General features: G+C 36.9%; 1 protein-coding gene and 1 long non-coding RNA gene across 5 annotated transcripts; one reads left to right on the plus strand and one right to left on the minus strand.

The window, feature by feature from the left end:
- Positions 1 to 30435: 30435 nt before the first annotated feature.
- On the plus strand, positions 30436 to 118180 carry rbm47 (RNA binding motif protein 47). Of its 4 annotated transcripts, none has more exons than XM_051928068.1 (6): positions 30436 to 30525; positions 30627 to 31886; positions 97453 to 98604; positions 99505 to 99708; positions 101370 to 101581; positions 115242 to 118180. In XM_051928068.1, the coding sequence occupies exons 3-6, from the start codon at positions 97485 to 97487 to the stop codon at positions 115470 to 115472; spliced, it is 1767 nt and encodes a 588-aa protein (XP_051784028.1). In that variant the 5' UTR covers positions 30436 to 30525; positions 30627 to 31886; positions 97453 to 97484; the 3' UTR covers positions 115473 to 118180. The 4 variants fall into 4 exon arrangements, with proteins under 4 accessions (XP_051784028.1, XP_028657789.2, XP_051784029.1 ...); XM_028801956.2 differs by having other exon boundaries at positions 30437 to 30525; positions 99502 to 99708; XM_051928069.1 differs by lacking the exon at positions 99505 to 99708 and having other exon boundaries at positions 30438 to 30525.
- A 17149-nt stretch (positions 118181 to 135329) lies between these two features.
- On the minus strand, positions 135330 to 139654 carry LOC127527904 (uncharacterized). The gene is made up of 3 exons (XR_007935079.1): positions 139528 to 139654; positions 136353 to 136460; positions 135330 to 135976 (listed from the first exon to the last, which is right to left on the minus strand). It is a non-coding gene; the product is annotated as an uncharacterized LOC127527904 (long non-coding RNA).
- Between the last annotated feature and the right edge of the window lie 4525 nt (positions 139655 to 144179).

The raw sequence follows: 144179 nt of genomic DNA on the forward strand, positions 1-144179 counted from the left end.
AGCAGATAAACATCTAGAGCATAGATGTAGAAAAGAAAATGTCAAAAAAAATTAACAGTATATCACATAAGAAGAAAAAGAACAAAGGTAGAAAGTTTCAAAAGATTAAGTTGTGAACTTCAGTCAACAATGAAGTGCAGAACAAGTGCCATGAAGCAACATAAACAGAAAAATATGTGAATTCTAACAAGTGTCAGATGTAGGCTATGGCTGTGAGCATAGGGTGTGGTGAAGGGTCAAAAACAGGTGGAAGACCTGGTGTGGGATTTGACCAAGGAAACCATATACCAGTTAGTCCCATTCTACATTTATAATTGTTTATCCCAGTTCTAAATTTATTAAGCCAGTTAACCATGATGTTTTCTAAGCTACCTGTTTTATTTTGTAGTCCCCATAAACCTGGGGCTCTGACAATAAGGTTGATGGAACTATGCCCTTTATCTCAGTTTAGGTAGGTGGGAATGACCTCCACTGTACAATAATTTAGCAGGACTCAGAAGACATCTTTTATAAACTTCCAAAGTCTTCTGAAGGGTTTCTCTTCTCACCTCTGTGGCTTCATAAATTATGTATCACCTCCCCGACGTGTCATTGACACTTATAGAATTTTATTGACTCTTTAAACCATATATATATATATATATATATATATATATATATATATATATATATATATATATATATATATATATATGTATATATATATATACACACTTATAAACCTCAGTTTAATTGGATTTTGACATATTAGACTTGAATTATCAATTTACACACAGATAGCACTGAACCTTTAGTCATAATTGCAAGGCCACACCTTACCGTCATTATTAAGACGCCTACCTATAAATTTACTTCATTGTTCCACAATTCATACTATATGTTCAAAGTCTGTGAACTTTGTTTTGTTGCACCCATTAATTGAGCAGTTTTACTATTTCAAATAAAAAGCAATATGTCATAAAGGCAAATGTCATAATCTTAAAAGAACAGTGATGACAGATGACCTTTCTGCTTACTCAACCCTGACACACTGTACCATGTACTACCACATTCATAACACATTCAGGTCCTTTCATTTGCTCTCTTCTTATGATTTTATTCATTATAATATTTTACATATCTTTTCCAGTAATGAGATTGACTTCGTTTCTTAAACCAAAATACGTCAGACATTAAACACTGATGTAAAATGCATATGCATGAGAATAAGTTTGTCTTCTTGGATATACAGTACAGGATTGTGTGTCATATTATATTAAATGCTATAAGAAGAATTTAGACATATTTTACATTTTAAATATGCATATAACTCATTTAATCCAATTCAGAGTTGTGATAGGTTGTAGCCTATCCCAGCAGCACTAGGCAAAGGCAGGAACCACACATAGATATATACGTATTTGTTTGTGTGTATACAGAATATATAGAATAAAAATACATCGTCACACATTATATAAAAATATTTATATATTTAAAACTTGTTGTGGTTTTGGGCAATCATAGTAAGTGGAGATGTTAGTATCATATACCTCCAGGCAACTGGGTTCAAATGCTGGAAAAGATCTGTCAGTAGATTTTGCACATTCATATAGCTAGAACTATCTCCAAAGCTCTTCACCCAGATCAGACCTGTCTACTTCCATCATAAAAGTCATGTCCATCCATTTAATCATTATAAAAACTGCTGAATCCACTTCAATGTTGTGAAGTCTATGAAGCCAATTCCAACATCATTGGGAACAAAACAGGAATGGACAATTGAAGGGGCACCAGTCTACGACCTTGATTTTATATGTTTTATTTGAACTTGGACAGATTTCTTTGAATGTCCAAAAAGGGGCACTAAAGGGCGTTATTTAAAGTTAAGAATTTTTTGTTAAATAATTTATTATTTACCGCAACTGCCAATTTGTGACCTAGGTTGTTACATGCAGCTGAGAGGTGCTAGGGGCTTGTCCCCGGAAGTCACACTAATTAAGTCAATGACACAATAAGATAAAACCCGCTCTCACAGTAACATTTGGTTTACTGGCTGTTGGATAAATACTCAACTCTTCATTTTCTTTTATTTCTGTCTATTATTCTGGTTTCTGATTACACGCATGACTTTCCCATAGCCTATCACTGTTTCACAGTTGTGTAGTAACCTTGTACTTACATTGCCTGGTCCATCCAGGAAGAACAATTAGAGAAGAACTAAAAAAAATGTTTAATAGTTTGTTCATGGACCCTCACAACTTCTTTGGTGTAGGAATTGCTTATTTTGAGCTTTATCTAGATTTGTAATATTGTCTTGTTAATTGTTTGCATAATAATGTCTCACATTTTACTATTTAAAATCCTTAACTTTATCATCCAGTTTGAGAGTGGTTTTCATTGACATTAAAAGGATTACACTTAACAAACTGTATACACTTTTTAGAGTACCTGGTTGCTTCCAAATCTGTTACTGATTTTTCATACTGTAGCAATTTGGACTATTAATACTTGTAAAAGTGACTAATTCAAAACAGGAAATGTTTTAAAGACATCAGTGCCTAATATTAATATAAATTCAGCAGAACAAAATAATGAGTAACTCTTCATGTTCAAATGCTATGATGAAAAAAACAAAAAACCGAAGGTTATTTGCTAAACTGAAAAGTCCTTGAGACTTTGCTTAATAGGAAATAGGACAACCAAGGACTTATGTGGAGTCAAAGATACACATCGTAAAATTGGTAACAAGAGTACAGACAGCAAGTGAATTATTTTAGTGTTCAAGGTATGAAAAGAACACAGGTAAAAATTGTCATAAACTGGCAAAACAGAAAGAACAACTTTTTCATTCTACAATTCCAGCCACAGAGCTGTTGACATTAAGGGTGATAAATCCGTTTTGAAAGCACCAACCTGTCATGAAAATGTTCTTTTACAAACAAAATTGTCCTGAGGATTGTCCTGACTTGGCAATATTTTTAAATCACAAAATTGGCATTCATTTTCCAAAAGGTGTCAATTTGACCATAGTCAGTTTTCTCACTAAAATCTGAAAATAAAGCAGGAAAAAGAGCAATCACCAACATTTCATATCAACCTAAAGGTTATAGTAATTGTAGTGGTTAAGAAAAATGCATATCTCAGATGACATTAAGTGGTAGACTATTTAGCTTGGGGTTTCACAAGTTGCCATGACTACTCGAAATGTAATACTTGGCTGAAGCAATTCTAGCGTGGACTTCAGAGCGTAAGTAAATTGGGATTTTCTTTCTGCTAGCACTGATATATGATGTGTTCACAATACTATTTGACTATTTTGATACCACAGTCTGCCAAGTTTATATAAATAATTACATTATTTACTACTCGTTTTCTTCATTTTTTCAGTAATATTATTTCATCACTATTTTCTGGGTTGCTTTTCATGATTGGCACCATTTAGTGTATCCATGTCGTTGCTGTTGAAATCAACCATTTCTCCCATTATTTTAGTCACAGCCCTCATGCCATCCTTGGAAGAGCCATATTGTTGTGATGCTAAGGATGTCTGCAGCCTTGGCATTAGCAGTTTCCCAGGACATCGATAGTTATGAACCAAGGATAGATACAGTGCATCCGGAAAGTATTCACAGCGCATCACTTTTTCCACATTTTGTTATGTTACAGCCTTATTCCAAAATGGATTAAATATGAAGCTTGTGGCATCATATTCAAAAAGACTTGAGGCTGTAATTGCTGTCAAAGGTGCATCGACAAAGTATTGAGCAAAGGCTGTGAATACTTATGTACATGTGATTTCTCAGTTTTTTTATTTTTAATAAATTTGCAAAAACCTCAAGTAAACTTTTTTCACGTTGTCATTATGGGGTGTTGTGTGTAGAATTCTGAGGAAAAAAATGAATTTAATCCATTTTGGAATAAGGCTGTAACATAACAAAATGTGGAAAAAGTGACGTGCTGTGAATACTTTCCGGATGCACTGTAAGTGCAATGAAGACACAAACAACAATAGTAATGCAAAAGGTGCATTGTAAGTTTTCAAATACTGTGAATAGTGCAGTGAAATGTCTTCATTAAAATAAATAATCCAATAAAAACCAGTGCTTTTAGTGCAAGTTAAAATCAATCCAAAAATGGATCCACAGAAACATTAAAAACAAGGGGCGGCACAGTGGCGCAGTGGCGCAGTGGGTAGCGCTGCTGCTTCGCAGTTGGGAGATCTGGGGACCTGGGTTCGCTTCCCGGGTCCTCCCTGCATGGAGTTTGCATGTTCTCCCCGTGTCTGCGTGGGTTTCCTCCAGGCGCTCCGGTTTCCTCCCACAGTCCAAAGACATGCAGGTTAGGTGGACTGGCGATTCTAAATTGGCCCTAGTGTGTGCGTGGGTGTGTTTGTGTGTGTCCTGCGGTGGGTTGGCACCCTGCCCAGGATTGTTTCCTGCCTTGTGCCCTGTGTTGGCTGGGGTTGGCTCCAGCAGACCCCCGTGACCCTGTGTTCGGATTCAGCGGGTTGGAAAATGGATGGATGGATGGATTAAAAACAAGAATAAAACAATAGAGATAAAATTAGGTTCTATTTTTCTCTGTTCTCCTGTGACCATCAGTGTATCACTTCTTCTACCTCCCATGCTCAAGGATCAGGTCTTCACAGTATGGCTGAGGCACCAGCAAGAGCGGTCATCCATTAAACAGCTTGCGTCCGAGCCATCTCAGCTGGTCATCCCTGGGACATCTAAAGGCCGTTTCCATCATCCTACCACCATCTCTTGACATTGGCTGCTCCTGCAGGAGTGACCCGCCCCTGAAGTGCCATTCTTCTCGCGCACTGCAGGGCCTTGCGACCGCCTTGCCTCCTGTTCACTGCACTGGCTCACTCTCCTCATCTGCCTCTTGATTCTTTCCAAACTCTCTACCTTGATTTTTTTTCCTATTTTGCATTTTCATTCTTCCCTTTTTCTCTATCCTATCTCGATCATTTCTTTTTCTCTTTCTCTGTCCTACTTAGTCTCTTTACATGCCTTTGAGGGTACATGTATTTTCACTAATAACCCAGAGAGTGACAAAGGGTAATGGCTGTGCATGTTAACTAGCGGTGGCACGGTGGCACAGTGGGTAGTGCTGCTGCCTCGCAGTTAGGAGGCCTGGGTTTGCTTCCCGGATCCTCCCTGCATGGAGTTTGCATGTTCTCCCTGTCAGTGGCGTAGCTAGGGGTGGGCAAGGGGGGACATCTGTCCCCGGGTGCAGAATCCAGGGTGCGCCAAATTGATGTTACGAAACTTCCCCATTGCATTTTGGCAAACAGGAGGGGGTGCGAAATCTTCAATTGTCCCCGGGCGCTGAAAACCCTAGCTATGCCTCTGCTCCCCGTGTCTGCATGGGTTTCCTCCCACAGTCCAAAGACATGCAGGTTAGGTGCATTGGAGATCCAAAATTGTCCATAGTGTGTGCTTGGTGTGTGGGTGTGTGTGCGCGCGCCCTGCAGTGGGCTGGTGCCCTGCCTGGGGTTTGTTTCCTGCCTTGTACCCTGTGTTGGCTGGAATTGGCTCCAGCAGACCCCCGTAACCATGTAGTTAGGATATAGCGGGTTGGATAATGGATGGATGTTAACTAGCTATTAGCCAATTTCTCCGTTAATCACTCCAGGGCCACATTGCTTCTTGCCAGCATGCACCCACACCCACTAAGTCTGTACCGTACTATTTTTATTCAAAACACTGCACTTCCATGGAACCCTAACTTACTTCACTACAATTGTCTGTAGAGTTACATATTGCAATTTTGGGATCTTTCCTCAGAAGGAAAAAACAAAAATATCACATACAAAGAAGCTACCAAATAGTAACAATAATTGCATACTAAATACAACAAGTTTAATGGCAACACATTTGGTAATATATAATCTGTAATTATTTATAACCTTCCAACATATTCCACTTTCCAGGCAACACCTGGTAATGTATAATCATGTTTTGACCTTGGCTACAACTGATTTTCCTTCTGAACGGCACTTCAGTCTTTGCCACTCATATTAAATACTGTAGAAGTGGTCCATCACTATTATATGAAACAATGCTGACTGTCATGGCACAGATATCATTTAGTTCTTCAGCATCCTGCACATACAGTAGTTGAATGGCAGCATAATACAGTAGATTTACAAAAATCATGCAAGAACACCCACCAAACTCCCACTTGTCCACAACATAACAATTTAATTTTTTGGTATAGTGGCTGACACATTTTAGGATATGTTGGAAAGCTACAATGCTGAGACCTCTTTCACCCAATTTACTATTGGCCTTGTTTAAAATCAATGTTAATATGCACATGTGAAAAAACTACAGAGCATTTTTGGTTCATAAGTATAATGTCTAAATACTATACAGCTTTGATTGATAAAGAAATAGGAAATGCTTTCTGTGTTAAGAAGCAACCAACAACACATGTTTAACAAAACATTTAAGTACAGTAAACATAGTAATACGTCTTGGACACAGCATCAGCAATGCAACCTTGAACCATTTGGTGCCTTCTGTCGTAAAATCCCAGCCAAGGTTACTTAAACCTTGGATAGTGTTCAGCTGCCAGGTAAATCAACTAGATAGATGCCTTACATTTATTTTGCTCTTTTAGTTACTTGTTTTTCTTATTTTTTATTTTGCATTGCTGGGGTCATGAACTTACATTCTTGAAGAAGATTAAAATGGCTGCTACATCATGATGAAGTGGAGCTGTGCCACTTGACGTGATGGACATGCTCATGTGGTCCCCCCCCCCCCCCAATATTTAAAATATATAATAGTAAAATCTGCAACTCTTGTTACTGTATATTTTGGAATTGCCAGACTTTTTTCTATCCTAAATTTTTCCTCAATGTGAGTGCATTCTGGTTTCTTTATTGTTTCTGTTATTTTATTATTATGGCAATGCTCATGTGTGTTACTTTAAAAATGGTAATGATCTTTTTTTGCCATATTATTTGGCTCACACCTTTATGCAAGGTGACTTTCAATATTTGAGATACCACTGGTTAAATTTCTTTTTGTTCTTTCAATGGGTGCACAGGCAGGTTAAGTGACATATTCATTGTCACAGTGCATCAGTAGCAAGATTTTAATCCACAGCCTCAGGGTTTGAAGTTCATAGCCTTAAACCACTACACCACACTGCCATTTTTTCCCACTATGAATTATTATTTCTGTGTACGTAAGAACAGGTGAGCAAAGCAAATCCTTGCTCTGTTTTTCTGGCTGTTTCTAGAGAATTTTAGGGCTTTTATGCAAAGTGCTTTTTCCAGCATAATGATTATTAGTAAAGTTACATATTTTATTCATTTTTAAATGCCCGATGGTAGTGATGCTAGAGAACACTAGCTCCAATGGATCACTCATCTTGATACACAATCGCCATAAGGCAGTTTGTTCAGCCCATGTGGTCTTGACTGCCATCCTATTCCACACACCTATACACGATCATACTATGTCCTTTACTCTGATTTGTAATCCTGTTGCTTCACATTGTTCTCTTCCAACTGACACCTTTGTCATGAACACCTGATAAGATGCTTTTGTTGCCAACACAATGTCTTAACTGAGCCAGGTCACATGTATAGTGGAACTTAAACTGTCTCCCCTAATTCATTGTTCAGCTGCCATCTTTGCACCTCAACTAGGAGGTCCATTTATAACCTAGACTGCTATTGTGGCTGCTGCCCAGCTTGAACCAATAAAACAGAAATGTGTATTGGGTACCAAATTGTATTTGTTGTTTTCATCACCATACACCACCTAATGGGATTGGGGATTAATGCGCAGTCATAATACAATAGCTAAATAATTTATGAATTGCAATGTTAGTAAGTCGATCAAGATTTTAAAAAATAAAAGAAATGGACTCGGGTAACTCTATAAGATTTATCGTTTTCAGAAAAGATTTCAATTAAACAACAAAGTAGAGATGAGTTTTAGAAAGCAGATCCCATGTACTGTTAAGCATTCGTTTTCAAACTGATTTAAAACCACACCAGGTGTCCTGAAAGGTGTATATGTAGATGTAATTTATTTACTGAACAAAATGAGCTTACATCAAATTTGCATGAGTAAGCAATGAAGTCTGACAGCTGGCCTTTTAAATTTACCAAATCAGCTGGCTAACCTTTGGGTCTCTCTGAAGTATCAAGTTAGAACATTTATTGTTCTTCTTTCCTGACCACACCTGTAAAACAATTCCCAAATGAACTAGGCTAGATTTTAGCTTTCTTGAATCATGTCTTTATATTTTATCCCTGTGTCCTTCTGCTTAAACTGATCTTGGGTTTATGTGCCCATTATAACAATGTTATAATATGTCACTTTCATAATAAACTCCTTTCACTTCAAGTTATGTTTTAGGTTTTCATATTGGACTTTTTAACTCCTTTTTGGAACACTGAAGAATACTGTGCATAGTAAAATTTAAATTAACTATTATACAGTAAAAAAAAAAAATTCAACTTTATTTTTATGGAACAATTCTATAATGAATATCATCCCCAATAGAGTACTATAGTACAAGTGTTTTCACACAAACACTGCAAAAAAAAATTGCATCCAGTATCAGAGACTGAATTTGAAAAACACCCAAGTACACAACAGAACACAGTATGAATTATGAGCCCAGAATTTGGCTATGCGTATTAAATTTTGATAAAGGTGCTGTCACAATCACGAGACATACTCAGATAAAGGTTTGGGGCAGCCACCCGTATAATCTGGTATCCTGGCTGCAAAAGTTGTTTTTATGCAAATAAACAGCACTGATGTGCATACAATTGAGTCCAAGACAAGACTGAGGAATTAGGACAAAGGGCAGGGTTTTAAAGGGGAAGACAGGAAGTGAGGTCATAAAGATCAGGGACGTGTTCGTTCTCCATTGGTTCGGGCCTGGACGTGACATCAGAGGGGCCGGAGCCAGTAAGGTCTCCTTCCATTGGCTTGGTCCCGAAAATGATGTCACGAGAGCCAGGTGGAATCTCCCGGGAATGGTCTGCAGGCAAGAGAGAAAAAGAGTCAGTGCACTCTGCCACCTCCCGGCATATCTCAGAACTGCCGTCACTCAAGCCCTTTAGCTGCCTCCCATTCGCACGTGTGTGACAGTGCTTATAGGATTAATAAAGTATCTATCTATCTATCTATCTATCTATCTATCTATCTATCTATCTATCTATCTATCTATCTATCTATCTATCTAATAAATATCCTCTGTACATAATGGAGTGGGAGTCAGACTTGTGCCAACTAATATACTCATTTAGAAAATCAATTTGAAACAGAGGACGGCACGGTGGCGCAGTGGGTAGCGCTGCTGCCTCGCAGTTGGGACACCTGGGGACCTGGGTTCCCTTCCCGGGTCCTCCCTGCGTGGAGTTTGCATGTTCTCCCCGTGTCTGCGTGTGTTTCCTCCGGGCGCTCCGGTTTCCTCCCACATTCCAAAGACATGCAGTTAGGTGGATTGGCGATTCTGAATTGGCCCTAGTGTGTGCTTGGTGTGTGGGTGTGTTTGTGTGTGTCCTGCGGTGGGTTGGCACCCTGCCCGGGATTGGTTCCTGCCTTGTGCCCTGTGTTGGCTGGGATTGGCTCCAGCAGACCCCCGTGACCCTGTGTTCGGATTCAGCGGGTTGGAAAATGGATGGATGGATGGAATTTGAAACAGAATTCAGTGCTCTGCACTACAGCTTTCATTCTAGAATATTCAACACATGCCCTGTGGGAAACAAAGCTGGCCAGGATGGAGTGCTGACCTCACATAGTTATACAGAAGATGCCTGTTATACTAGTGTACATTTTTGAAAAGGGTAGAAAAATAGACTTACTATGAAAGATCATACTATATGTCAGGTAACAGCATATCTTCAGTCAATTTAAAAATGCTGGTAATAAATCGTAGTGGCAGCCTTGAGATTAAACAAAACATTGTGACATATCATGATACCAGCTGTTCTGATGGTTTAATTTTTGTGGATACTGTCAAAATTGCACCATTGCTTATTGCGTTTTCAAGCATGTATCCAACTATTGTCTAACCAAAAAAAAGAAGCATCAATCTTCATTAAAAATGACATCAGTCCATTCACTGACACCAGGGAAATGGATACCTGGAACTAACTTGGTCCATGATCACTACTATCCATCATAAGCACAACATCTCTATTGACGATGATGAAAATAATTCACATACAGTTTATGACTGTCTGATATGTGATTCACTGTTCAGCTTATTCCACAAGGGTATGATAGAATGTCTATGGTTATTTTTATTAACACAGTCCCACTCAGTATCACATTGATACAGCCAACATACATTATAATTTATGAAGCTGACCAAGTGACCTCAAAAAAGAAAAATAGCCAGTCTGTATGAAACTATAGTTTGTACAACTAACAAACATATTCATATTGTCTGCACATGCACGGTGTGTTGTAGTGGTAGTGTAAAGAAAACCCACACTGATAGGGAGACAATCCAAACATTTAGAAAATAACAAAATACTGTACAAATCACTCGGTACATTAAAATCCCTTGGCTAGCCAAGAGCTAAGTTGTTATGTCTAAGTCACCTACTTTTTAAAAGCCATCAGAGTCAGCTATGAGATACTGTAGAGTGCTCCAGATTTTGACAAACCATTTTCGTAAAGAAAAGATCCCAGGTTTTTGCCTGGGTAAGATTTGTAAAACTATGTCCACATCTGCCCTACACAGTTCCAGTTTAATCTGTTTTTTGCTTTTTCAAGCAACTGTACTACAACATTTAAGCATTTGTGCTTTTTTTCATTTGAAACCTAATATGAAAGAGCAGAAGGATTCCATTTTGCTGTTGTTGTTGTTGTTCTTATTCATTAGAGAGGATAATCTTCTTCTAATGATTGAAACATAATTTAAAAGGACATGTTTAATGGAAACTGAATGGCCAAAATACTTTGTTATAAATTTTGGTCCAAAGGACCAAGGCTCAGCGTCTGACCTAACAAACACTGACTGTTGACTTTCACTTCTGTTTGCAGAACAAATTGAACACTGTTAGTTTAGTCCTCGTCTTCTGCCTCTCAGCTGGACCCTCCTTATCCTGCTGAGTGCCTAGGCCTGCAGGGGCTGGCCAAGCAAAATCTCATCTGCTGTGATTGTATTTAACAAACACGTCTTTGAAATGCAAACACCGGCTGATTGACTTCAGTAATGAGTGGAGACAAATGGATTTAGACAGATTAACATTCTAACAGCAAGTGGCTTTAAAACCACTTGGCAAGCTAAAAGTGCTCATTAGTACCGTAAACGAAAAGAAAAAAAAATAATTTTAAAAGCATACATTTTACAAAGAGACAATGCTTCAGATAAAAAAAAAGGGCAGATGGAAACATGCAAACATTTTTTAATTTAGCAGATTACTATTGGGGAGGCATAGTGGAGTGGATTGCTCTACTTCTGGACAGTCCTGGGTTCAAATCAAGGACTGGAAAATGTCTCTGTGGAGTTTTTATTTTTGTTCCGGTGGGTTTTCCTTTGAGCACTCTAATTTCCACCCATTTTTAATTTCATATAATAGATATTATATTATATAACATATTTTCCTAAACACTGAGTCATAAATCCTTCTTGAAGCCTAGGGTTCTCATAATGTTTTGTATTAATTAATTTATAGCACATTTGTTTAGGTTTTTATTGATTTTACAAATTACATTACAAACAATATAATTGCTGGTCAATCAGACATTTAATGCTATTTCTTATTTAAATTAAATCCACTCTACTACCTATCCATAATCAGAATTCAATTTATTGGCCAGATACACTCTTGGTAGTATTGATGCAAATACAAGGACAACACAGAATACAAAAAGATACATATCAGAAGATAAAATGTGAAAAAATGATGCAGCATAAAAGGCAACAGATAATATAAAGAGTTAAACTATGACAAAAAGTGTTCATGTAGTCCAATATATAGATGTACATAGAAACTGAGTAAAAGCTCACACCTGATTAGTAACTGCACATATGGAAAAACTGCTTAGGTGACATGTTGTTTTAGCTTTCACTGCACAAAGGCGTTTACCAGAGGAAAGTCTTTGGAATACATAGTGCCCTGGGTGAGTCAGATCAGCAATCATCTTTGTGGTATGTTTCCTTATCCTGGTCTCACACAGGATTTGAATGGGTGTTGAGTTAAAGTATATAGTCTTTTCACAGGCTCTGATGACGTGCTGCAAATTAGCCTTACCCTGAGATGAGGCAGCATTAAACCAAACAGTTACATGTTAGGTCAGAATGGATTCATTGATGGTTGAACCACTATTGCTTGAGAGAGAGGTCGAGAGCATCCACTCATAGTGCTTTACCACACCCACCACAGGACAAACCACCTGGACTTGGACCCGAGTGCAGTTAGTGACACCTCAGCATCACATTGGAACAGTATGAGGTTTTTTTTACAGTGGCTGGAGTGCCAATCCTGCCATCAACCTCCAAGTTTTCCCTGTAGGGTGGAGGGCGTGCTTGCTCATACCCAGGATGAAGCAATTGCAAGTTAAGGGCCTTACAAGCTCAAAGGCCCAAAGGAATAGAGTCACTTCTGGCGTTTACAGGATTCGAACCAGCAACCTTTCGATTGCCAGCACAGATCCCTAGCCTCAGTGTCGATTTGTGCATGTGTGCCGATTTGACAAGCCTAATGAAGAAAAGCCTGAAGGTGGAGAGTTCTCGGTGGACAATATTACATGAGGGAGATTAAATTTCTGCAACTAACACACAAAAAAGAACATTCTCTGTTGGGCTTTCTTGATAATACATGTGCTGTTATTGTATGACTTAAGGGTTTGTGACAGCAGAGAGCACAGAATCTTAAATTACTCTGTTGTCCCAAAATCTGAGCCATTTATTGCAAGTAAAATGTGAGCTGGTGGCTCTTTCCTGAAGTCTATCATCATTTAGTGAGTTTTTTGAATGTTAAGGTCCAAATTATTAAGACTGCACCACACTCCTAAATGTTCCACCTCTTGTATGTATATGGACTCATGATTATTGAGCCAGAAATCAGAAGATTTTTGGCATCGTTAACAGTAGTGCATTTTCAACATTCTTAAGTAAGGACACCATTAATAAATTATGTGCCAAAGTCTGGAGAGACTTGTATTCTTTGTAATTATAATTAAATAGATATTTCCTTTCCAACTGTGTATAGGTAGGTGAGCTAGGAATCTTACAGTTGAGGTAAGGGACTAGAAATGTAGAGTATGTTACCACAATAAATTGTTCATTAGGAAGTGAAATCCAATTGGGTGTTACCTGAAACAGAGGTGTTAAATGATTAATGATTATTCTGAATTTGATACTATTTGATAAATATGTGAAAATGTAATGTAACAATCACAGTTACAGTGTTGACCCAGGTACATTTTGAATAATCAAGAAATATATGTGCAATTGTTTTAACAAACTGCCTTTTATGTTACAGAGTTCCAGAGATTCAGAGCCAACTTTGGCTGCATCAGCCATAAGGGAGGAAGGTACTAAATCACTCTATAGGTATTAACCAGACATAGCCAAATTATCTTATCAACTTAAGTCTTTGGTATCTGGGAGGAACACAGAAAAACCCAGAGTGAATGAAGGAAAAGATATGTGTGAAGTGAAAGGCATAAGAATGAAGAGAAATCAGTGGACCCATATTTAAAGTGGATACAGGGCCAGATCTAATGACAAGGATGAAAACATGACTCATACAGTACATGAACAAAAGGGACAGGTTAAACTGTGTTTGATTTAAGAAGTAAAAAAAAATAATAAAATGGGAGAACATGTTAAATCCTCAAAGAAATTTGATTTGGACAGTATTTTGGCTCAGGTCTATACAGGCAAGAGTGGCGTTTGGGGGTGGCATGTGGGGCGACCGCCCCAGGCCCCACACCTAAGGGGGCCCCGCTTTTGAGGTTCGCGTGTCCCGTTCAAGTGGATTTGTCAAGTTATATTCTCCAGTGGTATCATCATGAATTAGGAATTGCACTTTTTTAATAGATTATATCATTATATTTTGATAAAGTCCACATGCTATCTTGCAGAAATTTAGCTGAATACTGGAAAGAGAAAATCCGGTGTATATTAACATTATTTTTATTAAATTCACATACAGTCCACACATAGTGGTAACAGCGTTTGATGTAACTAGCCCTACATGGGGTTGGTCAGGCCTAAGCCCTACATGCCCCTAAGGCCACCTCTGTATACAGGCATGAAACAGCGGTCCCACCTAGTGAATAACACCACCACTGATTCCATGTTTTAGACACTTAATATGTTTCTGCAATGATGTGCACTTCATGTTTCTTTTCAAACAAAGAGAAAACTAATAAAAGGTTAATCAACAAAATAGCTCTGCAACTGTGTATACTATTAGAAAAGTTTAATTACCAAAAAGAGTCCTACAACTATGTACACTATTTCTGTGTCTGTAATTGTCAGTTTCACTTTAATGAAAAATAGTTGGCTAGTACATAAAAGCAGTTTTCTTGTGATGCTGTTATGCAAGGCCGCAATTCACAGCATTTTGTAATTCGATACAAAAGCATTCATGTGACTCTGTTTAAATCTAAACAGTTGATAATACTGAACACTTCCAGCCTCCTGAGGACAGAATGTGGGAAGTGTGTGTGTGTATGTTTTATAAATTATCAATGTATTAGTAATGGCTTTAAAAAGCAATCTAAACAATCTAAATATGTCAAGCAACAGTTTTCATTTCTTTGTAAAAAATAGTCACTGAGTAAATTAAACCTTGATACACACACACTGCACATGATTTCAACCACTACTGAAACAGTAGACAAAATGTATTAATTTACTGAATCTGATAAATGCAGGTTGCCCATGGCAGAATCCTATTCCTGGCAGTTTTGGGTCAAAGGCCTGGGCAGTGAACAAACCCCTTCGAGGTCACCCTAATTCAAACAACATTTATTCACATAGCACATAACTTTAAAAATCAATAAACAAATGGGTATCGCTAGCTAAGCAGAGGCAAGTTACCCACTCTCCACTCCTGATGTCACGCTTACCCTCCCCTTGGCCCGCAGCCACTGTCTCGGATTAGCATGAATATTTCGCTCCTGCAAGTGAACTATGATTCTTAGCCCGATGAGAGAAGTCACAAAATCAACCAGAATGTTCAAGCAAATTCTAGAAAAAAAACCCGATCCAAATCTGTTAAGTAGTTCTCTCGTTCGCTAGCTAAGTAGATGAAAGGTACATCCCGAAGCTGGCATGTGAGTGAGAAGGGCCCCGCCCCCATCCCCGCTGCGCTCTCTCAGATTTTCGCAAATTAATCGGTACTGCAAGTGAACTATGATACTTAGCGCGATGAGAGATGTCACAAAATCAACCGGAAGGTTTATGCAAATTATAGAAAAAAAAGCTGATCTAAATCTGTTAAGTAGTTCTCAAGTGAAAAGCAGACAAACAGACAGATAGATGTTGGATTTTTACCACATAACCTATTTATGCAAAAAACGGATTAAGTGGATTTAAAAATGGAAGGATGTCCTCTTTTTACAAATTAAAGTGGCTTTGTATTAGTACAGAGGTTACTGCTGTTGCCTCACAACTCCAGGAGACTGGGTTCAAATCTGAACCTTGTAATTGTCTATGTGGAAGTGTCATATTCGTCAGGTACCTTGTTTTTTTCCCAAAACCCAAAAAAATTGCAATTAAGTTTGACAAGTGACTCAAAAATGGGTCAGAAATTACTGACTATAGGTATGTGAGTGAGAGTGTCCTTTAATGGACAGTAGCTTTTGTTCAGGATTGTTTCCTGCATTTTGCCTAATACAGGTAATATTTGGTTGTGGCCCCTTCAAATCAAATTAAGTGAATTTGGACTATGGACTGATGTATGGATGGTTCACGGTTATTCATACAGGAGGTGTGACTGTAGTTAGTAGGACAAACAAATTAATTTTAATCCCAGATTCAGTCCCAAAAAGTAACCCTAAGCTATTTAGCTTTTTTCTCTGATTTTAAGTTCAAAGTGGAACATTTTCAATGTGTCTAAATTCTGCACTGTGAAAATTCAACTTCTTTTCTTCACCCCACAGAATGAAGAAAGAATTGCCAATAGAATTGTCATGTTTGATTTGTGGTCAGACTCTTGTGCCAAGTCTGTTCCTTTTAATTCTATGTTCTCTTCAGAGGCTGTGCCTGTATGTGAGCATTTTAATCTTGTGTTAAGAAATAGACTATTAAAAATGGTTTCTAGTGGATTAGCAGTAGCTAAAAAACATTTTTCATTAGGCAACTTCTCTGGTGGGCGGCACGGTGGCACAGTGGTAGCGCTGCTGCCTCGCAGTTAGGAGACCCGGGTTCGCTTCCCGGGTCCTCCCTGTGTGGAGTTTGCATGTTCTCCCCGTGTCTGCGTGGGTTTCCTCCGGGCGCTCCGGTTTCCTCCCACAGTCCAAAGACATGCAGGTTAGGTGGATTGGTGATTCTAAATTGGCCCTAGTGTGTGCTTGGTGTGTGGGTGTGTTTGTGTGTGTCCTGAGGTGGGTTGGCACCCTGCCCAGGATTGGTTCCCTGCCTTGTGCCCTGTGATTGGCTGGGATTGGCTCCAGCAGACCCCCATGACCTTGTGTTCGGATTCAGCGGGTTGGAAAATGGATGGATGGATGGAACTTCTCTGGATATGGTTATAGATGCCAGCCTTTAAGAGTTTTCATCTAATATGGACACAATGATCCTGTTTTGGCATTTTAAAAGTTTTATTTTTTTTTAAATCTCTTGTTTTTTAGTTCTTTTGGAAAATGTGGAAGTCACACCTTAGGGAGGAAGGTATGGTCATGTCCCCCTACCAGATTCTCTATGCATTCTAGTCACCAGGGTCCATTTTGCTTGTCTGCTGATGAATTTAAACAGACTCTTGCCCTTCACTGTTGACTAAGGTTCTTTGTTTCATTTTGTTTATTGTCTTATTATTCTTGTTTTTAATCTCTTGTTGTACTGTTACATTATATTATATACAGTATAATCTACCAGGTTCATTTGACCTGTTGTTTGATTCGTGTAATTTTTACTACATTATCATTTGCTTCTTGTGTTTTTTCACTCATTGTCTATTGTTTTTTCCACTTTGATCATGACTCCTCCTTCTCCAACTGTTACTCGCAAGAGTATGAATTCAACCTTTAATAACAGCACTATCCACTCTCACTCTCACAAACATGGCTGTGTCCACTGTCCTCAAAAATGACTATTCTTAACAAGAGAATAATCACAAGTACCAGCAAAGATCCATTTTGGGGAGGGTTGAGCAAAAACTGTCATAGCAATCTAGGATTCAGAACTAAGCATCTTTCAATAAAATATTCATTGTAATCTAGATCACTTAGAACTGGCATTTAAGCAAAAACAGGCATTACTGGGAATATTCACACATGCCATTATATCCAAATCAAGTTATTTTAGACTCACTAGCCAAAACAACAGAATGTCGTTGGATATCTAGGAAATTGCTGAGGACATGCAAACTGCAAATAGAAAACATCTCAGATGGGAATCAAACAAGTGTAAAAAAAAAAAAAAAAAAAAAAAACTCACCATTTCAAAAATATTGCTTGGATTGTAAAATATAGAGCACACTATTCAAGCTACAAGCACTGTTAAGTTATAATCAAATAACAATTCATTATTACTATTAGGAGTTATTTACACAAATTTGAACCTTTCTAGCAATATACACAGATAAACTACTGACATTTTAATTATTTCTACTATAAACTTAAGAAATACTTATACGTATGAGTAAATCCTTAAAATATCTACTCTACTCTCAATATTACATTTCTATCTTTCTTTCTTTGTATTGTATAAAATGCGTTATTAAATTGATTTGTATTCTATACGATTATGCAAGTTAAAATGGAGAAAATCGTTATACTGACGAGTTATCATTCCCATACAGTTCCTACCAAATAAACTGTTATAATTTTTGTTGTCATTCTATGGAGGGAAGATGGAAATATCCCAAAAACTAGTAATTTATTATTTCACTGGCAGAGGAATGATCCTGTTTCTTTCCATGAAATTCTCTTTTAAATAGTTTTAACTCTCAGTTTTTTTATCATCAAAACCAAAAGGCTAAAATGAAAGTTGAAGTCAGGGTAGATCATATTATACAATTAATTTTCCATAATAACATTATCATATCATATCTTTCCAATCTTTGAGACTACTAAAGTGAACCAGAAAGTGGACACCCAAGGATAGGTTACAGTGTTGTAGAGCCCATTCATAATCATTTGAAGGTCTTAAAGAATAAAACTGACATTTTAGGAAAGCCACTTTAGTTTATAAATTACTAGTCCTTAATCACTTCACAGACATAGCAGAGCTTTCAGAATAAAATAAAATATCTAAATCCAGTATGTATAATGATGTAAACTTCCAAATGATTAGGAAAGATATCACTAAGAACTTAAATAATGCAACTGCATTAGAAAGCCTATATGACATAAAATAATATTCATAATGTCCCAAGACTGCATTAAAAAGTTCCATCTATTTGTCTCTTCCACATATGTAAATGAGGTTATATTGTAGGTTCTTGTTAAACCCAGTTTAGTAAATATATTGGATTGATTTACAGGATTAAATCAAGATTGAGGAATTTGGAAGAAGATCAATGTAGGTACAAAAGTAGGGTACAGGAGAAACTATCTTTAGCTTACTAAAAATATCAAAGGATTTTTAATAACATTATGATAAATGGAGCAAAGAGTTACAGCTGAAAGAATTCTTTACTAAATTATCATTCTAACAATATAGCCTACTAATCAATAACCAGTTTATGTGGCTTGAAATATGCAAACCGTGAAAAGCTAATTTCAAAAGATGTCTGCCACAAGCTCTGAACCGCACAGTGAAAAAAAAGTATGGGAAAGCCCTTATCTCGTATGTACGTGAAAATATCTTGTATGTACAGGATACTTTCACATATGTACGAGATGTTTTCACGTACATGCAAGATAATTTTGCGTACATACAAGATGTTTTCACGTACATGCAAGATACTTTCGTGTATGTATAAGATACTTTCACATACATACGAGATAAAGTCAGATTAAAAAATACAAAAGTGCGCTTCCGGGGCTGCCTAATTACGCCTTTACCAAGGCTATGATGCTTCAGTTTGACGTCACTTCCATGTCTTGTAGCGCAGTGCTATAAAAAGCAGACAGGTGGGCTTTTATTTATTAAAGGAGTGTGGGATGGTTGGAGGTGAGTTTGACTGCAGTGGGTCAAATCCACTGGCAAACCTGGCACACTGGGTAATCCATTGCACTGTGCAAAAGGAACTGCGATATTTAAAGGCACAGCAGATACAGTCATGGCCTAAATTATCGGCACCCCTGGAATTTTCCCAGAAAATGCACCATTTCTCCCAGAAAATTATTGCAATTACAAATGTTTTTGTATATACATGTTTATTTTCTTTATGTGCATTGGAACAACACAAAAAAACAGAGAAAATAAGCCAAATCTGACATCATGTCACACAGAACTCCAAAAATGGGCTGGAAAAAATTATTGACATCCTTTCAAAATTGTGGGTAAATCGTTTTATTTCTAGCATATGATGCTCGTTTGAACTCACCTGTGGCAAGAAACAGGTGCTGGCAATATAGCAATCACACCTGAAGCCAGTTAAAATGGAGAAAAGTTGACTCAACATTTCTGTTGTGTGTCTGAGTGTGCCACACTAAGCATGGAGAACAGAAAGAAGAGCAGAGAATTGTCTGAGGACTTGAGAACAAAAATTGTGGAAAAATGTCAACAATCTCAAGGCTACAAGTCCATCTCCAGAGATCTTCATGTTCCTTTGTCCACTGTGCGCAACATAATCAAGAAGTTCACAACATATGGCACTGTAGCTAATCTCCCTGGACGTGGACGGAAGAGAAAAATTGATAAAAGACTGCAACGAAGGATAGTCTGAATGGTGGATAAACAACCCCAATCAACTTCAAAACATATTCAAGCTGTTCTGCAGACTCAGGGTGCAATAGTGTCAGCTCGAACTATCCGTCGACATCTGAATGAAATGAAACGCTATGGCAGGAGAGCCAGGAGGACCCCACTGCTGACACAGAAACATAAAAAAGCCAGACTTGAGTTTGCCAAAATGTACTTGAGGAAGCCAAAATCCTTCTGGGCGAACATCTTGTGGACAGATGAGACCAAGGTAGAACTTTTTGGTAAAGCTCATCATTCTACTGTTTACAGAAAATGGAATGAGGCCTACGAAGAAAAGAACACAGTACGTACAGTCAAACATGGTGGAGGTTCTAAGATGTTTTGGGGATGTTTTGCTGCCTCTGGCACTGGATGCCTTGACTGTGTGCAAGGCATCATGAAATCTGAAGACTACCAAAAGATATTGGGGCGTAATGTAGGGCCCAGTGTCAGAAAGCTAGGTCTGTGTCAGAGGTCATGGGTGTTCCAGCAGGACAATGACCCCAAACATACGTCTAAAAGCACTCAGAAATGGTTGAAGACAAAGCGCTGGAGAGTTCTGAAGTGGCCAGCAATGAGTCCGGATCTAAATCCGATTGAACATTCATGGAGAGATCTCAAAATTGCTGTTGGGAGAAGACACCCTTCAAATCTGAGAAACCTTGAGCAGTTTGCAAAAGAAGAGTGGTTGGAAATTCCAGTTGAGAGGTGTAACAAGCTTGTTGATGGTTATAGGAAGCGCTTGATTTCAGTTATTTTTTCCAAAGGGCGTGCAACCAAATATTAAGTAGAGGGTGCCAATAATTTTGTCCAGCCCGGTTTTTGAGTTTTGTGTGAAATGATGTCAGATTTGGCTTTTTTTCCTCTGTTTTTTTGAGTTGTTCCAATGCACATAAAGGAAATAAACGTGTATACCAAAACATTTGTAATTGCAACAATTTCCTTGAAATGGTGCATTTTCAAGGAAAATTCCAGGGGTGCCAAAAATTTCGGCCATGACTGTAGCTAAATCCAGTTGCTGCCATTTATATTATCACATTTTTGGCAAGATGGCTCCCTAAGTTAATTTGCAAGTGACCCAGTGTGCCAGGTTTGCCAGTGGATTTGAGTAGGATATTTAAGTTTGCCTTTTCAACAAGGGTACATTTCTTGTCTGAAAACGGTGGGAATTAAAGTGGCCTGATTTGGATTTAACTCTTTAGATGCACGTTAAATCCCACAGTTCATTGGTGTAGATAAGTGATCGAGTGTGCCAGGTTTCCCAGAGAATAAAATTAGTGAACCTGCAATTGGACTGGGCAAACCTGACATTAATCAGTATGTGACATATGAATCGGGAAGCACGGTGGCACAGTGGGTAGCACTGCTGCCTTGCATTTAGGGGACCTGGGTTCACTTCCCGGGTCCTCCCTGCGTGGAGTTTGCATGTTATCCCCATGTCTGCATGGGTTTCCTCCGGATACTCTGGTTTCCTCCTACTGTCCGAAGAAATGCAGGTTAGGTGCATTGGCGATTGTAAATTGTCCCTAGTGTGTGCTTGGTGTATGTGTGTGTGCCCTGCGGTGGGCTGGCACCCTGCCCGGGGTTTGTTTCCTGCCTTGCACCCTGTGTTGGCTGGGATTGGCTTCAGCAGACCCCCGTGACCCTGTAGTTCAGATATAGCAGGTTGGATAATTTGATGGACACCATATTCCCTTAGGGGCTCTGTATGAGCATGCAGATAGATACCCCATAAACATAAAGCACATACCTAAATCCTTTGAGTCTGATTACCCTCCCACAACCCTAATCTTAACCATAGTGTAGTGTATAGGACATTTCGTGACTGACGTTGTGGGCATTACCTGATATATGTCATAGGTATTGCAGGCTGCAGTTAAACCCATTCTACTTTAATAAATAAAAGCCCACCTGTCTGCTTTTTATATCACCGTGCTATAAGAGATGAAAGTGACGTCAAACTGAAGCGTTGTAGCCTTGGTAAAGGCGTAATTAGGAAGGAAAGTGATGGCAAGTGATGGCATCATGACCATGACAATGACGTAATCAATATGCCATAACTGTTAAAGTCACCATATCTCAACCAATTTAGCACTCATATGATATATTCAGGAATGGGGCCTCAGACTATTTTCCAACACCATCATCAATAAGTCAAAAGTCATTGAAGCAGATCCGGAAGTTATTCTAACCATCTACATATTGTGACTGAGACAGCAGACTGTGAGACTCCAACAAGAAGTATTGGGTGCCAAATAGGCGACCCCGTTCATTGAACAAAAAAAAAAAAGACAAACGTGTACAGTGGCAAAACATAAAATCCAGCCATTTAATGGTCTAAACAGCAAGAGTCTCTGTCAGGAGTACAGTCATGGCCAAAAGTTTTGAGAATGACACAAGTATTGTTTTTCACAAGTTTGCTGCTTCAATGTTTTTAGATCTTTTTGTCAGATGTTTCTGTGGTATACTGAAGTATAATTACAAACATTTTGTAAGTTTCGAAGGCTTTTATTGACAATCACATTAAGTTTATGCAAAGAGTCAATATTTGCAGTGTCGGCCCTTGTTTTTCAAGACCTCTGCAATTCGCCCTGGCATGCTGTCAATCAACTTCTGAGCAAAACCCTGACTGATTGCAAACCATTCTTGCATAATCAATGCTTGGAGTTTGTCAGAGTCCGTGGGTTTTTGTTTGTCCACCCACCTCTTGAGGATTGTTCTCAGTGGGATTAAAGTCTGGGGAGTTTCCTGGCCATGGACCCCAAATTTCCATGTTTTGTTCCCCAAACCACTTAGCTATCACTTTTTCCTTATGGCACGGTGCTCCATCATGCTGGAAAATGCATTGTTCTTCACCAAACTGTTCTTGGATGGTTAGGAGAAGTTGCTCTCGGAGGATGTTTTGGTACCAGTCTTTATTCATGGCTGTGTTCTTAGACAAAATTGTGAGAGAATCCACTCCCTTGGCTGAGTAGCAATCCCACACATTAATTGTTTAGGTACAATTTTATCTTCTTTATATATGCTTCCTCTGGGTTATGCCATCCAGTAGTATGACATTAACTATCATAAGACATTATTATTATTATTATTATTATTATATGACACAATTAATAAGTGGTTTCCTTTCCTCTGCCTAAAGAAATCTCACTACGGCGCAAACCTGCGGCAGAGCATCCATGTTCATTTTACCTTGGTTTCAACTAGACTAACGGCAGAATGTTGTGCTGTGCATGTTCAAACTACCCATAAGCCATCATAAATATGTTGTATTACATGAGCTTCTATCTATTGAGGTTACCACATAATTTTCCAAGTGCCTTTACTTTTTGATTACTCTTGTATAATTTGAAACAACCTTTAGTTGGATAATATTTCTGTACTACAATTTTCAAATATTGACACAGATTCTCAAAGAGATCAAAGCTTTGACTAGACCATTGCAGGACATTGACCTTTTTGACTTTGAGCTACTCCAAGCTTATCTCATCCTTTTGTTTGGGATCATTATCCTGCTGAAAGATGAAACTTCAGTTTTTCATCTGTCCAAAACAGGTTTACTTGGAGTATCTGCTTGTATTTTGCATCCATGTATTCTTCCTTCTGTTTCAAGCAGATATGCAGTTCTTGCTACTGGAAAGTACCAAAATCCTACCACCACCATACTTTGCTACTAGAATTAAGTTTTTTTTAGATATGGGTTGTGTTACATTAGCACCATAGAAATCTCTTTGAACTTTGGCCAAAAAAATTATATATTAGTTTCATGTGACTACAAAACATTTTTTCCCACATTGCCACTGAGTCACTCTAATACTTTGAAAAACTCCAAAACGTCACAATGACAAAAGGCAAATTTGGAAACACCAATTAACCTAACACGCATGTCTTTGACGATGTGGGAGTAAAAACAGAGTACCACAGGAAGATCAACACAGACATCGGGAGAAAGTGCAGACTTCACACAGACAAGAGTTAATAACTTGGCATGGGATTTAAACCCAGGACACTGAATCCAGTGATATGTGATAGAAGTGCTAACCACTTTCATTTGGGGGAAAAACAGAAGAGAGTTCTATTAGTTTGACTAGACAAGAAAGGATTCCTTTAGATATTACATTTTTGCCTTTACTCAGTCATAAATGGTATGGCAACAGTAAAGAATAAAGATTTTACCTGTACTTCTAACAACATATCTCAATACATTCAGCTTTGACATTAACTTTAACACTAAGGAATGCACCAATGTATGCTCGAAAAAAAATGAAGAGTGGTTAAACAGGACTGGTCTACAAGAGGCATTTAATAAACTATTTCCTTAATTGTAGGCGTAATTCTCCAGCTAAACTATGTCAGTCTTACCAGTGAATATGTATGTACTGTATATAATGGAGCAATTATACATCTTCTACTACAATACTATTCATGCAGCAACCTTCCTTAAAGTGTTTCAGAAAATGTAGAAATGAACAGTTTCTGCATATACTAGCATATATATATAGATTATCAAAGACCTGTAATAAAATGCAGGGTTGCAGTATCTAATTACACTGCTCAAAAAATGAAGAGAACACTTAATCATCACAATCTAACACCAAGTCAATTAAGCTTCAGGGATATCAATCTATCCAATTAGGAAGCATTAGTGATTGTGAATCAACTTCACCTGCTTTGGTGTAAATGAAAGTGACAACAGGTGCACTAGAAAGGCAATAGAAAGACAACCCCTAAATGGGGAATAGTTTTGTAGGTGGTGTCCACAGACAATTGTTCTCTCCTTATCCTTACTAACTGATTCTTCTCTAGTTTTGTGTTTTGGCAATGTCCTTGTCACTACTGGTAGTATGAGTCGGTACCTGCAGTTGATTCAGTTTGCACAGGTAGTTCAGCTCCTACAGGATGGCACATCCATACATAAGGTGAAGATCTGCTGCGTCTCCCAGCACAGTCACAAGAGCGTAGAGGAGATACTATGAGATGGGCCGTTACACAAGGAGAGCTGGAGAGGCACATAAAAGAGCAAAGAGGAACAGGAGGAGCACTGCCAGATCTGTACAAAATGACCTCCAGTTGGCTACTAGTGTGCACTTTTCTCACAAAACTGTCAGAAACAGATTCCATGAGATTGGCATGAGGGCCCAATGTCCTCTAGTGCGAGCTACGCTCACAGCCCATCACTGTACAGCTTGATTGGCACTCACCAGGGAATTCCACAATTGGTAACTCTGCCATTGGTGCCCCATTCTATTCACAGATGAGAGTAGGTTCATACTGACCACATGTGACAGATGTAAAAGAATCTGGAGATGCCGTAGTGAACGTTATGCAGCCTGCAACATCATCCAGTATGATCAATTTGGTGGTGGGTCAGTGATGGTCTCGGATGACATATCCTTAGAGGGTCGCACAGACCTCCATGTTCTAGGAAACTGTACCCTCACTTCTGTTAGGTACCAGGATGAAGTCCATAGACCTATTGTCAGACCTTATGCTGGTACAGTGAGCCCTGGGTTCCTCCTGTTGCAGGACAGTGTCCAGCCTATTGTCACCAGAGTGTGTAGTCAGTTCCAGGATGAGAAAGGCATTGATGCCATTGAGTGTCCCATACATTCCCCACATCTGGATTCATTTAAGAACCTCTGGAAGGTTATGTATCGGTGCATCGATGCCACCAAGTAGTGCCACAGACTGTCCAGGAGCTCACTGATGCCCTGATCCAGGTCTGGGAGGAGATCCCTCAGGACGCCATCCACCGTCTCATCAGGAGTATGCCCAGAGGTTGTCAGGAGTGCATACAGGCAAGTAGAGGCCATGCACACTGCTGAGCTACATTATAAGTTGCCGTGATGAAATTCACACACGTCAGATCAGCCTGTGATTTCAACTTTTGGCTCTTATTTTTGGTGTAATGTTGAATACAGCACTCAATGGGTTGGCGATTTTGTTTTCCATTGACTGTTGTTACATCATTTTGTTCTCAATGAATTACACAGTCTGTGGTGGGTTGGCACCCTGCCCGGGATTGGTTCCTGCCTTGTGCCCTGTGTTGGCTGGGATTGGCTCCAGCAGATCCCCATGACCCTGTGTTTGGATTCAGCGGGTTGGAAAATGGATGGATGGATGAATTACACAGTATTACTCAGTAAAGATTTTCCACTTCAATATTTAATTCATCTGATGTGGGATTTAAGTGTTCCCTTAGAGATATGTAATTATGTTAAATGCATAGTGAAACTTAATTTAAAGAAGGAAAACACAGATTTACGTACCAAAAATACTTACTTTTCCCTTGTAAATATAATAAAATATAAGAGTCTGAAAACATGTATAAAGTACAAGAGCTTTTATTTTATTGTTATTTTATTTATAACTGTTAAGATTTTAATTACAGCTTTTGCCTATAGGGTATTTAATTGTTTTTCTGTTGTTGTTTATAACTGACATTATTTTGAAGGTTTAACAAAAGACAATCAGCTTGCACCTTGATTAAATTTTAGGGTCACGGAAATTGTGCCAGCATTATTTGCAAGATAAGACCCAACACTGAACCGAAGCCATATCAGCACATGCTTTAAACACATCCATACCTACTAAAATTATGTCAGGTTAGTGTTGCCAATCAAGCTAATCTGTATGTCTTTGGGATATGTGAGGAAACTCACACCAACATGAGGAGAATGTGAAGACTTCATACATGCTGTGATCAGGCAGGAATTCTAATCAACAGATACAGACAGAACTGTAAAGCAGCCACTCTAGCCATTGTGCATCCAAAGAACCCTTACCTGAAAAACTAACGTTTTATTCTTCACTAAAGTTTTACCCTGATACCACATTTTTGTTGTTCTTGTTTTTTGTTTTTTTTAGCATGACTATTTTTGCAAACATACTGAAACTCTGAATGGTTTGATTTAGGGTAATTTTCAACAGGTGTTTTTCCAAGGTGTGGTTTTTCCATCTCATCCTCATCACCCCTGCATAATTATAGCTGATGCTATATTTGTTATTTTCCTGTTTGTACAAGTAGTTTGATATGGGCTATACCAGCTGTTTTTCACAAATCTAAAACAGAAAAAGGTAAAACATTTTTTAAAGTTAACATAAATAATGAATTAGCAGAGCTGAGACTAGTCTTGAGAACTTCCTTGTTTCAAACCCCTTTTCTTTTTTTCAGCCATTGAGCCACACCACGTCCTAATCAGCACTTCCCACGTGCTTTAAAAGAAGTGGAATTACTGGTATTGCTCTCTCCTTAGGCAAAACTGACAAATCATTCTGAGTTATGTATAGGTCAAGCATTGCTGCAAACTCTAATGGAAATTCTGGTTTTTCAAGAAAATCAGGACAGGTAACCTGCTCTCTAACATAAAGACAGCCGGCTGCAACTATTTGCATAACAGGTCTCAACAGTTGCTAAATAAGGAGGGTGCGATATATTCTGTGATTAAAAACTAATTTTTTTCCATTTGTTGCAATCAGTATAGTTTGGTAAACAAAGAGGCATAGTGGTTAATGAATGAGTCTTAAAACCAAAAAGCAGCTTGATTCTATCATCTGATGCTCTCTGTGTGACCCTGATCAAGTTATTTATCCTGTTTGTTCTCATACTGTAAAACAAATTAACGTAAAATGTTGTACAATGTATTTGCATTTGTAAAGTGTCTTGGGGTGAGCCCATTGTAAAAAGGTGCTATTTAAAACAAATGTGCTTTGTTTGAATGTTGTTTAAGAATTAAATCATTCTCAGCTTCAAATCTCTACCAGTACAGGATGCATCATACCATCAAATCTTTGAATAAGTCACCTTTTTTTATGAAAGTATTCTTCTTTACTTACTGTTCTTCACACACGAGATTAAGACTATTTTTATTACTGTAGGAGAAACTTCCATCTTTCAATACTCTTTATAAAATCACTTCAAATTAAAAGTAAGCAGCTGCTATTGTTCTATATAGTTTACCGAGTGTGTAACCAAATTCTTTGTTGGGAAACACACCTGCCAACTCAAACAGAAACTGCTAAATATTTTAGGAACTTAACACTTTCTACAGTAGTTCCAAAATGCTTTAAACTATTACAACCTGAAGACTGCAATGAAAAAAATGCTTTAGTAGAGTACATAGCCTCACTTAGAAAGAAAGAAAAAAAAGTTTAACTGGGATCACACAACTCTTTATTGAAAAATATTTAGTGCCCCCCCCCCCCCCACACACACACCCAGCAGTAATACCCAGAAGTATTAGGACACACTTAAAAGACTAGAATGACAACCACACCCAAGTAATTTAAATCACAAAATGCATCCTCATCCCCACAAATTAATATGATTGCAAAATAATACATACATATGAAGTAAATTTCTTAAAACAGACATTCCATAATATTTCCAACGGAAACTTATTGATTTCTTTACTTACTAAGATATAAATGTTAATTAAATCATTTCGCAGAGGATTATGAAAACTACAATGCTGGAACATATTATACATCCATTACCTGAAAACCAAAAATTACAGAAAAAGAACAACTCTTCACTGCCAAAGATAAATGACGGGGATATCCCAAATCATGAATATGTTAAGTGATCAGAACCTAGTAACTCAGGTGTGCCAGTACAAAAAAAACTTAATGGATAGGGCATTTAACCAGCTTGTCTTTGGTGATTTGGAAGAAAAAACAGTGAAGCCAAATGAAAACCCTTGCAGATACACGGAGAACATGTAGACTCAACACATATAACAACCAGATGTCAGATTAGAACCCTGGAAAAAATTTAAAGAAATGGTCCCTGACTGAGAACTTCAAGACTAGTCACGCATCAAGTACAACATGTCTGACGGATTATGGCGGAATGATCTTTATATGAGATAAAAAAATAATTTAAGTTATGGAAAATTGAATATTATGTTCTTATGCAATTTACATAGGAATTCATTTTCTGTCTTTATTATATTTGTATGGCTTACTTTTTCCATATGCCTTACCATAAAACAGTCATTCAGTCATTATCCAACCCACTATATCCTAACACAGGGTCATGGGGGTCTGCTGGAGCCAATCCCAGCCAGCACAGGGCGCAAGGCAGGAACAAATCCCAGGCAGGGCACCAGCCCACTACAGGGCACACATACCCACACACCAAACGACAATTTAGGATCGCCAATGCACCTAACCTGCATGTCTTTGGGCTGTGGGAGGAAACCCACACAGACACTGGGAGAACATGCAAACTCCATGCAGGCAGGACCCGGGAAGCGAACCCAGGCCTCCTTACTGCAAGGCAGCAGCACTACCACTGCGCCACCATGCCGCCCAACCATAAAACATTTTTAATTAAATTGAAAATAACAGCACAGGAGTGCATAGTTTAGCACTGCTGCTTCATCATAGTTCCAGTGACATGTGCTGGATTTTGAACCCAACCCAGTTACTATCCAGCATTGGCACTGGCTCTCTGCGACTCTACAAAGAAAAAAAACACTTAGAAAATAGATGGCAGAATCGTTTATATTCAAAAGTGATTGGAGCTGTGAGCAGGGGTGTACATCATAGTAGTCTGTGCTCTATACATTAGCAGTCTCTGTGGGCCCCTTCTTCTCAATTATTCCCTTTCTCACATCCTTTCCATTCCAGGCTGCGAGGCCCCCAATCCCCCCACATCCATTGAACCCTGGGTGATCATTACCCCTTTTCCCCCCACTATGATGCCAGTGCTGTAAAGTAGCAGTATTAGAGTCCAGAGTTCATATTATAACCTAGTCACTGCCTGTGGATTGGCACATTCTCAGTGGCCATGTTTTTCTTTTTACTCCTCCCGTTGAGCTAGATTTCGACTTGATCCCAAAGTTATAGAGTTTAAGCAGCTTGGCAACTTTAAACTAGCCTAGTGAGAGTAAGAGTGAATTTGCTCTGTAACACACTGGTGCCCATTACAGGGTGTCTTGCGTCCAATGTATCTGGTAAATCAGGTCTGAAATACCAAATGGTGACCCCTCTATCCTCACAAGTATTGGAAACCTTACTGTGGTAACACCATACAAGCCGCTTCACTCATTTGTCCATCTTGTCCTATAACGTATATGAAAAAGTACTTTATCAAATATAGTTTTTAAATTAAACTGAGACTGCAAAACATTCAATACGGTGAATCACTGGAGAAATAACACTGCTGAATTCTCTTATGTTCCCCAAAGATCAGATTAATGGTCTGTTATTAATTCTCTCCCTTAGCAGTTTAGTTCATTTAACTCAGCCAATCACTCTTTATTTAATTTAATTTTGCACTGCCACTTCGCACTTGTCAAGTCACAGAGTTTAAAAAGTGCATGTGTCTCATGACTCCAGAAATAGGCATTAGTAATTTGTCTCTGCTTTTTGGTAGACCCAGCTTCCTCTTCCTGGAGGTTTGGAGGTTGTAACACAATCTGCAGACTAATTCCCTTGCTTGTCATAGTCGTGTGATTAAAAAAAATCCTCCCACATTTAGGCCCAGTTTTTGTGCACTCCATATTTAACAATCAGGTATGAAAGCAGGTGTATTCCTGTCAGAATCAACGTGTGTACCCAGCGAGTTTAGAAATGAGAGTGGATTAGTAACGTGTGCTCTTTTTTTTGGTTTTCAGGGGTTGCCCGCTGGACGTCGAGCACGCCGGAATAATGGTGACCCAGGGTGAGAGGCACTATCTCGGTGACGTCACGGGCGGAGTCACAGGAAAGGTCGCCTGTTGCTAGTGGCGACGCGCGCCGGCGTACCCGTGAGGCGTTCGCTGTCCCCTCAGGTGAGAGAGAAGCCGCGGCGCTGCTTTTCTTTTCTATGCCCATTCTCTTTGAAAGTGGCCGCCGGCACATTAGGAAGATAAGTTTCCCACTGTCTTTTTTGACGTCTTTTTGTTTTTGAAAGAAGGAATGAAGAGTTTTAGTTAAACAGGTGTATCAGCAGAAGACAGGCGGCTTAAACCGCCTCGAAAAGGCAAGTGTGCTGTTTCGCCACACCTCTTGTCACCTGAATCTCCACTGTTTGGGGCTCCCTTTTAGGACACCTCCAATGCCACACGCCCCTCCTTTAAATCCTCTTTCCAACATAATTCGTGTCTCTTTTTTGGTTTCAACAACAAGGTATCAGCCCTCCTAAACAAGAGGAATGCTGCGCTGGCTCGGCGCCAGGCAAGCTTAGCGAACAGGATAAAATTTCAATTTAGAATTATGGGAAGTTGCTGGTGTTGGGAGTAAAATTCTGGTTTGGTGAGTTTCAGAGAAGGGAGTTTGCACAGAGACAACCTTGCTACTGTGAGGCAAACACAAGGAAACAGAAGGACAGAGAGGAGACTAAACAAGATTTCGCCAACAGTTTGGGTTACATTAACCTGACAGTGATTTTTTCCCCCTACTTGTGCGGTTTTGTAAAGTTCTTAATGGATGCAAAGTTTCCAATGGAAGGTAGCACCTTTGGTTGTTTTTCATTAAGCTAGCTTGTTTTTTTCCTTCCTGACAAGGAGCCTAAGAACATTTTTTTTTCCAGAGCCCTGGAATGTGCAGCTTATGTCAGTGAGAGTCAGGTATTTTAGCTGAACTTGTGCTAATCACCAACCTTCCACAAGCTTTTTTTTCTTTCTTTGCAACAGTGGATGTGAGAACTGAGCCTAGCACTCTCTGCATAAGAACCTAAATTTCTTTTGTGTTGTAAAAGAGGGCATTTGCGGTGTTTGGAGCCATTTGGATATTCAAGCTTTGACAAAGAACAAGAAAAAACAAACAAACAAAACAAAAATAATCCCCCCAAAGGAAAGGCAAAGAAAAGATGTGTATGTATGAACTGACAAATCTGTGCCTGCAACAGTAAAGGGTGTCAAAGGTTCTACATCTAACTTCAGACCAAAGCACAGGTAAGGCATTTCAAATGTAATCAGATTTTGAACTGCTCCATGAATTTTTGAGCAGCATTTTTTTTTAAAGAATTGACATTATAATATATGATTTGCCTAAGTATGATACATAATGGAAAGCTTCTTTTCTCTAGATATTTCTGAAAAATCTGAATAAAAACATCATTTTTACACCATGATTTATTTTACTGTACATGTTTATTATTTGATATATGATTTGCACTTTTGTCCATTGTTTTTTAGTAACTTTCTTAAATTAATATCTAAAAACTAAATGACATCTTCGTTATCTGTGTATATAGGTTTTATCCTATGGTTTCCTACCCATTCAAGTGTAGGGAACAACAGCTCAGATACTACTTTAGTTAGTTGTATTGTCGGCAGGTTTTTTATTTCCACTAACCTATTGTATACATTATAAACTTTCAATAAGTGAATATACTGCATATATCCAATATACAGTATAAAAATGTCTACATGTGTGTTTTATAGTACTCAGGTTTCATCCAACTTCGTAAAAATAGGCATGTTAAGTTAAATGGAAACTTTAGATTTTCTCCATATGCACAAGTGTGGATATGTGCATGTGACTGTGCCCATCAATGAAATGGAGTTGCATTCAGGGTTACTTCCTGTCTTGTGCTCATATATGTATCAATATACACACACACACATATATACATCCATACATATATATATATATATATATATATATATATATATATATATATATATATATATATATATATATATATATATATATATAGTATATATCAGTATATATATTGTACATTAACATTAAGTTACTGTCAGCTACTATATCTAAAAGTCAAGGTATGCTTTAAAATACCTGCAACAAATTACATTTTTTTAATCTTACAAGTAATTACAATATATTAATTCTACTCAGTTGAAAACTTGAAATAATAAGATAATTTTGAGAAAACAAAAATAAAAAATGGTAATCATTGCAGCCTTCAAAGACCAGGAAGGAGAAGCCTTTTTTTATGTGAAAATGAAAGACCAAAGGCATACTTTGGTAGTGGTTATCAATGAAATGAATAGAGGGTAGATCACTGTGTTGACAATGAACAAAATGCAAAGATCTACTGAAAGATATTCTGAGACAACTATGTTGTTTTTCCTCCATTTGTGTTGTTCTTTTATGAAGAATGAAGCACCTTCATATAAAATTCTTGTTTGTTTAAGGCTTTAGGGGTATTTAGAATTTTAAAATGTAAATATTTTAGCTAAGATGAAGGAAAATATTCAGCCTATTGTATAACTCAATGATGTCATGCTAATAGTGCTTCCTATGTTAAAACTAACCCCTGTAGAAACGGGTAATACTTCTAAAATAATCTTTTAGTTTTCTTTTGGTAAGGCTTGGGGTGTATATATATCTTTAGATAAAATGATTGTGGCAGGGAATGTGGGGCATTAATCTGTTTTTGTAAAAATGTAATGTAAAGAACAGACAGGGTGCAATAACAGCAATAAGATACAGATTACAGCAGAGCAAATGAAGGGGCAGCTTCAGTGTAAAGCAGTGACAGGCATGGAGTCAGGAATGTTAGCACATTTGTAATCATTTGATTATGGTAGACTCAGAACGAGAGAGGAGAGGAGCACATGCCTTGGGAAAGTTTAGATGGAATCACTGTCATATATTGTTTCACCTATCTATAAATATGAAAAAAGTTGTTTATTTAATATTAAGATGTGTATTGCCACTATTTTGAGTGTACAATAAAATATAACTGATAATCAAACCATTATAATCAAAGAATATTTTAATGTATCCAGAAAAAGAATATTCTTCACTTAAACTGTTACAGGTTGGTCATTATAAAGTTTACAGGTTCTACATTTTACAGTCACATTCATTTATGGTATAGTTGTGTTTTTTTCACTGAAATTAATAAACTCTAACTAGCCTTTCCAGACCCATCATTATAACATAATGATATGAAATATACTGGACTCAGGAAACTACATAATAGGAAATTACCAGGCAACAATTTTCTTTACCACGAAAAAGGTGGTGTTATGTTCCATTTTGATATGTGACCCATTAGTTTCAGCTTCACATCCTGTTTAATCTAACACATGAATTACTGATTCTGTCCATCTTTAAAGTTTGCAGTATTTATCATTATTGTCTGGGGTCTTTTTTATTTTTTGTAATTTGTGGCTTTTTAAATAAGGAATGTACATTTATCCTGTCCAGGGATGGCTTCCTAATTGCACTTTGTGTTAACAGAAATCCCTGAACTGGATAAGCAGGGTAGAAGTAGATATCTAGATGTATTTCTTAAAAATTAGAAAAGAGGCAAAGATTGTATTTCCAAATATATCTATTTCAGTCACAATGTTGGGAGATAAGAATATCTGTGTTCTTGCCTAATCAGGAAATGAAACTTCTTACTGACTAGGGAGTTCATCTTAAAGAAGCAGAGTGCTATACTGTCTATAGTCAGTTGTTCTATCCATTTCCAGGAAATACATGCCCCAATACTAGATCTGCTAAAAAATAATTCTTTTGATACATTTTTGAACTATGTGTTATATAGAGTTTATGTGGTACTCTGTGTGTTATAAAATTGCTTTGATGGGTTCTTGTAACTAAAGAAAGATCAACTCATTTTTTGTTCTGTTTGATTTAAAGCTCTTTACTTGATTAATTTTGTAACCTTGTTCTGTAACACTTGTTCCTAAACTGTCACCAAAACTGATGTTTACTTGATTGTGCTTACCTCTTTTGTAAGTTGTTTTGGATAAACATGTCAGCCAAGTGAATAAATGTACATGTAAAATGCAGCATCCTTTAGGTGTTTATATTATCCCAGAAGCACTGACTGCAAGGCAGAAACAAAGCATTAGTGAGACACCAGAATTATGGCCAACTTAGGGTTGACAATCAGCCACATATTAATGTTTTTGGGATGTAGGATAAAACAAAGTGAACAAAGTGAAAAGACCCATGAAAACACAATGAAAATGTGAAAAAACTCTACACAGACAGTGATTCGTCCTAGGTAGTGTCAGTTTAGTCCCATAAAAGGAGACATAGATATTCAATTACAGTATTTAATTAAAATTGCTTTCTTTGTTGGTTTGACTTGTGTTTTTTTAAAAGATAAAGATAAATTGCTTGCTTGGATGAATGGTGTCTGTTTTAATTGCAGTAGGTTGCGTTATGCCATAAGAATCAGCAAAATTTTGAGCAAAATGAGGAAAAAACACATTATTTCCTTATGCCACTGACCAATTCAGGTATTCAGAATCATGGAAAAGTTCAAAAACTCTTTGTATTAAAGATTTGCAGTAGCTTTAATAAAGTTATTGCCTGTTCTGTTGTGATTCAAACTATTCTAGCATCTAAACTTTTCACATTAAGGGCCTTTTTTCTGCAATTTTTATCAGTATATAAATAGTGAACTCCCTCTGCCATAGGGACCATTCTGAAGACACATTATTTTTGTTGTTATTCTTTTGTACAATATACTCTAAATGTGAATACATGTTTTTTTTTTTTTGAAAAAAAGAAACAAATCAGTAATGTTCTAAATCTCCAGAGCTGAGTAGCAAACTATTATATAATAAACTAGCTGCACTGAATGTCAGAGTGAAGTTACCAACTTGATAATGAAGGTGAGTGCCTTTAGTTTCTTGGGCTACATGAAAGTTCGTTTAACTAAGTTGGTTAATTAACAATTTTTTATTCTTGTGGCTAGGATCAACAAGGAATGGTCATAAATGAAGCCAGGGTGATCTGGAGTGGGTACTCTACAAACCTTTTTAAAGAACATAGTTATACTGAATTACCAAAACTAAAACTGATGTGTTTTTGCTTAACTCATGCTTTCTCTTTCTAGAATTCCATTTCAAAGACCGGCTCTAGTTTCAAAGAACAAATTGGCCACTGTCTGAGCTAAACATTTCAAGTTCTAACTAAACTAATAAAAACCCTGGTTTTAATTCAAGACTGACAAGGTGAAATAATTTATAAAGGTTTTACTTGTAAATCCATGTAGATGGATTCTGTTTCATACATTTAGAAGACTAATACTTTTTTTCTGTTACAACTTGATTGCAAGGCATCAAAACTGCACTCTATTATACTATAAACAATAAAAATCTATGGTCAAAATAGCATTGTATAAGGAAATTAATATGTTCCTAGACAGTGGTAAAATAGAGAGATGTGGGCCGGATTCGTACCATCTTTTGTCTATGCTATTTCTTTGTGGGACATTCAGACATTCTCTAATGACGTTCAGCTGGTAGAAGTTTTCATTCCTTTTGTAATTTCTAAAAGTAAAGGTTAGCCAAACTAGATTGTGAGGAGAGAATTGTATAAAATTAACTAATGTTGCGTTATTGCACAAACCCTTTTTGCTACCTTGACACTAAAGAAACATGGTTAATAACCAGAAAAGAGTGTAGGTTCAGATTACTGTGCTGTTCCTTGACTTGTCATAAGAAGGTCAAGTAAAATATGATATGGGCTAAATGAGATAAAGTCTGAGGAAGGCTGAAACAGAATTTCGAAATGTGATCATTGACTATGAAAAAGCCCTCTTGTACAAAGCATGACTTAATTGCAGGACTTTGGTAAAAGCTGAATTATGTAAACAAGAGCTTGAAATGGAAATTACTGATCTTATTTAAATTTCTTATTTATATAAAAATGAATATAAACATTTACAGGAAATCTAGTTATATCTTGGAATTTGAAGATTTATAATACTTTTAAAACTGAAATATCAATTAAAATGTAAAAACTCATATAAGAAAATAGAACAGTAAAATTATAATTTTATGAAATCTAAAGCTGTCTCAATAAAATCTAAGCTGTCTCAATAATTCATTAGGAGTCATTTAAGTGAAGGCAGGGTGTTCCATTTAATAAAGGTTTCAGATTTGTTAATACTTATCACAGTCCTCTGCATAAGAGACTGTGATTCCTTCTATAGTATATTTTAATGCCGCATACAGTGCCTTGAAAAAGTAGTTACCTCTTCCTAAGTTTCTTCTGTTACTGCAATTTTATAACACTGAATATGTTCAGGCCTCCAACCAAAATTATGTAACAGGCACCTGAGTGAAAAATTAACAAACATTTTTTTTTTAATCTTATCTCATTTATCAAATGAACAAAGTTGCCCAGCACCATCTGGCACTATGTCAAAAACTAATTACTCCCACCCCCAACATAAAGAAGTGACAGTCAACTTTTTGAATACAGCCAGCCCTGTTCTATAACATAGCTCACTTATTTTGATCCTTACAATCAGTCAAGTTTACAAAATAAAGATTCAATAACCAAATAACACATCCATGCATCCGTTGTCCAACCTGCAAGAAAAAAATAATTATGTATATTATTTGTTGGTTATTATCAAACTACGGTGAGAGCTGTACTGTGCAAAACACTAACAGTAGTAAATCTGCCTAGGATTGGAAGACTGCAAAGATTATTCCAAGGGCGTACTGCTAAATCATCTATAAGTCACAAAGGATCCTATATAGACATCAATAGCACTGCAGGCTTCTCTTGCCTCAATGAAGGTCAGTGTTCACTGCTCTACAATTAGAAAGACACTGGGAAAAAACAGACTTCATTAGAGATAACAAGGTTGACACCAATGCTAACCATAAAGAGCATAAATGCTCATCTCTCATTGACCAGAAATTATAAGGATGATGCTCAATCCTTTTAGTAGAATGTGCAGATGAGACAAAAGTCGAACTTTCTGAATTACATTGATTTCAGTATATCTGAGATAAATTAATATCACTTTCCACAGTAAGAACTTCACACAAGTAATCTGACGTGGTGGTGATAGAATATGGGGATGCTTTGCTGCATCAGGACCTAGGAAAATTTACTAGAACTGAAGGAACCATGAAATCTAAGTATCATAACACTCTAAAGGAGAATGTCTGATCACCTGTCTGTATAATGAAGCTGAACTATAGTTGGGTCTAACAAAAAGATAATGAACAAAAACACAAAAGCAAAGCTACATCAAAAAGGAAGAGAAGCACAATTAAAGTTTTAGATTGGCTTAGTCAAAGTCCACAAGTAAATCCAACAGAGATGCTGTAGCAGAACCTGAAAAGAACAGTTCATGCTCAAAATCCTACCATTTTTTCTGAATTAAGTCACTTCTAAAAAGAAAAATGGGCTTAAAGTTCTCCACAGCAATACGAAAGAATGATATTGAAATATAGGGAGCCTCAGTTGTAGTATTGGCAGCTATGTGTGGCGTGACTGACTATTAAGGGTAAAGGACAATCAAAAACTTTTTCACATGATATCAGTTGGTGGTAGATTAACCTTGTCCTTTTAATAAGTTGTATTACTATAAAAATGCGTTATTTGTTTACTCTGATGTCTAGTATTAGATTTTAGATGAAAACCTGAAAACATTCAGTATCAAAAATTTGCAATTAAAGAGGAAGGGAGGAAATACTTTTTAATGAACTGTATATTCTGTATCATTTTTATTTTTTTTGACATGAATGCTTTAGAAGTCAATTTCTATAATGTTAACTACATTTCTTGCCATCTGATTTAGTCAGTGTTGGCTGATACAAGCAAACATGTAAACACAGTTTTTAGAAGTGGTTCAAAAGAAGGTTACTATTTTCATAGTTTAGGTTTCAATGTTTAAAATATGTAATTTTTTCTCTATTTATTTTTATTGGCAACATGAACCATTAAGACACCATAAGCCACAAGGTCTGTACTTTTTTTTAACAAACCTTTCCTTGGTTAGACAGGATTCAACTCAGTCACGCTAGTTTAGTTAAATTACCTACATAGTTATTTACTGTATATGCTTGAGCTCTTCTGTGCACAAAAATACTGCTTCATTTGTTTGTTTTCTTAATTGTTTTCTAACATTGTTATAATTGTTAGTAGTTCTTTATGTTCCTCAAGTCTTTCTGTTTTATTTTAAGTGTAGTTTTCTCCGATGCATTCCTCAAGTACTGTGCTTTGTCTTTCCGTGTGTTTTTACATTTGACCGTTGAGGTGTTCCTTTATGTGTTTTGTGAGCTCAGAGGGCAATGTACCGCTGACCGTAACATTTTAGCCAGGATGTACTAATCCATAAGGAACTGTGAGATCTAGATTGATCATCCCCATCATATCATAAGTGCATCAGTTTAATTTTGCCCTCTCCCCTATGCTTTGATTGTGTCTCCCTAAACTGTGCTTTGACATGGTATATAGAATCTGTACCTATACAGTTGTACAAGAAAAAATTAAATTGAGTTCCAACAGCATACTGATGCAAAATACAACACAACACAATAAAATAACGTAAGCATTACTGGGCATATAACTAATGACACGGTAGTTATAATTGAACCAAATAGATCAGTCTGTGTACTCTGTAGAATTCAATAATCTAACTGCACATGGGAAAAAGGTAGTGTTGGCTTGAAGTCTGCAATATTGCCTTCCAGAAGGCAACAATGTGAAGAGACTGTGAAATGAGTGAGTGGGTTCTTTAATGATGGTTTTATCTACTGACACACTACTTGCTGAAAATACACTGAATGGTGAGCAGTAAAATGCTAATGATGGACTGGGCTGACCTCGCCACACGATGCAGGGCTCCCTGATTAGAAGCAGTGTAGTTCCTATACCAAATAGCAATGCATCATGTCAGGATGCTCTCAAAGGCATACCTTTAGAAAATGATAACTAAAAATTAAAATCCAGTTTTTTCAGCCTCCTCAGAAAGTAAATACACTGTTGTGCCTTTTGATTAGGTACAATATATAGTGGGTCCAAGACAAGTCTTTGGAAATGTAATCACTCAGGAACTTAAAACTGTGCAATGCTTCCACCATTGAACCATGAATGTGGATGACTTGAGTCCTACTAAGGTCATTAACCAGTACCTTGGTGTTCTCAATGTTGAGAGACAGGTTATTCAGCTGGCACCAGGATGGAAAGTACTCCACTTCACTCCCATAAGCTGATTCATCATTGTTTGTGATAAGGCTCACAATCAACAGGGTATAAATTAGCAGTGCAGCAGTATATGGTTTAGGAGATATTACTGTGGATTTTACTGCTTGGGGTCTATTGGTCAAAAGGTCTAAAATCCAGTTACAATATGAAATATCTAGGCCCACTGATGATAGCTTTTGTACCAATTCTTGAGAAATAATCTATATATATAAAATCCCTATGTGCGTCCCGGTGTCATTGTGTGGGTGTCTTCTGATGAAGTACGCATGTGCGGGGCACAGTGCGATGCGCGATATTACTGTCAGAGAAAGTTAGAGGCGTTTTACGGAAATACAAACCAGTATTACTGCGAGAGGAAATTAAAGGTACACAATACAGTGACGCATATTACCGCCACATACAAGCCAGTATTACTGTCAGAGGAGATTAAAGGCTATTACCTACATGCACGCCTGTATTACCACCAGAGAAAATTAAAGGTATATTACGGACGTACAAGACGGTATCCTTCAATAAGGGCGCGCACAAAAAGGCGAGCCTCAAAAGGGCGACCTCAATTGGGCGCAGCGAATAAAGGCGCGCGTAAATAAAGATCTGCACCTTTGTTGCTCTTCACATATTCCAGAGCCATTTGAACTAAATTATCTACGAACGCCTTTATTCGCCGCGCTCAATTGAGGTCGCCCTTTTGAAGCTCGCCTTTTTGTGTGCGCCCTTATTGAATAGAGCCGTACAAGACAGTATTACTGTCACAGGAAAATTAAAGACACACAATAGACGGTGGCAGCCCACGAAGAACGGTCAGCTCAGCAAGTAAACATCAACAAAAGAAAGGCTGAAAGAAAGAAAAATATGACCAACAAAAAGAATGAGGTCAAAGTCCCTTGCCATTTAATATAGACTGTTCCTACTAATGTTTATGCACTACTGTTCTAGCGCCCGTTATTGTAACGGGCTAAATGACTAGTTGTATATAAATGATAAGCTACAATTGACAAACAGCAGTCTAATATAACAATCTTTATGCTGCAAGTGAGTCAGGGCCAGATATACTGCAGCAGCAAAGACATCTTCAGTGGATCTGTGATGGTAGGAGGCATACTCGTGTCCTTGATGTGTAACTTGACTATTTTCTCAAAACCTTTCATAATGGCTGACATCCAAGTTCTTAGGAACTGGGATGATGATCAGTGAATTTAAAGCATTTTTGGAAAGTAGCCTTGGCATAAGAGGAGTTAAAAATGTCATTTAAGATTTTTTCTACCTCACTACAAAACTCTGTCAACAGATGACTAGAGATACCATTTGGATTTGCTCCCTTCTGTATGTTAACTCTAAGCAAGGCCCTCCTTACACTAGCCATGGAAACAGACAATACACAGTCACCATGGGACGGCTCTGCTTTCATTGCCAGGGCTGTTATGAGTACCTCAAACTGGGCGTACAACTCATTGAGCTTGTAGGACAGGGACATATTCCTGTCATTACTACTTAATGTTTCTACTCTTGTAATCAGTGATGGACTTTATACCCTGCCACGTCCATTTTGGGTCCTTATCTATTACATGCTCCTGTATTCTAAAGCGTAGGCTGATTTGGATTTTCCAATAACTTTGATTAGATTGGCCCTAGTTGTCTAAAGTGCAGCATTATCACCAGATTTAAGTACAGCAATATGGGTTTTCAGCAGCGAATAGACCTCAGAATTCAATCAAGCTTTCTGATTAGACTGAATAAAGACAGACCTTGTGACCACAACATGATCTACACACTTGCTCATGACAAATTATGTGTATTTCCTAACGTCTGTATAGTCACCATGTGATGCAACAGCTTTAAACATGTTCCAACCAGTGTAATCAAAGCAATGCTGCAGCAAGGAGATTGCTCCTTATGGCCACTTTTATTTGTTTGGTGACAGAATTATATCTTTTCAGAAGTGTTTTTTTGTGCGGTTATATCTATTATAAGGGTCATAGTTTAGTTTTTTAAGTTTTTTATTCATTTTCTATTCCTCCCTATTTTGCCTGTGTCTGCTCTGTTTAAAAAATGTTTACCTTATTTAAACCCTTTTAGATTAAGATTTTCCTTCTGTTTTACCAGTTACATGGAAACAATCTATATACAGTACTGTCCGTTTACCTCTATTTTCTGCAAGTGTTATATACTAGAGCCTCTTTAAGTTCATTACATGACATATAGATTGCCCAACACCCACAAGAGTTGGAAACAAACTCTGTTTTCAGCCTACTTTTAGTGACGTGTCTTTTGTGCATGCTATTCCCTAAAGCCATCAGCTTACAGTAGTTCCATCAGACAAGTCTTAAAACTTTGAACAATGTATCACAATATTACCATACTGGACAGTTCAAATTAAAAATGAAAATATTTAAACTTTTGAACAGAGCACAACACTTGCTCAATCCTTTAAAGTCCATTTTATCATATAATACTAAAAACCATCTGCCAGACACTTCAAAGAAGCTTTCATACCAACATGGTCCCTAATAAATCTGCTACATAATAGATGATCTATTTATTTTTAACAGGAACTTGTCAACCTTCTGTAGCTGAACCATTGTTGCTTGAGGTTTTACCGGCCAAGTATGAAGTTGAGATATTTTGATTTGCTTGTTCCATATAAAAAACTAGGGTAGCTGTGAAACCCATTTTTCTAAGAGCTCTTGTTGCTGCAGCAAATGCATTTCCTATTTTGTGCTAAGAATTACAACATCATTTGAATAAATCATACACTTTCAAAGTCGATTTATCATTATATTTATCAACAACAGGAACATTGTACAATTCAGTGAAGTCTTTAAATGAATACTATCCTAAATATTGAAATACCCCATCTTGTAGAGAAGAGACTGTCCTCACTTCTGTCAATGACAAAAACTGCAAGCATTCATTAGCCAGAACAAGAGTGTTAAAGTAGTGATAAGCATTCCCTTATTCTTGCTGCCAATTAATCTATGGTAGGTAATTGGGTCAGGATCAAGGCCACAAGATAACATCCTGTATAAGTAACGTGCTATTCTAAAAGTAGCTGGTTGATTGGCATGGTTTTTTTGGGGGTTCTACGATCAAAACATTAATGCATTAATGAAAGCCAAGGTTCATTTTTGCTGAATGGCCTTTGTTAAGACTGACTTCTGTATTAAGCTGCTTTTACAAGAAAGAAGGGTTGGCATGGCAAATGGCTGAATAACTGATAGAGTGCAAATCTATGAAGTATGTAAGAGATGAAAGACTGATGCCCCATCTGCACTACTGCATTTTCAGTTAAAAAGGCAGAGCTCCATTTTTCCTTTAAATTTTTTTGTTGCTCCTTTAGAACATTCCGGTTCAGAGATTTTTTTTTTTTTACTTGTACCTTCCACCTGTATAACAGACTAAGCTTAAGGCTTAGCTTAATTCATTAACAGATTCTTTTAGCTTTCTCTTTCTTTATTGTAACTCTTGCCCCCACTTCAGGCATGTATTTCTCTCTCTTCTCTCTCCTTACTGCTAAGCGTTACCCATTTGTCTACGTTTTCAGGCTTAAATTGTAAAAACCTTGTCCAAAAAAAAATGTTGTTCAACAATCTTTTTCTTTAATCCTTCACTAAAATTTTCCATATGATAAGGACTTCCCATCTGTCCGGCAATGAATTCACTGTTAAATGCAATTTAGACTTTTTATCTGCAGAGATAAAACCATCTTGGTAGTTTTCACCTTATGTCAAGTACTTGTAAGGTAGGCGGCTAGACTATATTACCTATGTGTTACAGTCAAGTAGTATGCCAAGGTTTGGAGGTTATTGGATTTGGTGTCTTTTGGGTGATAACTTATGTTTCCTGTTTACAGATCTAAATAGAGTATCACCGGGTTGAAAAAAGAGTCAATAATTCTTTTATGTAAAATAATGAATTGCTCTTTGCAAGTTTTGGACAGATGACCCTATTCAGAGTGTTCATATGCAGTACTTCAGGATCTTGTTCACAAGTAATGATGGAGGGATTGTGAGACTAATAAGTAAATCGGGACAGTAGGTAGAGTACTTATGTCCACATTGAATTACAGTGGTGAACAGGTACTGAATTTTACAATAATGTTTGGGTAAGATTGGCTATTTGTTGGCATAATTTCCACTGAACTAGTGAATGAGGAAGTAGGAGGTAAAACATTAAAGGCTTTTAAGTAAGCTGGACTATTAGAATGAAAGGTAGTATTGTTGAAATATATCACAGCAGAAAGTTTTCCCCTTCAGCTCTGTTGCAATATACAAGGTCTAACTAATTTTACACTTTAGTTAACTGCTGTTTGTTTCCTTGATTGCAACAGAACTCGTTGTTGCAATGTGATCCTGGAGCCTAAATGGAAGCACGACAAGGATGCACTTTCACAACAAATATTCTGACACAGGTTATTTGGAGCTGACTGTGATTGGCTCTGAGCCTTCATTACCTTTTGCAGAGGATGAATCTTCAAGCAAGTTTTAACTGAGAAACAGTAGATGTAGAGATATCAGTAGGGACAAGAGTTCCAAGCACAAAAGTGTTAAAGACAAAACTTACAGTCAAGATGCCTAGGCCCCTATTCATCATATATAACAGAGGAAAAAAAAACAGGAAAACAAAGATGTATCAGAGTTTTAAAAAATGTGTAACTTTTTAATGAATAGATCTACATAGATGACTGCTAATTCATAGGTGGAGCCCCTCTGAGACAAAACCTCAGACAGATTGTAGGATCAAATTCATTTTTTTTTTCAAAATCTTGAAATCAGGCAACCTCAAGAGACAGAGTTTGAAGCAATACATATTTTGAAGATGTGTCTAAATAATCTGAATTGCATTTCTGCTATGTATACCCTTAAAACAGTTTGGGAGTTGCAATGCTGTTATGAGAAAGAAAGGTGGGCATGCCAAATGGCTGAATAACTGATAACAGTACAAATCTGTGCAGTATGAAAGAGATGAAAGAGAGATGCTCATTCTAAATTACTATACTTTCAGTTAAAAAGGCAGACATTAGTCTCTATTTTCACCTTTTGTTCACACTGTCTCTGTGTATTTAACTACTGAAAATCGAGACTTCTGCTCTCCAGAGCTATATAATTCTAATAAATATAGTCTCAGCATTGTCATGTACTGTAGATGGGTGAAAATGGTGTCTTTTAAAAACTCTAATCGAACTGTGGTTCATTTGTGCTTATTATGTGGCCTGTCGCTGACTGTATCCTTGTTATTAAAATGTCTCATTCTCTGATTGGTCACTCTTCATGGAAAAAATAATTCCAACAACACAGGCGTAGAATAGTCGATTTCCATGGCGCATGTTGTGTTGCTAGCCTGTAAGCATCTAACTTTGTTTTGTACAGTTTGAATGCTGCATACATAAACAGAAGGCAAAGTCTACAATTTTGTAACAAATCCAGTGTGGCCAGTGGCACTAACATCTCCTTAAGGACTTTTCCAGCGATGCGCACATGCCCAGTGTAGGCGAATATCCACATCATTTGTGTTTTTGGTCGATTAAGTGTGGACAGACATACTTTCACAAATGATATGAAAATTCTAGTATGGATGGAGATAGCATTCATTTAAAAATGCTGTTTTTAAATGAAAACATATTAGTATGGATGTAGGCTGAGGAAAGCTTCAGGAAATCCTCAGTGTCAAAGATATAAAATCCAGCTTTCAAACAATGCCAAAGATGTACCATAAAATTAAAAGGGGCATAAGAGCCACTTTAAGCTGTTCCTAATTAAAATGTATAATATAGAGTATGTATGTATGTATGCATACAATTGTTTTTAATCTTTTCTGGCAATCTTTTAAGAAAGTGTCTGTATCTCCCTTTTCACAATTGCTTTGGCTGACTCAATATATTTGAAATGTCCATTTGCATATAGTAAGGTTTGTTTTTCTAATATATGTCTGCTATAATTACAAGGTATTTTGAGAATAGTATTCCAGTCTGACATTTTTTAAAATAAAAAAATTTAGAACCATATGGTTTGCTGCGCTTACTTTGGTTATATGTAAAGTTGAATGTAATATGGTGGTAATCGTTTCTGTAGAAACAGGACATCTTCCCTCTGTGGCTCATATTTGACTGTGCTTGTGAAATGTAATGAAAGAACTTCAATCACAAATGACTGGGGAAGATGACAGTGAAAAAGTAACAGTTTTGAAATAGGTGTAAACAGGTAATACTAATAGAGAGTCAAGAGCAAAAGAAAAAAGGTCAAGTCAAATTGTTTAACTATGGAAAATATAGAAATTCTTATGGAAATCAAGTACAGATTTAATTGTAAAAGTAAGCTGAAATACATACTGCATTTCATATTTTAGTATGGGTGAAGGGAAAAAGTGGTCTAATCTCTTTATCCCTATCACACCACTTTTCTGAGTACAGTATAATACACTGTGGAATGTGCTGCTCATTGAAACTTACAAATACGCAGTAAAAACTAGAAAGTATAATTTAATTAAAAATGCCCTATATAATGTGTATACATCACATAAAAACATACATATATAACAGATTAAGGACATACTGTACACTCCCTTATTGAAATTTCAGACTGGTCTGATGTAAACACTAAAATTAAGAGAAAGCTTGTCCGAGCTTGTTTATTTTTTTATTTTTTACTCTTAATATGCCCACTTATACACCACACTGAAACACTCTTTCTCTCCCACGATCTCTCAATATACATCTTGGTTTCTCTTCTTCTTGCCATTTGAGCATTTGTCCCCTCTCTTTCCAACTCTTTACTAATTCAACCACTGCAAGTTAGACAGATTTAAACCCAATGCATGAGTCACAGTACTTTCCATTACTCTGCTCCTGAAATACCATGTTAGAACTCCTTCTAGCAGTTTGTAGTGTCCTAGTGCCCTTAAGCAACCTTCTTTTGCCTTTAATGGGACAATTACAGCTGCCTACCCTAATAAAGGGACAGTATTTTACCAGCAGTAGTGCTATTAGAAATAGTAGTACTAGTATTGTAAGTGTACAGAGTATGATGAAATTCTTACTTGCATGTCTGAGCAACATACAAAATGTCACCACCCTCCATTGCCATAATAGACAAGAATGTATTAAAAAACATAACTTTATTTAATTTAACAGCATGGATTGCTGTCTTAGCGTTCTCCAATTAATGTAGATAATGATGTCAACACAGGCATTGTTCTCTGAACAGGGGTGTGGGTTATGAATAAAAACAAGTAACCATATTTAGCAATATGCTTGCAATATTTAATTTTTAGTACTATTATTATGAATAATCAATAGGCAGAATTAAGTCTCTTACATGGTATCCTATAAAATATTCTGTCAAAGCATTGCCAATATTTACACTTTTATACTTTTCTTCATTTTATAAGCAAGTTATAATTCTTGCTAAACATTTGTTTAAATTGCTTTGATAGAACATTTTTATATACTAATCTTGTGAGTAGCAAGATGTATTTTTCCCCAAAAATTATTCAGATAAAATTTTCTTTGTAAGTAACACTAGTTCATACATAACTAAAGTCCATATTTTTGTTATGATGGATTTTCGGAGGCACTATTTACAGCAGCACCATACAGCACCTGGCTTTTAAATTACTTTTGCAAATTTAGACTGATTTGTCCTCTGCTTTGGGTTGGCATTAATTTCTTCCACAGTCAAAGGATGTGCTGATAAAACATTAAGTTTAATATTAAAGCATTTCTCATTTTTCTCTAGCTGATTTATTTATTTTAGTCTGATATGTACTGCTTAATAATGAATTTTTCAGTTAATTTTATTTTATGCATTATATGGCATCACTCTATAGATTAGCAAAACTCTTAGGCTGGGCCAGATTAAGAAGGGTGTGGATTCCTTGTCTAAAAACTTTTTTGAGGCCCTACCTACACAAGATACTATGAGTGCTCCAAGGTCTTAGTGTCATACAGAGGAAAGTAGATGACTACTACTGAGTCTTAGCTTTAAAATAAATTAAATATCTGCATAGAGCAAAAAAAGTATGCTTACACTCTGAAATTATGAGAGACAAAGTATTCTCTATCAAATCTACAAGGTGAGTCAAAAAGAAGTACCACATTTCAAACATTTAACGCTACAACATAAAATAAATTTCATTACAACACAAGAAATGGTATACAAAATAGATTTTTTTCACTGTGTGTGAAAAATGATGTCTTTAAGGTGGTGGCCATCATTAACGATACACTCAGACGATTTCTGAATGCTCGCATGACTCGTTCAGCCATTTCAAGGAGAATATCGGCGATGTCGTGGCAAATAGTGTCCTTGAGGGCTTCAAGGTTTTAAGGTCAGTGTGTGTATGCCTTCTACTTGAGGTAGCCCCACAAGAAGAAATCGCATGGAGTGCGATCAGGCGAACGTGAAGGCCACCCGACATCACCGCGCAGGAAAATCATCTTCCCTGGAAACATCTCCTGCAAAACTTAAATGGATCTCTGCGCCCGATGAGCTGTTGGTCCATCCTGTTGAAACCAGGCATCTACTACATCAGTTTGTTCCAGTTGGGGCCACAAAAAGTTCTCTAGCATTTCATTGTAACATTCTGAAGTGATGGTGACCATTGCTCCCCCCTCCTCAAAAAAGTAAGGGCCTACAACGCCAAATTCTGCAACGGTGTACCAAACCCCTCACTGTGCAGAGGTCTCTGATGAAGTTCACGAGGGCTGGTTTCAGCCCAATAGCAAATGTTTTGTTTATTTACGCAACCATTCAAATGGAATTATGCCTCATCGCTGCACATGATGATGGCATCTCGATGAACAGTTGGCAGAGTGTTCGCACACAACTCTCTATGGCTCTCCCAGTCTCTCTCAGTGAGTTCCTCTACTACCATCATTTTGAATGGATGGAAATTAAGGTCCTCATGTAAAATCCTCTTCAAAGACATGTTGGAAATGCCTAAGGTAGATGCATGGTTGCGCACTGAATGTCTAGGAGACTGCAAAATTGATGCCCTTACAGCTTGGATGTTTTAGGTGTTCGTACAGTCAGAGGATGGCCTGAAGATTTTCTGTTCAATGTTGTACCTGTCTGTCTAAAATTAGCCACCCCTGAAAAATTGTTTTTCATTTTTGATTGTCACCATTAGGAAGAATGTAGAAGTGCGTTTGGAAGGCGCATTGTTTAGTAATAATGGATTTGTTGTTTTTGAAGAGAGCCTCAAAAGTGAAAGCACGGTGCACACTGGACCAAGGCATGTTGCAGAATGAAAACTATAAGGAATCACCTATCAAAGGACCCCCACCCCAATCCATTCAGCTGCTTCTACCTTGTGCAATGACCTTGAGAAATGTGGTACTTCAATTATGCTCACCCTGTATTATTAGCCATTGCTGCACAGCTGACAAGTAATCAAGTAAACATCACAAACCAAAATTTGAAAAGTCAACTATAGAACCCAATTGCAAATACCTGAAAAAGCAAGAATAAAAAATACTGCAAAGGCCATTCTGTATAATAACTCGGACTTACACTTTTTTTTCAAATTTGTACTTTTCCGAATTTTTTTGCAGAAAGGTCCTTGATCAGATCAGTAAAATCCAGTTTTCAAACCAGATCATTCTCCATTGACACCAGAGACAAGTGATTCAGTCTTTCCTGTCCCATTGTGGATTTAAGCCTATTTTTCACTATCCAGAGCTTGCAGAATGATTGCTCTTCACTTGTATCTGTGGCAGTGTCAGGTAAAGCCTGAAATATGTATATGTATATGTGTGTGTGTAGATAGATAGATAGATAGATAGATAGATAGATAGATAGATAGATAGATAGATAGATAGATAGATAGATAGATAGATAGATAGATAGATAGATAGATAGATAGATAGATAGATAGATAGGTGGGGTACCAAACAGACAAGTATATAATTTATAAATATATAATTTATATATTTCAGAATATATAAAGTAATTTCTGAATATTTAAAGTCATTCCTAATTGCATAGAACCAATGTTTGACTATATAAAGTCATTTCTGAATATGTAAAGTAATTTCTGTATGTATAAAGTCTGAATATACATAAGTATAGACTTGAGTTTGTATTCAGACTTTATATATTCAGAAATTACTTATGATTTAATAAATCTATCTGTCTATCTATCTATGTATCTGTTCTATATACTGTATAATCAAACAGCAGCTCTGAACAGCTACAAAAAAATGAAAACACAATAGCACTGCACAGTATTCCTAGTTCTTTATCTCTCTCTGCATGCTCTGCACTCCTGTTACTACTAACAGCCTGTAAGCAAGGGATTAATTTTATTCTAATGATTTCAGTCTTTGTTAATTTTTCCAATACGTATGAATTTGAATAGGATTTGAACATTAAGGATTCTAAAAATAACATTGGTTTTTCATTTTATTTTAATTAGAAAGTAGAACCTATTTACTGTCTTTGAGCAAAGTTATTTTTGTTGCTTTGGGGCATTCACGTAGGCCTTTGCCATTGTGGTCTATCCCAGAACCACCCAGGAATGTGTGATATGTGTCATGCTAGCCTCACAAAGCATCATGGGGTGCTGGGAAAAAAAGGTCTGCCTAAGCCTGGTGCAAGATAACTTTTCCAATAGAGTCTAGCTGTAGACCTCCAGAGCTCCACTCCACTGAGGAGATTGTCACTTTGCATTTTGAGTCAGTGATGTTATGCGATACGCCTGGCTATACTATGGTTAAGATTAGGGTTTGGGAAAGTCATCTGACTCAAATAATGACAAATGTCAAGTAAACCAAGTGACATAAAAGTGCTATCGAATTGGTTGTTCAGCAGAGCTCCTGAATCACGAAGCTGCAGAAGTCTGCAGCTGGACCCACCTAGAATTTTCAGTGAGCAAGGCTGCCAGTAAACCTGGCAAATTTGCTGCAAAAAAATGCTTTTGGGGGCTCCAGGCTACTTCTCTTGTAAACCACTTGCTATTATCCGGACACACACTTACACTCTGAACACAGTGGAGGAAAACAAAAACTTCAAAATGGAAAAGAGCTATTGTATCATACTGGAAAAAAGTTCAGGTGCACAGTTTCATTGATTGCTTTCAAAGCATAGTTACCATGCTATGCAGGAAAGCACAAATGATTTTAGAATTTAACTAGGAAATAAGATGCAATCAAAAAACAAATGGGTTGAATACTGGAATATGAAGAATTACAGCAACCAAAACAAGAGATGAGAACAAGAATCCAAAATATTAAAGGAAAGTTCTTAGCAAGTAGTTTGTTAACAAAAGGAAAAACTTGTGAATTTGTTTTATTACTTACTTTTATTACTTTGATCTTGGATACGAATATCACCTCTTCTTGTACTTTCATCCGGTGCACCATGATTGACAGTTCACAACCTTAAAGAATACACCCACAACACTGGGTGCTCAAAAACGGTGGTGGAAACATTTCAAAATATTTCACAACAAAAAAAACTAAGCTATAAAGCAAAAAACTAATGGCCATCATTGAATTCCCAGGGGTAGATATCCCGAAATCAGCTGCAAATTTATACCCATGTGGCCAAGGAAGGTTGGAAACAATAACTAAAATATCCAACATTAGTATTGTACTTGATATGTTTATTTTATTTTTTTTGTGTTGTTTTCTATTATTAATGTTTTATTTTCTAAATGAAAGGAATTAGATAAACATTTAAAAAATTAGATAATGTCCATGCCTGAATTAAACTCTAAATTCATCAACACTAACTGTAATAACTCTCGTTCTGGGCCAAATGAGCGCACCAATTTTTTTTGGTACTCTTTTTATTTATTTTGGTTTTTTTTTTTTTTTGGTAATGTGATCTTTCATTGCCAGTACCATTTCACACATTGGCATACAGAGCTAAGTTCACAGCTTCCTCTTCAGTGAAAACTCTTTTCAACCTGAACTTCAGATTTATGGTATGTATGTGGTTCTTTGTCTGCAAACAAGGTTCACCCTGTGAATGCTGTTTGCTCTCAAGTATATGCATATTTGTGATAAGCAGTTATCTTTTTGAAAAGTTAATGTTTTCCCATTGGAAGAAAGAAAAACTGTACATTTTTTTACATTTTTACTTTCTTCCCATGGTAATATCTGTGATTAAAAAGTAAATTTAAGAATGATTTTCTAAATTACTCTATTGTACAATATCTTACTTTATTCACAATGAGGTTTACAATCATAAATAAATACAAAAGGATATACTCGTACTGTAAGTTTACTGATTACATACTTTTGTTTTCAAAAATCAGTCAGTGTTTTTTCAAATGATAAATACCTTTTAGAATGACATTCTAACAAAAGTAAAAACTAAAATTATATTTCTTTTAATTACATTTTTACTTATATAAATAACAGATGATTCATATTGTACAACAACAAAATTTTAATTAAGTTAGTGTACACATTATTTGTAAAAGATCACTGATGAAGTATTTTAAGTACTTTTTAGTATAGTGAAGGTTTGTATTGCATTTCAGCCCAGCACAATATAAACAGGCATTTCCTTAAAGTGAAATTAAAAATGCTGTATTCACTTTAAAAGTACCATTGTTCACACTGGGCAGAAAGTGATGACAGTAATCAGTTATGCACAAAGCAGACAAGGAAAGACATCATTTTGACTTTTGGTTGATCTAAGCAACCTTTCACTAGTCATACTGTAGAATTAATCTAGTATTGCCACTTAAAGGCATCATACAAATGTAGATCTCAAATCTGATTCAAAGATCTGATTCGATGTGCGTTGTTGCTGTTCACAAAGAAAAGTGGAAATAATGTAATCTATCTAAAATTTAGAAATGGGTTAGATGAAGCTGAAGGTATAAACAGGGTCTTTCATGGACCCCTCCTGCTACACAATAAGGTATAGATCATTTTTAACACTACTTATTTTAAATGTTTTAATAAATATTGCAAGCAACATTTGTCTATTATGATGTCATTTTTACAAATGAAAGGAATTAGATAAAAAAAGTCAAATAATATCAATGTCTGAGTTAAATTCTAAATTCTTCAACATTGTCTCTAATAACTTTGCTAATAGGGAAGTCAAAACAGAGTTTAAAGGCTCTTTAGCCACTTTTTTTTCAATACTGCTTTTTTAATAATAATGGTGGTGGATTTAATACATAATTACATCTTGCCTGAAGAAGGGGCCTGAGTTGCCTCGAAAGCTTGCATATTGTAATCTTTTTAGTTAGCCAGTAAAAGGTGTGATTTTGCTTGGCTTTTCTCTACATTCATAATGGCTAACATGGTACAACACCCTAGTACTACTGAATAGTATAAAAGTGACACATACAATACATACATAAAACCTGAAAGTGTTTGTTGCCTACTTCTGATTTTTTGTAGGGTGGATATTTCAAAGACTGGGAAGCCTCTTTATTAAAAATTCCACAATCTGTTAAGTAGATAGAAAAGCACATAAGCTGCTCTTCAGTTTTATTTTATTAGTATTGTTTTAATTTTCCTTTTTCCCTCTTTGGATGTCATAAGATTTAAAACGATTTACTATAGAGTTATATGACCTAAATCTGTTTTATGAAATAGCAAGAAATCAGGTGTGTCATATTTTCTCCTGTTATACAAAACCTAGCATGTCAAAATGGTACTGTGACAAAACTGCATTTAGCTTCACACCCATAGAAGTAAACTGTCTGAAACTTTATTTAAATAATTTATTTAAATTTCTTTCTTTTTAAAGAAATTTGAGCAGTAAGAAAAGCACCACCACCACAATACTATCCACAATATGCTTTTTGTTCTTCTATATGTGGAAGCAACTAAGAAGACAAATTTCATGTTTTCTTAAGTAAATATAACTATTTTTTTAAAGTAAACACTTCTCCCTTTTCACTCCTCTGTTAGAAGATATATTCTGTGCTTTCATAGCAGAATCACAGGCAGACAGCAGTAAATACTTTCTGTTAGGGTCTACTTTTCTTTATGTGTTGTAGCCTTGTCTACCCAGGTATGACTTCATTTTTGCATGTTTCCACTAAACGAAGATTTTACATGGGCTGCTATATAGCTAAGCAGAAATTATGTAGTTTGCAACTTCTAGTTGGGCTATTTCTCTGGGGTTCTGTTTAGTTTGTTTTTCATTTTAAATTACTCTATAAAATAATAAAAATATGTTCTTATCTCAGAATGGTTTGGGATGTTTTATATGATGCCCAATGTTTTCAAACCTTACTCAAGTCTAACGGTATTTACTCTGTGGGTGAGCCTGCCCACATATTTATTGTGCTGTAGTCTGTGAAACATTTACCACAATAGGCCAGGCACAAGAATAAACAATGTTGTCATACAATCTGTTAGAGAGGAAAATAAAGACAGGATTCCCACAATGCACGTGTAATACAAGGCCACTCTACCAAGGTTGCTCCAAGTATAGCACTTGGTACTCTGAGATTCAAAGACAATGAAATAACATAAAACAAGCACCATATATATCGGCTTGTTTTAGCTGCAAATTATTTTGATTGCTCTAAATCTCACACTTACTTTCATAGTAAAATTTTGCAAGAGCTTCATATGCTCAGAAGCACTGGATCCTAAATAATACAGAACCAAAAAAAACACAAGTCTCTCTACCATGATGAGAAGGTCATATGTGTCAGATCTGCTTTTTATTTATTTTATGCATATAACACACATTTTTTCACTCTTCTAGGTGAATCCGGGTAGAACAGTTAGTTACTTTAATAAAACTCAAGGTAATAATGGTGATAACTCAGTCGCGAAAGTCAACAACAATTTTTAGGCCCTGATGGCCAGAGCTAATATCAATGGAGTAAAGCATTAACTGAAGGAAAAATAAGAATTTTGATGTATGATTTAATTTGGATCTGGAAAGTGCTGCAATGTATGTATATTTTTTTTTCTTTTGTGTTTGTGGTAATCAACTGCATGCTCTACTTCAAACAAATTTAATTGGGGTAAATATCAGTTTTCCAATGAGAGAAAAGGCATGTTGTGTTCAGTATTCGATTGTTTTCTTGTAAGTGTTAGTCTTTTTTTTTTGTAGAAAAATCTTCCATTTTACCCTGCTTTCTTCAGTATGGGCTTACTGTAGTCCTCTGTATTAACTATTTAAATGCACCTGTACTGTAATTTCAATTGCAATTTATATAGATGTTACTTGTAACAAGCTCATTGGACAAAAAATTAGTCACCCCTGGCAAAATCTTATCTAATAGCATGTAACTCCCCTGTGAGACCGAAGAGCAGCTTCAATTCTGTCTGGTGATGTAGGTGACATCAATGTCCATCCACTTTTCAATCACCAGTGTGATCCGATGGCTCCACCAGCATTTTACTTGTTGCTCCAAAGAATTCAACAAATTTTCAATGGGATTTAAATCTTGGGATTTTGCAAGTTAGTCGAGATGCATGAATGCTTCAGAATGTTATTCATGTTATTCATACACAGTTCTAGCCCTGTGCATGTGACAATTATCGTCTTGACGATGAATCACAAAATGGAACACATTGTTGTCCAGATGGCCAATATAACCCTTCTAGTAGAAATGTGTCATCATCTTAACTAAAAAAACTAATATCCTCGTAATTGAAACACCAGCAGAACTAGAGGGCTGCCTCTAGTAAGAGCTTCTTCTATAGTGCTCTGCTCCAGATATCCATGGCAATGCAGTTGACTTCTGAGTGTTCATTCGGAAATGCCTTGTTTTGGGCCTGTCCTGACTATCTGCAGCAGTTCTTGCCTGGTGAACTTTGCAACAGTCCCCATCTGTGAGCCGCAGTTGTGGTGACAATTAGAGGTTGACTGCTGGAAGACTCACGGGACAGTACAGTTTTACACATGAAAAGTCTTCAAATTCCTGTACACAATGCACTTTGGCACAGCCAAACGTGATAACCCTTTTTCCAATCATTCACTTCTGTCTCACTACACATTATCACTGAGAGATCCAAACACACGTGGCAAATCACTAGCCCCTCGTCACTCTACAGACCTCATGGCACACAACACAGCTATTTGTAGGGCAGTATTCATACTGAGGTGTCCTCTGTTAGTGTTTAAAATATGTATCACCTATTACAAGCACATTGACTAATTTTTGGTTTGGTGAGCATATATTGTTATACAATCTTTAGGACAGTTGCAACAAGCATGACCTGCCTAAGGGGCTCAAAGATAACAGAAAACTTTCCTGAGTTAGCAGAACAATGGAATATTGATGAACCAGGAAACCTCTGTAGCTTGATCATGAGCAAAGCAAAAGCTCTGAAACTTTGGTCACTGGAAATTCTTATTAAATCAAGACATATAAATACAGTTTATTACAATACAATACAATACAGTTTATTTTTGTATAGCCCAAAATCACACAGGAAGTGCCGCAATGGGCTTTAACAGGCCCTGCCTCTTGACAGCCCCCCAGCCTTGACTCTCTAAGAAGACAAGGAAAAACTCCCAAAAAAAACCTAGTAGGGAAAAATGGAAGAAACCTTGGGAAAGGCAGTTCAAAGAGAGACCCCTTTCCAGGTAGGTTGGGCATGCAGTGGGTGTCAAAAGAAGGGGGTCAATACAATACAATGCAGTACACAGAACAGAACAATTTCTCAATATAGTAAGAAAAGTAAAGGTGGTGCTGTAGGGTAAAATCTTTGTGTGATTTTGTGTAACAAGCTCTGTATGTCCTCCCTTGTGGAAGAGGAGGTGTATGAGTGACCTAACTGAGTATTTGCATCTACAGCCAATTTAGCAATATTGTTGTTATCCTTAATGATAACTTTTACTAGGGAAACTACTGGCTTTTTGGAGTAACAATTTTCCAGATATAAGACCCTTAACTGGACCTTCACCTACCAAGGATGTTCAAATTCTATGCTGCATGACCAAGACAAATAGCTCATTATGAAATGTGATGAGTGATCATTAGTTGGAGACAGAAGAGAAAAGCAAGAAATAATTAGAAGTGTCAAGTAGTGCAACGCTTGTTATCTATTTTTTATTATTTGGTCCTCCCATTTGTGCAGGTTCAAAAGTCCCATATATTTTATAGAAAAGTAAGTTGATTCCCTTTCTTTGCATTCATGTAAGGTTTTAGAGGCAAATATGAGATTCCAGTCACCATTTTGCTGGAATGGCTTTCAGATTATGCTGTTCATCTGTGTAACAAATGAGTGAAATTAATTAACATTTTCTGTTTTCTTCATCTTTTCCTCCTGCATGTGTTAAGCTCACGTTGAATTATTAGTAACAAAAAAATCACTGCTATGTAAAAAATGATAATTGATTTACAACAGTATAATCTCTGAATCTAATCTACCATCATTTTGTGTACCTGCAGAATTTTTTCATTGACATTTTCTATTACTGATTGTCTTAATTATTTCATAATTGTACAAATTAAAGTTTAGCATTCCGTTTAACCAAGAAATATGAATTTGTATTGAAAAATGGATTAAAACTATCTTTTATATTTTATTTAAATTAATTAAAAAAAGGAATGACCATATTTATTCATATTAAGGAAGGTTATATTACAATTATAATTAAACTACATTATGAACTGCAAATAGAGAACTACTGTATATAAGTGCAACATTATTGACTGCAATTCTGGACTGAATATTTAAAGAAGTCTTTGTAACATTGTAAGAAAAACTTGAGAAAAGAGCAACCTGAGTTACCAAACAAATCGTAAGGAACCAAGTAATTTCTTCCCAAGCAAATAGAGACAAAACTATAAACAACCTGCTATAACAGATATGTGAACCAGTGGTTGCTACAACCTTGAACCTCTTTTTGCTATAAGGGTAACTGGGCTAATATTTTGCCATAGGTAAATAAAGGATAGTTTGAGTCTGCTAAGCTTTTGTGGTTAATTATTGGTGTAGCCTTTGAAATTAAACAAAATTCAGATCTGGCATGATAAAATGAGACCTACTGTACATAAGGTGCCAAAGACCAAAATAAAAGTGGAAGGTCTTACTGATGTGAATTCCTGCATTACTGTATATCTTTTCTATAATAAAGTGATTTTAAAACATTGATTATGATGTTTTTGTTGGAATAAATCACCAAGAAATGTACAGTATATTGGTCTCAATGCTGAAGCACCATGGAAATTTTGCTGTTTAGAATTTGTGGAGTCATTTTAACCTATATCTAAATAGGTATAAAAATTAATAGGTGGATGGATGCATGCATGGGTAGATGAAAGGATACTACAGACTGTGGTTTATACCAGTAAATATGAACAACTTTTATGTTGTAGCATTATTGAAAACTATCATTGGGGATTTTTTTGTTGTTCTTGATAATATACAAGAGATATTGTTGTTTGGTGTGTGCTAAATAAAGGGCACATAAAGGGCAAAAATAATATGTACCACAATGGCACTGAGTTGTCAAGGTACTGGTGGCCTTTGTACAGTACCTTACTTTTAACAGTAGACAAGATAACAGAATTTAAAATTATAGTAAAATGAAAAGAGGATAACAGATAATTCAACATAAATTCTTTGACAAGGACATGGAGTACAAAACAATATAGGAACCTGTGAATGACATGAAAATACAAAATATATGTTAAACTAGGCTATAAATATCAAAGTCCAGTCACATATAAATGTTTTATGAAAACCAATTAAAAATATTTCAGTTTAATATTAAAGTGTGATATTTTGTCATAGCCAAGTGTTAACTGCACTTGATTGAACTAGCCTAACATTTAATGTTTTTAATGTTACAACAGACAAAAGAAATGGATAGGAAAAGCTCTTCAATAATGGGTAGCATAAATTGTAAGCAAAGCCCTCAGATTGAAACCAACTCAAACTGAAGCAAATACAGTACTCTGATCTTCGACTGGAAAAATTGTGTCCTGTTTAAGGTGTACTATAGACTCTAAGGCAGATTTGCTTTGCCTTGTGAACAATACAGATTTTTGGGACAATTGATGATTTTACTGAATTGTATTCAAAAATTCAAAAGTAATTATTGCAACATTGCAAGATACTGTATATTAACTGTTTTGAGCACATTCTGACAGTTTGACACTATATCATTACACTGAATTAAGGCATTATAAAGCAGATCAAACATTAGCCAGTTAGAAAGAATTCAATGAACTACCAGGCCATCCTGTGGCCTTACTGAGTAGTAAATGCACAGGAAGGTGGATTTTGTAGTGAAATATATATCTCTAGACCTGTACGAGCATGGGCTACTACAGAAAGGATTTCATTCTGTCAAAAAGCTCTCCTGTATGTGAATCTTATTTAAAAGTTTTTTTGTAGATGTAGCAAAAAAAGGTTTAGTGGTTCAAAACTCATTGAGAATTTGGTACAAGTAAAGGTGGAACCTTGATTCAGAATGATTATTATCAATTGCACCCTTAAAAACAAATAACACATTTCCACTTAATTTAAATATGCAGCTTAATTTCTGAAATCAGTATGGTATTGGAGACATTTTGATACAAGACACCCTTCAAAAAATATAAACTTATTCAATATGTACAGGACAAGGATTTATATAATTGAAACTAGTACACTGCAGTTCTCTCCCCAAACTTAAATTTAAAACTATGTAGGTTTTGCCCTAACTCGAAAAAGAGCAATAGTGCACTTGCCACCCCCGGCCAAATGTTTTGATTTGTCCACAAATCATATTTTTCTAGTAGCCTGTTTGGCTTGATCGCTGGATGTCATTGATCTTTCACCCTCTAATTACATTCTCTTTGATAATTGACTGGATGGCACCCCTTCTCAATGATTAGTCTAATTTGATTGCTTTTGCTACAATGCAAGGTCACGCTTATTTTATAAGAGCTTAGCGATGTGCTATGTTATCTAAAATCTGAAAAATAATATACAAATTTAGTAACTGGAGTTCAACCCAGCCATTTTACAGAATATGTGTTTCTTGGGTACAGCCCTCCTTTCTAAAATCTTTATTTCTCAACTTATGTACTAATGCTTTATAGTTCATTGCAGAAAGCACCATTAGTTTTTAAAGATGGTATCCTTATTGTATCATGAAAATATGTCTTAAATAATATGTTTTAAATGGTATGCAGAGAAAACATTGTGAAACATATTACAGAAAAGGGTATCAGTTTGGAATTTTGAATTAATGTTATAAGAGCAACACCCACAGGTAATTGAATACTACAGAAAAGGGCAAGCAAATATTTTTATCTTTCTTTCACTTATACTCCCTGCTTATGTCAGGGGAGGGGTAGCAGAACAACTCTTGGAGAGTGTTTATGAGTAAATAATTTTGGAATGCTGTCATCAATTTTAAAAAGTAAGATTATTTGGTGTTGTTCTGTTTCAATGTACTACTATACTGAACAAATTAGTCCACTTCAGGAAACAAACAAGATAGATCAAAACGTCTTTTAAAAAAGTGACACATTAAATGATATTAGAATAATTATTTTATGCTATACGCAGTATGGATTTGCAGTGTTTAGTGCTACTGCCTCCTGGATACAGCAACCTGTGTTTTTATTTTTTAATGTTCACTTGTGAGTGCATTAGTTACCATTTTTATAATTTCAACATCAGAAACCTATTGTGAAAATTATGTAATTGAATAACGTACTATATTGATTGCATGACTGTGAAGATGTTAGCCAACTTACCTCAGTACTTGAGTAGAATTTGAATCCTGACCTTGTCTCTGAGTGTGGGTTTACTTTGCTTCGGTTTTTTCCATCTTCCCATATATAGGCAAATCAGATGACTTCAAACTAACCAACTATGCATGAGAGATTGTGCCATTTAATAGACCAATACACCATTTTGAGTTGACTCCTACCTTCCACCTATAAGGTCCACCCTCTTATAGCTCTAAACATGTGAAATAAGCAAGGTTTAAAAATGGATTAAAGGCTGCATGGATACAATAACATGCAAGTAATTAAATAAAATCAGTTTTTAAATTATATCTATAGTGTTTTATATCTGAAATTAATCTTAAATTATTGAATACTGCAAATATATAAGGAAACATGTATTATTAACATTGGTCCGTCCATCCATCCATCCATCCTCTTCCGCTTATCCGAAATCGGGTCGCGGGGGCAGCAGCTTGAGCAGAGATGCCCAGACTTCCCTCTCCTGGCCACTTCTGCTAGCTGTTCCGGGGGAATCCCGAGGCGTTCCCAGCACCCAAGTTTTTTCCTCAGCAACCACCGAAGCTGTTTTCCACTTGGCCTGTCAGTACCTATTAGCTGCCTCCAGAGTCCCACAGGACAAAAAGGTCCTGTAGGACTCCTTCTTCAGCTTGACGGCATCCCTCCCCACTGGTGTCCACCAACGGGTTCGGGGATTGCCGCCACGACAGGCACCGACCACCTTAGGCTACAGCTCCGGTCAGCCACCTCATCAATAGAAGCACGGAACATGGCCCATTCGGACTCAATGTCCCACACCTCCCTCGGGACGTGGTCGAAGTTCTGCCGGAGGTGGGAGTTGAAGAAACTTCTGACAGGGGACTCTGTCAGACGTCCCCAGCAGACCCTCACAATACGTTTGGGCCTACCAGGCCTGACTGGCATCCTCCCCCACCATCGAAGCCAACTCACCACCAGGTGGTGATCAGTTGACAGCTCCGCCCCTCTCTTCACCCGAGTGTCCAAGACATGTGGCCGCAAGTCCGACGACACAACCACAAAGTCGATCATTGAACTGAGGCCTAGGGTGTCCTGGTGCCAGGTGCACATATGAACACCCCTATGCTTGAACATGGTGTTCGTTATGGACAATTAACATTGGTGGTATAATAAAAACATTTGTTTGTACTTTAAATACAGTACATTAAAGCTTTCTTGTCATTACAGTCATAATAGAAAAGTCTGCATGTTAGATGATGTATGCTGTTACGTTATCTTAACAGTCACTCACTACACACCCTGGTTGCTATGAATACAGCTTTTCTGCAACCAGCTTTGTTTTATATAGTTATCAAAAGTAAACATTTTGCAATAGTAAGTGAAGCTGACATCATTGCAATTTGAGCTAGCATGTATGTAACTGCTACCTTACAAGTTTAGCACCTGATTAATCTGCACTATAGGTTTTTATCACATAAACAATGTATTACTTTAATTAAGAAAAAATAAGCTCACAGGCTTTATGTATGGCTCATTTCTGATCTATGGAATAACTTCATTGAGTGGCCAAGCACAGCTCTTAACACCATTGTTAAGTTTGCTGATAACACAGTGGTCTTAGGCCTCATTTCCAGCAATGACGAAGAGGCCTATCTGGATGAGGTAGAGAAACTGGCAGCATGGTGCCAGCCTTATAACCTCTCACTGAATGACAGTATGACCAAGGAGCTAGTGGTGGACTTCAGGCAGAAACAGAACAGATCTACAGTCCCATCAGTATAAATGGTATTCCTGTTGAGAGGGTGAAGTACCTGGGTGTGTACATCTCCGAGAACCTAGCATGGACCCAACACACACAAACTTAGTTCAGGAAGGCAAGACAATGCACCTTTATCACCTGAGACAGCTGAAGAAATTCAAGGTCTCATCAATTATTCTGAAAACATTTTATACTGGCACCATGGAGAGCATCCTAACACAGAGTTGCACACCTTGGTTTAGGAATTGCTCAGTCCAAGATCGCAAAGCCCTGCAAAGAGTAGTGCGTTCAGCAAAGAGCATCTTAAGGTTGGTACTGCCCTTTCTGCAGAAAATCTACACCAAGCGCTGTAGGACCAGGGCAATTAGAATAATTATGGACTCATGGTGCAGGTGTCATGAATCCTATGTTCCTTTTCCTCACCAGGTTAGTAAGTAATATTTGCTAATTTTCTAATTTTGCTTATTCCATATAGCGTGCAGAATGCCTCATTCAGGGTATGAATTAGCTGTAGACAGGGCACAGCAGGACAATTTAGATTTATCAATTAAGTTAATTTTGCTATGGAAAATGAAACTGGAGCACCATAGACAAATCCCAGATGAATGAGGGATGAATATACAAACTCCATAGTTAGTGGCAAAGCTAATTTTTAAACCAAGAACACCAAGTTGTAAGACCACTGCTCCACCATGCTACTCATTGTTAGTAATAGTCTCAAGTATCAGTCATCATCATGGTCACATTTTTTATTTCTTTACTTAATTTACAAAATAAGTTCAGTTTCTGACATTGTTATGAGACATCCTCTTTAGAACTATTGTTTATAAGATTTACTTATATACCCTTTCAAATCACTTCAGTTTTGTCTGGCACCTTCTGACTTACTAGAATGACAAAACCCCTACATATGATATACTATTTGACTCAGCTTGATGTCTAGTTATGCAAGATGTCAAGCTTTCTGGTGTTCTCTCTATTTTTGGCACTCTAGACCCAAAAAACCCTTATTTTTAGGCCATATTTGTACCTTATTTTGTGCAGAAAATTACGCCTTTATGATCTACCTCAGGGATTCACCCCATAATGAGATACGAGAGCTCAAAGTTACTCTTTTTCTCAAAACTTTGAAAAAATGTGGAATCAGTAATATAGATATGTCGAGTGTAGTTTTATGCAATTTCAAGGTTGCTGATCACAAATATGATAATATGTCTTTCTTTACTGGTGGTCCTAGCTCTCTAAGAGCCACTCTCAGAAGGTTCCATCCATCCTCTTCCGCTTATCCGAGATCAGGTCGCGGGGGCAGCAGCTTAAGCAGAGATGCCCAGACTTCCCTCTCCCTAGCCACTTCTTCTAGCTCTTCCGGGGGAGTCCCGAGGTGTTCCCAGGTCAGCCGAGAGACATAGTCCCTCCAGCATGTTCTGGGTCTTCCCCGGGACCTCCTCCCGGTTAGACATGCCCGGAACACCTCACCAGGGTGGCATCCAGGAGGCATCCTGCTCAGATGCCTGAGCCACCTCATCTGACTCCTCTCGATGCAGAGGAGCAGTGACTCTACTCTGAGCCCCTCCCGGATGACTGAGCTTCTCACCCTATCTTTAAGGAAAAGCCCAGACACCCTGCGGAGGAAACTCATTTCAGCCACTTGTATTTGCGATCTTGTTCTTTCAGTCACTATCCATAGCTCATGACCATAAGTAAGGGTAGGAGCGTCAATCGAGTGGTAAATTGAGAGCTTTGCCTTACGGCTCAGCTTCTTTTTCACCACGACAGACCAATGCAGAGCCCGCATCACTGCGGACACCGCACCGATCCGCCTGTCGATCTCACGCTCCATTCTTCCCTCACTCGTGAACAAGACCCCAAGATACTTGAACTCCTCCACTTGGGGCAGGGTCTCGCTCCCAACCCTGAGAGGGCACTCCACCCTTTTCCGGCTGAGGACCATGGTCTTGGATTTGGAGGTGCTGATTCCCATCCCAGCCGCTTCACACTCGGCTACAAACTGATCCAGAGAGAGCGGAAGATCACGGCCTGATGAAGCAAACAGGACAACATCATCTGCAAAAAGCAGTGACCCAATTCTGAGCCCACCAAACCAGACCTCCTCAATGCCCTGGCTGTGCCTAGAAATTCTGTCCATAAAAGTTATGAACAGAATTGGTGACAAAGAGCAGCCCTGGCGGAGTCAGCCGCATCAACAATAGAGACACGGAACATGGCCCATTCGGACTCAATGTCCCCCACCTCCCTCGGGACGTGGTCGAAGTTCTGCCAGAGGTGGGAGTTGAAGCTACTTCTGACAGGGGACAGATGTTCCCAGCAGACCCTCACAACACGTTTGGGCCTACCAGGCCTGACCGGCATCCTCCCCCACCATCGAAGCCAACTCACCACCAGGTGGTGATCAGTTGACAGCTACGCCCCTTTCTTCACCTGAGTGTCCAAGACATGTGGCCGCAGGTACGACAACATGACCACAAAGTCGATCATTGAACTGAGGCCTAGGGTGTATTGGTGCCAGGTACACATATGAACACTCCTATGCTTGAACATGGTGTTCCTTATGGACAATCCGTGACAAGCACAGAAGTCCAATAACAAAACACCGCTCAGGTTCAGATCGGGGGGGGGGGGACATTCCTCCCAATCATGCCCTTCCAGGTCTCACTGTCATTGCCCACGTCAGCATTGAAGTCTCCCAGCAGAACGAGGGAGTCTCCACAAGGTATGCTCTCTAGCACCCCCTCCATGGACTCCAAAAAGGGTGGGTACTCCAAACTGCTGTTCGGCGCATACGCACAAACAACAGTCAGGACCTGCCCTCCCACCTCAAGGCGGAGGGAGGGTACCCTCTCGTCCACTGGGGTAAACCCCAATGAACAGGCTCCAAGTCGGGGGGCAATAAGTATGCCCACACCCGCTCGGCGCCTCTCACAGGGGGCAACTCGAGAGTCGTAGAGAGTCCAGCCCCTCTCAAGGAGATTGGTTCCAGAGTCCAAGCTGTGCGTCGAGGTGAGCCCGACTACATAGATAGATAGATAGATAGATAGATAGATAGATAGATAGATAGATAGATAGATAGATAGATAGATAGATAGATAGATAGATAGATAGATAGATAGATAGATAGATAGATAGATACTTTATTAATCCCAAGGGGAAATTCACATACTCCAGCAGCAGCATACTGATAAAGAACAATATTAAATTAAAGAGTGATAACAATGCAGGTAAACAGACAGACAATAACTTTGTATAATTTTAACGTTTACCCCCCTGGGTGGAATTGAAGAGTCGCATAGTGTGGGGGAGGAACGATCTCCTCAGTCTGTCAGTGGAGCAGGACATTGACAGCAGTCTGTTACTGAAGCTGCTCCTTTGTCTGGAGATGATACTGTTGATAGATAGATACTTTATTAATCCCAAGGGGAAATTCACATACTCCAGCAGCAGCATACTGATAAAAGAAAATATTAAATTAAAGAATGGTAGCAATGCAGGTATACAGATAGTCAGTAACTTTGAATAATGTTAACGTTTACCCCCCCCCTATATATATATATATATATATATATATATATATATATATATATATCTAGCCGGAACCTCTCAACCTCATGCACTAGCTCAGGCTCCTTCCCCTTCAGAGAGGTGACATTCCACATCCCAAGAGCCAGCTTCTGTAGCTGAGGATCGGACCGCCAAGGTCCCCGCCTTCAGCCACCACCCAACTCACACTGCACTCGACCTCCTTGGCCCCTCCTACAGGTGGTGAGCCCATGGGAAGGGGGGATCCACATTGCCTCTTCGGGCTGTGCCCGGCTGAGCCCCATGGGTGCAGGCCCAGCCACAAGGCACTCGGCACCGAGTCCCACCTCCAGGCCTGGCTCCAGAGGGGGGCCCCGGTGACCTGCGTGCAGGTCCAAATTTTTTGTTCTTAATAGGGGGTTTACTGAACTGCTCTTTGTCTCATCCCTCACCTACAACAAGTTTGCCTTGGGTGACCCTACCAGGGGCATAAAGCCCTGGACAACAAAGCTCCTAGGATCATCGGGACACGCAAACCCCTCCACCACGATAAACTGGCAGTTCGAGGAGGGGTCTCAGCAGGTTAAACATGACAAATTTCAAACATAAGCATATGGGTATTGTTTTTAGACTATTTTAAGGTCATTAAGGTGATTACGAATATTATGTTATTTTTGATGCTTTTCTAGGGAATATAGTCCTCCGTAGACCTCTATCAGAGGGTGAAAAATGACAAGTTTCTATTACATTTGAGAATATTTACACTTTAAACATTTAAAATGAATCTTGCATTGTAATATTTAAAATATTTGATGCATCTATTCTTGTTTATTCTTCTACCTCATGAAGTAAGTCATTATATTTCTTATGAATACTCTGAATTAAGAGGGCTTACACTAATTCAGACTTTTTAAAATATTGACATGTGTATTCCAGTTTTATTCAAGGAACTTTGAAATAAAACTCAGGTACACAGATGCCATGTCTGTACAAACCTGTATACTATTCAGCAGATTCATGAAAACAGTGATTCATTCTTGTTACAAATGTTTGTAGAACACTGGGCAACAGGGAAAATTCATGGTAGAACAAATAATATTAATTAAACTTCCCATAAGTGAAATTATTAAAATACCAACATAAAATAATGCTAAATAATACTTAATATACAAAAATAGCCAGCTCAGAATGGTTAGGTTACTACCAAATAACAAGTGCATGCCTCTGATGTTTTAAATAATTCAACTAAAAAGGAGGAAATTGGACAGGAAGAGGTGAATCAGCAAAATGTTTAGCTAGCACTGTGAGACTTAAATTCCACAATGTAAATTATACATGTTCTGGGGAAGAATGGGGTCAAGGAACATGACATTTTTTACTTATGATTACATAAGCAGAATCTGTGATATTCTGTTGAACACCAACTCTCTGTGATTAATAATTCACTAAATATTAAAATGAAAAATTTGTTGTCAGTGACTGAATTCATTGGTGTAAAGGTTTAAAAATATAAGCTGACATACTGTTCAGGTTAGCATTTTGACAGCATGTGCAAAGCTAAGAAATAAGTAGAAAATATCAGTTGTCAAATCATGAAACAAGATTCTTACTTTCCAGTATCTAACCATTTTTATTTGACATGACATTTCGCTTCACCCCACTCATTACCACTTCTTTACATATTTTTTGCCTATTAAATAAAATTTTCTAGGTTTCACAAAGTATACCATGTGCAATTCCCCTACAGTGTGTACTGCTGCCCTCATCACACATACATACCTTTCTCCCTGGCATTTCAGATTCAGCTCTGTCTTTTCTTAAACTGACAATTTTTTATTTCATCTGTTTTCTCAGATCCTTTCTAACCACCCGTAATATTGACATTTTTTCTCTTTTACAACAGTTTATTCCCCTAATCTCATATTTCAATTTTGTCCTGACTCTTAAACATTTCAGCATATGTCATAACCTTTCCATGGTCAACTCATCAAAGGCTAGTATACTTTTGTTGCCCTTAATGTCATCCCAGTAGATATTTTCCTATCTGTGGTATGTCTCCCTTCTTGTCCACTCCCAAGTCCTTTGTTTCTTTACTTCTCTTTACTTTCCACCCCCACCATATGCTGCTTTCAAATATATATTCTAGGAATTATATGATATAATTTGGTGGGATTTACATATTTACACTTATCAAAAGGACCTATTAAATCCATGAGCAGATATCATTCACATGTAACAATCCTAGGTCAGGGGAGAGCATATTGGAAGTTCCGTGAAAGTGCATGACCACAGATATTTGTTTTTGTTTTGGCCCAAAATAAAAATTAACATGAAATATACTGGTGCCATGTTCAGGGCAGTTCCTTCCTTTCAACCAGTGCTGCTAGGACAGGCTCCACCTACCATGACCCAGAGTTAGATTAAGCAGGATTGAAATTGGTACTTAAGTCACAAAGACATTTGAGACATAAAAAGATAAAAGCAATTATACAGTAATCCCTCCTCCATCGCGGGGGTTGCGTTCCAGAGCCACCCGCGAAATAAGAAAATCCGCGAAGTAGAAACCATATGTTTATATGGTTATTTTTATATTGTCATGCTTGGGTCACAGATTTGCGCAGAAACACAGGAGGTTGTAGAGAGACAGGAACGTTATTCAAACACTGCAAACAAACATTTGTCTCTTTTTCAAAAGTTTAAACTGTGCTCCATGACAAGACAGAGATGACAGTTCTGTCTCACAATTAAAAGAATGCAAACTATATCTTCCTCTTCAAAGGAGTGCGCGTCAGGAGCAGATCATGTCAGAGAGATAGAGAAAAGCAAACAAATCAATAGGGCTGTTTGGCTTTTAAGTATGCGAAGCACCGCGGCACAAAGCTGTTGAAGGCGGCAGCTCACACCCCCTCCATCAGGAGCAGAGAGAGAGAGAGAGAGATATAGAGAGAGACAGAGAAAAACAAACAAGCAAAAATCAATACGTGCCCTTCGAGCTTTTAAGTATGCGAAGCACCGTGCAGCATGTCGCTTCAGGAAGCAGCTGCACAGAAGGTAGCAACGTAAAGATAATCTTTCAGCATTTTTAGACGAACGTCCGTATCGTCTAGGTGTGCGAACAGCCCCCCTGCTCAATCCCCCTAGTCAGGATCAGAGAAAGTCAGCGCAAGAGAGAGAGAGAGAAAAGTAAGTTGGGTAGCTTCTCAGCCATCTGCCAAAAGCGTCCCTTGTATGAAATCAACTGGGCAAACCAACTGAGGAAGCATGTACCAGAAATTAAAAGACCCATTGTCCGCAGAAATCCGCGAACCAGCAAAAAATCCGCGATATATATTTAAATATGCTTACATATAAAATCCGCGATGGAGTGAAGCCGCGAAAGGCGAAGCGCGATATGTCTGCTTTGTCTATTTTTATGCTAAGGCAAAAAGCCCTAGAGCTCATTCAAGGTCTTGATCAGGGAAGTTGATGAGTCACATTTACTGAAATATCATACAGATGACTGAACCCAAATATTTAAAAGTTATAAGAGGTTAGCTGTGTAAGAGGGGCTAGAATTTGTATTGTACCTTTGTGATTAATCAGTTTGAGATTACAGATAGCATTGTACTAAAAGGTTTGAAAATACCAATCAACAATCCAAGTCTTCTGGATCCATTCACTAAAAGCAAAAAGTTCTTGTGATTTCTCTTATCTAAGATTAAGAGCAAAATAACTACTTCTGTTTGGTATGGTACAAATAATTCTATAACTGCAAACCATTCAAGTGCATGTTTGTTTGTACACCCAGAATAATGCCAAGGAGTATTTTTAATTATACACACAAGTATAAAGAAAGGTTAACTGATGATAAAAATGAAGTACATAGCTTCCCCACCATTCAGCCTTTGAAACCTGTGTACCAAGTCAGTTACTTGCTAATTTGTCCTCCTCCGCAGTACTATCTGGTATTCCCTCACTCACCTCCCATCTCCATGTCTCTATCTCCCTCACACAGCACAATGTACATTCTGCCAAAGCCTTAAATCCTCCCCTTGTTCACTTTCACCCCAGTCTTCTCAGGCACCAGTGATGCATTTCCTGGTGTTACTGTACTTCTAAGCATTTAGAGGCCCTTAAAAGGCTAGAGCCCTCAGGTCAATTTAACATTAGTAGGAAAGGAAATGAAGGAAGCCAAAATTATATTTACACAAAAAAAGACAGACAAGTGTATGTAATATGTAGGCCTAAAAGCACAATAAGATGCTAACTATCAGCTTTAGGGCTGCTCATTTGCTTTTCTCTCTTGTTAAATGGTCAAAATATAAATCACAAACCTAATACAATGTCTCCAAAATTAAACTACCACCCAGCCAAACAGCCACCTTCCAAAATCAAACTCCTTTATCTGTAAAAATAAAAAAAAATAATAATAATGTTCTCTTCATGTCCCTGCAGTCAGAAATAATCCCAAAGACTAGGGATGTGCCCAGAAAATAATATCCTGGAGACTTCTTTTCTCATGAAACACGATTTACACAATAACAAAATTTAATACAATTGAAATTAAAGAATTCAATTTCTGTATCTGTTTTTGAACTGACAATATGTCCACCTACATACCGTACAAGGACCTAATGCATTCTTTATCAGTGCATTTTTTATAATCTGTTCAAATGGGTTCTGGTAGTTTTTATCCAGAAAAGACAAAAGAAACTCTCCTCTAAAAGACAAAAAGGTAAGGACTCCCTTTATTGCTTTCATTCTCAATTAATAAACTATGCATAGCTATAAATGGATGTGAATGTGTGTATCTTTGTTGTTGGCTTATGCTAAACCATATTCATCCATCTCTTTTCTTGTCTCTTAATTCTTTTTGTACAGTATATTCTCCCTGTTAAGAATCTAGTATATTGCTTGTATTTCATTTAACTGCCACCCGTTACTGTCTGTGCAGAACTGCATATCATCTCTCTAACTGCAACAATCTTCTTTCAGGGGCTCTGATTTACTTTAACGTCAAAAAGATAATTAATATTATGTTAATTGATGACACTAAATTGTCCCTGTGTGGATAAGAGTGTGAGGGGACCTTGTGATGAACTGGCAACCTATCTATTGTTCCTGGTATAGGATCCATGCTACTAAAACCTTGAATCAGAATGGTTTGACAGTTTAAAGCAGGGGTGTCCAGGTTTTAATTCTAACCATCTTTTTAATTAGTGAGCTGTTTTTGCTGCTGATTGACTTGCTTTGCCTTCGTTTTAATTGACGTGACTCAGACCCCTTGGTTGTTTGTGTTTCCTTAACGAGCAGCCAAACAATAATGACACACAAAACAAGCCGCCACATGTACAGCTCACCTGAAAATAAAGAAAGGTGAAGGTCTTAGTCATGTCGGTCTGCTCAGGTCACCAAAACATCTAAAAAGCAGAAAATCAACAGTCTGCTGTGGCCGAATGAGAGCAGCAACAAGTCATGATGTTCAATAACGGCTTTAATTAACAGCAAGAATTGGCTTCTCATTAAGAAACTGGTTGGAGTGAAATTGGCTGGAGTTTGACCTTCCAATTTAGCTGCTCATCTGTTGGCTTGTTTCACGTCTCATTTCTGTTTGGCTGTCATTTAATGAAGAAAAGAATAAATTCAGAGGACTGAATCGTTAAAAACAGGGCTATTAAAATAAAAGGAAAAGGAGTTAATTAGCATTGAAAACTGCTCACCGATTAGGAAAAGGATTAGAATGAAAACCTGCAGCCACTACGGCCCAACAGGACCAGAGTTGGACACCCCTGGTTTAAAGGATAACATTGACATTTTTCAAGTCAAAGTTTTTTCATCACAATCATGATATACCTGCATACTAATGTGTCACATAAAATTGTGTTCTAAAGTGAAGTATATTTATATAATTAAAAAAATAACTAGCCTACTCTTGCTATTTTTATAATGGAGCTAATTGGTGCCAGAGTCCCAAAGTGAAAAAAGGTGTTAAAACTTGATGAATGCGTCTATTTTTCAACAAAAAGTGTTATCAAGTATTGATCCGGGCCTTGTGATTAGACACATATTGCAAAACAGCGCATCCATGTAATTTTAATAAGAAAAAATGCAAAAAGCAAAACATTGTTGTGAGAGTCAGCCATTTTAAAAGGAAGACTGGCTGTGTGCTTCACTTCCCTGCTCATCTTCCCCTGTGGTAACTTTTCAGGGCCATGGGTGTGGAATCACTCCAGAATGTTATTGCCAAATTCCATTCTTGACATAAAATTTTGATACCCTGATGTGAGTTGATGTCTAAGTTTTGTAGACATGTGGAAATTAATCACTGAAGAAAGTCACGCTTGCCTTCACTCACAGACCTTCAGTATACAGGATTTTATGTTGTTATTTTGCAAAGATATTACATGCCGACACCTGGTATAAACATGTATGCATGTGATTCATTGGTCTAGCGAGAGAAAGATTGAACACACTTGTAGCATATGTGGTCTAGTAAGGAACAACAAGTCAGAAGGAATAAATGAGAGGGCACCAACCCGGTCATCCCTGTTTAATTCTCATTGGCTGTTATTTAAATTCAAAATAAACAGGTTCTCGGTGGTGCAGATACAAAACAAAACAAAGGGTTTTTTGAACATAGGTCAAGAGAATGAAGGTCTGTCCTGCCAGGTAGTTTGATCACAGAATGACATCTCCTTCCAGCAACCTTGAAACTTATAGGCAGCTGACCAGAAGGGACAGAGTCAACTGCCCTCACTGGGCATCTTCTTGGGACTGTGGAGGAAAGGGAAGAGGACAAGATTAGTGACAGTGGCCACTCTCGTCCCAGGGTGGTATTATGTATCTTAGATGATCCTGGAGGGTGACCCTCTGACACACATGTATCACACATGTAATCACATGTCAGGAACTTAAAACATTATAGGTACATATTTAGTTTTAATCAGGTTAAAGTTTTGTAAGTTCAGTATAGATGTTATAACATATGTGGTAGCTCAAATCTGTCATTCCTGCCTCATTGATTTAGGTTCTACATGGAGTTTGCACGTTCTGCATTTATGGATTGACTGGTATCATTGAGTTTACTCACGCAAAAATGTTGTCCTCATTTCTTTTATTACCATATTTCCAGCAAAGGTGACGCATCCTGCATTAAAACAAATTTGGTAACTGATTTGTGCACTTCAGTCTGTTTCCTCATGATAGGACTCTATTGCACACTTTGCCATTTTAATTTCCTGACCATGGAAAGTGCAACATGCAGGTGGTTTGGCTCTTTCAAAAATCAAAGGCTATTAAAAGTACAATGCAGTGTAATCAGTTCAGTCTGATTTACTGTTATTTGTACAACGCACAATGAAATTCTGACATGCGATATTCATTAGGCTGCTATTCTGTGTAATAACAGGTAAGCCTGAGTCACATTCAGGTGATGTGTAATAATCCGTTTTGGGGTGTTAAGTCCAAATAGCTCTCAAGATGGTATTCTGCTGCCATTGAGTAGATAAAATGGCATTACACTGCAAAAAATTATGAATATCTCTATGTATTTTGCCACTCTAAGGTTACTCATCAATATTTATGAGTGAGTCTGAGCCTTCAACTATAACACAATTGCACGTAAACAATAAGCTGTAAAGCCAGTTTTAGCACAGTTGAATCAAGCAATAGTAATAGCAATATGAATTGGTCATCAGACATGGACAAGGATACTGGAATTGATGCAAATGACACTGTACGACTGAACCACCATGATATGCCTGTTGAATTTGGTCACCTATAGTATAAGTCGGTGCGTGGCAAAAAACAAAGCGATTGTGATCAAGTAAAAAGACAAGAAAGGCATTAGCCACCTAAGCACTGTTCACAATGCACTAACTGTCATTCGTGTCAGGGGAAATACAGATGTGCTGTAGTAGCCCACAATAACACAAGGGGCATGTTGATTATGCCAGTCAGGCACTGACATTCTACTCTTTCATGCTCAAGCAACAGAAGAAATATTGGAAGACAAGCGTGCAAAGAAACACACTTCTTCTGTCCCGATTGCAAAATTGGAGCTGTACGTTGGTGACTGTTTCAAAAGATGTCATATGAAGGACATTTGTTAAATATGCATCAATACAGCAGTGGGTACTAGACATACCTTTCCTACTCTTGATTATTTTGATATTTTGGTATTTACATGTTTTGGTTAAATGTAATAACATTTTTTATTGTTAAAAAAATTCAATGTTTTTGACTCATTTTTCAGAGGGTACACATAATGGTAAGGGAGTTAAATCCCTACACAATCATTCTGATCCTCATTTATAAACTATTAATCTGAAGGCCTTACACAGATTTCACCTTCAATTCGCTCCACACACAAACTAATAAATTGTACTGAAGGAATTTAGAAGATGTAGGTAACAGTGTTAATAATCTTGGTTGTTAATTATTAGAAGAAGCAAAAAAAAAATACTTTACAGAGCCTTGCACAAAAAGTGTTTCAGTTTAAATAATCTTTTGTAAACTAGTCTTGGAGTGTGGAAAACATAGTAACAAGTTGTGCAGGGTCATCTGGTTTGGGAAGTGCAGCTTACAGAAGGAAACAACACAGTTTGCTTTCTGATAAAGTGCAGGGCATTCATTGTTTTGACAAACAACCAAACAAGTCACTTACTGTCAATCCAGAAGGGCCTGCAGACATTACAGACTATTAAAAACAGTAAATAAAAATATTTTTTTGAACAAGATGCACTGTATTTATCTAGCAAAGTCCACATTCTTGACAAGTATGAGGGTAAGCCACAAAAATTCCCAATTCAGAAATGAAACCTGAGTTGCAAAGAAATGAAACCTAAGTATAAGGAAGTTTTGTACATGTTGCATTATAACAATATTACATTTTTGCTGTGACAGTTGATATTGTTCTTAATTGGGAATATGCATAAAACAGTGTAAATTAATAGTCAGTTACAACTTTAGAGACCTAGTTTTGCCTTCACCTAAAAAGCTAAATCCAATTACTTCAATATATTTAAGCTCTGTATAAACTTAACTTCTACTCCATATCTGCCATACTGTATGACATTCTATATGATGTGTTAACGTGTTTACTTCCCAGAGACAGAGAAGACAATAACACTTTTTAGATCAAGGATACAATGTCCAGATTATCACCATGATTCTAATATAGTTCTATCTATGCACAATGCAACTTCAAGTACTTGGTTTACTTTTGAAAATGGAAAAAATACTGTACATAGTTGAACTATATCCTAATATCAAACACCAATAATGTTCACAGAAAACCTTTTCATACTGTGTGTCATCCTATACTGGCAATACCTGATGGAACAACACATGTCAAATTTTACTTTTTTAAAAACTGAAAACATCATTATAAACGAGTTTAAATAGTAAACACTAAATCCCAATGATTTTGCCCCTTCCTTTAAAAAGTCATTCTGTTTTGCTTTTTAACAAGCGGGCATGCATGAATACAAGAAATGAGATACCATTTAACCTTATTTAATGAAGTGTTTTCTTTCCTTATGTATTTACTGTATAAAATTAACAAATTAAGAGATTATTTAAAATTTTTCAGTATTAATTTATACATGTGGACTTCTAATACAAGTCATGAATGTCTGATTTAGGAAATGTTGAATATTAAGTTCAGTTCTGGTATTCTTCCTAATTTCTATACTGTAAATTATTTAGATTATGATGTGGCAAACAAATTATTCCAGTGTCACATTAGCAGATACATAGGATCTAACCTATTCAATAAAGTAAAGCATAGACAGCATTCATAACTGAGAAAGTAAAATTTAATACAAGTAGATAGTGCTGTTGCCTGACAACTCTGGAGACATAAGGTTCATTTTTGATCTTGTCATTGTCTTTGTGGATTTTGGACATTCTTCTCATTTCCATATTTTTTGTTTTGTTGTTTTTTCCAGTCCAGAACATAGATGATGCAATCTTTGCAAACTATAGTGCTTACATGTATAATTATAACTACTTAAGTGTCTTGGTTGGAAAAACATTCCCTTCTTAGCCCTAATCCTGAATACAGTTCAACATTTTTAATCTAGGACCATCTTTGTTCTTAAATAAAGATTGTAAATTATAAGAGCTTAAAACAGAGCAGAAGCAGAACCACTACTCCACTGAAGCAGCAATGAAAAAATGTATTAAGTTGTTCATAAATATAATTATAAGATATAGTGAGGATGGTATAAGTGAGATTACATGTCACATGTTTGGAAAAGTGTATGCATTAAATATATACAATGTAGATATGGGAACAGGACTGGCTTATAAAAATACTGACTTTGCTGGCTACATTTATGTAACAAATTTTAAAATCTTTTTTGTCACTTTTGTCACTGTTTAAGTTACCTAACATTTGAATTAGTGTAGTCAGATACTAACACTCTTTATTTTAAAATATGTTTCAGGGACACATAACAAATCAGCAATACAACCTAATGCACAAATTTTGTATCTTTTTTTCTTTTAAACATATATGCATGTTTAAGTTACATATATAACTAATGGCAACAGTCTCGAGTTTTCTAATTTATAATTTGGTTTAAAGATAACACTCTTAGCATTCCTTCAGTTTAATAATTTAATGTGCCACATAAGACCATTTCTTAAAAGACCTTTGCTCATCATGGAACAGTGGGTAAGTTAATCTTTGACAGTTTGAGGAAATGCTAGAGAAAATAGGGAAGGCCAGGATGAAAAGCAACGCTTAGTAAATAATGGTTTCTCACTTATGTTGTAATGAGGAATGCAGAACACTGCACACAACTGTATAAGGTCTACTTTGAATTTACCATATAGTATGTGTCAAATAAATATAGTTTTCTTTGAAGTAAGAGTTTGTTTGTGAAAACACTACATAACATTAGACTAAACACAAACAATAACGGAATGAAAAGTAACAAGAAGGTTTTTTGTGTGACCTCTCTCAAAACGTAAAACAGAACTTTGCTTTGTTGCACTGCTATTTAACCTTTTCAAATGGTAAGTTCTTTCAAGCTTCTTGCAGGATTTGCCATATCTCATCTTTTGACTTTTTGTTGCTTTTTGTTCTTTTCCCTGTTTGGTGATCCAACATAGTTTCAGTGATGTTGAGATGAGGGCACTGAGGTAGCCAGTCTAGTACTGTTAGGGTTTCATCTATAGATATCCATTTGAAGTATGACTTAATTGTATTTACAGTGTCTTTGAGGTAAGTTGTGTGCTGAAAGTTGAAGTTTTTTGCCAATAACTTTCCTCAAAGATTCAGAATGATGAATCAAAATCTGTATACATTTAATACATGTTATCATTCCATCAATTTGGACCAGATCAACCAAAAGCTTTGGCTGAGATACACCCCTAGACCATGACAGAGCCACCACCGTTCTCCTCACAATGCCCTTTTCACCATCTTTTCTTGTAGTATATGGGCTGTTTGTGAACAAAAACAAAATGGAATCATCAGTTCATAAGATTCTTGGAGCTGGCAGTTATTCAGTACTTTATGATATACTGTATTACGTACCACACTCTCTTCTGCTTGTTGCCTTTACACAAGAATGGTTCCTTAGCTCAACCCAGCCCTACAAGAGCATTTCATTTAAGACTTTGTCACAATCACGAGACATACTCAGATAAAGGTTTGGGGCAGCCACCCGTATAATCTGGTATCCTGGCTGCAAAAGTCGTTTTTATGCAAATAAACAGCACTGATGTGCATACAATTGAGTCCAAGACAAGACTGAGGAATTAGGACAAAGGGCAGGGTTTTAAAGGGGAAGACAGGAAGTGAGGTCATAAGGATCAGGGACGTGTTCGTTCTCCATTGGTTCGGGCCCGGACGTGACGTCAGAGGGGCCGGAGCCAGTAAGGTCTCCTTCCATTGGCTCGGTCCCGAAAATGATGACACGAGAGCCACGTGGAATCTCCCGGGAATGGTCTGCAGGCAAGAGAGAAAAAGAGTCAGCGCACTCTGCCACCTCCCAGCATATCTCAGAACTGCCGTCACTCAAGTCCTTTAGCTGCCTCCCATGCGCACGTGTGTGACAACTTCTTCACATAATCAAAGCATTATTTTGATGCCATATGACTCTGCCAGAAGCCAAGAAAGCACTTCACTGGAATCCGTCTGTCCCTTAAGGAAGAGAACTTCAGTGTGTTTCAACAGATGCTGATTGCTTTTTTGGTCTTCCACTGCATTTTTGTGTTTATTCTACCCTTGTAGTACAAAACTATGAACTTATGCTGGTCAAAGTGGGTTAGTCATTTCCAAACCTTCCCAAAAGCATCACAGTATTTGTGGCTCTCATCCAGTAAACCCAGTTGTTTGATAAACAGCATCACTACTGCACCTGGCGCTAATCAGTACCTTGTTAATCTGGTGAAATGTTATAAATACATACATGTGTGTATGTATATAGCCGACTTGCTGACCAAACACAAGTGTTACCTGGTAGGTAACCACCCATACAATCAGGTTGTGATTCAGACTACAAATGCCGTGAATGTAATTAAACCGATCTACATGCTGTCAAATGAACGAACCACACGCTGTGGCGCAACGTTAGGGGCTTCGCCTCTAGCGCTGACATCCGAGGTTCGATTCCCATAAGGGAGTGCAGTGAGTGTGTACGCCTGATGAGCCCAGAATTAGGGCGAAACACGTGTCGCGTACTCTTTGCATTATTTGACAGTAAACTATTTCAACCATATATAATAACCGGGTACTCCGGTTTCCACCCACAGTCCAAAAACATGCAGGTTAGGTGCATTGGCGACTCTAAATTGTCCTCTGTGTGTGTGTGTGTGTGTGTGTGTGCGTGCGCCCTGTGGTGGGCTGGCACCCTGCCCAGGGTTTGTTTCCTGCCTTGCGCCCTGTGTTGGCTGGGATTGGCTCCAGCAGACCCCCGTGACCCTGTAGTTAGAATATAGTGGGCTGGATGATGGATGGATGAATGGAGATATATATATTGAAATACTATATAATCAGTATTACAGACCACTTTGTTTTTAAATTAGTGTTTGTATAAGATCCCACAAAAATCTTTTTTGGAGGTAATTCATAATTTCACATCCAAATAACACATATGCTTTGTTATTTGTAGTTTATTTAGTACCTAACTTCTAAAACTATGTAGTCAATGACATGAAATTTATCCTATAAACTAAAGTTAATATTGCCTTGTATAAAGCATAGTGTGCATTGGGATCAATGAACTGTTTATTTAAAATAAAAAACAATCTAAAACTCATGAGTGATTGTTTTTCCTTGAAGATTTTAAAAGTAGCAGTAACTACTGGTTCAAGACTTATTAAAGCAGGAGTCTAATTTACAATAAATTACATAGTCTTTACACTGTGTCACACTAACTAAAATATATTATACATGATATAAAAATATATATTGTTAATAAACTCTTTAATTTGTTAAGGACATTCAGTAGTGAACAATTCATTTAAAACTCTAAACTTCTTAATCATCTAAGTGACTTGAATTTTAAAGTGCTGCATAGAGGTTTTGACATTTAATTTAAATTGTGATTTTGTAAACCATTTAATTGTACGTGCTCATACTCAGGGCATTTTTAGAAAAGAAAGAAAAAAACTGAAAAACAGTTAAACCACACTAAAAATTCTGCATTCCTCTGTCCCACAGGCATTTTTCAAGGTTAACAACAATGAATGTATAATTTTCAACTTTCTGTAAAATTCCTCTTATCATTTCTCTCTTCCAGATCTGGAATATTAATGTTATCCAAACCATAATTATTTGATGTTCCTTCACCATAATATAGGGTCTTACTTCATAACTTTTCCCTATTACCAATTTTATTTAGTCCTTTAATACTTCACTTTATGTAATTTTACAGCATTTATATTGACTAGTAGAGTATAATAAACAATATTTACTTTGCCAGGTCTGGTGGCCTTAGAAAACAGGCAGTACAAATGCACTAATACCTAATTACCTTGCGAGTATACTGGGGGAAAGTAATCCGTTGTAAACTGGTGTTTGTTTCCCTACATTAAGCACTTTGGGCTACATTGCTGTATGAAAATGTGCCATATAAATGTTGTTGTTGTTGTTTTTGCATCCAAACCGTAATCAGATCCCACTATTGCCTTTTGTATAGTGTGTGCATAACTACCAGAAACTTTGCAGCAACAAGAGCACATTAACATGATTCATATAGACACATGAATTTCCTTGTATTCTAAAATACAGATATGCAGTAGCTATGCAACAGATCAGTCTATGAATATAACATTAGACAAAAGAGTGCAGCTTCTGTTTATTTTTATGTAATATGAAATGTGTGCTTGACACAAAGATATGGTAGAAACCTCAGAAAGTTGGGATGAGCTCTCCGACTGAAATTCTGTACAGTGTATCTCTACAATATGTTGCAGTTTAATAGCTACTTAATTCAGTCAGTCAGTCATTGTCCAACCTGCTATATCCTAACACAGGGTCATGGGGGTCCGCTGGAGCCAATCTCAACCAGCACAGGACGCAAGACAGGAACAGATCCCGGGCAGGGCACCAGCCCACCGTAGGACATACACACACACACCAAGCACACACTAAGGACAATTTAGGATCGCCAATACCTAACCTGCATGTCTTTGGACTGTGGGAGGAAACCCATGCAGACACGGGGAGAACATGCAAACTCCATGCAGGGAGGACCCGGGACACTACCACTGTGCCACCGTGCCGCACTAGCTACTTAATTTTGTAGGTTAAATATCATCTCCCTTTATGTTGTACAAATGCTTTCTATACAAGTCAGCTAAACCATGGAGCATTCAGGTGGAATACTTTTCCTTGTCATACCCACCATCTAGAATTATACAAACTTTTATTTTTTTGTTCTTTCCTCTTTACCGCATTTTTGTAGGAGACTTTGTTGACTTCCATTTTCCAATTAAAGAAATCTATTTGAGAGATCAGTGTTACAAAAACAATGTTGTAAAAACAGCTTTAAAGTTTTTGCTTGTACCAGCAATCTAGTTATTTGTCATTTACTGACGATATGGAAGAGATGTAGGATATATAGTATTTCAGAGAAGCTCTTATTTGTTATCCCTAGACAAAATACAGTAATTGCTTATTTCAGGCTTTTTTAAGCTATGTAGTATTCATTCTATGGAAAATGCTAGGGACTGTTAGTTCCCCTCCAGAAAGGTATGCTTTATCAGTCGAAGATCTGATATCAGCCTTCAGATTTGCCTAAAATTAGATCTGTTGTTTTGATTTTGCATGCCTAAAGACTTTAGGACACTGCCATATCTGGTTACCCTCCATCACTTACAAAATTCATTGATCCATTTATTTCTAAGGGAGTCAAAACCTATTCTGTATCACTAGGCTTAAAGCAGAAATGAGTCCATAATACACTGGCAGTACTCCTCTGAGTATACACATGCAGTCACTCACAATTACTTGTAATGTTACAATTTGGTGCAGCAAATTAAACCAAAATGCACCTATTTTGGATGTAACAGAATAACCGCACCAACAGTGGGGAATCTTGCAGACTGAAATAGGCAGAACACAGATATGAATATAGGGCTCATGTTCGTAACTAATTACATTAATAAATAGGAAAAACAGTTTGATTAGAGGTTGATTAGCTAAAACATTAATTGATTTTAAATACCATAAATCGACCTAAGTAAATATACAGTCTGTTGTAGTGCTATTTACAGTAACTGCCATTAAATATTATTTCTTGTAATGCATTTGATAAAGGTTTCAACTGAGGAAAGTATCTCAAAAATAAATAATGACAGTAAGGTTGTATATTTATCAGCGATTCTTATATGTAATGTTTTTACATCCTATGGCTTTTTCATCTTTCCAAATAATGAATATCTTTTTTGAATAGATGCATCTGTGATGTTTTCTTACTTGCTGTTATACACTGCAATGGTTTAAAAGATTAGAAATACAAACGTTTTGCAAAATAATTTCCAGCTTGGATCCGGGATTTTGCCAAGTTTGCTTTATCCAACTTCCAGATTAAAGCAGCCATCTTTATTTATTGAATAAGAGACTGATACTGCACATGCATTATCTTGTGCTCAACATAATGAGTGTTTTTTAATTACATAAACATGACCACAATTTGCATTGGTATACTGTCTCATACCTAATAATACCTTATAATGAAACAAAAATTTGGCTTCAAAGGTTCTTTGTATGCCACTCCATTTTAAAAGGCATCCTGTTCTGATTCAACCGGTTTCTTTTTTTTCTTTTGTAATTTAAGGATAATCTCAGCAAATTATGTATACATTGAACCAACAGTATTTTTTTATTTACAAAATTGTATATTTAAAGTGTTTATTAGTTATTATTTCTTTTTCAATTTTGTTTTGTTTATACTAATAAAATATACTATGAATACCACGTAATAGTATATATCCTTACATGCACTATATTGTGAAAAATAACATTTGTTCTCTATAGCAGCAAAGGTATTTTCCAAGGTAGCTTGTATACCACAGTTATTTATTTGATTCCATGACCCCTACAAAATGAACTACATTTGAAGATACATTCGAGACAAATCAAGCAGAGCCCACTATCAGTATTATTTGCAATATGAATTAAATAACAGCACTATTCAGCTGCAAGATACCTATCCAAATATTACTGTGGTACAATTTGAGCAGTTTTATGTCTGTTTGGGGGTGGGTGTTGTTGTTTTTTTATATTTATTTGGTGAGGGGGGGGGTTCTGTAAAATTTAAATTATTAGCATCATTTAATCCAAGATGGCAAAGTGGTCATTAAAATAGCTTTCTATCTGTCTACAGTAGTAAATTAAAATTCTGGACCAGGCTTTGTCTGTGTACTGTTTTGAGTTTCTCCAAATGCGGTGGTTTCCATCAAGTTCCCAAAGGTGTGCAGATCCAGGTCAGATTTAATAGTAATTCTAAATTAATCTTATGGTACATTAATGTATCCTGTGATTGGCAGACTCCATGACATTTACTTGTGGAACCCAGGATAGGCTTTAGATCTCTCTGGTTTTCTACTGGCATTTTGGGTTTTAGCTGTCTTGCTCCTAAGTGGTTTAGCAATGGTGTCTGTACAATACTTATGAGACTTCAGACCTCCGTGAAACATAAAGTGAAAAAAAAGTTTTACTTTGTTATAGACACATGTTGAAACATAACCAGGCCAATCTGTGGTTGTATTAGCTGTCTTTGAGGGTATGCTGTTTAAGAATAATCCAGTGCAACTTTAAAATGTGAAATTAGTTTTATACCAAAGCTGTTACCAGTCAACTTTTTAATGGCTTTTTAGCTTCAGCAAGTAGCATAACCAAAATGCTATGCTATAGTTTAATCTGATGTAGACATCTAAATGAGGGCATCTGTAAAACCACACACACATCCATCCATTTTCAAACACTCCTGTTGTTAGGAGTGACACACCTCATACAAAAACATTCTACCATAGGGAACAAATTAACTTCCAGTTGCCAGTTAACCAAAAATGCATGCTTTAGGAAAGGGGAGAAAAACCAGAGTACCAAGAAAAATTAATATAGACACATTGACAATGTAAAAACTCACCAGTGACAGTGACTAGGTAAGAATGCAAACCTAGGGCTCTGCAGCTATGATGCAGCAGCATTAAACGGTATGTCTAGCTTCACTTTATAATATTTTTTTTAGTGTTTTCAACATTAAAGACAGAAAACATTACATATATATACATTTTCACTATTAAATTAATGGCAGGTTTACCAAACCATACTTTACCAGATTAAGCTTGGTAAATATTCATCACAGAGAAATTTCTGAACTTACATTTATTTATGCATTTATATTATTTCCAATTTCATGCATATTTAATTAGACAAAATTTCAAAAACTGATAATGACAAAGAATTGTCTGTTAATGTTAAGCCTCTGAATAGAGGGGATTCCATGAGGTCATGGGAACAAACATATTAAAAGCCAGTAGGGAGGAGCACTGACCAAATGACACAGTGATCACTCACCTGACCAATCAGCTGATACACTTCAATTTCCCCTCTGAGTGTTAATATGTTTGCATCTTCTGTTTCTGTTCCTTGTGTGTTGTTTGCTAAGAAGCTTTTTTTTTTTTTGTTTGTTTGTTTAGTGAGGTGAGGCACTTTTTGAGAGGACTTCATTTTACTGTGCCTTTTAAAAGTGACTCAACACAATCATAGAAGAAGTTTACTGTATGTACAAGAAAAACAATCTAGAACTGAACAGAAAATGTGTATCATTTGAAACTAATCTGGCTCCAGTGGTTGTTTCTTTACATTAAGCAGCATGATTATCAGTGTGACCTAAAACCTACAACTTCTGATAAAAAAAAACTTGCAACTTAACCATTCTTTTTGACTTCAATAATCAAGCAACTAATATAATGTATAATAAATGGTACGGAAAACTTAACAACTTCATGCAAGACTCATTTTTTTCTTATTTGTTAGTAATTACAGTACAAAATAGGCCCAAGTAAAACTGTGGTTAATAAGGGTGACACAAAAACTAGACTGCAGCCTTACACCACTGTGTGGATTAAAAGCAAACACAAAAACAGGTTGTACCCTACCCCCACTCCAACAATCAAATTTTCATTTTATTAAATAAATGGTATTAAACTAAATATTTTAAACTAAGTTCAGAAAATGAGAGCTCAATAGACAGGGTCAAGAGTTTCTCTGCAAAAAAGGCAAACAGTTGAGTTAATTATTAAGAGGCTATACTGTTCTGTCCAATCTAAATCTCAATTAAAGTGAAAGTCAGCTGTTTCACTGAAATCTTTAAATGTTCCACACTTTTAGCACATGGTCACAACTAATCCTTAAAAGGACTTGTATCTTTTTGGTCAATGGTTCTGTAATTTATATTATTCTACCTAACAAAGATCAAAAGAACAGAGTTTAGATAAACAGTAAACACTGTAACTGTTTGTTATAAAGTGATTTGTGCATTGTGCACTTGCTTGCCTTGCATAGTTCTACTGAGGTTCAGCTGCTTTAGGAACTGTAAACAGAAAGCTGTATCTGAGATGTTTGCAAGTTGATTGTCACCAATAAATGTGTTGCTTTTTGTTACTGTTTTGTGTGCTTGTTGGTTATAATGAAACCTAATAACTATTGAAGAATAGTTATTCTAGATAGATACTCAGGCAGTGGAAAGATCAAGATGTAGAAGATGCCAGGCAGATCATTCAAAGCCTGAAACTTGAACTGTTAATAAAATGTATAGCAGTTGTCAAGAGAAACAGAAAACAGCAGTATATGAAAGATAATGCAAACAGCTCAAATGTCAGATTCTTTATTATAGAATGTGAAAGGAAAAGCATATTTTATTAATTTTTAATGTAATACATTTTAATTTTGTAGTACTTGTTTAAATTTAATTCAAGCCTATTTACACTTTTAAATCTATATTTCCACCAGCTATTGCAACAACTGGCATGGAAATGATGAATTGTGACTACAAAGACATGAGTGGAATGTCTTCAATAAATTGTTTCCTGTTCTAAAATTGCCAATTTTGCTTTGTGGATAGAAGTTGAAACTGGGTTATAGAAATGTTGCAAGTGAACCATTTTTTCCACACATAACTAATCTGAGCACAGTGGGTAACACTGCTGTCTCACAGTTCTGGTGTCCTGAGTTTGACTAATGCATTCAGACGTTGTCTGTGTGGATTTTGCATGTCCATCCTATGTCTGTAAAGCTTTTCCTCCGCATACTCCACATTTTCTCCTTTATTTCCAATGATATTTAAGGTTAGGTTAGTGTGCCTATAAGAAAGGTCCTTTGATGGACCAAGGCTGTTTTCCTGCCTTCCACCTAGTGCAGCCAGGGCAGGCTGTCGCCTCCTACATCCCTGAATTGGATTCCATGTGTTTGTGAATAAAATGAGATGAGTCTAACATGAAGGCATCTTTATTCATTTTTATAATAAGTGGAACAGCATTTTGAAGCATGTATAGTGTTTTAAAACAAACCATGCAAAAAGACAAATCTTGGAATATATTCATTTGTAACACTGCATGGTGCCCCATCTAAGGCTGGTTACTGCTTTGCCCAGAATGCTGCGAAAGAGGCCTTGGATCTGATGATCCTGAATTTAAAGAAGCAAATTAGAAAACAGAAAAAAATTAAAACAAACTAAAAAATGCCAAAAATGGCACAATAATATTATTTCAACAAAAATTCCTGTCTATTTTTATTCCTCTTGTCTTTTTGCAGATATTTCCATAGAACCATTTCTTCGGATCATTGTTGTAGTGTGGTACATTTTCATTACTAAATGCTTTTTGTTGTTATAAATACTAAATAATGAAATGTAAATAATTTCAGATAAAAATGAGTACTTTTTATCATTTCAAAGAAATATTAATATTTAATAAATAATATTTCTGAAAATGACAGAGTACAGAGGACTGGTTAAGTGTAGAATAGTGCAGAATTCTATGAAGAAATCAGCTAAAGCCAATGTCAAATTTCACAACCTATATTTGTTGGATACAGTATATCTTATGTGCTAACTGAAGTTGCTGATCTTGTTGCTGAACCCTTTCAATTTACACAACTGAAAATCGCTGGGCATGTCATATTTAGAAGCTATGCGCCAACGTTCCAGTACAATCATACTCATCCCTTTTTTGTGATAGCCAATAACAATGTTGCCTGATGAAGCACTGTGTGAAGGGTTAATAGGTATGTCACATTCAGCTGCAATTTCTGCAGTTGTTTCTTTATTCCATTGTGCTGTGGTACATAAAACACATTTAGACAGATGAGTTTCCCTACTGTTTGTGAGGTCTAAAACAGTTGTGTTCCTTATTCCTGTCGTCATTGCTGCATGAAATATACTTCCAGGTGAACACTCATTGGTTGTTAGCTCCATGCACAAAGAGCCTGCCTCTATGAGTAAAAGCAAGATTTTACTGGAGGTAATCATGGACCAGTTGGAGTGAGTCACTCGGTATGTCACATTATGCGAGTGGCTTCACAAAAGTGCATTGTCAACTGTCTCCAACTCACTAAGATTATGCAAATGAATACTACTACTGAAAACCGATGGAAAATTTGCATAATGTGATATCACCAAAGATTAAGCAGAAGCATTTTGGAAAAAGAAGAAAAAAAGAGTAAGGTAGTACAGTGGTTCAGGGGATAATAGTGCTGTCTCAAAGATCCAGTATCCTGGGTTTGTATCGCATGGAGTCTATATGTTCTCCTCATGCTTGTGTTTTTTTTTCCTCTGCATATTCTGATTTTCATTCCATGTTTCATAAACATGTATAATAGGTTGGCTTGAGATTCTAAACTGGCTCAGTGTGTGTATGCTCAAGATTTCCTTTTCATGGACTGAAGCCCTGTAGGGGGTTGTTTCGTATCTTGAGGCCAGGACTGGCAGGATAATTTCCAGGTCTCCATGACTCTGAATTGGATTAAATAGGTGTGAAAATTATATTTTCCAATTGGAGTAGTGTAGCACAATTGTGAAAATCATTGACCCTTTAGAATTCACAAATTTTGAATTGTTTGATGTTCATATATTTACTTCCAGTTTCTTTATGAGCATTATATGAAATATTAGGATGTTTTACACCTAAAACTATGTCTTTATCAATCAGACTTTTTTGTCTGGTCGAGCTGCTTATCAATAATCATCACACAAGGTATATGTACAAATATAATGTAACCTTCAGCGGGTAGACATTGTATTTATAATAAAATGAATAATAATAATAATATGTGAATCTTTGAACATTTGCAGAGTTTTTCAATCTATTGGCAAAAAAAAAGAAATGAGGGTGATGGTTAAATGTAAGTAATTTTATTTTTTACTGCAGAAAATTAACTGTAAAACACTTCAGAGACAAGGAAGCACCATTTAAATTTGTCTAAAATCAATGTTATACTTCCAAAAAAATTGTCAGACCAGGACAGTGGGGGATGAAATATATACAACATTCATATACAGAAGTTTTTAGAACAATAAAAAACAAGATAGAAGTTTGCCTGCTCAGATAAAAGTGAAAAAATCTATCAAAATGTGTACAAACATCTATCGCAACTCTCAACTGGCAAAGGATTCTCAGATTGGCTTATGGATACTGTAGCACATAATACTGTGAATTTGTTCTTATTTATTTGTAATTTGTCCAAACATATTTTAGTATATGTTTTCATTTTTAATGTTTACTCCAGAGTGGCATGACAGTGATGTAAATTTTCGCATCCTCGCATGTCCAAGTGAATTCTTGTTCTAAGTAAGACAGGCTCTTGTCTCCCCATAATATAAAAGTGGTTTAAGCAGGTTTAAGAAATTATATTTACTTCACAAGAAGAAGTGCAGCTCTGTGACACAAAATGTAATTAGAACATATTTATTATTTGAATTATGTTTAAGAAAATCTTTCTAATTATACTTATCAGTCAGCTCTTTTGTAAAGTTTTGAAATAGAAAGACTTTGTATAATATGAAAGAAAAGTATTTTTTTCCTTTTCTCATTCCCGCTGACTTCTTAATTTACCCGCTGAACTGAGAACCTCTTTGGCTTGCAAACAGCAAATGATTGTATACACCCCCACACACCCCCCCTGCAACCCATGTAACTTCTAATACCTAGGCGCTTTTTTCTTTTTTTGTTCCTGTTCTTAACTGCTGGAGAAGGTGTGTTATTTACTTAGCTTAAGCACTCCTGGGACACAGTTTGCCGTTGTTATGTACGCATTAACTTTTACTGTTATGAATCATGTTATTCACCAGTCCTTGGCCTTTACAAAGAAATGTATGCAGATAAACATATTCTGAAATAAATCTTTTAATAGCGGCCAAGGAGCTTCCAATTCTTTATCCACAAATAAAATCAATATAAGTATAAATAAATGGATATGCCAGTCTTGCCTCTAAATAACAAATATGTTTTATTGATTGATCTTTATGAACTGTTTTACTAAGGTTAAATGTAGCATGATATGATAATATTTGAATACTATTACACTAAAGCATACTTTAAATATTGTTAAGAAAAAGATTGAGAAAGCAGGCATTTCTTTGCTGGAAATGTCAAGCTTAAACTCCTCTGTTTTCTGATTAGATCCTCTGAAAATCCATTAGTTACAGTCGGGTTACTGATTAAGATCTGACCAGTCATGGATTAATTCAGCAGGTAGCAGTTCTGCTCCACCCACCACCTCTCCTATCCCTAGATTGTCCCAGCAAATAGTTTCTCTTGAATCACAATAACCTTTGAGTACTGGCCAATAAGATGCCTGTGACTTTTACAGATCAGGAAGGAAAAAGTTTGCTCTTGTTGAATGTGTCAATGTGAGCCAGCCACGCTTGCATAAGGACAACTTGTTAAAGGTACAGTGCCACAAAATTAATGTTGCTTTTTTTACTTGGTTTTTGCCTGTTGTTTTTTTAAAGTAGCATTGTTATTGCCTAGATTAAATAGACACATTTAGTTTTCTTTTCAGCGTCCTTTACTTAATACTTTGTTATTTTATCCTCACAGGTAGAGAGTCAATGTCCAGATTTATTGACAATGTAGAGTTCAATAACTATATACTAAAAAAGAAAAAAGCATAAGAAATATATGATTTCTTTGTAAAGAAATGCATCTGAAGGGATTGTAATTATTGCCAGTAGACTTTGTGAAACAGAAAAGAAACCAGCACTGAAAAGATGCTTTTGAATGGGTGTATCTACTGACTGTAGTATAGGGTTTATAGTGTCCCAGGATTCATGTTTAACTGTGATTAGTTATTAGGCCAGTATCTGGTTAAGTTTTTTTTTTCTTTTTTGACCCAGCAATATTAATAGAAGCTATGCTGAATAAAAATGAACATGTCTTACCTGCTGATCTGATGATAGAGTGAAGTTCCCTGTAAAGCATATATTTTGGCTGCAAGCTTATTACTATTTATTGTACATAATGCAATTTTCTATCAATTTTCTGAAGCCAAACACCAAAGAATATAAAGTTTAAAAACAAAGAAATTAACTTATTAAATCCTAATATGTATTGTTAGGAATTGTGACTCAGTAGAAGCACTGTATCAATAAAAAATATTAGAATAAATATGTACATATTATTACAATGTTTATCTCTTCATGAAATAAAATAACTAATGTTTTCCAAAATATTTAAAGCCTCATTAAAATATTTGTGCGCTCTTGCAATATTTAAACAGTTTGTTCCAATTACATAAGTCATAATATCCTATGGTCAATCAAAACTGCTTATAAAAATGAGTGACTTGGAAAGATTGTGTCAGGCAGTGCAGGGAGTTTCTACTCTTTAGAGTTGATAGTATGCTGAATAAAACATTATGTTGTTTAAAGGCGGAGTAGCAAAAGAATTTTGAACTTTTAACTCCTTTTGTACCGTGGTACACTTTCAAATAAAGGAAATCATACCAGCATGTAGGCCACATTGAAAAAGTAGTAGTACTCTTTATTTCAAGTTCATAGTCAAATACTTTGCTATGACATTTAACAAAAGGTATTACTGAGATCTTAATGTACTTTTTAGAGATACAGACTTTTAACCTTGGCTGTGAAAACAGATAATGAAAAGAGAATCCGTGTTTCATAGAAACAAAACAGTGAGTGACCTATGACATGAGTAGGAATGTAGTCTGATCAAAAGATTAAGCAAGATGTTTTCAATTGGTAAAACAGCACATTATTAAATATAAATATCAAAACACTGTACCAAATAGTCAGGGATCTCTTTTTAACATCTATAAAAATGAATGAACCTTTTTCTTCTTATCTTCTTTCTTATCTACCATTAGCCGACACACCCCTACCAATGTGGCCAACTTCCATATGTTAATACCATTCCATAATTTTAGGGGTCACAAACAATTGATTGTGTTACTGACATACAATTTTTGTTTACCGGCTCCTATACAGACATGGCTGCACACACTGGGGCAGTGAACTTATATTACCAGATTGTCAAAACATTACATCTCTCTATGATATAAATGTAACACTAAGTATTGTATTGATACTAGTGTGAAGTGGAGTAACTGATTAGGTAATAAAGCTAAAAAACAATATTTAAAATTCATTTTCTTATGAAGTGGTAAAATTAAAAAATATTATTTGAAATTGGGCGGCATGGTGGCGCGGTGGGTAGCGCTGCTGCCTCGCAGTTCTGAGACCTGGGGACCTGGGTTCGCTTCCCGGGTCCTCCCTGTGTCTGCGTGGGTTTCCTCTGGGTGCTCCGGTTTTCTCCCACAGTCCAAAGACATGCAGGTTAGGTGGATTGGCGATTCTAAATTGGCCCTAGTGTGTGCTTGGTGTGTGTCCTGCAGTGGGTTGGCACCCTGCCCAGGATTGTTTCCTGCCTTGTGCCCTGTGTTGGCTGGGATTGGCTCCAGCAGACCCCCGTGACCCTGTGTTCAGATTCAGCGGGTTGGAAAATGGATGGATGGATGGATTATTTGAAATTCATTTTTTGTTAAATTGTATAGTACATAATGTAAAAAAGCTCTGTTGGTGTTTAAAAGGTTTTGCGCTTCAAGGTGAAAGCAGTAAAATCACATATAACTTCACAACAGTGCCTCAATTTATTTATATACAATTTAATTATACATTGTTGTTTTCAAATAGATGTCAAAAAAAAAATTGTATAAATTAAATAGTTTTAAATGTTTAGAATGATCAGTTTAAAGAAATAAATAGCATTTTTTTTATCATTTATATATTCAGTGCAAAATTCAAACAGGATTTAGGCATAGTTGACCAAAAGAACATAATAAGGGACAACTAGCAAAAAAAGACACAAGAGAAATCGAAAGGAACTGTGAGAGAGAACTGAGTTGAATGTTCCAGATTCTGACCTTAATGTTGCCTGGTCTAAGCTGTTTATCAGTTTCATTTTTGATACAATTATTCCTTTATTTAAGTCTAAAGTTAACATATTAGAAAATTTGCACCAACAATACAATCTAATCTCCAACTTAGTATGGTTCAGAAACTAACATAACTCTGCATAAGCATATCTTCCGAAAAGAAGTGCTGCCCACAGACTGGGAGTTGCTGCTCACAAACTGTAGCTAGTATACCTGACAAAACATCCCACAGACGCATGCCTCAGCTGTAATGGTTATGTCAAGTCTGGCAAAACCTTCCTTAATAGTCACTGGTCAAGATCCCTCTCCTCATGTTGGCTTTTTAATGACAACTACCTGGAAAAATAGTTAGTGGCATTTTTACTTTAAGCGCTTGGGCCCCAACATGCACAACAACTTTGATTAAATCCAGTTTAGTTTGCTTGAACTTGGCTAGTGGATGTCAAATACGACATATAGCTAACCTGGCCCACTGTAGTTAAGTTGATTTAAAAATTTAAATGAAAGCAGTATGTTAAAGAGCATTCTGAATTTTAAAGAAAAATCACTGTTTTACAAAGCATTTTTTTAAATTGTGAAATGATTAACTGTACCTTAAGGTCAATGAGTGTAGTTGCATTTTACCCAGCACTAAACCTATTTCTTAACACTCATTTGAGCTGTACAAAGGTCCCAGAAAGCCCTGAAGACTGCATGACAGGAACATGTTTATCACTTTGCAGTTGTATTCTGCAGACATGACAGAAAGTCACATACCTTTCCCCATCTGACTATGCTTACTCCATAAAGCCATGCAGCTACAGGCTGTGATTTGTACAAGTCAGATGATGGTACCTGTTGTTAATGACTAACTTAATGCTGCCTCAGGTTTCCTTGGTGCAAGGTGCACAGTTATATAAAGGTCAGTTTCTTGTCAATGTAATGAAAGGTCTTTAAAATTTAATTGTACAACCTGAAATTACTGCCAGAGTGCATGTTGTTAAACTTTTTTCTTCAAATGTACATGGATTTAAGATTTAGATATTTAGCAATGAACATGCAATAATGGTGAAATATGTTTGTCAGAAAGCTCCAGTCAGAAATACTACAAATAACAATCATCCATCCATCCATTATCCAACCCGCTATAAAATCACATAATGTCAATTAATTTCTAAATTCAAACCATCATGCATCACTGTGTTTACTGACATCCTCTGATTATCAGCATAAAACAAGAAAACAAAAACAAAAGACCATATCCTTGTTTTGATAGTAATAGTGATAATTCTAGAGAAACATTTACTTTAAGCTAGAGTTGCTACCTGGTCTTTTATTAGTGGGTAGTGAATTTATCTGAGTTGCAGAGTTTAATAAAAAGTCACCAGACACTGGAGTTTATAATCCTGCTTCAGTCAAATATGAGGGAACAGATAGTTTCCATATTTTCTTTTAATGCAGTATATTTTGATGAACAGTTTATGTTTTGACATTGTAGTTTATTACACTTTTTAATTTACAGTAGTTCATTTTAAAATGGGTATTTCATTAATTGTTACTCATGCTTTATACCTTCAGTATACATGCTATAACTGTATACCAGAACCCTCATTTATTGTATATTATTTTTGATATAAAAAGATTATCCACCAGAAGTACAATATTTCAATGTGAATGCACAAAGAGCATTTCTCATATTTCTCTATGCACTTTGGGAGCTTGCTCAGTGACAAGACTGCTATGTTACAATTAAATTGAAGCTTTGGATTGGCTATTTTCTGTCTAAACTAATAAATAAGCATGTAAACAAAAAAGAAGCAATTATTGATTCTTTCCAAGTTCCATGAAACAGCATATTGCAACTTCATAACATGCAAGTTATTAGAATGTTAGCCTATTTGGTTAAAGCCACTTGCCTGAAATGAAATTAGAAGTGAATTTGCAGTCTTGTTGTGTCAAGTCTAACTCCACTCTGTTTGCCTTTGTTGCCAAGGATAAGTGAGTTAAGAACAGCAAACTAGGTAACATAGCACTAAGTAAGTTATGTTAAAAATACATTTAGACACTAGAACAATTCTTCTTAATATTCTGTGAACTTGAAAATCACATTCAAAAATATTAAATTAGTAGACATTAAGTGCAACTAATTCTCTGGATGCTGCAATTCAAAACATGTTTTTTTTTGTATGTATGGTAAGAAAATGAAAATGCAAAGCAAAAGAGCTCAGACATGTTTTATTCAAATTTATATTGTTTTGACTATTGTGAATAATGAAATGGATGGATTATTTTGAGTGAATAAATTGGATAGTAACAATGTATATAATATATTTTAATAAAGCTAAAACTGTGTGAGAAATGCAGAGGTAAATCATGTGCTATGAATTATAAGATAAAGGTTTCCTTTTTGTAAGGAGAATGTAGACATTTATTGAACATTGATAAAGGGACTACAATAAAAATGTTGCTGTCCAACTTATTAATCTTACTAAAGTAGTAGTATTGCTATAAAAACATTTACTTATGATGTAGCAAATATAAATGACAGTAGCTAAGAGTAAATTATTGCTTTGTTAGCATACATGCTGTATATATGTGTAACAAATTAAATAAACAACAACAATTGTCACCATTGTATTTATATCTGAATACTAATACTTACTGTAGCTAATTTCTAAACACTTTTCTAACTGGTTATTTCAAAGGTGGTTTTAACCGTCTGTGATTCTTACCCTAACAAACTGAGATTTTTCAAACAATTGTGTTTTTGCCACATTTTGCTTTCAAAGGTACCAAGTATTTTAACTGTCTTATCTAAAGTAAACCATTCCAATCTAAGTCAGCAAGCTACTATCTAATATTTAAATTTGTAGGAACAATCTCGCTTACCTTTTAAGTACAAACAATGGCCGACTTTGTGAGTACAAACACATTAAGAAAATAATTTAATTAATAAGAACTAAGAAACAAAGTAAATATACCTGTTTTAAGGTATTTTCCGAGTTTAGTTCAAATTCAATGATTATTCTTTTTAAATGTGAATTCTCAAATACACATTATTTGCATATTGCTAATTGTATTCACTTCATGTGGTACTTGTCTAGCATATAAATATGTAAATGAAACTTATTTAGTCCATGGTGGTAGCAGCTTTTTAGCTGCATGTCAATGACATTAAAATCAGAGGAATAAATCGTGAGGATAATTTGTTTTATCAGTTTAATTCTGTAATTGTAGTCTGGAAAATTTAAATGGAGCTGATTGAAAAATGACCTTCACTTCCTTTTTTGACTTTGAGGTGCTCAAACTTACATGGTATACTTCCTGTGTTCTGGTCAGTTACAGTACATATAATTTGATCAATTTTTCTGTATCTTTTTTTAAACATCTCACATTTATAGATAATAGATATATAGAGATGTCTCAGATAGTAATATGGCATATATTTCACATGTAAATCAGTTGGTCTGAGGTTAGCTAGCAGTTTAAAATAGTCAATTATGCAGATCACTCATTGTTTGTACAGTACAAGGTTTTACAGTGTAAGCTCGTCTTTCAAACAATAATATTATATGTATTTTCTTCCTACTGTTTAGATAGTGTTTTGAATATTAGAGACAGCTTTATTCTTCCTGATATTCATGTTATTTAAATTATGTAGTATATCTGAGAAAAACATCTGGACACAAGTAAATCAGCTGCTGTAGCTTATGATGAATGCAGAAATAAAGTTTGAATTATTCAAGTAGTTTTCAGTGACCTATCCATGCATGCTTAATAAGATATGATATACGGAAGATTGTATTGATAATATACACTATGTTTTAATTCTGATAATTTAATTATAAATAAAGTTTAAGATGCATTTGTTACATTAGCCAGTAAATTCTATTGTATTTTGATATGAGATCAGACATCATTGTTAAGTTGATAAACAACAACAACATGTATTTATATAGCACATTTTCATACAAAAAGTAGCTCAAAGTGCTAAAGACATTTAAAAACAAAACAGAAATCATTTTGTCCATGTTTGTAAGACTGTGTGTTAGATAAGGCTTCAAAAGGATTTTGTAAATGTTCCAGTCACTAAACCCTCATCAAAAAATGCATAATAACTTTAAAATCCTGAAATGTGTTTACTTTTTCCATTGATTTATAAACAGCAAATATTACACAATTGTTACACTGCAAAAATGCATATGCAAAAACTAAACAAAAAAACTTTAAATGGGAGTTGTTTTGCTTTTATTTAGCAAAGAAATCTGCCAATCGGGTAAGCAAAATTTACTTGACAAGATTTGTTAAAGTAAGCTAAATAATCGTAAATACAAAGTCAATAATTCTTACAACAAGGAAAACAAGATTTAAAGTCATGATATAAATACTTTTCCACTTGCTTAGATTTCATTTTCTGCAGTGTATTAACTGCATTCTGCATGGCAATCTAAGCAGAATTGGGCAAAAGGTTGGTACAAGCCCAGGCCTGCTTACCAGTTCATCACTGGGACAGCCTCACAAACTCTCCAATTCTACCTAACATCAGGCCTGCATGTCTTTGGATTATCAAAATGCATGCAGATCCTGAGAAAGTGTACATACTCTACACAGACAGGGACTAAGCACTAACTTAAATTCAGGACTTTGTTGTTATGAGGCAGCAGCACTAAGCATTATGTCAGCATGCCATACAACAAAATAAAGAAAGGCAAAATACCACCAAATGCAATACAGTAATCCCTCCTCCATCGCGGGGGTTGCGTTCCAGAGCCACCCGCGAAATAAGAAAATCCGCGAAGTAGAAACCATATGCTTATATGGTTATTTTTATATTGTCATGCTTGGGTCACAGATTTGCGCTGAAACACAGGAGGTTGTAGAGAGACAGGAACGTTATTCAAACACTGCAAACAAACATTTGTCTCATTTTCAAAAGTTTAAACTGTGCTCCATGACAAGACAGAGATGACAGTTCTGTCTCACAATTAAAAGAATGCAAACATATCTTCCTCTTCAAAGGAGTGCGTGTCAGGAGCACAGAATGTCACATAGATAGAGAAAACAATCTCTAGCAAACAAATCAATAGGGCTGTTTGGCTTTTAAGTATGCGAAGCACCGCGGCACAAAGCTGTTGAAGGCGGCAGCTCACACCCCCTCCGTCAGGAGCAGGGGGAGAGAGAGAGAGAGAGATAGAGAGAGACAGAGTTTGTTTTTCAGTCAAAAATCAATACGTGCCCTTCGAGCTTTTAAGTATGCGAAGCACTGTGCAGCATGTCGTTTCAGGAAGCAGCTGCACAAAAGATAGCAACGTGAAGATAATCTTTCAGCATTTTTAGACGAGCGTCCGTATCGTCTAGGTGTGCGAACAGCCCCCCTGCTCAATCCCCATACGTCAGGATCAGAGAAACTCAGTGCAAGAGAGGGAGAAAAGTAAGCAATCTAGCTTCTCAGCCATCTGCCAATAGCGTCCCTTGTATGAAATCAACTGGGCAAACCAACTGAGGAAGCATGTACCAGAAATTAAAAGACCCATTGTCCGCAGAAATCCGCGAACCAGCAAAAAATCTGCGATATATATTTAAATATGCTTACATATAAAATCCGCGATGGAGTTAAGCCGCGAAAGGCGAAGCGCAATATAGCGAGGGATCACTGTATACCCAATATACCAAGTGCCAACAAGTGGTTGACTACTTATCAGTTACAGTGCTTTTTCACGGTATATATCAAAATATTGGTTTAAGTCATGACAGGTAACATTTTATTTTCTTGTATTTTTGTTTTTGTTTTTAGATATAAAACACTAACTGAATGGTTTTGACATAATGACAGCTGAAGATTCTACTGCTACCATGAGCCACAATTCTTCCAATATGTCCACATCAAAGGTCCCAGAAGGAGTAGCTGGAGCCCCAAATGAGAATGCATTGCTAACTCTGATGGAACGTACAGGATATGGGATGATCCAAGAGAACGGTCAGCGCAAGTATGGTCCTCCACCTGGCTGGGAGGGAACAGCTCCACCACGTGGATGTGAAATCTTTGTGGGAAAAATCCCTAGAGATGTTTATGAAGATGAACTGGTTCCAGTGTTTGAGTCAGTGGGACGCATTTATGAGATGAGGCTGATGATGGACTTTGATGGCAAAAACAGAGGATATGCTTTTGTGATGTACACACACAAACATGAGGCGAAAAGAGCTGTCAGAGAGCTTAATAACTATGAAATTCGTCCAGGAAGGCTCTTGGGTGTGTGCTGCAGTGTGGACAACTGCAGACTTTTTATTGGGGGAATTCCCAAAATGAAAAAACGAGAGGAGATTCTTGAAGAGATTGCCAAAGTTACTGAAGGAGTCTTAGATGTCATTGTGTATGCTAGTGCTGCTGACAAAATGAAGAATCGGGGTTTTGCCTTTGTGGAATATGAGAGCCATCGGGCTGCAGCTATGGCTAGGAGGAAACTTATGCCTGGAAGAATCCAGCTATGGGGACATCAAATTGCAGTTGACTGGGCAGAACCAGAGATTGACGTAGATGAGGATGTTATGGAAACTGTAAAAATCCTCTATGTACGTAATCTAATGATTGAAACGACTGAGGAAACCATCAGAAAGATTTTCTGCCAGTTTAATCCAGGTTGTGTAGAGCGTGTTAAAAAGATCCGTGATTATGCTTTTGTGCATTTCACAAGCAGGGAAGATGCAGTACATGCTATGAATAAACTGAATGGTGCTGAAGTTGAAGGGTCTTGTATTGAGGTGACCTTGGCCAAACCTGTGGACAAGGAGCAGTACACAAGATACCAAAAAGCAGCAAAAGGAGCAACTCCAGCCACAGAGACGCCACAACCTAACTATGTCTATCAGTGTGACCCATATACCTTAGCATATTATGGCTATCCCTACAATGCACTAATCGGGCCAAACAGAGAATACTTTGTTAAAGGTTAGGCATTTTTATCTTTGAGAATTACTGTCTCTTAATTATGTTCACGTAATATTAACTTAATGTCTGTAAAGTCTACATGTTTACTGTACTGACATACCATGTTTTCTTGTTTATCCATAAATGCTGATTTTATCTTGCATTTTAATATTTTTTTTCCAAAGGTTAAAAAGAAATCCACTTCTTTGCTTTCATTTTCTGATTTTAAATCAATGAGCTGGTTATAGTGACATAAATATTGTGCTGGAATTGAAACATTTCTACATACTTTTTCTTTGGGTTAATGCCTTGTCTATGTGATAAAATCTACTTTGCTGATTACTTGTGCCAGGGTGAAGACTACCCTCACACACATTTTGCTTAGTCAGTTCTACAGAAGAGGAATTCAGTTTATCAATATACTCACTTAATTTACTGTACTCATAACATTTGCAATACCTAACAGAAAATACATGTATTAAACTAAAAAAAAAGAAAAACTAACAATGCCATTTCTGCCTGTTAAATCACAACCATATTCTGCTTAAGTGAGGATTTACTTTCAATTACAGATTATACGTCTATTAAATACTTTTTGTAAAATTCTTACAAGAAACTTTGTTAAACAAATATCCCAGCCCAGAACAACCTAGAATCCATAGCACTTCACGTTAATGTTTACCTTTTAAAAATGTCATTATAATCAGGTTTACCCTCTATTTTATGTCTGTCCCAACTAGGAGTCCAGACGTATTCCCTAAGTATCTGTTTTTCCTTATATCAAACAAAAAAAGGAAGACTTATTTTGAATAAATTGAAAAATTGCTATTTTAAGTTTTTTTTTTTATTATTAATTTTTGAGACATTAACGAAGCAAGTAAAGTTCTGAACAGGTTCCTCTTTCGTTTGTATCTCAAGCAGGTACTATAAAGGGTCGAGGGCGAGGGGCAGCTGGAAACAGGGCCCCGGGTCCCAGGGGCTCTTACCTGGGGGGATATTCTGCGGGCCGTGGCATCTACAGCAGATACCATGAAGGAAAGGCCAAGCAGCAGGACAAAGCCTATGAACTCATACCCAGCCTGGAGCTGACAGCTGTCAATCCAGTGGGCATTAAACCTGGCACAAGTTAGTGCAAGCTGTTTTAACTTCCATCTCTCCTAATGTGAATAACTGGTTAAATGGTTAACTTTCTATTGTGTCTAGTTGAGGTATTGTTTCTTCATCCTTTTCCATGCTTTTATTGATCCTTTTAACACTTTTTTTGCATTATTTCTATAGTTTTATGTGGCTTCTTTGTTTGATAATCACATATGCATTGTTGTTTATATACATAATTTATTGCAGTTCACTCAGCTATAAGTGTACAAGTTACATTTGTATGAATTCAGGATAGCTCTTATAATGCAATAATGCTTTGGACAGAAAACCGTTCATTATTCTATAAACAATAAATATTGTTGTGATATTAAAACAAAGATATTCTTTAGATATATGTAATTTGTTAAAAATTTTGAATTATAGTTTCATTAAACAAGTAGTTACATTTTAAGATGGCAGAGTTCTGTAGTTAGTGCTGATGTCTCACAGATCCAATGTCCCGGTTCCAATTCGGTACCTGGTTGTTGTCTGTATGGAGTCTGCACATACACCTTGTATCTGTGTATATTATTGTCCAGTTACTCTAGTTTCTGTCCAATTCTCAAAAAAAAATGTTAAGTTAATTGGTTACTCTAAATTTTCACCTTATCTAAGCGTGGTTGTATGCACAATTGGACCCTGTGATGGACTTGTGCACTGTCCAGGGTTGTTTCTTGTCTTGCACCCAAATGCTGAGGGGACAGGCCTCCAGCCCTGTCAAACCTGATTTGGATTAAGTAGGCTACATAATGCTTTGTTACAGTTGAATGCAAGTTGCCTAACTAAGGTAAAATGACTTAAATAACATTGGAAATCTTGAAAAAAATTAAAATATAAGATTTTTTTTCATGAAAAAATAACCTGATATGGATATTTACATTTATAAAGATCTGTCACTCCCTTATACATTATGCTGACAAAGTCATATTTGCATCCTTCTAAAAAAGTGAAAAGGCAAAATGATTAAGTAGGGGTTTTAGACCATTACCTATAATCCCTTGAAAATCATTATTCTGTTAACCTTAGATCAATTTTTTATCAAAAAAAGGAAAGGTTAATTTCAGAAGCCACATAAAACATATGAAAAATGTAATTACAGCACTGGCTTTACTTTCCGTACTCCTTGTCTATTGGCATTTTAATTTGTCATGCTTTAAGTGTTTCTCCCAAACTATTTTATGTAAAAATTTGTGTTGCTTAATTAAACACAGACTGATGTCTAGCTTTTATCAATTTCATGACTTGTTCATAATGAATTAGTAACATTTTAAATTCAGATTTAGTAAATGTATTTATTTTACTATGTTTTTGCTCATAGATTGCGGGGAGAAATGGTATTAATATTATTTTTTTGAACCTGGCTAAAATTAAGATGCCAAACATAAGTCTTATAAACAACAAAACTCTATTGTTATAAATGCTGTAATGATTTAAAAAAATGATTCCATATGTGAATGAGACTTTACTCAAATTTTCTTTATATATTAATACGTGAAACTCTTTATTACAAATGTTTAAGATCTCACTCTGTGTGTCTCTTTCTCTTACATATACACTATTTATGTTCATTTGTTTATATAAGATGTTCCATCACACGGTTTAAAGAGCGCTTTTTTTTTTTTTTTTTTTTTTTTTTTTTTTTTTTTTAGTTGCCATTCCTGCAATAAGTGCTCAGTATCCAGTATTTTCTCCGGCTCCTACAGCTAAAATATTGGAAGATGGAAAAATTCACACAGTGGAACACATAATAAATCCCCTTGCACTTCAACATGACCCAACTGCTGCTGCCGCTGCTGCTGCTGCCGCCGCCGCCGCTGCTGCACCTGTTATTCCTACTGTGACTACTCCACCCCCTTTTCAGGTATTACCTACTTATTTTTTATGTTAACACAATTTAGATAATAAGAAATGACAGTACTGTGCTAAATGTGTCTCTCTCTTGTTCACTCAAATCTCAAAGGTTTCAAATCCTACCAAGGATACTGTCTGCATGGGAAATGCATTTTCTTTTCATGTTCTCCTGTGATGAAAAAAAATATCATCAAGTCAAATGTTGGTTGTTTGCTTGCATTAAAAGCAGCTCAACAGGCTTGGCTTCCATGATAATATATTAGAGTAAAAATTTTGGAAAATTAAAGATGGATAAGTAGATATATCTTTTCAAAATTGTGAATTCAGCCACTGATGCTAATAGTCATTTGTTTTGACATGTGCTCAGTAATAGCAACCAACACTAATCAAAAAGTTTGTTCAAAAAGGCAGTAAAAACACAAAATGCATGGAATATCTTGAAAATATACATTACAAAGCAGCATATACTACATAAATACATTCATTCTTATACTCAATTTTATGACCACATGCAATAAATAGTCAGTAAAATGTGTGTTATTCAGTATTTAGTATGATCCTAGACGCTGTTTTCACGTAGCAAGCAGTCTTGTCCAGCAGTAGCTTGTCTGCTTACAATGACAATGTAAGATGTAATACTAAACGTTTGATTGTAAATTAGCATCTTGTTTTGAAGTCTTAATATAATCCTTTATTACTCTCAAATGCTGAGTGAAACAGTTTTTAAAGCACCTTATTTTCAAAGGGTGTTTCTCAAATAAATTACATTTGACAGCTACTAATTTGTAAGTTTTAAAATGTGTTTAATTGCATCTTAGTTGAAATATGATTTGTGCACAGAAAAACTATCCAGTGTTGAGTTACATTTTAGTGTTAAAGTAACCCTTAAAATTGTACATGTGGAAACATTGTTTTCATAGGTGCACTTTAAGTGTTAATTTAAAATTGGTAATATTGCTATGTACTAGAAAGCATAAGTGTTTATTGCCAGATCCTATTATGCAGAGATTACTCCGTAGAATTTTGCCACTTTCTCAGATTTTATTCCTAAACAAAATGTGTTTAAGGTATTCTCAAAAGCACGAATGATAATAATAGATACCAGACCTGCTTTTAGTGCAGCAAGAAAAAAAAATGAACAATGGAAAATAAAGACAACTGGAATCAGTAGCTAGGGACAGGGAAGTCTGGGCTCACCTCCTTTGAGTTGCTGCTGCAGCGACTTCACCAAGAGAGGTGGGTTCAGATGATGAGTTAAAATGAGATCTGGAAAAAATAGACTACAAATACTAAGCTAATTCACATGTGTTCTTAGCACTTATCCACTTCAATTGCCACTCAAAAATATTAGCAATATCTCTCATAACTTTCTCTAAAATCTGGTTGCACTCTTACTTCTAGAAGTTAAACACTAATCCTTCATCTACTCCTGTCTACACACTTGTTGGGGGCCTGTCTAGAGGGAGCTCTTAACCACCTGCCAAGAGAACGTCCACAATTAATTCCTGTATTAAGGCTTCCCTCTGGAACTCTTTGTACTATGATTTTCGAGCAGTTTCTAAGACTCTAGGTACCCCTGTAATCCCATTCTCCAGCTTCTAGATAATTAATCCCCAGGTTACCTGCACACTGAAGTCTCCTTTACTCTATGGTTGCCCGGGAGGAGCCCCTAGCTGCTCGATGCCATGTTGGAATTTGTTTCGGAGAACGGCAGGATTGCCACTATAAAGCTGAAGGTCACAGAGGGGAGGACTCTGACTACCATACAGTTAGGTCCATAAATATTTGGACAGAGACAACTTTTTTCTAATTTTGGTTCTGCACATTACCACAATGAATTTTAAATGAAACAACTCAGATGCAGTTGAAGTGCAGACTGTCAGCTTTAATTCAGTGGGGTGAACAAAACGATTGCATAAAAATGTAAGGCAACAAAAGCATTTTTTTAACACAATCCCTTCATTTCAGGGGCTCAAAAGTAATTGGACAATTGACTCAAAGGCTATTTCATGGGCAGGTGTGGACAAATCCGTCATTATGTCATTATCAATTAAGCAGATAAAAGGCCTGGAGTTGAGTGGAGGTGTGGTGCTTGCATGTGGAAGATTTTGCTGTGAACAGACAACATGAGGTCAAAGGAGCTCTCCATGCAGGTGAAAGAAGCCATCCTTAAGCTGCGAAAACAGAAAAAACCCATCCAAGAAATTGCTACAATATTACAAGTGGCAAAATCTACAGTTTGGTACATCCTAAAAAAGAAAGCAAGCACTGGTGAACTCAGCAACGCAAAAAGACCTGGACGTCCACGGAAGACAACAGTGGTGGATGATCACAGAATCATTTCCATGGTGAAGAGAAACCCCTTCACAACAGCCAACCAAGTTAACAACACTCTCCAGGGGGTAGGCATATCGATATCCAAGTCTACCATAAAGAGAAGACTGCATGAAAGTAAATATAGAGTGTGCACTGCAAGGTGCAAGCCACTCATAAGCCTCAATAATAGAAAGGCTAGATTGGACTTTGCTAAAGAACATCTAAAAAAGCCAGCACAGTTCTGGAAAAACATTCTTTGGACAGATGAAACCAAGATCAACCTCTACCAGAATGATGGCAAGAAAAAAAGTATGGAGAAGGCGTTGAACAGTTCATTATCCAAAGCATACCACATCATCTATAAAACACGGTGGAGGAAGTGTGATGGCTTGGGCGTGCATGGCTGCCAGTGGCACTTGGACACTAGTGTTTATTGATGATGTGACACAGGACAGAAGCAGCCGAATGAATTCTGAGGTGTTCAACAACAACAACAACATTTATTTATATAGCACATTTTCATACAAAAGGTTGCTCAAAGTGCTTTACATAATGAAGAAAAGAAAAATAAAAACAAAATAATAAATTAAAATAAGACAACATTAGTTAACATAGAAAAGGAGTAAGGTCTGATGGCCAGGATGGACAGAAAAAACAAAAAAAAAATCCAGAAAGCTGGAGAAAAAAATAAAATCTGTAGGGGTTCCAGGCCACGAGACCGCCCAGTCCCCTCTGGGCATTCTACCTAACATAAATGAAATAGTCCTCTTTGTAGTTAGGGTTCTCACAGAGTCACTTGATGCTGATGGTCATACAGACTTCTGGCTTTTAATCCATCCATCATTGTTGGAACATCATGGTGCTTTGAGTAGTTGGTGGTGAAAATGACACCGGAAAAGGAAACAGAAGAGAGAGTAGGGGTTAGTACAGATTTTAGAGCCACCATGAATAGTTATTATAATGAATTGGATATACAGAGTATCAGGATTTAAATTACAGTAAAGTTATGAAAAGGCCATGTTAAAGTAATGTGTTTTCAGCAGTTTTTTTAAAGTGCTCCACTGTATTAGCCTGGCGAATTCCTACTGGCAGGCTATTCCAGATTTTAGGTGCATAACAGCAGAAGGCCGCCTCACCACTTCTTTTAAGATTTGCTCTTGGAATACTAAGGAGATACTCAGTTGAGGATCTGAGGTTACGATTTGGAATATAAGACGTCAGACATTCCGATATATAAGATGGGGCGAGATTATTTAAGGCTTTATAAACCATAAGCAGAATTTTAAAGTCAATCCTGAATGACACAGGTAACCAGTGTAGTGACATCAAAACTGGAGAGATGTGCTCGGATTTTCTTTTCCTGGTTAGGATTCTAGCAGCTGCATTCTGCACTAGTTGCAAACGATTTATGTCTTTTTTGGGTAGTCCTGAGAGGAGTGCATTACAGTAATCTAGTCGACTGAAAACAAATGCGTGAACTAATTTCTCAGTATCTTTCAATGATATAAGAGGTCTAACTTTTGCTATGTTTCTTAAGTGAAAAAATGCTGTCTTAGTGATCTGATTAATATGCGATTTAAAATTTAGATTACAGTCAACAGTTACCCCTAAGCTTTTTACCTCCGTTTTGACTTTTAATCCTAATGCATCCAGTTTATTTCTAATAGCCTCATTGTATCCATTATTGCCAATCACTAAGATTTCAGTTTTTTCTTTATTTAACTTGAGAAAGTAACTTTTCATCCATTCTGATATACAAGTTAGACATTGTTTTAGTGAATCAAGAGAATCGGGGTCATCAGGTGCAATTGATAAATACAGCTGTGTGTTATCAGCATAGCTGTGGTAGGTCACGTTGTGCCCTGAGATAATCTGACCTATCGGAAGCATGTAGATTGAGAAGAGCAGCGAACCCAGGATAGAGCCTTGTGGAACACCATATAGGATATCATGTGTCTTTGAGTTGTAATTACCACAACTAACAAAGAATTTTCTCCGTGCCAGGTAGGATTCAAACCAATTTAAGACACTGCCAGAGAGGCCCACCCATTGACTAAGGCGATTTCTAAGAATATTATGGTCAATGGTGTCAAATGCGGCACTCAGATCTAAGAGGATGAGAACAGATAAATGACCTCTGTCTGCATTTACCCGCAAATCATTTACTACTTTAACAAGTGCAGTTTCTGTGCTGTGATTTGTTCTAAAACCTGACTGAAATTTATCAAGAATAGCATGTTTATTGAGGTGCTCATTTAACTGCATAATGACTGCCTTCTCTAGAATTTTACTTAAGAAAGGCAGGTTAGTGATGGGTCTAAAATTTTCAAGAGAAGAGGAGTCGAGATTATTTTTCTTAAGTAGGGGTTTAACTACAGCAGTCTTAAGACAGTCTGGGAAGACCCTGCATCTAATGACGAATTTACTATGTCAAGAACATTATCAATTAGCATGCCTGATACTTCCTTGAAAAAATTTGTTGGTATTGGGTCAAGGACGCAGGTGGAGGGTTTCATTTCAGAAATTATTTTATGTAAATCAGGTAAATCTATCCTAGTGAGAGAGTTTAATTTGTTTATAACGGAATACTGGGGTTTAGGAGGATCCTTAGGGTTGGGTAGATATACTATGTTATTTCTAATATCATTAATTTTTTGATTGAAAAATACAGCAATAGCCTCACAGGTTTTACTGGAAGTACTTAAGAGGCATTCTTTTGAGTTACCTGGGTTTAACAGACGATCAATCGTTGAGAATAAGACTCTGGGATTACTAGCATTGTTATTTATAATCTTAGAGAAATAGCAGCGCCTCTCAAGACGGACTGTGTTATTGTATTCTGTTATTTTAACTTTTAATATTTCATAGTGGATAGTTAGTATAGTCTTCCTCCATTTACGTTCAGCTCTATGGCATGTTCTCTTTAAATCAGATACTCTTTGGGTCTTCCATGGTATAACAATGCTACAAAATTTTTTAACTGTCTTTTCAGGTGCAACTATGTCAACAGCAGCTCTCACTTTAGTATTAAATCTTTGCACCTTACTATTTACATTATCCTCGCTATTATAGTTGGCACTATAAACGGACTGATTGCTTAGAATGTTTGTAAGTTTTAAAGCTGCTGATGAGTCAAAGACGCGTTTTTTAACAATATGCTTCTCATGAGTGTTTTCTATCATTATTTCTATATTAAAAAGTAGAAGAAAGTGGTCTGATAGACCCGTATCAATGAACTGCTTTATATCAACTTTTAGTCCTTTAGTAATCACTAAGTTTAACGTATGACCTGCTTTATGTGTAGGCTGATTAACGAGCTGTCTCAAATTGAAAGAGTCCAGGAGGTTCATAAATTCTTTTACTTTTTGGTCACATTGATTATCTATATGAAAATTAAAGTTGCCGACTATTAAGAGTGTGTCTTAGTTCGAAATTAAAATTGACATTAAGTCAGAGAATTCCTCATAAAAAGACGCGTTGAATTTTGGAGGTCTATACACGGATAATACTAGAACGTGAGAATCTCCATGGATAACAACGGCGAGATACTCAAAGGACTTGAATTTACCAAAACTGACATCTTTACATTTTAACCGTTTTGAGTAAATGTTTGCCAAGCCGCCGCCTCTTTTTCCTTGGCGATCTGTACGAGTAAAACTGTAATCCGGAGGCGCAGATTCGATTAAAACAGCTGCGCCATTTTAGTTAAGCCACCTTTCACTTAGTGCAGTAAAATCTATTTTTTTATCACTAATAAGATCGTTGATAAAAAAACGTCTTGTTAGTTAAAGCTCTAACATTTAATAGAGCCATATTTAATGTTTCGGAGGGGCAGAGATGAATACTATGAGCGTTATTGATAATTGGAACAGGAACTAAGTTATTTTTATTAGCGCCGCTCTCTGTGTATTTTTTGTTTAATCTATAATCTGTTTTTATAGTTTTAATGCATTGTTCATCTAAAGTAGGAATTTTAATTAAATTATTGGTGTTTATAATGTATTGCCTAGATTTTGAGATTGGTTATTACAGTATTTATGTTGTGCACTTTTATGGAAGATTTTGTTAAACAATTATCATGTCCTAGCACAGCAGTAGCATTTCAGAAGGGGTTAAGAGCAGAGATAGATAGTCAAGATAAACAAATTACCTTAGATATGTTTTTAGATATGTTTTTGGAGAGGACCCGGGCACCGAAACTGTTCGGATGCAGGCCATCTCGCTTGAAGAAACGCGGTCTTTCCCAGTCACCTGATCAAAAGATGTCCCAGTTGTTGATGAACCCGATGTCTTGATTCTTGCAGAAGCCCTGCAGCCAGTTGTTTAATCCTAGCAGACGACTGTAGTACTCGTTTGATCGTCTGACGAGAGATAGTGGACCCGAAATGAAGATCTTTGCCGATGGGGTCCTCTCCTTCGTGTCTTTAATTAATGCTGTGAAGTCAGCCTTGAGGATTTCCGATTGTCGGTGCCTTATATCGTTTACGCCGGCATGCAAAACAATTGCTGTCCAACTGCCCTGTTCTTGTGCTTCTCGTAGATTGCCGGCGCACGTCTCATCACATCTCGGACACGAACACCAGGAAAACAAGAAACAAATGATTTTCTATTAGGGCATGCGATATTGAGGTTTCTAACAATAGAATCACCTACCACTATTACATCACCAGGGACTGAAGGCGAACTGGGAACACGGAGAGGGTCGAACCAGTTCTGAGTTAAGATGCTTGCCTGTGCCGATGGAGGTGTTCTGGCCTTGAACCCCCGCCTGCATAGCTGAAATCCGCCGAGGTCATCATCAGTGTCGCTCCTACAAGGTGCGGGGGTGAAGTTCATTTGAGCGGCACAACGCGGGGTTGATGTTACGCCGATTGCAGATGGCGAGGACAGTTTATCCAGCAGCCGAGCCTTCAGATCTCTAAGGTATCTTCGTCTGGACAGGAGTTTCTGAATCTGTTCGTCGAGTGCCTGGAGTTCCTCTACTACGACTGCAACGCGATTCATCTCACCGTCGGCCATTGTCTGCTTCTGCTTCCACTTCCGCTTCGTGCCCTAGGAAGAATGAGAGAGAGAGATTGGTTAGACGTCTGCTTAAATCCAGCTAAATGCAGTCAAATTGATTGGGCAGCGTTTCATGATACAGATAGACAATGACCCAAAACATACAGCCAAAGCAACCCAGGAGTTTATTAAAGCAAAGAAGTGGAAAATTCTTGAATGGCCAAGTCAGTCACCTGATCTTAACCCAATTGAGCATGCATTTCACTTGTTGGAAGACTAAACTTCAGACAGAAAGGCCCACAAACAAACAGCAACTGAAAGCCGCTGCAGTAAAGTCATTGCCAGCAAAGGGTTTTCAACCAAGTATTAGAAATGAACATTTTATTTCCAGTTATTTAATTTGTCCAATTACTTTTGAGCCCCTGAAATGAAGGGATTGTGTTAAAAAATGCTTTAGTTGCCTCACATTTTTATGCAATCATTTTGTTCACCCCACTGAATTAAAGCTGAAAGTCTGCACTTCAACTACATCCAAGTTGTTTCATTTAAAATTCATTGTGGTAATGTACAGAACCAAAATTATAAAAAAGTTGTCTCTGTCCAAATATTTACGGACCTAACTGTATGTGCTTAAGCACCAAATGTCCATTCAGATTACCGGGCTTTCTTGAGAGTACCTGGAGGGAATCCTGGAAAGGGTCCTAGCTAGGGACTCCAAAGTTTGGCTGGGCAACTTCATCACCCATTTTGGCAACCAACAAGATACCTGGAGAGACATGATTGGAAGAAACGGCCTTCCTCGTCTAAAGCTGAGCAGTGTTTTGTTATTGAAGGTCTGTTGTAGACATGGGCTATCCATAACAAATGCCATCATAAGGTGTCTCATATGTGTACTTGGTACCAGAGCACCTTAGGTCAAAGATCTATGATTGATTTTATTATCGTATCATGAGATTTGTGGCCATATGTTCTGGACAGAAAAGAGGGGCAGAATTGTCAACTGATTACTACCTGGTGGCGAGTTGGGTCAGATCGTGTGGGAGATGCCATGACAGACCTGGAAAGTCCAAGCAAGTAGTGAGGGTGGACTGGGGACATATGGAGGAGGCCCCTATCCGGAAGATTTTCAACTCTGACCTGCAAAAGAGCTTTTCCCGCATCCTGGAGGAAGCTGGGTACATACACTCTGAATGGGCCTTGTTCAAAGCCTCCATTGTGGAAGCAGCTGCAAAGAATTGCAGCCTGAAGGCCATAGGTGACTCTCAAGATGGAATTCCAAGGACCCAATGGTGGACACAAGAGGTGAGGGATGTCATCAGGCCAAAAAGGGAGGCTTTTCATGTATGGTTACCATGGGAAACTCCTGAAGCAGCAGACAGGTATGGACAGGCCAAAAGGGGTACAGCCTTGGTGGTAAGGGTAAAAAAATCTGGGTGTGAGAGGAGTGTGGAAAGACCATAAAAAACAACTATCAGTGTGGTTCAAAGAGTTTCTGGCACTTTGAAGAACTCCTAAACCTGACAAACACGCCCTCTATAGAGGAGACGAAATCAGAACCTGATGGGGGATCAATGCCTATTTCCCTGCAGTAGATCACTGACATAATTAAGCAGCTCTGCAGTGAAAAAGCCCTGGGGGCAAATAAGACCCGCCTAGAAATGCTGAAGTTTCTGGACATTTTTGGACTGTCATGGCTGACACGCTTTTTCAGTGTTGCTTGGCCATCGGGAGCTGTGCCTCTGGAGTAGCAGACTGGGGTGGTGGTCCCCATTTTTAAAAAGGGGAACTGAAGAGTGTGTTCCAATTATCACACTCCTCAGCCTCCCTGGAAAAGCTTATGCCAGGGTACTAGAAAGGAGACTCTGCCCAGTCCAGGAGGAGTAATGTGAAATCCATCCAGGGTGTGAAGCAGTGGACCAGCTGTTTACCCTCATGGTGATTCTGGAGGAGGCTTGGGAGTATGGTACATCCAATCAGTCCACATGTGTTTTGTGGAATTAGAGAAGGCATATGACCGTGTTCCGCAAGAGATTCTGTGATGGGTGCTGAGAAAGTACGGGGTTCTAGGACCCTTAATAAGGTCTGTTCAGTCCCTGTATAATCACAGTGAGAACCCGGTCCGCAAACTCGGAAAATCATCAACACATGCCCATATGGATATACAGTGCATCCGGAAAGTATTCACAGCGCATCACTTTTTACACATTTTGTTATGTTACAGCCTTATTCCAAAATGGATTAAATTCATTTTTTTCCTCAGAATTCTGCACACAACACCCCATAATGACAATGTGAAAAAAGTTTACTTGAGGTTTTTGCAAATTTATTAAAAATAAAAAAACTGAGAAATCACATGTACATAAGTATTCACAGCCTTTGCTCAATACTTTGTTGATGCACCTTTGGCAGCAATTACAGCCTCAAGTCTTTTTGAATATGATGCCACAAGCTTGGCACACCTATCCTTGGCCAGTTTCGCCCATTCCTCTTTGCAGCACCTCTCAAGCTTCATCAGGTTGGATGCGAAGTGTCGGTGCACAGCCATTTTAAGATCTCTCCAGAGATGTTCAATTGGATTCAAGTCTGGCTCTGGCTGGGCTACTCAAGGACATTCACAGAGTTGTCCTGAAGTCACTCCTTTGATATCTTGGCTATGTGCTTAGGGTTGTTATCCTGCTGAAAGATGAACCGTCACCCCAGTCTCAGGTCAAGAGCGCTCTGGAGCAGGTTTTCATCCAGGATGTCTCTGTACATTGCTGCAGTCATCTTTCCCTTTATCCAGACTAGTCTCCCAGTCCCTGCGGCTGAAAAACATCCCCACAGCATGATGCTGCCACCACCATGCTTCACTGTAGGGATGGTATTGGCCTGGTGATGAGCGGTGCCTGGTTTCCTCCAATCGTGACGCCTGGCATTCACACCAAAGAGTTCAATCTTTGTCTCATCAGACCAGAGAATTTTCTTTCTCATGGTCTGAGAGTCCTTCAGGTGCCTTTTGGCAAACTCCAGGTGGGCTGCCATGTGCCTTTTACTAAGGAGTGGCTTCCGTCTGGCCACTCTACCAAACAGGCCTGATTGATGGATTGCTGCAGAGATGGTTGTCCTTCTGGAAGGTTCTCCTCTCTCCACAGAGGACCTCTGGAGCTTTGACAGAGTGAAAATCGGGTTCTTGGTCACCTCCCTGACTAAAGCCCTTCTCCCCCGATCGCTCAGTTTAGATGGCCAGCCAGCTCTAGGAAAAGTCCTGATGGTTTCGAACTTCTTCCACTTACGGATGATGGAAGCCACTGTGCTCATTGGGACCTTCAAAGCAGCAGAAATTTTTCTATAACCTTCCCCAGGTTTGTGCCTCGAGACAATCCTGTCTAAGAGGTCTACAGACAATTCCTTTGACTTCATGCTTGGTTTGTGCTCTGACATGAACTGTCAACTGTGGGACCTTATATAGACAGGTGTGTGCCTTTCCAAATCATGTCCAATCAACTGAATTTATCACAGGTGGACTCCAATTAAGCTGCAGAAACATCTCAAGGATGATCAGGGGAAACAGGATGCACCGGAGCTCAATTTTGAGCTTCATGGCAAAGGCTGTGAATACTTATGTACATGTGCTTTCTCAGTTTTTTTATTTTTAATAAATTTGCAAAAATCTCAAGTAAACTTTTTTCACATTGTCATTATGAGGTGTTGTGTGTAGAATTCTGAGGAAAAAAATTAATTTAATCCATTTTGGAATAAGGCTGTAACATAACAAAATGTGGAAAAAGTGATGTGCTATGAATACTTTCCAGATGCACTGTATATTCAATTAAGCTCCTTTTGTGCATTTTACCCAAACCTGGCAATATCAGTTTTCTGGGGTAAGTACAAGCCCAAAAAGTATTAGCTTTATTCACAACGAGGAATTGCACTTTCAAACATGTTCATCACCATTGTCTCACTCCCTGCATAATTACAGACTTCAACTACCATTTGGACTCTACCAGCGCTGTGCTTTGACTCGTATCCTGTTTGTAATTTTCATGAACAGGATGTCAAGCCGTAGCTAGGGAGGGGAGGGAGTCCAGTTTGGCGGCTTTAGAAGTGCAGCACTGCTTTTTGCAGATGACGTGGTCTTGTTGGCATCATCGGGCTATGACCTTCAGCACAATTTGGGACACTTTGTGAGTGTGAAGCAGCAGGGATGAGAATCAGCACCTCCAAATCTGAGGCCATTGTCCTCAGTAGGAAAAAGGTGGACTGTCCTCTCCGAATGGGAGGCGAGTTACTGCCTCAAGTGGAGGAGTTTAAGTACCTCGGGGTCTTGTTCACAAGTGAAGGGGAAAGGAATGGTGAGATTGACAGATGGATAGGGGAGGCAAGTGCAGTTATTTGGTCACTATACCAATCTGTAGTGGTGAAGTAGGAGCTGAGTCAGAAGGTGAAGCTCTTGATTTACCAAACAATCTATGTCCCTACCCTCATCTATGGTCATAAGGCAGGGACTTTTAATTCAATAAAAATAAGAATTATGTTAGGTTACTATTTATTTTAAAAAGAAAATCAGAATATGTAACACTGCACCCAACACTGCTCCCAAGATTGTGAAATGCATGTTATGCTCATCAACATAAATTTAGTGATTTCTGAAATATTGAAAAAGATTATTTCAACCAAGTGAAGGAATAATGTGATCGCCAGAGTATTTCCCTCTGTAAATTTATTTTGTGGACACTTCTATCTATGGTTGTTGAAAGCATGTGAGTGACTAAACAGGCAAACAGAGTGCAAGGGACATGCACAGACTTAAAAATCCTTAGGTGTTAACCTGGGTAAGGGTTTACATGGTCAAATATTCAGGTTACTGTACTTGAATCTTGTGTTAACCAGGTAACCAGGATTTGCATGTCATTTTTGACAGCAGGTTTCTGTGAAAATCCTGGTTATTAAAGTGCATGTGAACGCACTCACTGTCACCCTTTACAACCAGAAACTCCTACACCTTGAAGCACAATATAACAGTCTCAGTGCCTCAAAAAGCAGCATTTTCATAACAAATTTGAAATTACATGTATGAATCTGATTGTAAGTATTTTACAAGATAGTACTGCTTTAATATTTATCACTATAAATTCTTAGTAAAAGTACAGATTAGTGTCATTGGTGTTCAAATGTTAATGTGACAGTAGACAGTAGTCATGTAATGTTATGCCAATATTAATGAGCAGCTGACAAAAGGAAAATATCTTTGCTTTTACCAGTTAAGCAAACATCATAACAAGTGATTATAGCAGCCTTGCTTGTGATTTTGAAATTCTCAGAAGTTTTAAATGACAACCACAACCTTGAACTTTTGATGCTATAAAGTGCTTACTTTAACCAAAACAACATACTATAACAGCTATCTATGCAATACTCAGTGCAATCTCTGACATCTTATCTGTTCATTTTTACACTGGGTTATTTAATTTATGGACATTTATCCTGTTGCTAGGTGGGGGCAAACCACTTGCTGTTTTCAATTTTGTATTTAATATCACAGACGTTCAATGGCCTTCATTTGACAAATTTTATAGAACCAAATTCTTGAATTACTGACATCTAAAAATCATTTTTCTTGTATTGACAACAACACCAGCCAGCCACCATAGAACAGATTAGTCATCATCTAAATGTGCTTAAGATTGTCCTTCTCATTTTTGTAATAGCTTAGAAGTACTGCATTGGTCAGCAGATCTGCAAACATTTTAGGAAGAAGGCCAAGATGACAAGCAATAAATCGGGCCCTTGTTTTCATGATACTATGCACACATTTATGTGGAGGTGACAAAGAGTACAAATTAGAAAGAGTCTCTGTGTAAACAAAGACTGTGAAATCTCAAGTATGCCGTATTTTGTTTTTTATAATATAAAGATTTTTAATGTAGTTATTACATATGACTTATTTTATTTTTTATTAAGTTACTTTAGTTTAACTAACCGTCTCCAAGGATTTGCATTCTGTTCATTTAATTCCCTAGCTGTATGGGCATGAGCGTATGAGTGCATTTTGGTATAAATGGTTGAAAATGCATTAAAGTAAACTTGTCTAAGGTAATGCCCAAAAAAAGAAAGTAAATCTATGAATCTTATTGCTTTAGTTTTTTGTTTTTTTTTCCCCAAACATAGTGCAAAAACTTTGGTTCAGTTATTTCTCATCTGTTGTAGAATTTGATCTGAATGGGGGTTAAAAATTATAATTTGAGAGTGTAAACATTTAACATAATAGGAAATAACTTCTATAACAACAAATTCTTGAGAATTAGTGCCTGCATTTCTCATATACAAATAATCAGAAGACTGGTGTAATTCAAATTTTATGGATTTCTTTTCAGGGACGTCCTATCACTCCAGTGTATACCATGGCCCACAATGTTCAAAGGATTCCTGCTGCCAACATCTATGGTCCGAGCTATGTCCCAATTGCGGCTCCTGCAACAACAGCCACCATCGCAGCCTTACACAAGAACGCGGCTGCCTATGGAGGTTATGCTAGCTATGTACCTCAGGCGTTTCCAGCTGCCACCTTTCAGGTCCCTATACATGATATCTACCAGACATACTGAAAGTGCACAAAACAACAAAATTACCTGAAGGAACACTTGACTATTTATGAAGAATGAATTCTTTGATGACTGTTATAAAGATATCAAAAACTTTCATCTAACTGGAAGTAAAAGTGAAGACTATTAAGTGTTTTGCTCTACTAAGAACTGAAAAATATTGAAAACAAATATTTCATTTGTGTTTCTTGCAAAAAGCAGCAGGACTACAGAAATTTATTAGACATATTCTCTTTATTTAATGGGTACTGAAAATCTTCCGTCCATGTGCTGTGAGGCTGGATGTTTTTGAAATGACTTTTTCAGTTTAAGTATATATTTGTTCTTTTATTATGTAATATTTTGAAGTATTGTGTATGAAGGTTTTTTCATTATTTTATTTCTGCACTCCGGCTTACCAGTCACATGTAGTATGTTGACCCATAAGTGTGTACACAGAAAAACAAGAGCATATAACAGTACATAGTTTTACTGAAAAAAAATTGTGACTTCAAAAATACTTTAAAAATATATTTTGACTTTTGAGACAATACAACATGGGGGAGTGATATATAGTGACAGACATAGATCACTTCTTTAAGTGCATAACAAGAAATAAAAACAAATAATTAGACATACTTTATAGTTAGTAACTATATCAAAGACATGTGCCAGCAATCTCATAAAATGGCAGTTACATGTTGCACGGTCAAGTTAAATGCATTTTCCAAAATAGGTCTGTTTACTGGAGTAAACAGTGTGCCTTGGAAATAATGTGTTCTATTTTACATTACAAATTGCTTGAATGTAATAAAATGAATATTTTCCTCAATGAACAAAGCTCAATTGTAAACGTGCTGCAGTGATCCATTTTATGATGCCGTACCTATCTGAATTAGAGACAAACTAAAGGAGTAAAGAATTTCAGAGAAACAGTTTGGTATCACACGCTGACTATCAATGAAGTGTGACCATTTTTTGCTATTCTACAAACACCATTATTGTTTGGCTACATGTTACTACAAAGTCATAGCGAGCAGGTCTTGGAATTCATATTTTTGTACTTTATAACAAAGTATATAAGCAATTGCTGCTGGAATAAGGGGCCATATTTATGTTGTATTTTTCATTCTTGTGGTTTGCTTTGGGTTTATATTTCATTTGGATGCTTCACTTCCACTAAGCTTGGAGGGACCAGCGACTGTTAGCACTTGTAGAGCACTTTGGCTACCTTGTATTATTATTACATTTCAGTAAATCTGCCATTCTTGTTTTACAGAGGAAATATGAAGAAGAAAAACTAAGATATTTTTAAGGAAACATTTCTCAGAATTTATAGACGAACCTGATATTTTTATAAGTGAATAAACGAAAAGCAGACAAGTTATTATATCTAGAATTGAACTCAAACTTTATACATACTATGAGAAATTAACTTATAGACTCTAGTCCAGATAAAGGCAGCTTATTAGCATGAGACTATTTTAGAATTTCCCTCTGGGTTAATAAAGTCATACTAAGTAGCTAACTAGAACTTTTTATTTTTTTTTCTAACACATGAAAAACAAAAATATGCACAACCTCTGAAAACAGTATTTGTGTGTATATGCATAAATACACCCTACTCTCTCACTATATATATATATATATATATATATATATATATATATATATATATATAAATTACATATACAAACAGAGACCCCTAAAGTGGTGTATTATGAATGCAACTCAAAAAAAAAGAGAAAAAACCGTGGTAGCAATAGCAGTGCTAATCCTTATATTATGTTTTAGGCTTTTACACATTATAAACCATAAGTGCTGTTTTTCAAAATCTATTTAAAAGTGTGCTAATATTATTTTAATAGCTTTTTATTTTTTATTTTATATATTATACTTATCTTTTAGAATGTTGTGTTTGGGAATTTTTTTTTGTTTTGTTTCGCTTCTAGACAAGAACATTGATCTTCTCTAGAAGATGTCTTGTACAAAATAACCTTTATTATGTCAAAGTGAAATTTGCAATTGGTTTAATTTGTACAGACAATATTGTATTTTAATATATTATGTTCAGATATTCGTTTATGAATTGAAACATTGTTTAATGTATCAGCAAAGTGCAGGATGTGGCTTGCCGCAGCCTTGTATCACTTTATTCACTGCTATGTAAGAAGGTATTATTGACAGAGTAGGAACTTAATGTTATCTTTGCAATGTTTAGAGCCTGTTTAAAGGCTTCATAAAATGGGTGGAAAACAGTCATTGAATATTGCAACATGGCTTTCCTTTTCTCATTAACCACATGCTGTCTGTCATAACTTGTATGATTTACATTTTAACTAAAGATCATCAAGGAGTTAAAGCCATGGCTCTCAAGTTAAAAAAAAAAAAAAAAAACGGAACAGAAGTTGGATATAGAAATATGTTGTGTCCTGCACACAAATTTCTGTACTAGACAAAATGTTAATGAATTGCCCTTCCATCTGTCCTCAATATGCACCACTCATACGCACTACCTGAAGTGTTATATTTGGAAATGCAGGATCCTAAGGACTGAAACGAACAAGGTATGTTTAGTACAACAAAATAGTGCCTTATTGCCAAAACATACCTTTGGGCCTATCCATGTCTTTTATTGGTGTTTTCTATTCTGTTTTAAATGCGTATTGGCTTCTTCAGCATTGTTGCATTTACATTTTCTTAGTAGTTAATAAAGCATTTTGAAAGACAAATATGTGTTTCTTTCAAGAATTTATTAATTTTATCATTTTATGTTATGATTTTGTATTTTAAACTTTTTTTTATAATTTCCACAATATGAATAATGAATGTGTTTTTGTAAAATTATGACTTTTGATTAAACTAAATGACTATAGATAAATCTGGCAAATGCTTTTAGGAGTAAACAACTATTTAATAGGGTAGTTTGGCCTGAAACCAGATAAATATTTTAGTGTAGTAAGTCTAACTTCTCTAAAGGTTGTATATTTCATGCATAACAGACTACTAGAGTGACTATATCACATTTTTATGGTATTTTGTAGCGTTACTTCTAATACGACATGCCCAGTGATTCACTCCAATTGCGTAGTCCATGACATACTCCAACAAAATCATATAGGTTTGATATTGCTTTTAGTTGGGACAAGTTCAGATTGCATGAGAGCTGACAGCCGTTATACTTATCTTAAAGTACAATGCATATCATGCAGCAATAAGGAATAACAAACGTGGATTTTTTTTGGACTTTGCAAACAGAAGAGAGACTTGTCTGTCTGATGTGTTGTGTTTTATGTAGCACAACAGAATGGAAAAAGAAAAGGGCAAAAGATTATGGCTGAATTCTCTGTGCTTGATAACCCTTCATTCAGCACGGGCGCTGTTATTCAGCATGCTATTGGCTGTCATAAAAAGGGCAACATAACTGTGCCAAAAAGTTAACACTTATTCGGTAAAGTAGACATGGGCAGTGATTTTCAACCATGTAAACTGGCATGGTTGATCAGCAACTGCAGTTGGTAAAACTGACATACCCCACAACAAGAAGTCATGTAATGTGACATCAATTCCAAAATGATTCCTGTTTACCTGAAAGCCAAAAATTCACATCACTAGTTCATCTACATGGAAACTTGGTGATATTCTGGTTCTTTTTCAAATATGCATCACAATAGTCCTTTGCACTCCTGTTAGGGAAATGGTACCTTTTTCATGTTAAACTATCAAAGAATGTATTGAATTTGTTGAAGTAAGGTTTACACACATTAGACAGTACTCCATACAGTTGCATCTCCTTAGTTTTCCATGTTCCCATCCAGGGCACTAGGTTAATACTACAGAATTTACTGTAACTTTAAAAGCAGCACTTGTTTCATAACAATTATGAGTGAATTGGAAAAAAGTTGCTGTTTGAATAATATTATGATTTGTGCCACATTCTGCATTAAAATAAGGACACGTCCATAGACTGTATACTGCTTCCCAATGATTGTATGCCAAGAAATGGTATTTCTGTCATGATAAAGAAGGAAGGTAATATTGTTCCTTCTCACAATGAACCATTTATTTGGTAAATCAGGTTTTATCTTACACCTTTCAAAGTGAGTATTATCACAAAGTAATTAAAGACTGTAGGCAAGATAAAATAGAACAATGTAAAGCTTATACATAAAAGTAAATATACACTACAGATAAATCAAGAAAACAGAAGATGAAAGCTGAAACCGTAAGGCAAAATGGGAACACTAATAGGTCAGAAATTAGGATGAATTATCTTGTAGTACAATTTAACTTGACTTATTCTATACAGTATTTCAACTTTGCTTTTTATAATTTGGATGGTGCATGCTATGAAAGGAACCATGTACAAAAGGACTGACTGATAGCGGATCTACAATGTAATGGGGAAGAGGTGGGTGTTCATCTTGAATTCCAGTTTTGGAAGCAGGAAAGAGTCTCAGAGAGTGGGCCCTACCGATTTCTGAGGGTAGTTCAGGCAGGACACTCTTAAGAACACTAGCATCAAATTGTCTGTGGTCTTCTCTTCCACCTCATTCAGACTGGAGCCAAGTTTAAAAATGGATACATTTTTGCCGATGATGGATGTGTGTGTGTGTGAACAAAGCTTTTGATTAAGTGGTGCTACCTATTTTGTATTTGCTCCTGTTGCAATTGGATGCATGATCCTCTACTGAAATTGCGAATTTATAAATGTTACTCCTAACAAACTCATTGCAGTTTTTCAGTGCTTATGTCCATGAAAACGAATGTCAAATTATTTCTGGGAAATCTATTGTGGTACTAAATAACAATGGATAAACAATGTTTTAACCAGGAACTTTAATGAGGTGGGCGACACAGTGGTAGCGCTGCTGCCTTGCAGTAAGGAGACCTGGGTTCGCTTCCCTGGTCCTCCCTGCGTGGAGTTTGCATGTTCTCCCCATGTCTGTGTGGGTTTCCTCCCACAGCCCAAAGACGTGCAGGTTAGGTGCATTGGCAATCCTAAATTGTCCTTGGTGTGTGTGTGTGTGCCCTGCGGTGGGCTGGTGCCCTGCCCAGGATTTGGTCCTGCCTTGTGCCCTGTGCTGGCTGGGATTGGCTCCAGCAGACCCCCGTGACCCTATGTTAGGATATAACGGGTTGGACGATGACTGACTTTAATGAGGTTTTTGTCTTGACCAGGAGTACAAGAATATTTGTACTTCTAAGATTTACTAAAACCATTATGGTAGGTGGACATAAAATGACTTCTGGTAAGTCTAGATGGCACGTTTACCTCCAGGAGGTAATCAAAAGCCAGAAAAAGAGAAAAAGCTATTATTTACAGATAATATTAATTTTGCCTGAATATGATACTTTATGAAAAAGAAATTATGTTTTTCTTATTGTTGAAAGCATTGTAATGGGTGATCTAGTCAACAAGCCTGCAATCAGGAAGGGATAAGACGAGGCGGGTCCAGCACAGATCCAGCAGAAGGGACCAAGGAGACATAGGCTGTAAGCCCCACAATTGTACTCGGTGCCCAAGACAGACTACAAAAAAGTGAGTTGATAGAAAGAGAGTATATGGCCATAAAATGCAGGGCGGAGGAATGACAGGGAGAGATGGGAGGTTAAAAAGGAAATGACTGCATGCGATACTGTGATAGGCAAGTGGGTGGACTACGCCACTAGACAGAGAGAGGATCAATACCTGTATAGGTTCACTCAGACAGGCTTTAGGATTCTGGCCGTGCTCGTTTTACTTGGTACTTTGCTTTTTCCTTTGTTTATCCATTTCATTTATGTGTTTTCTTTAGTAATCTTGCCATTTTGGCCTCACTGTTATTATTCTTACACAAAGACTTCCCCACTTGTTCACAGCATATATATACCAAACCATGACGTACAAATTATGCACTACATTTTATACTCATTGAGTAGAACTAGATTAAAACAATAGTTTTAGATAAAATTTGTATCAAGGTGATTAATAATAATAATAGAATAACCTCAACTGTACAGCCACACACTAACAGTGTAAAGGACAAAACTCCATTTTCCAGCATGCACTACATCCAGATGTGCTCTGACTATGTCCATTAGGTTTGCTGCTTGTTAGTATTTCCAGCTCGCAGCTCCAAAGACCTGGGGGCTTTGTGTATAAACAGTGCATATGCAGAAAAATGTTGCATACACCCGTTTCCATGCTCACGTCAAAATGTATAAAAACTAAATTTGGTGCAAAGCCACGCACATTTTCTCACCAGTCCAGACAATGCAAACGCACGTTTCTGCTCGGTTTTGTAAACGGCAGCACCCAGTGACAAAGTGTCTGGGTGGTTTCCCTTTCTTTTTTAGATTGCCATCCATGATGCGGCCTTATCAAATACTCCAAAATTAATTGCATATTGTTTATAAACTTAAGGCACTTGATCGTAATCAATCTGTAACAATATAATAGTGCACAGAATGGCCAAACTATTTAAACTACCATGGCTAGTTTAGTGTTGTTAGAAGAGTTAGCAGAGAGTGCATATTTAGATATCATACAGTACTGATTTCTTGCCCCATGATGATGACTGGCTTCTTAGTCATTTTAGATTTCCAAAAGCTATCCTCTTGGAGCTGTGTGCTGAACTGGGGTCGGCTTTACAAAGGCAGGCTTTGAGGAATTTCACTCTACCTGCTCCTTTGCAAGTTCTGTCCACCCTCGGGTTTTTAGCCACAGGAGCTTTTCAATGTGAACTGGTTGACTGATTGAGTATTTGTCAATCATCACTGAGTCGTTTCATGCTAGCTGTATAGGATGGTATTATCCGCTTGTCATCCAGATATGTAAAATTTCCTTACACTGTGGTTGAAAAGGCAAATACCAAAGTGCAAATATCAGCAACGTCCAGTTTTACAATTGTAATGTTGACACTCAGACAGTGGACTGCGGCTCACCTTTTCACATCAACATTGATATCTGACCACTTCTTTTTTTATTTCGGGCACTATGCAACTTCCTGAACTAGAACTTTTGAGTGTCTCCACCACGCTGTGCCACTCCATTAGTTTTCTTTTGTTGCTTATACCACTACTTAAGCCACCAAATAGTATGTCTTTCCTTACCTCCGCTTCACTGAACAGGACCTCCATTTCACATTTGCTGAAATTCTTCTTTTATACACATGCTTTGGCCATTGTCTTTTAATAAAACACTGAACGGAAGGGGATATTTCTTACACCAACAGGACACAGAATACATTGCATTCATGATATTACAGCTCTCTGAATAATTTAAATACTAAGATGTATGCTTGATATCATGTTAATGATGAAATCAATTAAATCATGTTATTAAACATGGGGGCACAATGGCAAAGTGATAGTGACGTGCTGGTGCCCCGTCCAAAGATTGTTCCTGCCTTTTGCAAGATGCTTGCTGTGCGCGACCCTCGATGAAATAATTTATTGCAGCAGTATTGTCTTTTTCAAACGTACTAACCCCCAATTCCTGTCCTTCCTTTTCTTTCTCCAAGTAACCAATCGCCAGACAATCAGCTCTTTAATAAAAGTCAAGCCACCTGTAAGCTTAGAATGCAGAACATTGAAATATCTTCGTAGTACATGTTTAATTATTCCATCCATCTATATATCCAGGGTCACAGCAGTTCCAGCAAGCACATGGTGCGAGGCAGGAACAATCCCTGAACGAGGTGCCAGCTCATCGCTAGCGCTGTTCACTCTGTCCAGATGTTTAATTAATAACAGTGTACATTATTTAAATTAAGTTAAAAATGTATCTGTATAATGTCATATATATACTTTACTGCATTTCATTTTAAAAATGATATCAAGAGCTCCAAGAAGATAGCACCTGGAAATCTAAATAAACTTAGAAGCCAGTCGTCATCACCTGTAAATACACGCTGTCTTCTATTAAATTAAATGGAATTCCTTTATTGTTATTGTATGGTTCTGTGAGATTCAATATGCAAATCCTCCATACACTTATTTTCGTATAAAATGGTAAAATAACAACAACAACAATAATAATACGATAAAAAAACAATGAAAAATATACAATATGAAAGCATAAGTGGTGCAGGTTGTGCAATATTACAACTGTAATGCAAGTTTACAGAGAGGTAATTGTACTTAGAAGTACAAACAGTTGTATTGGGAACACTTGATGGACTGATTGAGTGCGTTTATAGCTCTAAGGATGAAACTGTTTTTGAACCGTGAGGTTTCGTGCAGGAAAGGCTCTGAACTATTTGCCGAATGGGAGAAGCTCAAATAAACTGTGTGCATAGCTGAGGCAGCATGTGCTAGAAGCTGTACCCTTAGAATTCTCTCCATTCTTGACTCAATCTGCTGCAGAGCTTTCCAATCAGCTGCTGTAGAGCTGTGATTCCCCACTCAGATAAAATGGGTTGAAATACTCTGAGTGGTGCACTGAGAGTAACAACACTAAAGAAGCTATGGTATTTGGAATAGTTTGGCCATTCCATGTATCATTATATTGTTACAGGTTGATTACAATCAAATGCCTTAAACTAAAAAACGATATGCGGTTAATTTCAGTGTATTTAATAAAGCCGCGTCAGGGATGTAAAAAATAAAAAAATGGAAACTAACAGTAGCACTGCTTTGACACTCGGTGCCACCAGTTTGCAAAACTGAGCCAAAAACGTGCGTACGCAATGGTTTGACCTGGTGTGAGAACGTGCGTGGCTTTATGCCAAGTTTAGTTTTTATACATCACGATGTAAGCGGTGTATGCAACATTTTTGTGCATATGTACCTTTTATACACGAGGCTCCAGGTGTCTGTACACATGTGAATTGTTACATCGTTAGTAAAAGTGTAATGTGAAAAAGAGAATGTAGATATGGACTATTGCTACCCACAAGCCTACATTGTAAAGTGTAGGTTCAGAAAATGAATGGATAGAGGAGAAGCACTTTTCTTTCTTTGAACCTTTTCTTTTTTAACAGTTTACAGATGCTTTGTACAACATTTCTCTTTCCAGGTATGTGTTTTGAATGTACTTGCACACACAAATATATACACTGCTGGACATGCACCAGCATGGACTTACTGTACTGCCCAGATTTTAACTTTATCTCTCCAAGTGAACACTAATGCATAGCTCTGAGTTTGTTTTACTAACATGGTGTAAAGTCATAAATTACCTACATTATCCTCTGAAGATTCTGTAGTATTGGTGTATAAGAAGGTACCGTGTAGATAAACAGCTTTGTAACTCGAGTCTGACAAGTAATTAAATGATTGTCTTTGACCTTGATCTGACACGTTGCTCTTATGTTCAGGTTAAGCAAACATCTAGGAAAAGCTGTTGGCAGCTCTAATCCTAAAGAGCCAGCAGTTTCTGCAGGTGTTTGTTTAAAACTTAATTTTTATTTGCTAGATAATGTGTGCAATTAAAAATAAGTCACTCTGCACTCAGTTACAGTGACCTTACATAGCATTTTGTAACTCTATTACTACACCACAGCTTTACATTACATGGTTAAATTGTTTCTGTGTATGGGTTAGATGTAATCAAGGTGGTTGCATGTACCTTGATCCAGGATATTTAACTATGGTTGGAAAATCAAATCACTGAGTAACCCTGGTATTAAAGATTTACCTTATATTGTGACAAAGCAAGAACATGGCACACCTTTGGATAAATACATTAAACTTAATTAATCCCAAGGGGAAATTCAGAAATACAGAAACACTTGAGCACCTTCATCTATGACAGTAAGTCAAAAGTTATGCAGTAACCACAATGGATGGTCTATAACATGTTTCCAATGACCTATGGGTATTTTCAACACACACAGCACAGAGCTCTGCCATTAGTCTAGTTGAAGCAAAGGTCAAAAGAACATGGACACTCTGCTGTGGGACTGCGACACTGTTGAACAATGCACCATAGTGACATTTCTTTGTGCAGAAGGAGAGAAACCAACCAAAATTACCTAAGGAGGTTGGCTCAGTACAGAAGTGAAAACAAGTTAAGTAGGAAGGTTTACAGTGGAAAGAAAAAGTGTAACTGACCAAACTCATTCTGGTCAACCACCAACATCACGCACATAATCCCACATCAACATGGCAAATGCCTTCATCTGAGAAGACCAATGGATTAAGTTGTCTGCTGTTCCTGCACATTTAATAATAATAATAATACATTTTATTTATATAGCACCTTTCCCATGCACAAGGCACTTACAGAATATAAGAAAGAACGGCAGGGTATACAGTATATGCATATGTCATAGTGAATGATGACTTGTGGTACCATACATTTTATGCAACCCAAAATCTTATTGATCCACAAGCCAACATCTTTCGGTGAATTTCAGGTTTTGCTCCCTCTGTCTGAAGAAATCTCACTACAGCACATTTTCCAACATGATGCAATAAAAAAAACAAAGGACACTATAACCCAATCAAGGGAAATCTAATAAACAAATATAGTGTCTTCTTGTACACAACTTTGAAATAGTGCTGTTTGCAATGTGTAATCTGTTGAAATGAAAAATGTAAAGCATTTTAATAGTATGTAAGCAAACAAAAACATTCTAACGGATGACACATTCCAGACTTTAACACTCCTGCAGAGATTTCTATACAACTGAAAGTAATCACACCATACCTTGATAAAGTCAAATCTAACTAATAAAATAACAATCATATATAGTAACAAGTCAATCTACCGATTTGTCCAATTTTGATGCTCATTTCATCCCAAATTCTGAAAGAACTGGAAACTTCTGCATCTAAGTAAGTATGCCCCAAATATTCTTGGAAATTTTTGCTCTGAAGAAATACTGTAAATAACAGAATAATTTATCATGTTAAAATAGGCAGCAAATAAACAAATACACCCTGCAATCAGAATAAATATCAAGGCTAGAGCATACATTGAGGGATTTCAATGTCACACAGACAGCACATATGCCATAAATTATTTCACAATGTTATCGTTCAGGTTGGCACCATAGTTGGCACTGCTGCCTGGCAATCTCAGGAGTCTGGGTTTTGACTTGCCTACATTAGGGTTTTTGTTTCAGGAAATCCCAAAGATGTGTGCGTATTAATGTTTGGTGCCTCTAAACTCACCCTTATCAAACAGCAAGTCTGGCAGAGTACAGTACCTAACAGGGACTGATGTAAGAATAGACAGGGGGGAGATGGGTATGGGGAGGTAGCAGCTGATAACTTTCCTTCTGCTTTTTGCCTCTGGACGGGAGAAGATCCCTCTTAGATAAGCAAGGTGTCTCTTCCACTGTGCCCTGGAATACATCCCTTCCAGCAGCACTATATGAAGGACATCTCTGGGAGGAAGTACTCTCAAAACCATCCTCACTATGAGACCCAAGAAAACAAGAATGGACAACTTGACCTCTGGCAACTGAGTGTGTTATATTAAATAAGTTGCAATGAGTATGTTCATCTGGCATAAACAGTACGAATCACAAAAATAAATTCTGGCACTGTGTCAGGGACATTTACCCTGCAAACTAAAAGCAAACATACTTTGAGTACTTTCACACGATTGCCATAAAGTGCAAAACTAGCTAGTAGAGAGTTGGATGACACTGTAGGTCGTCAAGAAAGCCTGTTTTGTTTGTTTGTTCACTTTATGAGTATTATGCTGCTAGGTACCATCCTCACAGGGGTGACTACTGGGCCTGCCCTTGTTCAACAATCACTTGCTAATTAGCACAGTCAGATGGCCAATTGCATTACATATACATTACAGACCAGCTGCTTTAAAAAGTCTTTATCTAGAAGCAGTATGGGTTGTGTCGATTATAGAAAGTAATGAAACGCCACCAAACCAAATACTGCAAGCATCTGCTGTTTGCTCCTGTATGTGTTCTGTTCTCTTGTTTAATTTTACAAAAATAAGAAAACTGCCCACTGAAGTTTACAGTGGCACAACTTTAAGAATATGGATTCAAGGCTTGGTTTCTCCGTTACCTTAAAGACAAATATGTCAACACTTAACTTACTCACTATATGTGATCTATGATGGCCTGGTATTAAATGCTGGTTTTCTCACTAGCCACTGTGCCTTGCCAGGCTCACTTTCACCTCTTCCACTTTATCTTCTTGATCTTCAACATATAAAGACTAAATGACACACAATAGTGCATTTAATAACATTTTTGAAAAATCTACATTCCCAGACTAATTCTCTGACATTTTCCTTTAAACTTGTACTGTAACCTCCCACTCTTTTTTTGTGATAGCATATCTACACAAGTTTTACTGCCTTGGCAAATGATCAACCTGCAAGGTCTCAGGGGTTAAACAATGCCTGAGTCATTGCGAAACCGTTCACATGCAGCCTGCTGTCGACCCTTCATTGACAGAATTAGTTAAAGAACAACAGAAATGCCAGCAAAGCACCTGTACAACAATTTTAAATTTAAACCTTACTCACCTCCTGAATTCAAATGACAGCAAGCTCTGTAAAGTGACTAACATGTTGGACTTAAGGCATCAAGTTTAAATCTGTAGCCCAGACAAGAGAGCAAATAAATAAGTCTATCTGAAGTTTGATTGCCGCAAAACAAATCACTATAAACAAAACACCTTATTCCAAGCTCAGCACCATACAAAGGTGTTTTACAAATACATAAGAGTTTGCTTTTCCAATTCAGTTTATTTTTGTATTTTATAAAATTTGTACAGTTTTACAACTGAAAATTTATAAATAATGAGATGAAAAAAATTACCCAAATGCCAAGTAGTACTAGGGTGTTGTACCGTGTTAGCCATTATGAATGTAGAGAAAAGCCAAGCAAAATGACACCTTTTATTGGCTAACTAGAAAGATTACAATATGCAAGCTTTCGAGGCAACTCAGGCCCCTTCTTCAGGCAAGATGTAATCGATTACATCTTGCCTGAAGAAGGGGCCTGAGTTGCCTCGAAAGCTTGCATATTGTAATCTTTCTAGTTAGCCAATAAAAGGTGTCATTTTGCTTGGCTTTTCTCTACACCCAAATGCCAAGTTAATTAAAAAAAATAAATAAACAGTTCAGTTTCACACTGATTTCACTTTAAAGTGTGATTCTATTAGGATCTTTTCAATTTTAAAAAGAGTGTGTCAATTTTCATTCTTTCTGTTCTATCAATCTTTTCTAATCTATTGTATACAGTAGCACATTGAAGAAGTACACCTAAATAAAGAAGAATCTTTATAACTGTACTTGTTGCACTGCATCTGCTCATCTTTTCCATTTTTTTTGCAGTGGCCCAGGTATGTTGGCTAATTTCTGTCATTTTTAATTTGCTGCTCCTTTTTTTCTTGAAAATTATGCATCCATCACTTTGTAACTTTATTGTTCCCATTAAAGGCCCTTAGTGAGCCAGTTCAGGAACTACATGGTATCACAATCAAAGTGAGCATCCTCATTATAGGCAATTTCTCCCAAGTTTTTACATTCTGTAGTGAATGTAGACAAGCCACTAGTGCAGAACAGAAGTGTCTCCGCTTTTACAACCTGTTTAACGAGATGTTTCAAAATGAATTTGAATTATTTTGAACTGCTGCTCACACTTTTAGATGCCCAGGACTAATTTCCACCCATCCGTCTATTCATTATAAACCTGCTTGACCAGGTCCAGAGTCACTAGGGCCAATCCCTATCCTAACTGCATCAAGTAAAAGGCAGGAACTGACTCTAGAAAGCGCACCAAGCTTTCCCAGGGTGCACTCTCATGCTCACACAGGTCCAGTTTTAAGTTGCTGATTAACCTAACATCATGTCTTTGGGGTGTAGAAGGTAAATCAAATTAAACCTAACAAAGGAAGAAAATCCACACAGATAATGGCAAGCCAATAATCAAAACTAGATTTCCTGAGTCATCACAGCAGTGCCAGCATGCCTCCCCAGCATAAATCACCACTTACAAAACTTTTCTTCTTCTTCTTCTTCTTCTTCTTTCAGCTGCTCCCGTTAGGGTTTGCCACAGCGGATCATCTTCTTCCATATCTTTCTGTCCTCTGCATCTTGTTCTGTTACATCCATCACCTGCATGTCCTCTCTCACCACATCCATAAATCTTCTCTTAGGCCTTCCTCTTTTTCTCTTCCCTGTCAGCTCTATCCTTAGCAGCCTTCTCCCAATATACTCAGCATTTCTCCCCTGCACATGTCCAAACCATTGTAATCTCGCCTGACTTTGTCTCCCAACCATCCAACTTGAGCTGACCCTCTAATGTACTCATTTCTAATCCTGTCCATCCTCATCACACCCAGTGCAAATCTCAGCATCTTTAACTGTGCTACCTCCAGCTCCTGCTTTCTGGTCAGTGCCACCGTCTCCAATCCATATAACATAGCTGGTCTCACTACCGTCCTGTAGATCTTCCCTTTCACTCTTGCTGATACCCATCTGTCACAAATTACTCCTGACACTCTTCTCAAAACTTCCTTTATCTTTCTGAAACATATTTCGGATGGCTCAATTATATTTTAATATATCTTTGGAAGAAAGGGAACTAATTTTAAAATAGATACCAGAACTACTTTCTGTCCAGTGAATTGGCTAGTATACTTTTCTGCTTCCAAACGCAGTTCTCCTTCACATTTTCTTGTCATGTTACTCCTGTTAATGAACTCTTGCAACTGTCATTAGGGACTGAGGTGGCCTTAAATCTTATCTTCTTCTTCTTTTTTTTCTTCTTCATCTTCTTTCGGCTGCTCCCGTTAGGGGTTGCCACAGCGGATCATCTTCTTCCATATCTTTCTGTCCTCTGCATCTTGTTCTGTTACACCCATCACCTGCATGTCCTCTCTCACCACATCCATAAACCTTCTCTTAGGCCTTCCTCTTTTCCTCTTCCCTGGCAGCTGTATCCTCAGCATCCTTCTCCCAATATACCCAGCATCTCTCCTCTGCACATGTCCAAACCAACGCAATCTTGCCTCTCTGACTTGGTCTCCCAACCGTCCAACTTGAGCTGACCCTCTAATGTACTCATTTCTAATCCTGTCCATCCTCGTTACACCCAGTGCAAACCTTAGCATCTTTATCTCTGCTACCTCCAGCTCTGTCTCCTGCTTTCTGGAGGTGGCCTTAAAACTCATCCTGGAGTAAATTCTAGCACAGTCTCCTACAACCAGTCATCATTGGCAGACAGAGCATTAAAATGCTGTCTCTGCACCCCTGAACTCTTAGACTTTGTAGAGTTGGTCCTCTCAGATTGTATCCAGTCTCTCTGTACGCTATCTAAGGCATGGTTCTCAACCACAGTCCTGGGAAACCACTGCGACTGCAGGTTTTATTTCAAGCAGTTACACAAATCACTTGATCGGCCTTATCTCTGATGTATCTGATTGTTTCATTAACTAGCTTTTTTACTTCTCCTATTTTGCTTTCAAAAAATGTGCTAATATGATACACATAAATTAAATCTCAGATATTTTTCCATAGTTTTAAATGTTAACTTTATTTTACCATATACTTTTGAATTCATGGCGTTTTCTCCCATAATGGCATCCAAATTCTGACAATTATTGAAAAATAGTGCATTGTCATATTGTTATATGCACTTCATTGTCATATTCACTAGTGTGTTAATTAGAGTGCAAACATTAGAGAAAAAGGCAAGTTAAAAAGAAAATGGTAAAAGATAGGTTAGTGTTTAAAAAACTATGGCAAAAGATAAACATATCTGTATTTCTTCTAAATGTAAACACTATATAACACTATAGTATCTTTCTAAATTCAGAATTAAAAAGACTAGCTAATTAAACAATTAAATCAGACTTGACTCAATGGTTTGTAAACCTGGCTGGATTTAAAACCGTCAACTACATTGGTACTCAAGGGCCGAGCCATTTTACAGCAACAAATGTCCACCTGGGAATCATCAATAGCCACTGGTCAGTCTGGATGATTGTTAATGACTTCCTTCCAGTCCCATCATGGACTAACTGACACAAAGTCTCTCTCTCTCACTCACTTTGGATTATGCCCCTTTGGCATGTATTGCATTAACCAAACTGTATCATTAAGTAGAGTCCACCAGTCTCTGTTTGGGCCAAGCTTCTTCCCTCTTATGCATCAAACAAATCCAGTAAGCTTGCTCCCAAGGTACCTTAAGTTCTCACAATAGCCCCTAGCAATCCCCAAAATAGGGTAGTGACTGCAGACGTTTGCTCTCTGGGCACTCTCACAATAAAAGTGTCTAAATTGCACAGTAAATGTAGCATTTACATATATATCTACTGTATTTAACTTGTGTCTTTAATACTCTGATAGGTGTAATTTTTTTTGTTAAAATTTCATATGGTACTGAGGAGAGCAGAAATCTCAGGAATGTTTTGTGTGGCTCTTAAAAAGTCATAAAATAGATATGAAAATAACAGGTCTAACTTAGGTTTCACAAAAAGATATTGTTGGGATTCATACAACACAATTAGAAAACTTCACCCTTTGTCTTTATTTATATATAATAGATCTAATTTAGTTTGATTTCTTTGCATTACAGTACACGAATACCCAAGAATTAAACATCAATATTACATTATACAATCTCTGATTTAGCAAAATGCGGTTAGTAATGCAACCACTAGGTGGTGCTGTAATCCTTTTAACTATGTTTTCTGTTAACCCTGCGAAATTTCCAGAAAGAAAGAGAAAGGAGATGTTAAAGGCAAGTCACAGTTGACAGGACCATTCATTTTGGTGCCATTACAATAAAAAAATTACAACTTACATAAAAGCACACATATTTGTATTATAAAATGAGCTAAAACCAAACCAAATTGTCTTCAATTTTGTTTGGTTATAAATTGATCTATTTGTATGGAATGATTACAATAAAAATTAATAAATAAAATTTTTTTAAAAATTTAAAAAAAATGAGCTAAAACAAAAAACAGAGAATGATTTACACTTTACAGCATTTTAATACAGAGAACAGTTGTGCAGCTTTTCAGAACAGACTATTCATCTTAATGGTTATTTTTTAGGTCCAATGCCCATTTTAGCAGTTATATTCTTATTAATAAGACTTACATACCAATTGGTTTTAATAATAACAAAACTATAGTATGTATTTTCTCATTCCAAATCCCAAACTTGACTTTTACTTTTTTGTTAGACATGTGCAATAATAATTATAATCTGGGTTGGTAAATGTCTAATTTAATCCTTATTTTTCAATTATGAGATTATTGTTACTTAAATGTGAGCTTTGAAAATGTACATATTGTACCAAAGGGGTCGCCAACTCCATTCCTGGAGGACCACTGTGGCTGCAGGTTTTCATTGTAACCCTTTTCTTAACGAGTAACCTGTTTTTGCTGCTAATTAACTACTTTTGAAATAATTTGAATTGATTTGCTCTTGAAAACTCAGACCCCTTAATTGTTTCTTTTTCCTTAATTAGCACCCAAACAACGAGATACAAAATGAGCCAAAACAACTGGTGTCCATCACACTATCTGAAAATAAAGAAAGGTGAAGGTCTCAGGAATGTCGATCTGCTCAGCTCTACAAAACATTTTAACATTGTGATCTTAGAAAAGAGAATCAACAGTTTTGTAAATGTCTGCTAATGCACCATGAGAGCAGCAACAAGCCACAGAATTAAAGAACCGGTTTCATTAACGGGAATTGGCTCCTCATTAAGCAGCTGGTTGATGTGAAATTGGTTTGAGTTTGAGGCCCTGACTTAGTTGGTCTTCTGTTGGCTCCCTCACTTCACATTTAATTTCTGTTTGAGTGCCATTAAAGGAAATAAATTAAGCAATTCAGAGGAATGATGAAGAAATTCAGGGGAACAAATCTTAAAAGAGAAGTCATTAAAATGAATTCACAACAAATTAATTAGCACAAACAGGGCACTCGTAAAAAACAAGGGTTTTGATATGTTCTAACTGAGGCAAAGTAACACAATCACAAAAGAAAGAACAGCTATTTTAGGGTTTGCAAGATCTGTACAAATGGAGCATGACTTTTTATCAGTTGCAGAGATGCTTTCTTAACACTGTCTAAAAAGCCTGTGATTCAATAAAAGATTCCGGCCATGCTTGGTGTGCCTGTCCTCATCTCAACAGCCAGGAAGTTTTTGGTGTGGGATCAAGGCTATAATATGTGTCATAAATAGCTGAGACATCAGGACTGTCTCACTGTGTTCTTCAAACATCCACATTTCCAAATAACAGACTTTCTGAACTGCACATTGTACATTTTTGTATGTTGTTTTTTCTTTAGACTCTGTGAATATATATACATTTCAATTTATTTATTTTATCCAGTTTCATTTTTCTTTTGTTGCTACTGACAAAACATAAATGAGAATTCTCAGTATTCATTGAGGAAAACAACAATAAGAGTTCTTTACTCTTTTTACCTGATAATAAAGGTTTATTTTTGTTTCAGTCCAAATATGATATCGTCTGTAAGAGAAGGTCATGCTGGAAATTCTTTTGTTCAATCTTTGTAAAACACAAATACACAGAGTAAAATGTTGTGTCTCTGTATAAAATTCTGTGCTTCCAACTGTTTCATTTTTCTCTTAGAGTTGCCATTTCACATGTGCACTATGTACTTTTGTTTTGCTTGGACAAAAAAACTATGGACTAAGGTTAGGTTTCAATATCAAGTTATAATTGCAATAGCAGGCTTATTCTTTTGAGAAATATCAAAGAATAAGAAAGCACCTCTCAATGACAGTATTGTGTAACTCATGTGGTTCTCAATAATTCTGCAGATAAAACATCCTGAATTATCAAATTTCCCATTTAAAGTTTTTATATCCTTATAAATATACATTTTAAGGGTGCTTGGTAATGTAGTGGTAAGCATTACTTTTTAATGGATCAAAAGTTCAGTATTCAAATCCTGCACCAAGATGTTGTCTGTGTGGAGTCTGCACCATTACCAAACAAGTGCAGATTATGTTGACGTGCAATTCTATACCTGCCCTAGTAGGAGTATGTGTGTGAGTGGGCCTTGTGATAGACTGTCCATGTCCAAAGCTGTTTCGTGCCTTGTACCCACTGCTACCAGGAGAGACTCCAGCCCTACCATGACGCTGTCATCTATTAAGCAGGTTTGAAAATGACAGACTTTATGGATTGCATTAGAGTGAGTAAATTACAAATTAGTAATACATGTAATACTATATCTTACTCAAAACAGATCCACTACTCTTTCCTCCACTTATCTTGACAGGAGAAAAAGATATATGATTTAATATGAAATAATCAATGTCATACATACCAAACAATCTAAAAATGGTTAGCATTTTTTCAGCATACTCACTTTACTGGAGATGTTACTAATATTCTTTATAACTTTGAGCTGTTCCTCATAAACTTAATAGCTTTTTTTTAATTAAAATATGACATCACTTTCCTGTTCTAATATGGTAGGTGAATTAGTATTTTTTCAGTTGATTACAGTAACAGTACAGTACTAATAGTATAATGAAGGAGATCACGATAAGACTATTCATTAAGCAGTAATGTTCAAAAAGATATTACGCCAAAAAGAAGTGTTAGAAAATTATGGAGTACTGTGCATTTCTGATAAATAAAGAAAGGTTTTATTCTAAATAGTGTGAACAGTGAACATTCTGAAAATATGCAATTGAATGAGGTGCCTGACAACATCACTCAAAAATAGGGTCTTGACCTTGATACTGAAAGGTCTAATCCCCAATGGTATCTCAGATTATCTAGAGGTGCACTCATTTAAAAGCACTGGTATTGTCTGGAGAGATGCAACTACAAACTACTATATACTTTGGAAAAATTAAAAGGGCCAGGTTTCTTTCAGGAAAATGTTTATCCGTGCTGTACTGTATAGTAAAAGGAATTTTTAATGTTATATTTGAGTAACAGTTGCCCAAAGGGTACAAATACATTGTCAACATACAAATCTGTAGTTAGCGTTTTCAATTTCAAAATACTGTGCATTTTAAAAATTTAATAATGTCTTGTCAGGGTGCAGAAGATAGTAGAATCTCACATATTAAAGGTCTCTTTTGATGGAATCATATTCTAAATGAGTCAAAAACTCTAAAACTTCTAGCTAGCAAGCAGCAATTAATAGTAGCTGATGAGTAGAGCAAACCATGTAGAAATGAATGAGAGCAGAATTTTCTATCCATGACTAATCAAGCAATCACAAGCTCATTTATTTTTGACTACTTGCTTAATCTCAAAAACATATACAATGCATTTACAATCCAGAAGTATACCTGAAAGTTAGGTAACATCATGTGCTCCTCTGCTTATAATCTTTGTAGAATTTCTTTATCCATCGTAAAGAAAAAGCAGGACAAAGTCAAAGATTTGGGGCATCTTGCAGCCAACACTACATAATTAGAATAAATGATTTGACAAGAAATGTGAGCATAACACAACAAAAGCAAGTTATATCAACTGCTGTCTCAGGTAGACTGCCCAAGATGGTGGCTCCTCCATTTTTTAGGCATTCTGGCAGGAAAAGGAGGGTCCAGGTAGACGGACCCCGGAAGTGACATCAGAGATGGAAGTGTCAATCTTCCTTTCTGCAGATGGGAAAGAAGAGAGCAATTTAGTACACAGTGCCATCTCCTGTCACAGCAGAGTATTACCATCACCTAAGCTTTCAAGCTGTTTCCCATGTGCAAGCGTGTGACAGTATGTTGGATCGGGCGACACAAGCTGTGAGGTCATGAACGCGAGACAATGCATTGGCATTGGCATTGGCATGGAGAGTTCCTCAATGATGTAGGACTTTGAACTAATAAAGATCCAACAACCACTTTGGGACCAAGGGATCTGACTTCTTCTGCAGTGCCATCTACTATAAAGGAGCATGGTCTGTAACCAGAGTAAACTCGTGTCCCAGGAGACAGCACCTCAGGTGGTTAACAGCACATTTGATCGCAATTTACTGCCTACTTTGTTTCCCAATCTAGTAGTTTCCGGCTAAAATACATTCTGGGGTGTTCAACACCGTTGACAGTTTGGCTCAACACAGCACCCAGATATCATGTCTGAAGCATCAGTCTGTAAGATAAAAGGTAAAGAAATATCAGGTATTATGAAGACAGGTGTTGATGTGAGAGCCTGCTTCAAGTCACTGAATACAGCCTGTGTTTTCATATCCTACACCACTGTAATCTAGGCCCATTAGCTTTAGTTAATCTAAAATAACAAAGTAACAAACAGAACAATGGGGCTGTACCATGGATTAAAAATTTCTTCAATCACACCAAGATCTAGCATGTACCTGATCTCAAGTTCCACCTGCACTGGTTTTGCTTCTGGGAGGCAATGTGGGCTCTCTTTGTCAACAACCCTGGTTCTGTAACAATGTCATGTGTAATCAGTGTAGTTCTTCTGGGTCGTTCATTTACCACTTCCTGTACAGGCCTTTAATGACCTCTTGGGCACAGCCATCAGCAGTGTGTCTGTTTGCGGAGAGAGTGTTGACCTTGTCGAGAGGTTTACTTACCTTGGCAGTGACATTCATGTCTCTGGTGACTCTTCCTATGAAGTCAGTAGATGGATTGGAAGGGCATGGGGGGTCATGAGGTCACTGGAAAGAGGTGTGTGGCGTCCCCGATATCTATGCAAAATGATGAAGGTCCAAGTCTTTAGAGTCCTGGTGCTTCCTGTCTTGCTATATGGTTGCGAGACATGGACACTATCCAGTCGAAGACTGGACTCCTTTGGTACTGTGTCTCAGGAAAATCCTTGGGTACCGTTGGTTTGACTTTGTGTCTAATGAGCGGTTGCTCATGGAGTCCCAAATGAGGCACATTACCTGCCTTGTGAGGGAGCGTCAGTTACGGCACTACGGCCATGTGGCGCATTTCCCCGAGGGTGATCCAGCTTGTAAAATCCTCATTGTTGGGGACCCGAGTGGCTGGACCAAACCAAGGGGTCGCCCACATAACAACTGGCTGCGGCAGATATATTTTCATTTTTACAGTATTATTGCGCACAGACTTTGAAAATGAAATTGCAACCAGGGTTATTTAATTTTCATTTTTTGCACCTTTTTTGCATGCTGACTTTGAAAATGAAATTGAAATTTAACATTTTCATTTTTGCAGAAAATACCTCCCATTGACCATGTAGGATACAGGAAAAATTATTTTTAAAATGTCTAGACATTACCACAGTGCATTAAGCTGGTCTGAAAATTAGACCCAAAATGATTTTTTTCACATTTGAGAGGTCTGCTGGTCGAACCCTGTTGCAGTTTCTTATTTGTTTAGAACCTTTTGAAAAGCTCTGTGTAGGTATCTAAACATGGAAAAAATTTCAGCAGGTTGTATCAGTTAGAAGCAAACTTTCTGAAAGCCTAAAAATCACAAAGCCGAAGACGCAGAATACTTTTTTTCCATTTTTGAAGTTCTGCACTTAACAAGTGGTGTCATCTGCACCAAACATTTTCATTTTGTCACGTTCTATACCTGTAAAAGTACCATTAGGCAAAAATTGAGCCTGTTAGGTGGTTTAGTTCTTAAGAAATGGACTTGTAAAACTATGAAAAAATAAAGCTGTGTCAAATGTGACACCCCTCTCCCCTCACAAAATTGGCCGTATCTTGGAAAGTATCTTACATCAAAATAATTTTACAGGGTTTCTCCTGGATAACATGGATACACCTGGTATTTTGTTTCAGAATTTTTTGAGACCAAAGTGCCTGGAAAATCGGTTGATTTGACATGGAATGACCCTGCACTATGTTTGCAGGAAAGTTTGCAGCAAAAATGATACATGCCTAGCTCAAATATCATAATACCTGGAATAAAGAAGCACCAAAATTAAATTACCATAAAGTCTTGAAAAGCAGATGCCGAAAATTTTTTTTTTTCTGATTGGCCAATTTATCAATCACCCGTCTTTTGATGTGAAAACTGACAGATTGACATTGGCGGCCGATCAATCAGAGGCTCAACAGTACACAGTTGGAGTAGGCTGTGTAGCAGACATTTTGGCAGTGTTGAACACAAATGGGGAAAGTGGAAAAACATGGAATGCAGCATTTTAACAGGAAAATTCTGAACTTCAAGTAAATGAATTACTTTATGCATCCTCTGTAAAAATGTGTGTTATTGTCAGTCCCGGGGATGATGAATGCAGGTGAAGTTTAGAGTTTTGAAGCAAATGGAATTATTTAGCATGCACATTGTGAATCCTCAGTTTGTTACCGTCAGGGGGAGTAACTTTTCAAGCTGAGGACTTTTACACTATAAAAATGACTTAATAAACATGCTTTACTTAGACAAGTTTTAGTATAGCAATATCAGTGCAGGTTCAATCAATACTAATGCATATGTAGAGTCCAAATATCGTCCCAATATTATCGGTTATGTCCTAGTATCAGGCTTCAAATCATCTCTGATTTTTCAAACTCAATAATTATGTTACCAAAAAAAAGCCATTAATAACAAAGTATGAATGATTTAGTTGGTATAAAATACATACTTTATTCATATGGAAAATTATATTGTGGCATGCTCAAACAATCACTGGATCACCAAAAAAGCAAAATTACACAAATTAGAAAGGAAAACCATTTCAAATGTTATTTGAGTACAAATGCAATATAGCAAAAAAAGTGACAAGACTATGTTTCCAAACAAAAAAGAAAGTTAACATTTTGTACAATATATTTCCAGAAAACAAAACAACCTATATAGTACACTATGCACTTAGGACATATTTGCAATAATAATGTAAAACAGAACTGAGAGTATTAATGTCACTGACCACACTGTCAACAGTAAAATGTGCCACTTGGGCTAAAATAATATTCATTTACCTCTCTGGACACATTGTGACTTCTGTGGAAAGGTATAGAGTAGGAACTATCACACTTTGCTTGCATCCCTGAGAGTGGACACAGCAGGAACAGATTACAACATCAACAAATAAGATCCCAATTTTTCATCATCACTGAATTCTGGAGGTGTGCAGAGTAAACAATTGTATACTCCTTTAAGCACATCAGGCAATACAAAGACTGTAGATTAAGTACAACACACTAATAATTATCTCCACAGAATATGTCATTAAGATTCACTTTACATTTTTAAATACTATATAGCTCATTGATGACCTGTTCAGTTAATGAATGCACCATCCCATCTACTGTCTTGAACAATGCATTAGTTTCTTATTGTTTCTGCCGTAACATCCATTTTCCGAGCTCAGTTATTTCTGCCTAGTTTGTAAGCAGCTTTTCCCTGAATCATTGAGTGCATGACAGGAAATAACACCAGAGAGCAGGCCAGCCCATCACAGGAAGCAAATAATACATCCTCATCCAGTTTCAAGAAACTAATTAGCCTTATCTGTATGTTTTTAAGATGTGGGAGGGAAAAAGAGTATATGGACTAGAAACTGAGTCCAGTTTTGAGAAAGCATTGCTAATTTTTGTGTTACCAAGCAACATTTTCGGACATGAAACATGCTGCACCTAAAGTTTGCCATAAGTAACAAGAATAAAATAAAACCTGGAGACTACAAGCTAGTCAGACTTTGGATACACACAGAAGTGAAAGATTAGGTGGCAAGGCACTCAGGTAAAAGCTGTACTTTCTTAAATTTTGGGTGATTACATCTTGCCTGAAGAAGGGGCCTGAGTTGCCTCGAAAGCTTGCGTATTGTAATCTTTTTATTATTTTTTTTTTTGTGTGTTCTTTTATATTTTTATTTTTATTAATTTTCATTGTAATCATTCCATACAAACAGATCAATTTATAACCCAACAAATTTGAAGACTAATCAAACCCCACCCCTGAGAAGGAGAGCTTAGCTAAAGGAAAATTGCTTAAGGCTTTTTAATAAGACAATATTAAACAAAAGAAAGGGAGAAGTAAATATCTATGTTAATAAGAGATGGAGAAGGGAGTTAAATGCAGTAATAGTTATTTCTCTTATTCTAAAATAATATTGATTAAATCCTGCCATGTTTTGAAAAAATGTTATACAGATCCTCTAACTGAAAATTAGATTTTTTCCAATTTCAAATAATATAAAACATCGGTTTCCCACTGACTTATAAGAGGAGAATTAGGATTCTTCCAATTTAACAAAATAAGTCTGCGTGCCAAAAGCGTAGTGAATGCAATCACAGTTTGCTTGTCCTTCTCCAATTCAAGTCCATCTGGAAGAACACCGAACACAGCTGTTAGCGGGTTAGGAGGAATTGTAATACCAAGGCTGTCTGAGAGGCACTTAAAAATTTTTGTCCAAAATGATGTTAGTTTAGTGCAGGCCCAAAACATGTGACCCAGTGAGGCAGGAGCTTGGTTGCAGCGCTCGCAGGTTGAATCCTGCCCTGGAAACATTTTGGATAGTTTTAAGCGAGACAGATGGGCTCGATATATAATTTTTAGTTGAATAATTCTATGCTTTGCGCATATAGAACTTGAGTGAATTCTCTGCTTTGCTACCTTCCACTCCTTTTCTGATATATTGATTAAGAGATCTTCTTCCCAATGTCCTCTTGGATCTTTGAAAGGTAGGGACTCTAATAAGATTTTATATATTGCGGAAATAGTGTTTGTTTCCTCGAAATTGAGCAGTATTTTTTCCAGCATTGTGGAGGGTGCAAGGTGGGGGAAATCGGGCAATTTCCGTTTAACAAAATTTCTAATTTGAAGATAGTAAAAGAAATGTGTAGCTGGGAGGTTGAATTTTGAACGTAATTGTTCAAAAGATGTAAATATGTTGTCTATATAAAGATCTTTTTAGTTAGCCAATAAAAGGTGTCATTTTGCTTGGCTTTTCTCTACATTCATAATGGCTAACACGGTACAACACCCTAGTACTACGGGGGATAATCAGAAAAAAAAACTCTGCTCAATTTGGAGCACAGGAGCACTCGGAAATCTGCAACAAATGAGGGGCCCTAAAGTTAAAGTTTCAGATAATCGAGCCAGCTTCACAATAACATTAAATAATGGTCTATTTTGTTTAGTGCCTACTAATATAGACGATTAATTTAATAATTATGAAAGATTTTACTGTAATTCAAACTCAGTACATATATGAAAGTGGCAAATGAATCATTACTTTCAGAAATGCTGCCTGTTCGTATATAAATAACGTTATGCTTTGCAGACCTAGCAACACAAGATGGCATTAGAAAAAAAAAATACCAATAAAAAAGCAAAAGATGTCCTCAGCTATGGTCCCTGTTCACTTAACAAACTAATTTTCTAAAGCACTGCATCATAAAATGCATTAAAATATAATGATACATGCATAATTCAGTTTTGTAAATTTCCAATTTAATTAAAGAAGCCACACTGACTTGAAACATTATCTGGACCTGGTGGTTTTACGTTCATAATTCATTTGATATTCTTTCTGATTTAATGCCTTTAACACACAGTCCAAAAAACATGCATAAACCCATGTGGTATCTGTTTTCCCTACAGCAATATGACTTATTACTCCTGGCATAAAGGCCTTAGAAAAAGGAACTGCATTCAGAAAAGATTTTTAAATCATGGAGGTCTCAAAGCTGAGCATCCCCGTTTTGATTATCTACATATGTCTCACTGTTCCAGCTGTTTTTGGCAACTGTTTCATTATTTTTGCCACCAACAGGAAGCAGACAAAACTCAGTACACCTGGACTTCTAGTAATCTTCTTAGCTTCATCCAATTTGCTCCATATGATTTTCCGCGACTTTACCAGGATTATCCCTCTTGCCATAAACAACTGTTATCCTATGAGCCTCCCTTGCAAGTTTGTGGTCATGATAATGCACACGGCTATGAAGATTAGTGTCTGGACCACACTGCTTTTCAGTTTATTCTGGTTTACTAAGCTGAAAAATGTGCCCAGGGCACCATTTCTAATCCTAAAGAGGGATTTCATCCTGAAGGTAACTATGTCTATTCTGTGCATGTTTTGGACCACAACCTATATTCCCTTTCTAACTCTCCCTTCTGAAGACAACAGCCTCAATGTAAATCTGTGTGTCTGTTCCGTTAACATGATGACTGATAGCTACAAAGGATGGTTACAAACGTATCGCATCTACTATTTCTCTTATGCTGAATACCTGGGAATCTTATTAATGGTTGGTGTCAATCTCTACATCATCTGGGTGTTGCTGAAACAGCGTCAGGCTTTATTTGCTGACAATCAGTGTAAGAGATTGGTGTTAAGTCATCGCAAAATTAGTACTGTCAAGGTTATTTTGGGCTTGGTTTTGCTCTATACCCTATGCTGGGGATTTCTAGCAATAATGCAAAATGTTTCAGATTTATTTGGTCTGATTTTAGGACAAATTGGCTCTGTGTTGTACCCCACAATCTCTCCATACATAATTGGTCTTGGCTACCCCAATATTCGTTACCAATTCCAAGATATCAGTAGATGGATGAGATGCACACCCAAACGAAATAATAAAATTCTTGTCATTTCAGGAAATGGACAGAACATGGAGACCGTATGACATTTTACAATGTTATCCAGTATAAGAGATAAGACTTTTAAAGAAGAAAGCAGCATTTAAATGTTTTGTGCTTAATGACAAAATGTAATTGTTTTATGAATATCTGTGAGCTGAAATGCTTTTCACATTCTAAATATGTTAAATGTATTCACTAATTTGTTTTGGTAGATTTTAAACTGTCAGCAACATTTTTTTATTTTCAGTCAATTAGAAATGAAACGACTTTAGATATATTGACTATTTCCAGTTGATTTAACTCAGATTTTACATATTTATTGTTTCCTTGATATGAAAATAGATGATCATGTTTGAAATGTAACTAGTAATATTCTTGCATTCATTATTTTTAGGTTATCACTTTAAAACTGTGAGCATTAGGATTTTTATATGTATATATTCAACCTTATACTGTATGTGTTTAAATTTTAAATTTGGACAATAATATTTTTAAAGTATTCATTATTATCAGTTGACTGATTTTAGACATTTCTTTGCCTCAAAATTTGGGCAGTAATATTTTTGAAATATTCATTATTTTCAGTTGACTGATTTTAGGAATTTAATTTCCTCACTACAGCTCATGTAAAAAAAGTGTAAGGCCTAAATCTAAGGGGTTCTCTATATCTGCTCTTACATCTGAAAAAGTAAAATTTACTAAAGGCCACATTCAGAAAGGGAAACCAAGAGCAAATTAAATGTTAATATACCATCTGCTCTTGTCAGAATTGATTAGAGGACTTATGGCAACTTACTAAAACTAGAATTGTGCAGTTAACACAAATGGATCCTATGTAGCTTGAATCTTATGTGAATGCTTTGTCTGTGTCTTTAATGGAACTTACAGCTGCAGCTATTGTACACTCATGCAATGTAGTGTCCTGGCAGTAAATGAGTTAATAAACCCACCTCTAGCCCTTGTGTTTTCCAATGCTACTTATACGCACTATATACCGCATGCATTTTCTTAAGTTCCCACATGTTATTTCCACCTAAAAGTAAAACATTTTTTATATCCACTGTGGCGGATGGCCGGGGTCCAGGTCTGGCCAGGATGCCCCTTCGCTATATGTTCAGGGGGAGCAGCCATGGACTGTGCAATACCTCCTCCTGAGCGCTAGATGGCAGCCCCCCTGGGTTGGAGCGGTGCCTCGGTTTCCCGCAGGGCTCCATGGGAATTGGAGTTGGGTGCAGCCCTGTTGGGTCCTGCAGGCGCCACCTGGGGGTGCTGCAGCTGGGACTCCTGAGCTCGTATGGGCAATGTATTCGCCACACCCGGAAGTGCAGCTGGAACTCGG

The sequence above is a fragment of the Erpetoichthys calabaricus genome, chromosome 5 (genome assembly GCF_900747795.2).
Source record: "Erpetoichthys calabaricus chromosome 5, fErpCal1.3, whole genome shotgun sequence".
NCBI classification, from domain to species: domain Eukaryota; kingdom Metazoa; phylum Chordata; class Cladistia; order Polypteriformes; family Polypteridae; genus Erpetoichthys; species Erpetoichthys calabaricus.

Bases quoted from the DNA above. Each gene is read 5' to 3' on its own strand.
- rbm47 (XM_028801956.2), top strand. From the start codon at position 97,485: ATGACAGCTGAAGATTCTACTGCTACCATGAGCCACAATTCTTCCAAT. The intron at 98,605-99,501 runs GTTAGGCATTTT...TTGTATCTCAAG, and splicing joins CAGAGAATACTTTGTTAAAG to CAGGTACTATAAAGGGTCGA. The intron at 101,582-115,241 runs GTATTACCTACT...ATTTCTTTTCAG, and splicing joins CTACTCCACCCCCTTTTCAG to GGACGTCCTATCACTCCAGT.